Source organism: Ixodes scapularis, unplaced genomic scaffold (assembly GCF_016920785.2).
Source record: "Ixodes scapularis isolate PalLabHiFi unplaced genomic scaffold, ASM1692078v2 PGA_scaffold2__306_contigs__length_199485367, whole genome shotgun sequence".
NCBI lineage: Eukaryota > Metazoa > Arthropoda > Arachnida > Ixodida > Ixodidae > Ixodes > Ixodes scapularis.
Window position 1 is genome coordinate 183,787,393 of NW_024609857.1, and position 144,179 is coordinate 183,931,571.

A 144,179-nucleotide genomic window follows, 5' to 3' on the forward strand; every position below is an offset into this window, starting at 1 on the left:
TAAATATGTTACGGAAGCTTGCTATTTTAATTGGTATTCCAGGGACTGTATTTAAAATCATTCCTTATATGACTGGCTATGTGTCGTAAAAACGAAACATCAAAAAGCTCCCCAAATAATTTTTTTTACCTGTGGGGTTGGGACACTCGTGTCAAGAAATTAATTTTACGCTAAAAATATTTTAGGAGCAATATTGACAGGGCGAGACGCGATTTATTCTGTAGTCACCTCGTTTACACTTATTTTCTCTCTCTGCATTTCAAGCGCGTGAATGAAGGTGAATAGGCTTTGCTTGCAGGTTGAGGGCGAAAGACCAAATGACACTCTCGTTAAGCAAATAGCCATTCCACGACGTCATGAACTTTGCGCCAAGAATTTCAAATAAATCTCTGGCCACCAATGTTGCTCTAATTTTTGTTTTTGCGTGTTTCAACCAGATTGTTGAAAATATTTTTTAGGGATCCTTTAAGGTTATTATGCATGTATTCAAGTACTTTAATTAAAATTTTTAATAAGGTAGTGCTAGGCATTAGAATCTAATATCATGTAATATGAACCTCACGTAGCTAAAATAACTGAGACATGGTTAAATCCTCAAATTCTCGATGGCGTAATTGTCCCTCCAAACTATTTTATGTTAACGAAAGACCGAACATCCAGGTGTGGCGGTGTAGCAATTCTCTTAAAGCAAGGTATCTCTTTTATACTTTTGCCTGACGTAAAACAAGTTGCGTCTTTTTGGTGTAAAGTGTACCTGGCAAATTATTCTGTCTTTATTGGTGTGGTTTACCGGCCTCCCAACTCGAATCTAAAATATCTGTATAGCTTGTTCGACTACATGCACCAACATATCAAGGGTGAAAGAATCATCATGCATGGTGGGAGATTTTGATGCACCAGAGAAAAACAGAAATTTACTGCGCCAGGGCACGTCTACTTCAGATAGTTTTCCTGGCATTATGTTTACATTTAACCTTCCACAAATGGCCAGGGAGTCCACCCGCGTGCAGGGGTCGTCTCGTAGTCTACTAGACTTGGTATTCCTTAGTGAAAATTTTCCCAAAGCCCAAACATATGTAGATGTGGTGGATGGCATATCCGATCATACAGCAATTGTTTGTGCAATACCTGCACGCGCCTCTGTGCCATCCCATGGTTGTAGTATCTATGTCCTTAATTTTAACAATTCTAACTATGCATCTGTCCTAACTTACCTTGCGAATGAATTCTTTGACTTTCGCGAAATGTATGATGGTGATTCCTGTAGCATAAAAAATCTATTGTGCAGGTTGAAAGCAATAATAAATCATTGAATTACCCTGAAGAAAATATAACCCATGGATAACCAGTGAGATTATCCACCTGAAACGTCATATTAAACGCCTTAGAAAGTCATCTAAAAAGTATCCCATTACAGACTATAGAAAAACAGAGTACAAAACTAAGCTTTCGTAACAATCGAGAGTGCTTAAATTAAATATCAAAGAAGCGAAACAAAAGACCCTTCGCGAATTCTCGCAAGACTCCCGCTAGAAAGTTTGGAACCACATTCTCAAACTATAGTTTGAGAATGTAATTCCAAACTTTGTTTGATGCCAAATACTCATTAGCCTCGAACTATACACCCATACCTCTCACATGCACGTGCTATAAACTCATCGAACACATCATCCTTAAATTTATGGCGGTATTTATTGATAAACACAATATTTTATGCGCGCACCAGCACGGCTTTAGGAGTGGACTATCAACTGTTATGCAATTTGTCAAGAATATCCATGAATCGCGATGAATATAAATAATAAAAACCAGAGAGATGTAAAGTTTTAGACCTATCAAAATCGTCTGAACGTGTTTCACGCGTCAAACTTACTTAAAAACTTACACAGATCATGGGTTGGGGTCCTATAGTATCTTGGATGAAGATAACCTAAAAACTAACTTTCAGTTTATATGTTATGTAGGACGCGTCTCTCCACCAGTCGAGGTATTGTCTGGGGTGCCGCAAGGAACTGTTTTGGCACCACTCCTGTTTCTTCGCAATATAAATGACATTGCTAATGGTATCAATTCAAAAATAAATTTTTTTTGCTGACGACTGTATTATCTATTGCGAGATAACAAGCCAAACTGACCAAATTCTACTAAACGAATCACTAAATAAGATAACCGATTGGTGCGATAACTGGCAAATGACTCTAAATTTAGACAAAACCGATACTGCGTGCTTAACGTGGAGAAATGAGAATATTCTCGAGTTTCCATACACTGTTAATGGTGTAGACTTGCGCAAGGTCACTGAATATTAGTATGTTGGTATCAATATTAGCATCCGATCTGAGCTGGTATGCATACGTTAAATATATAACGGACAAAGCCTTGGACAACGAACAAAAAATATGGGTACCGATTTTACTTCGGATACCTTTTTTTTGCATATTTCTAATTGAGCATTAAATGATGTAACTTTGAACCTTACGCACTATTGTATCTTCATCAAAATATTATTTCTTTGAAGATTAATAATGTATTGCGTATTTCATACGCCTTTCTTTGCGCCATGATACTTCGCATGGTAGTTCCGGAGCTCTTTTAATTTTCATTTTAACACAATCTTCATTAACAGTAATCTGTCGCCTGGTCAACACGAATTCGGTTTATTCCGATCTATACATTTCAATGTTTGCGAGATTGACGGTCTACACTTGTTAGGTCACAGCCCAGCACTCGCATGTTTGTCCCTACGGAAGGCGAGCAGTGTACGCGCCACACGCACGAACACTGAAAATGGCACCGACCAGAAGCGACCTTCTTGAATGTCTCGTGGAAGTTTCGCTAAATTACCAAAGCAACAAGGAGCATATTACTACAACAGAATTAGCTAAACGTACTGGAGGCTCAAAAAGTACTTTTCCAAAGAAATCTAAAACAAATTGCATGTTCTTTCAGGTAAGACGAGTGTGTGGGGCAGCTGTACCCACATTCCGAGCATTATTCGCTGTTCTTGGATAATGTTCCAAGAAATTATTTGCGTAAACTGTCGACGTCGCTTTGCCAGCGTAATTGCGTGCTTCTGGTAGAAGGGGAACGAATTTATGCCAGCGATTTTATGAAACTAGAGAGCCGCGGCTCGAGCGTACCCAGGTAAAAAACAATTTTCTCCAAATAGCAATTGCGTTAGCTTTTTTTTTTATTTATTTTCCTATTTCAGCACATAGGTTTCGTCTGATTTATCGCTTCTAACTGCGCGAAAACAGGGACGTTTGCGCTGTCTGAAGTTGATAATGATCTCTATTTCACAAAGTATGAGAATGTTATACTCTGGACAAATAGAGATCATTATCAACGTCGGATAGCACGAGCGTTCCCGTTTTTGCGCAGTTAGACATGAAAAAGGTGGACTCAAGCGTAGCCGATTGCAGGTGGCGCGCCTCGCTTCCCACCGGTGACGTCACAATTGAATGGCTGGAAAAACCGGGAGAAAAACTAGGGAGAACGATGATTTGTTTTTTGTAGCGAACAAAATACAACTTTCCTAATTAACTAGACTGAAGCTGGGGGAAAAAGATAGAATTTCAGAATCAGGAGGACATCCGCATTAAGATGATACATTTGGATTGGATAGCTTGAAAAAGTGGCGGATTTCCTCTTTAAGCGTAGTAACACAAGTCGATTATTTTTCATTTATTAAAAAAAGATTATACTTACTGAGAACTACACTAGTTAAGATAAACGCAGTGAATTTATCCGTCTTCAATTATTGTAAAAAAAGAAAAACAAGGCACCTTTCATTAAGTAATGAAAATCGTTAAAGTTGTAAAGAAATGCAAGCAAAATTATGCATGATTTCAGGTTTCTTCGTCACCAAATAAAATCACTAAGGCGTTCTATTTCCGATCAAAATATGAGCACCGTCAGCGCCGTTATGTAGACACACCATAAACACACTGAACGCAAGCCGACAAAACACATATTCATTGTTTGCCACCCTGCAGTCTCATATCCGCCCCAAACTGCACTTCTGAGTTCGGCTTCACCGTCGTTTTGTGCTTGGCGATTTTCTAATATAAAGGCGACCCTTAAAACACGAAAGGTATCAGTTGATATTTTACGATAGAGCAGTATTCGGTCCAGTACTCCTTATACTTCTTCGAGCACTTATCCTCGTCTCTCCAGCTTCGGTGCAACATAAAGCCGGTCACGAAGAGCGGCAACAGGTAAGGTATCACGCTTCCTGTTCCAGCCGGTAGTGCCCAGCAGAAGGCGCCGAGCACGTCGAAGAGGTAGTTCATGTGACGGCTGATGGACCAGAAACCAGAAGCCAGCAGAAGACTCGTCTTTTCCTTGCCGTGTTCGTCCAGGTACTTGGCCCGGAGGATCTTGGCAGGGGAGCCCCATATAATGCATTTTCCGTCCGATTCCCTGGCCACGGTCTTCTGACGGTCTGCCCAGTAGTTGAGAGCGGTCATTGCGAAACCTAGCACAATCACGCTGAGACCGAGAAGAGCGCTGTTTTCGGGACAGTGTTCGACAAGGTACATGCTTGTCACGGAGTAGTAGATTCCTTGGAAGCTCATGGAACCGAACACGAGGTAGTGTCCTGGAAAAGAAAGAAAAAGGGGAGGAGGCGTATGTTATTTCAAGGTATAGTCCAATAGCTTGCGACACGCCATGGCGAATTCAGCGGTCAATTGCGTCGCGTTAACGCACGATAGGGTACTTGAACAAAAGCGTTCGGGACAAACTAGATATCTGACCTTTTTGCTACTTACGCTGTCGTTACTTTTTGTTGTTCAGTAGTGGATGAGAGATTGTCTCCCGGCGCTAGCTACTCTTGGCATTAACAGTGTTACAACGGTATTTTCTCATTCAAAATTGCTCATTTCTTGTTTTTTTTGCAGGGGGGCCCGTGCACTGGGCATTAGATACTGCAAAAGCCCTAAATATAAAGCGGGTTGCTAACGCTGTTGCATAGCTTTTCATCTGGGGGTCGCCATAGCAGTCAATGAGAAGATGCAAATTATTTTGACGAATGGACGACGGAGGACTCGGTCTAGGGCTTACATTCGTAAGAGAGGCATTTACCAGACGGAAATTTGTTACACACGAACAGCATCTCTTTTACGAATTCTGCAACAATTCTTTTTGAAAAGAAAAAAAGAACATATGGTACCAATAGCTGAAGATGCAACAACTACAAACGTTAAAACGAAATTACGAGGATTATATTAATACTTTTCGGACTCATTAGATTTTCTAATAGCAAGACTCGACCGTGACGTTTGGGCTCCGTGCTCGAAAGAGAAGTTAGAAACTCAAGTGCTCACTGCATTGTTCCCACATTCAGTGTTTCGCGTGTACCCTACTTCCCTCTTCTGACCTGCATAACTGATGTGTCAAAACGAGTTAAAACGATGTCGGTACCACCTAGATGTAAAACGTTCTTTTAAATATTTTCTTCTCGTAAAACGCCCGTTAATAAGCGGCTGGACTCTAGACTTTACCTTTTAACCGCCACGTTCTCCCTAGCCTTCGTTCCTTGTGTTGACGGTGTGTTCATTTGGGTTGTCTCACGAGTATATGCAAAAGATATCTTGAAGTGTAAAAGGCAAACTTTCGCTACTTGCATTTCGCTAACCACCTTCGCACAATTCAATAAATTTTAGTAGTACTAGGTCTTAAAAATCTCTGGAAAATGCGCAAAATAAACAGATATGCAGGTGCTGCAAAGTCAGCCTTTGTGAATGTTAGAAATATTGCAATTAAGGTAGGTCAAGGCATATTGGCCACCCGTAATGAAAGATGAGTTGAAGATTACAGTAAAAATAGTCACGCGTCTGATATTATATAGGCTGTGATGTAACTCTTTGAATAGGTAAAGCCAAGGGAAAGTTTATGTGATACCTCCTTGTAAACTTTTTTGAGATGAGTGCTGATTTCTTGTGACCCGTGTGGAACGTTCCTTGTATTCAACTTCGCCACATTATTCACCATAATGGATTGCTTACATAAATTGAAACGGAATTGATCATCGTCTAAACCCAAATACGCTCCATAAATGTATGGAAAAAGATATGGCGTAGTTCTTTCGTTACACCTCCGATCCGCACTTTGTGGATCCAGGTTCGAATAGGGCATGCAGGAGGGTATCGTTTTCTAAGGAAATGGCAACATTGACGACGGACATCCTACACCCTACTACGCCAACTACAACATCAACATCAAACGCGGACGTAATTTCCAGTAATGGGAAGAGCCCATAAGAGCTATCGTTGTAAAAGTCATGCGTGTATGTCGCGCTATTAGTATCCTGAACGGGACACAAAGACGCTTTTACTAGTCGTCGCATCAACCCTGTTTAAAAGGGAATATAAATCTGGTAAGCCTGTAAGTGGCTTTCTCAAATAAGCACGTTTTTAGACGCTCAGATTGCTGTATTTAGAATATTTTAATTTCAGGAAAAAATGTGTAAGTTCTTGTTTTTGCTTTTTGGTTCTCTTTATGCCTTAACTGTGTGTAGAAAATAAGGCTCGGATTGTAATAAAGAATCGAGGATTCTTAAAGCAAATATTTTTATGCGACCACGTCCAGACAGGCAATTACTTTGTCAAATTTACTCTGCAGCAATGAGCAGAACGACAGTATCAGAATGCACTTCTCCGGGGCAGCCGAATATACAAGAATTATAGACAATTTGCAGAACTAAGCCAAATATTTTAGGTAATTGTTTTCTCCAGTAACGCGATCTTCGCCGAGGCACTGAACCAACACTACCTTAAAAAATGGTAAACTGCTTAACTTACTTCGCTTGACTGTGCGCAAGCATGCTCAAAATGGCAAAGGTCACGCACTTGAATGTCAGTTTCTTGCAGGAAATTCAGTCTATCGTACCGTAAAGCCTTCGAGATAGAGCGATTTGTTCAATTTTGAATTGTCTCGTACAAGGGGCGTGTAAACTTCGGTCTTCCTACTGAAGAGGGGGATCGCACCCAATCGAGTTTTCGAGATGATACAACTAAAACTCAACTAAGATTCTGGGAATCAATTCAGACTTCGAGACGAACTGAGGATATAACTTAAAAATAACGTCTAACTACAAAAAAAAAGAAGAAAAAAGAAACTTTTGCGGAATTCTGGTTTGAGATTAGCGCCTGCAGGCCTTGCAGGTTGCTTCCAATCGCACCGTAGTGCAACCAACGAGAAATTATTCTTTTCGTAAATTTGCGAAATTACTCTTTGGGGGTTTTGTTGTGGTTCAACACTTTACTCTTCTTGTTCCGGTGTAGATCGGAGAGCCCCCACGTGTAAACTTTGCATTTCCCCACCTACTGCCTTTGTAATCAAAACAGTTTATCAATATATGTGGGTTGCTTTATTGAAATGAAGCTCATAAAGCTTCAAGAGGTCAGTATCAAAGGAAATTTATGAATCTTTCCGGTGCAATTGATTCGTTGTTTTATCGCTTATTTAAGGGACTTAGCGCTTACTCACAAATACGTTGTGCGCATATAACAAGTACTAACTATCCCCATATGCTGATATGAAGTCAAGCAGATTATTTTAAAACGCGAAACTATGCAGTATCGAGATGATTAGGAAACATTATAATCTAAACCCTGATGCAAGGGGAAAAAGAATACCGCACAAGATCACGCAAGTCTCAAATTAAAGTTTGTGTCGTTTTGACCTATTTTTTATCTTTCTCTCAGGCTTTAGGTTATGATGCAGACAGTATAAAGTTTAGGAAAAGCTGTTTGGGCTAACAACGTTCTTATGGTTTCTGCTGATGCCCTATTACAAACAATGCACACTAAGCTACGCCAGAATTTTAACACAATATATGTATTATCAGCCGAATTTCATGAAGTACCGTGACGAAGAACCGCTACGAAGAACGGTCACAAAGAACTGTCACGAAGGATCGTCACGGACTGTGACGTCACGTAACATAACAATGTAGTCATCACGCCATCCGGACGTCGCCGTGATGCAATAATATCATTAGGACGTCACCGTAAGGTTATGACGTCATCATGACGCAACACATCATCGTGATGTCAGGATAAAGTCATTTTAACGATGTTGTGACGTCACCGTGTCAACATGACTCTAGGCGATGTCATTATGACGTTTTATGACGTCACGTCATGATGCCACACTATGTGATGACGTCATTGTGATATAATATAGTTACCATGAGGTCGTGAGACGTCAAGATGTCGCTCGCCTTTGTCATGGCACGCGACATCATAACAACGAACGTCTGGCGTCACAGTCATGTGATCTCATTACGTCACCTGATGTGACACACGCGTAGCGTGTGCCCAGATCATTCACAACACATTTCGTGCCCCTCGCTTTTTCTCAGGATGATCAAGATAGTGTAATTCTATTTAAGCCGCCCTATCTCTCCCGCGTTACGTTTCTTTTTTTTTAGCTATCAATAGCTTTTCGATACATGGCTGCAAAACTGAATTAACTTTGTGTAGATCAATGAATTGGGCTGAAAAATTACATTTTTATAAAAATTTACTCGAATTACAGAAGTTATAATAGATGCAACTCCACCGCGGCCGGAAGCTCTTCCTTTCAGGAGAGCACTTGAGGAGGTCGTATTAACATACAACTGATTAGGTATAAGGTAAGTGATTAAAATGATCACAATACCCGATGTTCCTCGTTAATTATAATATTACCTAAAAAAAAAGAAAAAAAACAAAAAAAAAAGGTCCTTTACTTAGACGTTAAAGGTGCCCTAAGCAGGTTTCTTAGATCGCCTTGATAGGGCGATACCTCACTCCTGCTGGCTCTCAGCACCCTATAAATCCCTAAATAATAACAATACGCTGCCGACTCTAACTTAAAAAGCAATCAAAGATCACAAAACAACGATTTCACCTCCGCCGATTGTGTTCCAAAACAAGGACCTTGCACTGTCAACCAAGAGCAAGCGAAAAACCCTGGCGCCTCTGACCGGTTAAACCGTGGAGTGATATCTCGAATGCGCGCGACTCGTAGCGCATTCAACTCGGACTACCATTGAACCCAGTGAGCCCGCGCTCGAGCGCTCTATAGCTGACGACCGGGCACATCACTCCCGTGGAAGACGCTAAAAAAAGAAAAAAAGTAAGATAATTTGCAGTGTTTTAAAAGACTATTGCAGTTTGAGTTTGCTCTCAGCGAAAAAAATAACAGTTTTCGACTACTCGTACTTGCTTCTATCATCTACAAAAAGCCTACACATTTTGTAATAACAAAGTTTGTAATCTCAAGGAAATCACGTGTTTTATTTAGTCATATGCCGTCCTGGCTGCCCGCTGAATGCTTTTCCCGTCGCCGAAGACGATTTCGATCGTTCATTGCTTTGTTTAAAGAAAGATTGGCGGCGCATCGTTATGATTTATGGATTTCTAGGACGCTTAGTGTCCGCAAGAGAGTTATCGTAATATTTAAGCGATCTCAGACGCCTCCTCAAAGCACCTTTAATTTTTACGAAATTTAGCGACGTTACATATCTTTTAGATTCAGATATTAGCTGCTAGACTTTCTTATAACTTGAATTTTGCCATCTCGTGGTCCGCAGTGGGAAACACAGATTCATTCTCGTTTGAGACATTTTTTTTATTTTTTTTATTTGACTAATGGTTTAATGCTACAGAGAGTTTTTGAAGTATGCTCGTTTTCATTTCGAGAAAAAGGAAGTTTTGTGTATTGTTCACACGGCGCGCGAAGTAGATCATACAAGATTTGATTGTCGGGGGAAGACGGGATGTATTTTTAGTGTTTAAACGTCTACTTCTTGATAAGGTAACATATATGTAATCTAGAACACACCTACATGTATATTAATTCTCTACATAAAGGGGGAAATTAGTAATGGTATGCGAGAAGCCGTACCATATTTACTACGGTTCTTAAGGTGAAAACGAGTGTAGCTGGCGTATTTTTAAAATTTTACTAAGCTTTTCCTTTTAAGTACTGATAGCTGATGTTGCAGGGCTTCTCCAAGACAAGGTGTTCCTAATTGACTTTGGGTACAGAGCCAATAAATACCCCGCGTATTGATATAATCGAGTAAGTGAATCCCAAAATAAGTTACAGCATAATAGCGCGTTTCACTTGCATGTTCGCAGGCAGATTCCTGCCGACGACGAGCGGATTTTGTAGCGGTGTGACGAAACGAACTCATCGCCGGCGGAAAATATGGATATGGGCAGTGTTGTAGGCGTCACCAAAACAACAACAACAACAACGACGACAAAATACGTTGCTGGTTACTTTAAGAATAAAGTAACGCGTTACCTCAAAATAAAATGAACACCTTGCCGTTACCAATTCAAAGCAACGCACGTTACTTCTGCGTTACTTTTTAGTTATAAAGTGATGGTAACAGCGTTTTTGCTGATTTTAGTTTCCACAATGTTTATCGACATTGCGTCAAAGGGCCTGGGCGTTGGTTTTTTGTATAAAGTTGGATGTTTTGCGTTGGGAAATTACGCAACATTTTGAAGGTATCTGGAATGAGTGCAATAATTAATGACTTGGAGCCTATACTTCCTTTCAGCTTAAGTCCAGACGCAGCCCACACTTGGAGATAATGACCCCAAACAAACAACATCAGGATCGCAGGTCTCTGGTACCGGTTTTTTTTTGTTTGTTTATGATTGGTTTAGCGATGATAGAATACGTACATAAACATTTCGTACAGCGTGAGGACGCCCCTTTTGGCCCTCTCTGATTGGTCTCATTAGCTCGTAGCCTCAAAAGCGTCTGAACTTACGGTGTAACGAAGTATAGAAACAGGAAAGATAAGTGTAAGTGCACTTTTTCAGGTTTTGAAAGAAGGTGTAACGAGTAACGTAACTACGTCACCCTTGAAATAAGTAAAGCAAGTATGTTACCCGTTACAGTTTTGAAAAAATAACGAGGTTGCGGTAATAAGGTAGCGAGATTATAATTGATTCCGGGTGACCCTCATCGGGTATTTCCGCAATCTTATTCGCTGCAGAGGAATTATGAGACACTGAGGACTTGCCAGTTTTTGGCGTCTCTTAAGCTGTCAGTAATTATAGTGTTTCGCTATATTGTACTTTACTGCAATTATAGTGTTCCACTAATTATAGTGGAATCAAGCCGAAAATAATTAAGAACAAGTATGTCTTCATACCTGCTCTGTCCCTGGCGAATTCGAAGCCGTTGATGTACCAGTCTTCAGCCAAGATGCACTTTAATATATAGGACGATTGTAAAATGGCAGACGCGGCCATTAACCAGTTCCACCCGCTGTGCTCCACTTGCGCCTTCCAGCTGACAAGTACAAAGAACTGCCACACTGCCAACGCCACGCGGCAGATGGACCACTGCTTGATGTCCAGGTGCTTCCCAATCCTAGGGTAGAGCTCTAAGCCCCAGTAAAAATCGAACACGCGGCTTCCCGAAGATCCCGACTCGCCAGGGGAGGGCCACAGCGTGCCCTTGACGTAGAGCAGCGCACAAACCAGAAGCCCGAAAATTGTGATTCCCACGGCGATGCCGGGAAACATGCGGTAGATGGGCCAGCAAGGAATGTCTCGGACGAGCAACAGATATCCCGCAATTCCCATGCTCAGAATGTAGTAGGGAACTGCCGTGTGTCGGTACGCCGGCGTGTGTCCGCTGTTCGTGGTCGGTCCATGGAAGACGTCTCCCGGTAAGAAAAGCAGTCCGGCAGCGGCGTACACGGCTAACAGTAGAATCCACATCCACAAGTCATAGGTGAAGCCGCCCGGAGCAGTCCAGGCGTTGTACGTAAACCGAAGGAAGCCAAGCCGGTAGAATTCTTCGGTGGAAGATCCCAAACCGCAAACAAAGTACACCACCCAGACGAGTATGTTAGGTGTCAGAAGGATCAGGACTCCAGTCACGGCCGATGTCATTGAAAGGTCCGATGACGTGTCTTCCTTCTGTGGCAGCCGATTCTGCATACACAAGGAGAATAAGAGGCGTTATACTAATTAGACTTTTACTGATCGCCTGAAATTACAATTTTTATGATCGTTTATGTGTACTGGCCTCGCCCTTGTTTTTTTAATGTAAAAAAATGCTTAATAAATTAAAAGAGCGAGAAATGTTGATACATAAAACGTGTTTTGCCTAAGAATTAATTCGCCTAAGAATTGATTCAGCTTCATTAATAAACGTACCATCGGGGAAAAATGAAATGCGAACAGAGGAGCGCGTGGCTCGCGGTACAGGCTGCGCCGCCTGGAAGTGAGCCTAGGGGCGAGGGTGCGTGGCCTACTCCGATGTGTTCACGCCCCTCACTCAGCGCTCTCCAAGCTTCGGCAGTTCGCCTCTCAGTACGCTGCAAGCAACATCGCTATCTTTGGTGGCTCAGCGCGTACGGTGCGAAGAAGCTCGCCGCACACGCCGAGCAAAGATAGCGGTGATAGCTTTCAGCGCACTGAGAGGCGCACTGCCGAAGCTTTGGGAACGCAGAGCGAAGGGCGTGAACACATCGGAGTAAACCACGCACCCTCGCTCCTAGGCTCACTTCCAGGCGGCGCAGCCTGTACCGCGAGCCACGCGCTCCTCTGTTCGCATTTCATTTTCCTCCGATAGTACCTGAACTACTAATATAAGTTGCAGTCACAGTACGTGTTCTTTTGTTTCTTCTGAGTCATTCAGTTTTGTCTTTGGTGCTATAGACTCTACTGCAAACGCTGATTACGAGACGTCAGATTCTGACTAAACAGTTAAGGTTGTTCTAAGCGGGTTAAACAAAAAACTTTAAGGGTGTGAATTGAATACTGGCTAAGCTCAAACCTACAAAACTAAAAAAAATGCTCAAAATACTGTATTTGTTTGACTGCCGGATCGATCTGCAAGGTGCACAACATGCAACTCCACTCCACTGAAGAATGCGACGCCACTCCACTGAAATTCAATTGTTGTTTTTATTTATTTATTTATTACCTACTTCGACCAGTGGGCAGTACAGTGGGGGGTGATAGAACATGAGAAATAGCACAGAACAGTAAAATATACAGAAGATGCCAACCAAAACATGACAAAAGCCCCAGTACAGTGCTAACAAAAACAATTTACACAACAAGGTATGATAGGCATCTTACATCAACACGATAGTGTTAAAAAAGGACGAAACTGAAGGGAGTTTTACGGAAGCATCCGGGAGCATATTCCATTCGTGGATTATTTCGGGTAAAAACAATTACTTTAGGACATAAGTCCTCACACAGAAATCTCGAATTGTTTTTAGAATTAGCTACCGTGAGGGAAATGTAGGCAGGAGATATACAACACTTTGACTCATCGAAACCTGTGTTGCCATAATAAGAATTGTGTACAAACTTACAACGTAAACATTTCCTCCTAAACTGCAAAGACTTCCATCACAGTGAGTGCTTTACTTTCAGGGGTTTTACTCGAAGTTATAATTATCTGAAAAAGATCTTGCTGCTTGGTTTTAAATTCTTTCTACATGATTAATACATATTTGCGGATGCGGGTCCACAGAATACACGCGTGTCTTAAAATCGGTCGGACGTAAGACAAATAAACAATCTCTTTTAGGTCAGCAGAAATTTGCCGAAAGTGGTGACGGAGGAAATGTGACATGCCGTTAGCTTTAGAACATAACCCCGTGACATGATTATTTTATTTCAAACAATTGGACAACTGCACTGCAAGATATTTCGCCTCAGTAACAAGATGCAAAGGCTTGTTACCTAAAAGAAAAACTGAAATAATTACTTTACGTTTTCTTGTAAATCTAACATGAATACATCTGGATATATTAAGAAACATCTTGCATCTGGCGCGCCACCTTGAAATGCAACCTACATCACTCTAGAACTTCTACATCAGCGTCTCCGTGTATTTCTCTATGCAAAACACAATCGTCCGCATACAGCCTGATGTGATATGAGATTCCGCTAGTAATATCATTTATAAAAAAATAGAAAAAAAGTGGGCCTAAGATTGAACCTTACGGTATACCCGAGGTTACAGCTACGTATGATGAGTAAATTCCGTTAATGACGACACGTTGTCTCCTGTCACCGAGATAATTTGCTATCCACTGCAGGACTTTTGTATTCATGTTTAGACTAGCAGCTTGTGAAGCAGAAGCGAGTGGTCCGCAACATCAAACGCTTTTCTTTAAGCACCCAAAAATATACAATCAGTTATAGAACCTTTATGAAACGAATCAGCAAAGTCGTAAAAAAATTTGAGTAATTGTATATTACATGATAATACTGGACGGAAACCGTGCAGAACCGCAGAAAAGCGGTTATGGTTCGTTAGATTACGTGCAACACTTGAATATACAATGTGCTTTATTAATTACAGCATCCACTCGTTAGTGATATGGGCCTATAGTTGCTTACATTATTTTTTGCCCCGTGCCTGTGTATTGAAACTACATTTCTGCTTTTCCAGTTGTCAGGAAGACAACCAATTTTCAGCGATTTCGTGTATGGTATCATTAGATATGACTCGAGGATTTCAGCACATGATTTTAAAACAATGTTGGGTATTCCGTCCGGTCCGGTGGCATATCCCACTCTCAGATTGCTTAATAATTTACGTATGCCGTTATGATCAAAGGTAATGTTGTCCATAGCATGATTAATTACGTCAACGTTGGGAGGTACAGACGTAAGTGTTGAAGTTGAGAAGACAGACCTGAAATGCCCACTGAATACTGCTTTTTTTTTTTTTGGCTGTCGTCCGACACAGGAGCGTCGTCAATCACAGGGGGAGGGACACCCGCCACATCTTTTATTTGAGATTTAACATATTTCCAGAGCTCCTTAGGACAGTTCTTAATCTTTTGACAAAACGAAGAAAACTAATCATACCATGCATTTTTTTATTTTTCATTTGAGCTCCCGTTGAAGGTCGTTAAGATGATCACGTGTACATGAATCGTTCGTTTTCTTATAGCGCGCGAACATGGGCTTATTTCTAAGCATTGACCGTCTAATTTCCGGATTCATCCAAGGCTTACTTTACTTGCGCTTCGCACTGGCTATTTTAGCTGGTGCGTAAACATCAAGCAGTCATTTTATCTTAACTTTAAATAAATTCCACAAAGCGTTTACATCGGTACACACACTCGTACTTCAAACCGAGGCAAAAAAATTCTAAGATCTAAACGTAGATGAAAAAACAGTTAGGGCGCAGGTGAGCTGGTGTAAGTTTACCATTTTTTAGACCACCTGACACTGGGTGGAAGAAACACGACGACGTCTCAAAAACGTCGTTGTGTTTCTTCCACCCAGTCTCAGGTGGTCTAAAAAATCTAAACTTAGGGCATCTTAGTCAGCGCTGCCGAACATGTAAACCGTTTTTGGTTGGCTTTTGTATCGTGTTACATTTGAACAATTTATTATCGCTACAACTGCTTCGTGGTCGCTTATGCCTTGCATTACAGAAACAGAGGTGACAGTTGACGGCCTATTACACAAGTATAAGTCAAAGACAGATGATCGTCTGGCACCAGCTCTAGTGGGTTCCGTGACAAACTGATACAAATGGAAGTCATTTAATATATCTAGAAGCGCTGAATAGACACACTATAAATGAGTAGTCACAGGTCGATAATTTACCCAAGATACATCTGGGAGGTTGAAATTCCCAATCAAAACAAGATTTCCCGGTGCAACAACGGACATCGCGTCGTACAGGGACGAAAGAGACTGCGCCGTACTAGACGGAGGCCTATAGAACGCGCCTACCGTCAAATATTCACCTTTATAAAGCGAAGTCTTGCACCACACTGTTTCACAAATCACACCATTTAATGGCTACTGCGAAGCTATGTAATTTCTTCTTAACAAGCAAGAATACACCACCAAGATGATTCTTTCCATCAGCTCGATAAACGTTATAGTTCAGAGGAAATACTTCCCTGTCAAGGACAGAGGCTTCAAGCCACGATTTGGTTCCGATAACGGCATCGGGTGTGGTGACCGAGATAAGACCAGAAACATCGTCCGATTTGTTTTTTATGCTTCAACGTTTGTCGATAAGAAACGTAAGGTTAAGGTTGTTTAGTGCTGCGGCTCGTGTCAAAGAACTGCTTTGTAATTGCTCGCAATAGCAATCCACAACGGATGAAGAACTTTCGTCATACATGTTCCACGTGTGTTTTCCTAAAGAATGTTTATTAAATCTAAGTTTGTACGGGAGGGTTTCGACCATGGAAAAATCTAGTAGTTTCTTGCGCTCGAAGCGCATCTTAAGAGAAATCCTCGCAACACAAAACGGCGTTTTTTTTTTTTTTTAAATTTAGGATTTCGAAGCAAAATACATGTTTTGTCTTGAACGTCAATAATTTAACAATGACATATCTGTTACGTTTATGACTGCAAGCGCCCAGTCTCTGGGCGCGCTCAACAGCGCATGGCTCGAGTGCGAAACCCAGGTTGTCGCGACAAAGATGTTTTAATTTTTGTTCGGAAACAGACCATGATGCATTCTCATAGTCCGAAATGCCATATAAAAATAGATTTCGCCTGCTAGACTGGTTTTCGAGACTATCCTGTTGTGCGGCAAGGTTCGATATTTGCCGCGACAATTCATTCGTGGCGGCATCAACAGCACTCAGGTCTTCCTCAGTGTTTTCAGAATGGCGTGTCGCCTTCCGTAGCTTTGATTTTTGGTGATACACTTTCAAGCTTTTCATCCATCGTCATTTGTCTAGCCTGCACGTTCCTTAATTCTTGAAGCGGCATTGACTTTCCTTGCTCACGTTTAGAGAGCGTTAATGTCTTAGTTATTTCTGTCAATCGGGATTGGATGAAAGTCTTTATAACCTTGATTTGCCGTTTTCTCAGCGTCTAGCCTGAGTGTAGAAATAGCCGGCTCGGTGGCTCCGAGGCGAGAGCGCCGGCCTACGGATCCCCAGATGGCGGGTTCAAATCCCGACCGAGGGGCCCGCAATATGACGGAGGCTTATTGCGGAGAAGCCGCCGTGTAACTGAGCTTTCGGTTGCACGGCAAAAGAACCCCAGGGGGTAGAAATCAATCCTCAGTCCTCCGCAGGGGCGTGCCAGATGCCCGTCGTTGGTTTGGCACGAAATTTCAAAATTTGACTTTGAATCTTGAGATATTAAACAGCATGCCGGGAAAGGATAGCATGTGTAGACCGAAGACGTTTAGTTTTGCACACAGTTCTTTTATTATTTTTTATTTATAAATAACACGTCTTACACAATTTTATGGGATCTTCCTCTCTATTTTAGGTTTAGAAACGGTCTCATTTCGACTGTAAAATTAAGAAATATTAGATAGGAAAGAGCGAAGCGTTCGGACTGCGTTGTTTAAAAAGCACTGTTCGCAGATACCAGTGAAAACATGAAAACCTATAAATGACTTTTTTTTACTTGAAGAATTTAGATTATTTTGTCTCAATTAGCTTATCGAATATTATCAATCAGTAAAGTCTAAGTTAAAAAAAGTCCGGGTCCCAGAAACGTTTTCAAGAATTAAATGCAATTTATTGGAGCCTTACATTAGGATTTTCTGAAGGTAGCTGTTTGTTCAGGTTTACTTTTGTTTCAAATTTCACCAATGAAACATATAGTGTTCACATTTTCACGGTTCGGGCATCTGTTCCAACATATCACACACGACTGATATAATTACATTCCTGCATTTACGCGCTACTTAAATTAAGTAGTGTAGCTGCGACACAATCAATGCGCCAGTCATCAAACTATCTGCGACATTTTTGTGCCTGCGGCCTCAATGATGTTGCTGCATTAACGCGCAATGCTTTGCCTACGAGTATTTAAGCCAAGTTAGAATGAGCTATTCTTCTGTGAAATGAGTTAAGTACCATAATGCGTACGATCGACCAAATATATTATCTACATAACTTTAAATAAGAACGAGGTTTGAACAACGAAAATAGGGTGAAAAATATTTGTTTTACTATATATTTGCCTATCTGTGGTCTAATATACGCAGAATAAAAGTGTGAAAAGTCAAATTATGTGACTACTGTTAATATTTCCGAGTTGGGTGCAATAAAGTGCCGGTAACAAAATCAAGACTTCAATATGTATAATACAAAGAAATTATCATGGGATACTATTTTTAACCCACTAATAATTTAATTACTGCCTTAGGAATTCTAGAGCATCCACTAACTTTAGTTTCAACTAAAAGCACGTATGGTTTCTACAGATCTAGACAGGTATTCCTGAATACAAAAAAGACAATCGGTAGTACATATGCAGTATAACTGAATCATAACTCGAGTGTGTACTTTTCTAGAACGCTCTAGTGTTAAGTGTTAAAAAAAAAATTGCCGAGACTAAAAAAAAAAATGCCTCAGGTGATTCATAGCTTGCATCTCAAGATAGTTGACATTAATCGCATTTCACGCTTTAGACTACAATGTTTAGCGAGTCTTCCCGATAAAAGTGACGCGAATTCAAACAGTCTATTAAACGCGCAACCTGCCATCCCCCGTTCCCCCACCAAAAAAAAAAAAAAATAGAGCCGATTTTAGTACATACATGGTTTGTGTAGAAAGGGTCATCTTCTTTCGCTGTTTGTCCTTTGCTGTTCATTCTGGTCATTTTCAGTGTTCCCGTTTTCGCAGAATAACGCCGACGGGACAAAGGAGCACTTGGCCGCCTACCTCTCCGCAAAGACGAGAAGATACTGGCGGCTTACCGGCATGCATCAGGATGTTTATTCTACAGCTACATCCAATGTCAAAGGAAATCTGAGCATCGAATGGCACCCGTGCTTGAACTGCAAATAATCTAAAACATAGCTATTCACTTCGATATACACTTTTCTTTTTTATTTTTATTTTCATCCTTTCTCCATTCGGCGCATGTAGACAGTCAAGTTACCAGGTCATTCCCATCAGTGGCGCGCGGAGAAAGCAAGCTTCTTCATGACGTTTTTCCTTATTCGCACGCGTGTCGTGTGCGGCGCGTTTCTTGCTGGTCCTTGGGGAAACCTGTACTGAGAGAGGATGTTTGTCTATTCCCGCTCGTTTTGTCGGCGCAAGCACGAGGAAAGAATTACACACCGTTCCGTCGACGTAAAACCAGTTTTCGTATGTATTTATGTTACTTCGATATCTTGGAAATATTCTCCTTCTCTATAAATCGGCTATTTTGAATCGAATGCTGTACAATTTTTGATGTCCGTGAACCCTCAAGTTTCGCGAATAAAAAATTTCGCGAAATTTAAGGTCAGACAACAATTTCGGTACTTAAGGGTTTCAATGCGGGTGTTTGGAATTCACCAAATTAAGTGGCCACAAAAAATGTCCTTTGTGACAAATTCGCGAAATATAGGGGCCGCAAAAATTAGGACTTTTACAGTATCTATTTGTATGACCTTGAACAAAAGTGTGGGCTTATTTATGTAGGGAACTATTATCGTGCACCTTGACAGCCCGGGAGTATACAGAAGGGTGCCCCTTTCTGGCGGTGCTTGCAATTTAGCTTGAATGTAAAAAAAGTAAAGACGTTTACAAATTTCTTTAATGCGAACTTAGAACCCAGCTCTTGTGGACGAGGAAGGGAGGGTATGCTTCTCCTTCTTCTCATACTCCATCCCCTCCTCCTCTGATTCAGTTTCCCCTTTAAATTAGTAGCGGAAAATATTGTCACCTGACTTGATGTCACGTCACCTATGAACAAACTCAGTTTCTTCATTAAATTTAGCGGAAAAATTTACTCCACGTGACCTTAGCACTAATTCAATTCCCCGCAAAATTTAGAGGGGAAATTCAGTTCCTCCGCCAAATTTAGCAGGAAAATAGACACCACGTGACCTACACCAATTCCATTCCCCGCTGATCTAAGCGGGAAAATTCAGTTCCACTGCTAGATTTAGTGGAAACATTCAGTTTCTCCGCTAGATTTAGCGGGAAAATTGATGTCACTTGACCTCAACACCATTCAATTCAAATTTTGCGGGGAATTGAATTGTTGTTGAGATCACGTAACTTTAATCTTCCGCTAAATTAAGCGGAAAAACTGTGACGTCCAATAATGCAACGCGCGCCGTTATGCCGATGGCAACGGCGACGCCGACACTGACGGCAATGGCGATGGAGCTTGACGGAAACGGGCGATTAGGAGCTGCCCTCTGAAATTTGGCAGCCATATTTCTATGCATTGATAAAATCGTCACATACAGAATTGTGATGTATGAGAAATTGTGGGTTTTCGTGGTGTTATTTGTACTAGCATTATGATTAACCATGCGTCAGGTGGTCACGTGACGTCATGCTGTCAATACATGCTGTAATGTGATTTCCCGTCACGTGGCTTTTTGACGTTAAGTGACGTAATCGCGTGACTCACTGCGTCAACTTGGTTTAAATTGAGAACGTCACTATATTTATCAGTGTTATTGACACCGTGATGTCACATGACATTTCACTGAGTCACGTGACACCTTGATGTACTCGATTGTCATGAGCCCAAGGCGAGTGCTCGAGTACCATGACAATCAGCATCTCCAAACATTCGGAGAATGGCTCGTGTTCTATCAGCGACGAGTATAGCCAACTCTAAGATCGTTTGAAGCTCAGCCCATGCTCCATGCTTCTGCCATCCCCAGCGCATGACTATGAGGAACACTGACGGTATATAATTAGCCCCAGATCACGTGACCGCTTGCTTTTATTTCGAGTAGAGGATAGGAAAGTTGTCTCTTTCCGTTATTTATTTATGCGTCTGCTATTGCGCGGAGAGGAAAACTATAAAGGGTGTTTACCAAGTTTTCAATGCCTGGTATTTATTCTAATTGGTATTTGGTTAATGCAGTGCCGTAACTAGGGTCAGCGACCCCCAAAGCAGTGACCCGCCGCGACCCCCCCCCCCACACACACACGCACACACATACACACGCCCCCTTGTGACGCAAAGGAATTAAAGTACAATTTATTTTCGGCACGACCCATTTTTACATGTAGATATCATTGAGACACACAGACATATCCTCGTTGTGTCTTAACTGCCTGAGAAAGTTATCCCGAGATTAGAAATATTGAAAGGAATAAATTGATCGTATCGATCCGAGATTAAATAGAACTTCAACTACCCATATACAGGAGTGGACACCGGAAAAGAAACATCCCAATTGCCCCGGAGGGACGGCCGAACGTTGGCATCCGCTCTAAATCTCACAGAAGTGTCGTTTTGAAGTTCTTTACCAAGATTCGTTTAAACTTTACAGTTTTTGGTTGCTAAATATAAGCAATGGGGGATTACAGATAACAAGTGCCACAAATGTAATTGTCGTATAAACACTCCTAAACGAGGAGGAAGTCTCCTTCAGGCATAAAAAAAACATCCTGCGGAAAGGCAACGACAAAAATAATAATAAAGGTTTGCGTGTGCGTGTGTGTGTGTGTGTGTTTACGGAGGGGGGGGAGCAGTTTTAAAAGCATACTGTGTTGCAAAGGTTCATTTGCCCTCATCCTCGACGCAGACCAGAAAGCGTGGCCCAGGAAACGACTTTGTTTGCAAAAACATCCTTGCCAGAAAGCGCGTTTTCGTGAAACCAGATGACGCTGCACTAAGAAAGAATAATTTGTGTCTCACAAATACGCGGCTTGCTCTGAGCACGAACTTTCTGCAGCGTGCATTCTGTACCGCCGAATTTGATTTTCTCAGCTAAAACCAATCGCAATGACCACCAGCTAGGGTACGATGACGTCATGTGGAAACCATGCTAAAAAGTTAAATTTTATTGTGAAATGCGATGTTCACAACAGTATCAAAATTAGATATCCTAATGTTAAAATTTTGCGCTGTATATTGTAGTCTCGCGGTAATATACGGCAGCCTAATAAAATGTTAAAGCGCATCACTGATAGAGCAAACAGTTATGAAGTGGGGGCCCAAGACAAGTGTACAGAAAACCGCATATAACGCCATCCTCCCGAGGCAGTATTTCACCAAGTTTCAAGTTCATGCTAGCTGTTGACCAAATGTCGTCTTTGTTGGGATGATAAGAATGTTCATCGGTCCTTCGCGCTATTTAACTGGAATTCTTAATATTATTGCATCTGAATGTATTTCTTTCGGCATCGCACGTTATCGAAGTCTTTTAAAAATTGTCATTTATTGTCTTTCTCTTTCTTCACATTTCTTGTATTTGCCTTCGTACCTATGACGTGAGCGAAATGTCCTTTTTCGCATACCCCGGGACCCGGTGTTTCATACTGCCAAACAGCGTACAAAAATGAACGTTTCGGCAGATCGGCTCAACAGCCGACGTATTTTCGAGTATCGTACTCTCGTGTCGGTCTACAGGGGTTATCTGAACTTCATATAGTCTGATTTATTGACGATAATAAAAATATTAGCAATTAGTCACTGAGAATTTCACAACATAAATGAAGGGCCGATCACTTTTAAAATATAAATCATACGTAAATGCACCTTCTAATTATTTTAAATATGGTCGCAAATATCTTCAGACGTTTTTATCCGCAATAGACGGGTATAAGTGATTTGGGGGACGGCGGAGGTAAGCTCACCAGAGAAAAGCATACCGGGCAAAACGCCACCGGTCTTTTGACGAGTGCGGAGAAAAGCTAACCTACGAATCTAAGGATTGTGCGTTCACTCAGCTGAAGTATGCTGGGATGCCTCATGCGCATGCGGTCATTCTGCACTTCCCTGGCAGAATTTATACTTAAATTATAAAAGCGTCGGGAAACACGTCAGACGGTGCCCGAAGGAAATAAAAAAAAATAATTTCAATAAAACACTCATTAAAAAAATAGCGGGGGTATTATAACAAGTGCAGAGGGCTGCAACTTAAGTAGTTTGTGGATATTTATTTATAAAGTGACCTTTTATGTAGTATACTGACACCGCATTACCCGATCTCTAAATTTCACCATTTGTTGAAGAAGAAGTGATTTTAATTATTATACCACATTCGAACGAAAAAAAAATTCTTTATCACGGCTACGTCAGCAATAAATCTGGTAAAACTCCCGCGAAATAGCTTGATATAGAAGCGGAGCGATGGATAAAGCCAGAGTGAAGAATAACTATCCAGATGTCTTAAATCGCGATTTAAAACAGGCCGGTTTTACTACGATGAAGTAGATCAAACATTTTCAGAAAAGAAAGAATCCCGAAAATCTGCTTTTCATTTACTGTTTGTTTATCATTTGATGATGCCAATATGCGCGTTTGTGCTGTATTTAAATGAGAGATTCATCGCATACGAAAGAATAATATCGGACTGAACGCCAAAAAAAAAAAAAAAAACGCTGGTCTTCGGAGAATATTAATGCGTTGAGCTTTATTTTTCCCTCCGACTTCGTTCTTCAATTACGTCAGGTGCATACTCTTTATATTGTGCTTGGTGTAGTGTGTCGTATATACTGCATATCGTTAGCACCAGTTCTATCATTCTCATTACTTATCTTCTTTTCTGAAGTATGCCAAAGTTTCTACGTTCTTTGCTTTATGCCTGGTGACTTTTCGGGGTCACAATTATTGAGCAATGTTATAGTTACCTAAATATTGGATTTATAAATAAAATAGATGTATTTATCTTCAATATATTATTTTTTACTGTTTACTATAACTTTCAATTTTGTATGTACATGCTTATCAATAAGATTATTTATTTAGTTTTTCCTGGTGCATATTTACTCATTAATTTTCTGGCCCTCGAGAGAGTGACAGATCCCCGATCCGGCCCCTTAACTACAAAGTTTGGAGACCCCTAATTTAAATCAACTTAGCCTGATGTAAATGAAATCAAATTGACATAAATTTTTAAAGTAACTATTATTTGTTGTTGTTGTTTTAGTACAGCAGAGCGATTTAATGTGAAGTGCGTGCGCTGCGTAACACTGTCAACATAAACGCGCGATGGGCTTTTTTATATTTATTGATTGTTATGAAAATGAGTTGTGTGTTGGAAATTGCTCATTTCAGCGCACAAACTTATGCAACCAAAGTTTGACGCTGGTCAACCCCTTGTCTAAATAAAATGCGAAAAATCGCTTCGCGCTAACTGTGTTGCACTGTGTACCACCTGCGTGAGAAGCGCCTAAGATTTCCGTTTCACTGCCGCTATTAAATGATAGCAACCACTTTACATACAAATTTAATTCGAGGTGAACTTTTCTTCGCGTCAGCGAAAAGTCTGGTGACCTTCTCTCCGGACCCGCACAAAAGTGGTGACCTTTCTTCCGGTGAACTTTAATGCCGTGAGTTTATCAGCGGTGAGAATCTCTACGGAATTTAATTTGAGAGGGCCATAAACTAATTTTTGATTTTGAAGCTGATTTAAAAAGAAAGCTGAGTGCTTGACACATGTTTTACTTCTCAAACATATAAATATTCATTATTTCCTCTTTTATGTGATGAACAACAATTTTATATGTGTGTGTGCTGGACACAAAGTACACATGGGCGCGTGGCAGAAGTCTAACGATTGCGAACACGTAGTGTCAGAAAGCAACCAATTAAGCAGCTGCTATGCCGAGTAGAGCATGATATTTTAATTTGCTTTTAAACAAAAATCATAAATTAGTAAAAGTGGTGCTTATTTGCAAAGCGAATTCAACGGCTTCTTCTCAACAACGAACCTCAACAGCCATGCTATGAAAGATGATCCTGTATAAGGAAATGTCCACTTGGGTACGCGCTATTTAAGCCAGATTCAATCTTAGTACGAAAGTGCGTACAGACTGGAAAAACAATTTTGATCGCTCATTTATTCATGATTTATCGCCAGTATCACGGTGTTGAGTGTAAAGAAATGTTAGGAAAACAAGTGTTCCGATCGCCGCTCAGCGCTTCTATAAAACGTAGGCTGAAAGGGATTATCCTAAAACGTGTCATTCTGAAAACATTTTTACTTTTTACTCAGTTGCGTCGTCATCATACTTACTGTAAAATGTATTTTGTCATATTTACTGTAAAATGTATTTCGCAAATACACTTTAACGATATGTATGGCGACGAGGTGGATATTTCGTGATTTTATATGCACTTTAATTATTTACTCAGTTGAAAAACACAACCAAGATTTAGCTTTTAATATTGCGGCGCAAAGTTGTACCACTCACGCGTATTTAAGCGACCTTCCACGTTTCGTGACAATCTTTTGATTCAGGTAATATATGTGTGGCGGAAATATAACGGATGTTTATTTGTTTAAACACGATGTTTTGAATGTTAGTCTAGATTTTCTTTTACCGTTTAGTCGAACTTAAATAAAGAAATTTCTTTTTTATTGTACCTGAAAATAAAAGTGGTTTGTACGAACGATGAAAAGCATGCAGTGTAACTATTCCTTTGATTGCGGAAATAATGCCTATTTGCGACGAGATGTTTTGGCTGCGCCACCTCGCGGGCGCCCTCTTGTGACGGAGCTGGTAAGATGCGAGCAGACAACGTTCTGTGTCAAAGCACGCAGTTGTTATGTTAGTTTTTATCTATACCGATTAAAAATGGGTTATTTCTAAAAGACAAATGCATGCCGTTTTTGTGCGTGATCTTTCTAATGAATAACGGTACCTTGAAGTTGCTTTTTATATATAAAAAAAACATTTAAAATCTTCAGATACAAGCCTGGAGCTTCACATTACAACTTGCACTTCGTGCGTTAGGGATATTCACAGCCTCTGATGCCTGTTTTTTTTTTTCAAATCTGTGAAGGCTGCCGTAGGAAAAGGTTTGGCATTCACCAAGGTAAATGACGCGCTGTCTTTTTAGCTGTGCACGCGCGGAGAGTTTTGTTGCAAAGAACCGCACACTTGGTTTATCTAAAGTACCGTGATGCTGGATTTTACAACTAACGGCAATTCATAAAAATGGCAACGATCATTCCTCTAAAACAAAAAAGGTTTTCAGTTCCGTATTCTGCTGTTTTCCGCCATTCGCTTCCTCAGACCGGCACTGTCAAGCAGTCGGCGTTTCAAAGAATGGCGCTACATGTCAAAAGCTTAGTTTTAGCTACATTGACCTAGCCGATACCGACGCTGCTACGCATTTGTGACTCGACAGTTGCTGACCAGCAAATACTCGCCACAAACTGCATGATGATTTGCTCCTCCTGCATCGAATACGTGGCAAAGAAGTTTGTCACGTTGCGACTGCTGCTCGAAAGAGAAACAGAAATATTTATAAATTCTTTAAAGAAAACTGAAGTGGTTCTGTATTTGAGGAGAAACATCAAAATCGTATTCATTTGGCTTCCAGGATTATGAATATCCAGATTATTTTGCAATGTGGTGCAGGGAGGCTACAGAAATTAATTGTAAACTTCTGAGATTTTACAGCTGAACGAAGGTGGAAGAAATATACTAGATAGAGAGAGACAAAGAAACTCTTTCAGATTTCGTTTAAATTCTCGGCCATGCCCCGGCCAATTCAGGCGATTGATTCATTTGTTCTATTCAATTTTTTCTAACAATTGTTTTCATATCTAATATCGCTCACTGAGAAGCGCACCACGCATTACGAGCATTTGGTTTTGCGAAATTAAACGTACCGTATTTTCTGGGCTATGGTCCGCGGACTATACATGTTTAAAAGTTGAAATTTCTGGCTGTGCGGAATATCTACGCGTGCGGACTGTACAGGAATTATGTTTTTCAATATCGTTGATTATGACGAGACGGGACGGATTTTGTGAATAAAAGAGTGTGTTATTTATAATTTATGTATATTATAGGCTTTTTTTGTGAGCTAAGAAAACATACATATGTCAAGGTGTGCCGCGTATGAGAAGAATTTCGTGTCGATTAAGCACCAGGTGTGGGCTATGCACTGGGTGCGGACTATGCAGCAGGTGCGGACTATCTAAACAAAAACTTTCATTTTTGACCCCAAATTTGCCTCTGCGGACTATACACCGGGTGCGGACTATAGTCCGGAAAATACGGTACAAAGGTTAGTCATTGATATGAGACTCATAGCTAGTTTTTTGGAACGCGGAAGTGCCACCGACCTACTAAACTTAGGGCTTCGATAGCGAGGGGGTCTCGCACGTTTTTGGCTCGACTGCGTGAATAAACACGGGTTTAAGTGATACGACACCGGAAGCTTGCTCCCGCGTCTTCCTGCGATTCATTTCAATAAAATATTTGTTTACTGGTTTACAAGATTTAAAAGTAATAAACGTGCTTTTCATAAGAGACTAGCACTCAAAACACATTGGAATCAACATGATACACGAAGTCACTTTCACTGGTGTGTTTACAACACACGCGAGAGGTTCTCGAATTTCGCTTTCCTGTGTTCAATTTATGATACATTCTTTCTTGAACTTTATTGTTTCCGAATCGTAATAAAAATACACCCTATTCATTCTCGTGGGTTTTGTAGTGGGGTAGAGCGCAGGATATTTTATTTTCATCATCCAGCTATTTGTGCTGGGGTAGAGAACAAAATACGACCATCCCAGCGCTACGACAGCTCACCGCTAAAAGTGTTCGTTAGGACGAATACGCTTGCCACGGTTTCAAGCCTTGGTAAAATATCCTACTACAAATATTACTTCTCCAAATAAACAGAACGCGTTCATTTATTTAACACTACAGCTGGCCCTAGGGTTGCACAAGCAGAAGGGGTACGTAATCAATAAAGCGAACAACCAGTATAAAACTAAAAATAGAAAATGAAACACAGCAATATCGGCCAAAAGCGTAGAAATTGCAAACATAACAAAATTACCTTCGATGTAAAAAAAGAAATACAGACTTAAGCATTGGGATTACAAGTACCACACACGAAACCAGAAAAATAAAGTATTGGTGCAAAGCGCATTTAGAAAGTAGAAAACAATGCACAAGGGGGCCCTTTCGGCACGGAAATACACTTCAGAAAGGTGTCGTCATCTTGAAAAGCTGTGGAGGGTAATCCATTTCAATCATTATTCATATTGAAAAAAAAACGAAAAACACGAAAACTCTAATGTATTAGTTCTCTCAAAAATAGGCTCGACCGATTCTGAGCGTTCGGGAGTTTTGGATAGCGGATTATTTAAAGTGTAATTTATACAAAAAAAAAAAAAATCAGTGAAAAAAAAACTTTAACCTGGTCATCTTTCTGCTCACTTGGAAAGGCTGTGAAGCCAGCTAGGTTCTGATAGGTGACACGGAATATCATCTACGACATCTTTTGCAAACAAATGTAAATGATAGCTACTGAATTGTTTTCTAACTTAGCAATGTCACCACTCTGGTGTGAGTCGCATACTGTACAACTGTACTCGAGGGCGAACAAAACGACCGTTCTTTGGACCAGGAGCTTGTCTTCGCCTAAGCAAGCCCACATTTTTACGCGCCGCGAAACAAATTATATTTATATGTTTCGACTCCATTTCAGATTACCTGCAATAATTAGCCATTTGCATTTGAACTCCCAAACTTCGCTAATTAAGTTAGTTCCTATGTTATATAAACGGTACATGGGCTTTTTTATTTGTTATCCGAGGATAAACAGATTTATCGCAGTTAATCACCATGTGCCATTTTTCACACCATTCACCTACTTGATTTGACCTGCAGTTAAGGGTTACCTGATCTTCTACATATGAAATCTCCGAAAAAATAACACTATCAGTCGCGAGCAATCGCAGTGAAACATTGTAATAAACACGGTTTTTTGCGCGTCACCCAAACAGTGCATGAAGTGAGCTGACGAGTCGATTGGATTCAGGATCTGCGTGGTCTGTCCCAGTCTGTCGTACCCGTGATGTTACAAACGATGATGATGATAGCTAGAGAAGCACCCCCTGTAATTTGGCGCACCGTCAATAGCCCCCAAAACGCATAAAACTTATTATCAAGTTTGCGGTGCAAACCAGTTCGAACCGGTTTCAACCTTTATTATTTCTCCCCGAAATTGAACGGGAACTTAACCGAAAGCCGTGAACCCGTACCCGAACCGAACCGATACAAATTTCGGTTCGACGCTCTCCATAACATACATATAACATATGTGAGAAAATGATAGTCCTGGAAAAGAAGTATTGGAATTAAAAAAAAAATACTATCAGATACGAATGTGTAATGTTCATAACTTATTCACATATAATTATTAAAATGTGACAATAAATATATTCCGCAGCATTTAAAGGGTGCGGGCAAGGAAGGTATTATATTAGTTATGTAACTTATATTCGCTGAAAAGTATAAACGCATAAAACTCTTCACTGCGAACTTTAGGCGTTTCGGTACTCAGGGAAAACCTTTGACTTTTGCAGCAGCTACACAGCGAGTTTCATGACTTAACTCGTCGTTAAAATGTGGCGCTTTTACCATATTTAGTTTGATCTCGGTGGACGCCAGAGGTCAAGGTTTCAAGAGTCAGTTTCCCAACTGAGTGTTTTAGGAATGTTGAGCTGAGCTAAGTTGGTGGGTGTTACTTGGTACACAGGCCTAAAACCCCGCCTTTCGACCCCAGTTGAAATCGAAAAAAAAAAACACGAAAACTGATGTTACATTATCTTCGTTAAAAAAGCGATGGATATAAATTATTAGCACACTTTTGATTCCTTATAAACGTTTAACACAATATATAATAAACTTTTTATCTATAGAGTAAAAACAAAACAATAATCAGAACGTTTTACACGAATTCAAGCAGGAAAGGCATAACGAAAGTCTTATCGGCACCGACATCAGAATGACCGAGCCACTGATCTCTATGACAATTGCTGGATCGCGTTTGCCCGCTCCGCGAGTGCAGCCGCTGGGGGCCATCTTTTTGGTAGAGTTATATTACCTCTAGCCAAGTTACAGCTGCTGCAGCCACTATCATCCATCAATGGCAGGCAGTGTTGTGGTAGTTGTGGTGGCAGGCTGCCATCAAAATAGCGTGGGTAATAATTCGTGCTTGATAAAAATTGTTTGACGAAACATATTTTTAAAACCCGGCGTGAACCGTAGCCCGATCTTTGAGGACCCGGTGAAGGTTTCACGAAATCGCAGCACCGGGGAAACGCAGCCCAGCACGCATCGAAATTCGCATCGAAAGAAGCATCGAAAACAGACGCCGGTACGGAGTCTGCTTTCGATGCGGCCTACGCTGCTTTCCCCCGGTGCTGCGCTTCCGTAGAACTTTCGCCGGGTCCTTTAAGATGAGGCTAGCGTTCACGCCGGGTTTCAAGAATCTGCTTCGTCGAACAACTTCAGTCAAGCACAAAATACCACCCACGGTACAGTGTACTAGATCCACGGCTATTTTATGGCAGCCTGCCGCCATTGCGCCGTCCGCCATATTACTATGATGGCTAGAGATAATATAACTTTATCAAAAAGATGGCCGACCGTGGCCGCATTCCCGTCCAACGGCGGAGCTGGTCAAACGCGATCCAGCAAATAGACATAGAGATGAGTGGACCCAGCTCGCCGAGCGTGGGTTTGCGTGATGTGTTGTAATCGTTTTAGAGGTCGATCTCGTCCCGAGTCATACGTCTTCCGAGAATATTTACTGCTGCGATACTTTTTTAAATACCTCCCCCAATCCTCCACAAGAGTAAGTGCTACTCGGGCATTGGCCATCGGCGCAATACGGCGGCCGCCGCCATCTTTAGCTCTTTTGGGGCGAGTCCGCATTAGTTAACTGTGGTAGGCCAGCTAATTTGAACTCAATGATCGTTGGCGGCTCAATGACATTTGGCGCCGCCATGTAACTCCGGCCGATCGCAAATGAGTTGACGGTCGTTGGCTTAATGACAATTAAGAGCCCTCGTGTAATCAAGGTATAAGACAAATATACCCTCGTCTTTCGAAGACTGATTCAAAATAAAGGTTAAAACCGTATCTAAGGTATCGACGCATACAGTAGGATCATATGAAGGAATTCCATCAGCACCAGCCGACTTGTTTTGTGGTAACGCCTGAATCGGTGCCAGAACGACGTCACTGCGTGGTTTGATAATTGATATGTACTAGTTTTCCTTGTCACGTAGTGTGCAGTTACGACTTGCCAAGGAATTAAATAGGGGTATTCCTCGCCCACAGTGTGCGAAGAAGCGAAAACAATATCTGTAGCACGGTCGCGCAATGCGTGTGGAATGGTGCCATCGCGTACCTGAGGACGGAGTTGCAACGTGGTTAATTATCATAGCTCTCGGTTTTGGCGTCCTGGAGGCCACTGACGACTGCAACCAGTGCTCGGCGATCCGCGAAGTGGATAAGCGCGGTGGAAATTTCTGAAGCCATCCAACGTTACGCGTAGCAGCTGGATATTGCCAAAACACAAATTTTGCATGACGCCAGTATTGTTTGAAAACAAGTCTGTCAAGCAGAGAACATAAAGAAATCTCCCTTCATCGCGCCATCCTTGGCGCAACGCCATGGCTGCCCTCTTCGCCCTCTTCGCGCGGCACGGCCGACGGGAAATCTCGACTTCTCTCTCGTCGCGGGAAGAGGAGAGAGAGGAAGTGTTTTTCCATTCTTCGCGCGAGCAGGGCCGACTGCCCACGATGACGAAATCTCTGCAACGTTTCGCCTATAAAGCTATCGTTTTCAGATACACAAACCTGCAGCAGCGTCGGTTGAACTGCTGGTCTATTCAGAGCATCCGGGAAAACTCTAATAAAAAAAATATTCTTTTATCTTTTTCACATAAAATGCTCCCCAAAGCTTTAGTTCGACGTACAGCGCATTGACATTTAACCAATGGTACCAACTTTCATGAGCGGCTGGATAGCCGTGTTGTAAAAGTTATTAAAATAGTTCATGTGCGTGTAACTGACTGAAAAAAAAGAGAAATAGGATTTTTATGGCTTTACTCAAAACCGCATTTTGTTTTTATTTTTTCTGTGGTCTTTGCTACGTTTTTTAGATATTTAATAAGTTATACCGCACCGTTATCTAACCGTTAGAAAAGTTGAGGCCTTTAGTTTGACGGCAGTGCGCTGTATGTCAAACAACTTTTGGGATGTATGATATATGAAAAAGGGTGTAAGGCTACACCCGTTTTTTTAGAGTAAAGGCTATTTTCTCTGTAACTTTCTTTATTGATATAAAGGTTTCGTAGTTTTGGAACTTTTGCGGTTTTTATTTAAATATGGTTTAATGTCTCGGATTTTTTATTGGGGTCACTTCGTGTTTCGACATAGTACACTCGATTGAGAGGCAGTTAAAGTCGTGGTTAGTTAGACCGTATTTCTTGACCCGAGTTAACATTTTTATAGCTGCTGTGACGATATCGGTTCATATCGCCTGTCTATATTTTGATTAAATAACTCGATGACTGACAAATCTTTGTTTGCAAGATATGAACAATTCCTGCTATATTTGCTTTTGAGGAAAACAAAATCGATCGGTCGTGGACATGCACTCCCACAGTTAGTCATTATGTTACAAGTTAACCTAAAAAAAAGATGTCAGGAGGCAATCGGAACGGGTGGTGTGCTATAGGTCCAAGAAATCTAAATTCGTTAATATCTAGAAAGACCGGATCAAATGAATTGTCACGTTAGTTGACAAAAAATACTACCGGGTGAAACAAGGAGACGGTAGCCTCTTTAAATCGACCGGAAAATTCGGTTTCTTAACCTATCGCGCTACGACTTTGTGCACCGTTGCCCACAGATGGTGCATTTTTTTCATAAAATTTGCAAAGAGCGAACTTACCTGAGGAAAAAGTAAAGAAAGAAAAAGGCTTAGCTCCTATGGAAACGCAGCGACGCCACCGGTCTGCAATCAACATGGCGCCGTTTCGCACGGTAGACAAGAGATGGCGCAAGCGGTCGCGACGCCAACTGCCGCCAACGAACGAGCAGACGACGCCGAGAACCGGCGTTTTTAGCAGACAAGGAACTGCAGTTGCTTGTTGTTACCGCGCCTGTTTTTGTTTCTGCAACTGTCGCCGTTTGCGGAACGCGCGGCGCTTTTGATTCGAAAAGATCGTCTGCTAAAAACGCTGGCTCTCGGCGCCGTATGCTCATTTGTTGGCGGCGTTCGTTGCGCCATCTCTTGTCTACCGTGCAAAACGGCGCCGTGTTGATTGCAGACCGGTGGCGTCGCTGCGTTTCCATAGGCGCTAAGCCTTTTTCTTTCTTTACTTTTTCCTCAGGTAAATTCGCTCTTTGCAAATTTTACAAAAAAAAATGCACCATCTGTGGGCGATGCTGCACAAAGTCGTAGCGCGATAGGTTAAGAAACCGAATTTTCCGGTCGATTTAAAGAGCCTACCGTCTCCTTGTTTCACCCGGTATACTAAGGTAATTCAAAGTACAATGTGCCCAATGATGAATTACAGTTTTTTTTTTTTTTTCACCTCGAAAACGAACTAGGCATTTTAAAAACGCTCATGATCTGGGTTTGACAAGAGTGTTTGGTGTCTGAGCACCGTTGTTTTGGTTGTCACTCCGCCGGGGCAGCCTTTCACGCAGCACCGGCACGACGCTCACAAAAGTCCACTGTGCGTTCTCTTCGATCTGAGACTATTTCAAAGAATTTGATATCGCTGACAGGGCCCTAAGAGAACTAGTAAACTCGAAAGTGAAGCGTCGTCTGCTCACAGCAGCGATAGGCGGCACGCACAGAGAAGTCCGGTTGACCGCGGGACGCGGGAGAACACGACACTCCCGGTCGCGGCGGTTCAGAGGTGTGAGAGGAACTCAAGTTACTCGACGACACAATCTTTGATGTCACTGCACTGGCGCGGATTGCGGAGGAAATTAAAATTCTTCCTTTAAAAATCGTTGTTTCACTCCACAAATACCGAGCTCCCAAGCATCAAATTTTGAGGGTAATGTCGAGTCATCGTTTTCTACCATGTCGGATATTAACAAAAAAAAAAAAAAAGACTTTGACCTCTCAGTTAAGGAGGGACTCCGCCAATTTTTGTACAGTCTTCGACTTAGTTGGAAATTGGCAGACCGCATCAAGAACTATTTCTCAACTAGCAGCCACAATTTTTTCATATATAAAAAAGACATTCCGTGAAGTTATTGAATTTTTAAGTTACGCCGGCCGCGAAGGTTCCCGGTGGCGACTCTCTATCGGCAACAATGAAAAATCCCTACTTTTTCCTTACCGCGTGCGTCACCGGTGGGCAGGCGGACAAGCGACTCGGGCAGCCGCGAATATGGCTTTACGGTCGCCATCGATCGAGACTATTTCTTCGCAGAATCAAGGTTGAACGTACCTTTGCAATGAATAGCGAAGTGCGCTCCGTTATATATTGTAGAAACGGTGCAGTGAAAAGCGCTACTTTTTTTTTCCCTCGCTTTCGTGGATACAAGAAAAATCGCTTTCCGCCAGCGATGGAGACCCGCCACATCGAGGTAGTTTTCCGCGAGCTGTGCGACGAGAGAACAAGTGTCACGTAAAAGATTCTCACATATTCTCAGAATACTGTATAGCCGTGTGCCGCGAGTTGGGTATCCTTCTGCAGCTGGAACAGCTACAAGAGCGGCAAGCGCAGACCCAAGCCGGCTTTGCCCGCTACGATATCCGTCCAAAGAGAAGCGCGAATAATATCGAGAAAACATAGTGCACATTCTAGCTCTAGAGTCGACATTTGGTGCAGTCACGTTTAATGTTCACAATTGCTTCAGTGACTCTTTTTATTTTTCTTAAGCATTTTATCTTTTTGGACATCGAATTTAGTTTGGGTTGCTCTCGCAGTTCCACTCAGGCGGCCGATTTGTTGAAGACGTGAAGGGAAACATCTAAAGAAAGTAAAAGTCTCCGTTTACACATGAGTTTCGACTGACTGTTATTCGTGTCTGGTATTAGAGAGGTTTATGGAGGAGGTGTTGAGTTCTATTAATAAACTACAGAGTCGTCGCCTTGTTTGCCAAATGGTTCTCGTTCAATATTCCCTCGCAAACGAGGTGATGAAAACGTGTTTATATTATTCTATTGCAGAGAAATGGTGTACAGTACTGGAAAGCATTTAAAACCATGCAAGTATTAATTTCCTTGAGGGGAGGAACGTAAATTTGCAGCTGATGGAAACTGTGCAAAACCAAAACTTAATTTATAAAAAAAAAGTAATCCGTCTATAAATTTACTTCTACCCACGTGCACTCGTGGATGAGTTTTTGAGCGCCTTGCATTATACTCCAACAGAAATAATACAAAATTATGGGTACAAGTTTTACTTCGGTAACTTTTGTAACATATTTTGTATTAAACATTTTATGATGCATTTTTGTACTTTACGCATTGTTGTACCTTCAAGCAGATATTCATTTATTTGAAGACGTGCAGTTGTGTATTTTATACACCTTTGATTGCACCTTCATGGTTCGCTTAGTGGTGGCGGAGTTTTTTTTTTATATACCATTTTGGCACGATCTTCATGAACAGTAACCTGCCATCTGGCCTACACGAATGTAATTCATTCCAGTCTGTACATTTCAGTGCTACGAGAAACCTAGTCTAAATGCGTTAGGTCACAGACCATCCCGCGCATATTCGCCGCTTTGGAAGCCAAAGAAGCACGCGCATATGCACGAACGCTAAAAAAGCGCTTTAATGGAATGATTCTATAATCTGTTACTAAATTACTTGAGCACCAAAGAGCATGCGCGTGCTGCAAGAGTAGTTGCACGCGCACGCGTCTGCAACAGTAACTTTTCTAAAGAAAACCTAAAGCAAATTCGACGAATGCCTTCACGCAACGCGAGCGTGCGGGCACCTGTATCCACATTTCGAGCATTCTCAGTAGCACATGGACGATTTGCCAGAAAATGTATCGCGTTACTCTTTGACCTCTCTTCGCCAACGTATCTGCCAGCTTCTGATATAAGGAGAACGGATTTGTCAGCGACTTTACGAAACTAGCGAGCCGGAGCTTGATCGAAACGAGTTGCAAAAACCGTTTTCTCAAAATCCCATTTCTTCGATCTTCTTCCTTTACTTTATAATAGTTCAGCACGTAGGCCAAGGTCATACTTTGTGTAAACAAAGATTATTATGCAATTCAGATAGCACGAACGCCCTTGTTTTCTCTACCCGATAGCGCACCTGATTGCTGGCCGCGCGCCTCGGTGCACGCCAGTGACGTCACGTGATGATGGCGGGGAAAATTGGGGACAAAGTGGGGAGAGCGATGAATCAGTTTCAGCAGCCTAAAGAATATCACTTTTTAATTAACTGGAGTGAGTCTGGAGGAACGGTATAGCACTTCACAATCAGGAAAACATCCGCATGCGGATGATACATTTAAAGTGAGTAGTTGAAAACATCGGCGGAGTTCCCCTTTAAAGGGCAACTCCGCTTCGTTTTTTTTTTTGAAGAAACAATGGAGTCCTCTTCAGCATCAGGTAGGAACACCGCACGCCAAATATTACGACCTAGTTCTGTCTAAATGTTTCTTAAAGAGTCCGGCAAACTCTGCAATGCGCCAAGTTGCTGACATCGGCTGACTCAAGCGGATGAATTGAGGTGCAACCAACAGCGCAGTCAAGGCTACTGCGTGCGCTGTTGGTTGCACCGCAGGGGAGAAAGACAGAGGGCTTCGAACACTTACTGGCCACACAGCAGGGGAGAAGAGTAGAGGGGGAAGAGGCATGAGATTATATTGGGCGGACAATTGAAGAGGCTTTCCCCCAGATTCAGCACAGTGGGACAGTGGATAGCACTGACAGCAGAAGTGTAGAGGAAAAGCAGAATTGTGAAGCAATGAAGACGACCACAACATAATGGGGTAAGGCAGAGATTAAGGTTCCAGCAAGTACAGCGACAGGCATAGATGATATGCACGTGGAACACTAGGAAATACCAGCAAAATGAAGTTATGCACGTAACTAATAAAAAAAAAGTAAAATGATACTAATATATAAAGACCGAGGAAGCAATGACAACATTAGGGCATATCGTCCAAGAGCGGTAAATTTAGTTCTACACAGACTAGCAATGCAAACAGTTAAGTGGAGTATAGAGGAATGGGCAGAATATATGCAAATACAGGGTCAGCTCCAAAACCAATTCCGATGAGATAGAAGCCTAAAAGATAACTCATTCGTCGCCACGCAATGTGTAGAAATAGCTATAAAGAACCAAACTCCTTTATCGTTAGTGTATTTGGACGCTAAGGGAGCGTACGATTATGTGAACCAGGAAAATCTTTGGGGTCAGCTGAAGGTGAATACTTAGATGCAAATTTGATTAGGTTTCTTCAGCAGGTGTACAAAGACTATCGGGTAGTTATAACACGGGCAGCAGAAATAAACAACCCTCTGAGAGCTTTTAGATTTCCGCATCGCACCGTCCTTTGACTCGTAGCGCTGTCAGGTGCCCTGACTCAGAGCCGTTTACAATGAGAGCAGAGTTTAAAAGCCTGGCAACCACAGCAGCCTGGTCTGAGAACCGGGGGATGACTACTTCAGTCCGACATTTTGTGGCTCTTGCTCATAAGATCTCTATGCGATTTCTCAGGAATAAACAAGAGAAAGAAGTAACGCCATTTTTGTTATTGCGAAATGCTCTGGTTCTAGCGGACAACAAGCTCAGCCCACTGGACAAACTCTCTCTGTATGAACGACTCTGATCTGACTTTGAAATAGGAGCGGTGGGAGCTCGTGCCAGATGACCGGTCACGCGACTCCACCTGCTTTCGCTGTGGAGTTGAAAGGAAAAAAAAAAAACCAATACGGCAGAGAGGCCTAGCGTCAGACTGCTCAGCATTTGGATACCGCACAGATCCCGCTGTGCGGTGCAGTGAGTGCAAGAGGTGCTCGACGCTTGGCGGGGCACCACAGGGAAAGCCAGCGTCCGCGTTGAAGGCTGCTGTTTTTAGTGCGGTCATACGATCGTGCGGCGGAGCCGCTGGATGGATGAACATTTTTGACTAAACCCTTCGTATCGGGCGGTTGATTGCGCCATGGCAGCGGAGCGGTTGCCGAATTTGTCAGCGCTCGTGCCGTTCAGAAGTCTGGCCGAGCATTCGGCAGGCGCGCCCGTTCCTCTAGCTCAGATTTGGAAGCGAGCCCGTGTGTCCTAGATCAGATTCAAAGGAATGGAGCGCTGAAAAATAATTAGCCGAATATAGCATAGGAAACTTTGAAAATCTATACCGACGGCCAAAGTTAAAGGACGACCGTGAAAGGAAAAGAAAGAACGACTCTGACTAAAATCTTTATAAAATATTTTAATAAAAAAAAAAAAAACTGCCACTTTAGGGAAATGTTTAATCCCGTTATTTGTTTCGGTTATAACAGATTTTTTATTTATTTTTTATTTTCCACACCGGGGGATTTTGTTTTGTGTTTTCGGTTGAAGGCGGAAAATATACGGTCTTGTTATAGGTGATTTTATCACACTTTCAATAGGAACATAAAGCCTGTTTGTGCTCGTTTTGAAAACTTTCGCCATTTAGATCCATTTATTCGAGAGTACCATGGGCCGCCATTTTCCCGCTAAATGTTTTTTTTATAAAATTGCTTATAACTTCTGAAGAAGATAACGGCTAGTCCTGAAACATTGGCATCCTGTTCGGAACGCTCGAGCGACATTTTGGTCGGAGAACGAGCGTTGAGCGATGCGTAGCTTAATTTTGCTGTAAAAGCGTACCTGCAAAGAAATTTTCCTTCCACCCTGTGGTTTACGAGTTGATATGAACTGAGCTGCGTACCTCTTAATCACTATACTTCACAATACCGGTGAACGTGTAATAAAATCGCCAGTAGTAAAATACAGTACTCACCTTGCCTTATGTTGTTTTTCGGAATGCATAACACCCTTTGGTAAATTATTGCGCAAGCTTGGACTTTTACTTGTTTTTCGCAACTCTTTTCACTTCGCTTTCTAGGAGCCATCATCTAGGTTGGAATCTTCCTGAAACACCTTACGCTTTGGGAACGAAGATATTCAAAACAGCAATTTTTCTAAGAAGCAGTGTGATTTTGTAGCTATGTTTGAGGTTGATGCTTCAAAGGGTCATTAATTTGTCTTTCCTATTACTGAGGCTGATCTGAAATTGATAAAAAGGGCAGACATTCGTCAGTTCTGTCAAGTATCAACCGTAAATAAATGAAAATCAATGAAAATATAATTTGTTTTGTTTTTAGGGTAGTGGAAAACAGATTACTCAACTGTTATTTTATCTGACTTCAACAGAACTGAAACAAATATTTATGACACGATCAATGTTCGTTCGTTAGTATTCATACTAGCTTTTAATAAAGTGCGTTTTTGCCAGACAATTGTAAAAACCCCGCTGAAAAATATGGCCAGTATTGACGCAGCTTGTGTTTATTCTGCTTAACATAATTAGAAAAATTGGGCTTATAATAGAATAAAAGATAAGAAAAATAGTGTATCCCTCGTTGCCAACATTGGGGAAAACAGGTATGTAACTGGATAACTACATCGGAAGAATTCATTTGCGATTGAATTACAATATTGGAAAAGCCGGTATTATTGCACTTGGACGGCGTATCATAGGATACCAATACCTGAGAACTTAGCATAATATTGAATAACAACATCGGAAATTGTGGCATAATATCGGAAACTAGCACTGGGAATTCTGGCGTATCATTCGAATACCAACATCGGGAATCTCGGCCTATAAGTAGACACACATATTGAAAAACCTGGAGTGCGATTGGGATTCAAATACGAAACTCATGGCATAATATGGGTTACAGATATTAGTATTGAATTGGATAAATAGGAATGCCAATACGTATTGGAATAACAATGCAAGTAAAGCGGATCGTCATTGACCTAATATCGGAAATTGCATTGGCAAAACGTTGGAGTGGGTTGCGCTTCAATATTAGGTCCAATATTGGTATCCAATCACTCCAATATCGTATCAACGTTGGGAAACAGTAGTGTGGTACTTTGGCGTTTCATTAGTGACATACCCCTGTGGCAGAAGTAATGAATGACAGCCCATTTTGTGAATTGGTAATCAGCTGAAATAATACGGATGAAAATGTTGTGTTTCTTTTTAGCATCAACCTTCAACTTGCCTACACACTAAAAGTGTTTTTTAGAAGCATTGCTGACTTGGAAATCTTCAGCGCCAAAACGTAAGTTGTTTCTGCAGGACTCCCAGCTCGATGATGGCTCCCAGAACGCGAGCCGAAAAGAGTTGCAAAACAAAAACACAAGATAAGATGACTATATCTTCTATAACCCCAAAGGCGGTTCTTTGTCTAACAATTGAGATCGGGCCGGAGGCTGGTGCACAGCAAACCTCATCTGCTATGTACAAACAAAGCAACACCACTGAACGTATAGGTTCACCCAATACTATTTCTGTCGTCCATTGGCCGAAGCAACATTCCAGATATCACAGAAATCGGGTATAGTTCGGAATCCGGCCCGGAATCCGCCTTCAAAACGGGGACCCTCCCTAATGAGGGGGAGAGGGAGTGAGTCTCACGCTGATTGCAGCGATAACGTGGGGAGCTTTTGGTGGGTGGGGTGGTCCGCTCCGTATGCTAAGAAGGCTGCGGTCATTATGGTAGAGAGGAAGGGGGAACGGACGGGTCATTATGGTAGAGAGGAAGGGGGAACGGACGGGTCTCGGGAATGTGTGGAAGGGTTGGAGGGGACAGGTGGGGTGGGAGTGATACGACCTCGGGCGACCTCGTCAAGCGCTGTTAGCGGCCGAAAAGTAAACTTCAAGGCGTCTTGGCTTGACTACGCCAAATGGTTTAGCTCGGCTAGGAGAAAAATACATCGGCTAGAGTGACGGCGGAGAGCCGCGAAGGCGGCGGATGGCGCTTTCGACTTCTTCATGTCGGCTCGGATCTTGTTGGCTATTCGAAAGTGACGGCGCTGTTCCCACGACCGACAAACCGCGCTGTCAACGCGAACACGACATCGGCGATTGTGTGCATTTTATGCGAAAATTGTATTGTGTTAATTCCGTTCCAGTTTCACAAGTAATGTTTCTTTGTGCGTGTGTGTGTGTGGACGTGCTAGGGCTTGTGCATTAAACAACCCAGACTCCGGTTGAATGCGTATCATCCCGTCGACCGTTTCACCCCGCGATCGCGTCGGCCGCTTTTATCATCATCCTCCGTGATCATCCGCGCGAAGCTCGCCTTGCACCGGTAGACGTGCTCAGTCGCCCACTTTGCCGATGGTGGTGACGTACAAAACCACCGATGAACGCACGTATGGTTGTCACGCAGCGCTCAGTTCCGCGCAGCCCATACATTTTACCAATGATCCAAACTCGAATACGAATACCCCAGAACCGCGCGAGACGGCAAAGCCCGCCGAGGAGCCTCTTTGCTCTCCTACTTCTGCGTGTTTTCTCGTACTATGTCGACTTTGCGGAGTAAGAAAAACAAGGGGAAAATAAAAAAATAAAAGTGAAGGGCAACCACACGCGCGTCTCTTCGTTTTATTATTTGTGTCCCCGTCTCGGATTAATAATGAGTCGTTCTCCGTCTATACTCAGTTTCACCTTATGTTGTACCGCAGAGAAGGCCAGAAGCGCGAGCTCATAGCGTTGGCAGCTGCCCTTGTTGCACGAGAACTTGTACCGTCGAGCTGTGCTCTAGAGCAAGGAGCTCGCGCTTGTAGCCTTTCCTGCGGTACAACACTAGGTGAAACAGAGTATAGCCTGCGTTTTTGACACGAGTTTGTGACGTGTAAGCAACGCAACTCTTCACACTGCTTTTATTTATTTATTTTTTTTCCGCTGCGGATTTTTTCAATTTTTATTTGTGCCTGGTTCTGCTACTCTTCTGCTCTCGCCTCCCCTCCCCTCCATAAAAGAAAGCCCCACACAATAACGTGTTCCAGTAGCCTGAAGCAAGTCACTCTCCTATTCTTCACCGTTGAAATATTTTAGGCTGTACAACAGTAATGTGTGCACATGAAAAGTAACTTCTTGCTGCAATGTTTGTCGTTGAATATTGGATCACCAGCACAAATATTACTTACCGATGAGTGCCCGGGACAGCTTAAGAGACACCAGTGCACCCTTCAATGGTTCAAACCACTGCTTCATGCACCACACAGGTGACTGTGGCATAGTGACAAGCACAATCAGGGTGCTTGCTGTTTAATGTCAGAAACACTTTGGAAAATGCAGTTACCACATGACCCTGAAGTCCTAGAGAACCTTAAACCTTGGTGCCATGCAAAATAACTAAGCTAAAGAAACCGCCAAGGAAGAGTCACAACAGGTGCAACCCACAGGTTATCGTGACTCCACATACCGGGCCGGGCAGCTGTAAATCAGCGAGCAGGTGTCGTAGAGTAGCTGCCACTGCAAGCGGTGCAGTGTCTCATAAAAAGAAACGGTTGCTGGAGAAAGCTTCCATGAATGCAAAGTCTGTGGTGAGCTTGGAGTAGTGATGGTGATCCTGAAGCAAAAAGGATTCAAGCCAAGCCTGTTCCTGTGTTCCATGACGTATGGCATCCTCCCCTTACCAGAATTCCTGGCTGTTATTTTCCTTCCTTACGTGTGCGTGCCCCCATCAGCAGCAGTAGTAATAATTGCACGTTGCTTCGACAGGACGTGCTGATGTGGAGGGGCCTGGTGGCAGAGTGTGTTAGCCCACTGCAGCTCGCAGTGTGTGGAGCGAAAACTTGCACTGATCGCCCCTGCCCGTTTTGACCTGGATGAGCACTGCACCTACACATGGGCGTGCATTACTGCTATATGAATCATTTTAAAGACTTTGGGCTATCGGTTGTACCCGCACTAGTCAAATTTCTCACATAGAGCGTGACAAAGTGTCAACCATGCGCTGCCAGACCGACCTTCCTTCTTCTCGACAAATAATGTCCAATTTTCTTTGTTCCTGCTAATTTGGCAGTCGAGTAAAAGAGAAAAAAAAAAGAACTACTTTTGTGTGTGATGGGAAACGTATAAACCTCTCCATATACCAGGTTTACCTACAGCCACCTGAAAACATTGCACCTCTTCAAGTGTGAAAGAGGGCAGGCCTGCACGCAATCCACTACACTCTGTTTCACATTAATTTGGGAAACTGTAGAAACTGCGGCGTCTGTGCAAGCCGGAGGAGTCTGCTGTGAAAGTAGCACACTTGGGAAGAACATACCCCATGTACCTAAAGACATTAGATGGTTTTAAAAAGGCATTCATACTTTCAGTCGGCTTGCAAACTCTAGCAAAAATGTTGGTTTGTACCATAAAAGTTTCAATTTCCCCTGCTTGAACTACTAGGAAAATAACTTCAAATTCACAATAGTGCTGAACGCAACTAAAACACATGGCGGAACGGTGGCCCGAGTCGGCTAGCACGTCTCAGCTCCGGGCATGTGGAGCGAAAGCTTGCGCTGCAGAACCTGGGATCGTGGGCTAAATCCCAGCACTTGCTCATTTCGATCTGGACAAGGATCATACCAGTAGGCGTTTGTGTAATCACTACTACATGATGCACGTTAAAGATCCCAGGCTTTCGGTCATACTGCCCTGGCTAAATTCCTCATCTACAGCGGCAAGCTTGGCACCATTCGAGGCAGGCCGACCTTTCGCTGTCTAAACATCCTCAACACAATGCTACTTTTTTTTTTAACTGAAACACGTACAAAAGAAAACATGCCTATGACCTTGTACAGTAATGCATCGAACTGTTTGTGAATGCTTGTGATACACAAACGGGCAAAAGGCAAGAACAAGAGCATGCACATTCACACTGTGGCAGCAAATACACCACAGCAGCCTCCTTTGCCGTTGTTGCCATGGCGGATGGAAGAGCAGGGCAGCGAATGCCGATATGACTGAAAACATTGTAAAAGTTATTGCTTTGCTTTTAATAACAGTTCAAAAAAATTTAGATTAATAGCTTTTCAAAACAAAGCCACGGTAGCAGTACTTTTTGGCGCAGATGGAACAGTCTGCCGCGATGGTGAGGAAATGCTGTAGCCGTTGCCTTTTGCCAAGTTATGGAGAAACACAGTACAGATCATTCCACTCGGAGAGAAGACGCACCCATGAACCAGAGCACTCAGACGGGACTTTTCCTCGGTGCGTCGTCTGCGTCAAGAAACGAGCTGTACAAATGATTCGTTAGCATGCAACATGGTTCCAAATCTCACATTTAAGCTATTTCAGGTGCAAATTTAGAAGTGGGGGTTAGCATGCAATGCCATACTTGATGAAGAGATTAACAGGGCACAATTGTGCAACCATCTCCTGTGCAAAGGAAACAGAAAACTGAAAACAAGCACATAAACAATGTGCACAGTCAGTCTGCTCTGGCAACAAAACAAAAAAAGCTTTACACCAATTTGGATCGGAACTCATTGAACCCCCTAGATTATGCATATTCAAGGCATTTCGTCGACGAAAAACAAATCCGCCGCCTCAAACCCAGTGCTTGCTAAGCCTTCCAGAAAAAAAAAACAAGGGTGCTTACATTATTGTTGATATTTGTGGCAGCGTTATACACCAACTCATGTTTACAAACAAACCGAAGCGCCCCTAGCGGACGCCACCGGCGCCGCGCATGCACGATGGAGTGTGGGCAAGAAGCTTGCCGTCGCCCATAAACAAACCATTGAAATGCGATGTTGTTGGCGTCGGTGTGAGTCCCCCTGCCCTTTTTCGCGTTCGAATCGTTGATTCTACGTCTTCCTGGCAATGTCTGACTACTTGAGCGGCCTCAACGAAATTACCGGGGCTCGTTACACCGCAAAACTTTGCGTGAATAATGCGACATGCAGCGATTCATTCCGCGCGGACGCCGCAGAATGCATGCTTAAGCCTGATTCGCATGATAAGATTTTGCTCGCAATTTTCAGTTGCAACGTCGCTGGGGCTGCAAAAGCATGAACCATAACTGAAATGGTCGACGTCAATACTGAAAATCGCAAGCACAATCAGACCAAGTGAACCAGGCATAACAAGTCAGTGACGCCCACTGGTAACAATGATCAACATCTCCTTGTACCTACTGTCTATATCGAGCCTGCTTAACAACCTTCAGACTTCAGTCTCTTGAGGCCTGCACTTCTTATCACAAGTACCAGGCCAACATTCGGTCTACGGGCCGGTGTCGTCTAAAAGAGGAGATGACAAGCAGAAACGTTTGAAAGAGCACACAACAGTGCGAACGATCAGGCGGCCGCTTAACCTGAAGACGCACTCAGCGTAGTCCGCAGGTGATTCGTACAACTTGACGGTTTTCTGGCGTTCATGTTCATCAAATAAATCTGATGACCACAAGTATCCGTGAACTCAACCCAGAGTGCTTCCCGCCCAAGCAATCGTGGTCCGGCGGCGTCTGGTTTTCCCTCTCAACGGCACATATCCACGTTCTCGGACGAACCGAGCACAAGAATACTGACCTTCAAAGCTTTCTCGACTCTTTTGGTACAGGCCCAGTCGCAGAGTTCTGACGAGAGAGCAGGTTTTTGTCCGGTTCCTTTCAAAACAATGCAGGAATACACGTCTCACATGGGGTACTTTCGCCCAGAGCCCCAGACCGAAAGTGCGCCCCACACGCCACCACCGCGGTGTGACGTAACAGAGCCGAGTTTGTGTATACAGAAGAGAGGGCGGGGGGACATATAAGTCACATACCTGCCTTTTAGATGTGGTACATGGGACAGAACGCTTGGTACGTTCAGAAGTAAGTTGGATGTGATCAATTATATCCGTAAATAACAATCGCACATTTGTAATTCGAGTGGATGGCCATATTTTTTGCTCCAAACAACCCACCCTGGCAGGCGCTCGACAAGTTGCAGTCGGAGAAGAGTTCATTTGTTACGTCGCTTGCTTCGTATCCCACAGACCACAAGCCACGCTACTTCCAGGCTGGCGCGATTATTGGCTTATTGGATTGATTATTGGCACTTGGCGATGCCAGCACGTCACTACTTGGCCCTCTGAGACGCCCCAGGACCGGCCATGACAGCCACGGCTTCGCAGTTGCGTTCAGGTGGACGCGCCAAACTTCCATGGAGCGGCACTGCTCTAGATTGGCGTTTATCTGGTGGTCTCATTGCCTATGCTCCATCCCACAAGTTGTCTGCAGCAGGTGCAAAGGCACGAGCACGTTGCTTTCAAATGTGCCATTCTTGCGCAAGTGCTCATGCAAACAAAGCTCACTGCAGTCCTATGCCCCCGTGCCCTCGCCTTCGTCTTTGCTGCGCACACCCTGCGAGACCAAGTATAGTCGACATCTATGGCTGGTATCAGCACAATTGAAAGCGCGATAAATCTTAAGCTGTCTCTAGGTTCGTATGTAAGAACAATCGTGCATTTGCGTCAAGGATCGAGGGAACCAACTATGAGTTTTGCAAAGTATGAAATCGGAACCATATTAGTCTCTCGTGCAATAGACGTAGTAGCCGGAGGCAGTGCCGCCAGTAGGTGAAATTTCTCTGGACGTAATAATGGAATACCTATGCTAGGTGATTAACGCATGAAAGGAGCAGCAGGCAACATACCGAGCCCAAAACAGCCATTCATGCGCTGCACAAACGAACAGCATCACACAAGCAGTAAGGAGGGGGCCGCTAGATGTTTAGTACAGCCCACCACAAGGTACAGCTGAAAATGGCGAAATGCCCGCACTTGGCTCGTGCCCTCTCCTTCATTCGCCCTGCCGAATTCCGTGAAATTGCCCAGATGCACATAGACAGCACGGCAATCGGACAACATGACGCCACCCTGAAAGCCCCAAGTTGAATGATGTATAGCCATTGACAGGTGTCACCACAAAAATAAGAGTTGCAGCTGCTTGCTTTGGCTTCAATGGTACAAGCTGTGCCAACAGCTCCATCGACCTACTTTGCACAGCTAATACAACCAATGCTAGACAATGATACAATTAGATAGCCAAAGCGGTGCAAGTGACAGCACTCCTAAGCCCCATATTTATTGCTGTAGCAGACACATGGGCCATAGTCGCTTGCTGTGTGCTGTGTTCGCTATAGTTAGTAATAGCACCCGAACGGCAGCATGGCCTTGCAGTTGTCCCATCTACGGCACAAGCTTATTGCCTTCAAGAATGCTTTGGAATCTCGTAAGCTTGGAGCATGATGGGGCCTAGAGCCCGTGCAGCCAAAGCACAACGGGAGGTGACGAGCGGGTGCTGGAGGCCTGCCTGCTTACCTACAGTGACACGGGACAGGTTTATGAACCTCCGAAAGGATGAGTTCACATGAAATTCACAACCGTTGCATTGTGGATATCGCATTATTTTTGTGTCTGCACGCAAGGGCAACATTAAAGACGCCACGCAGAGTGCTCGCTCATTGCCCGGCAACATCAACATGACTTTTGAGGCGGTTCGCTAGCTTCCGAGCAGCAGGTCACAGCTGCTGTATTATATTGAGTGGTGCCATCTACCCGAAGTCAATGAAAGTGTTCCCTCCCCGCTTCCCACTTTGCTGTTGGCCGGCGACTGACGAGCCTGACCTTCGACGCCCAAGTCGGTTTTCTCCGGTTTCCCCAATGTGCCCTCATGGCACATCATAAATCGAGCGATCCGAAGGCGGTGTACAGCTGAGGAGCAGAACAACTGCCGGAGTTATTAGGCCGAAGTCCGAAAATAGTTTCGTGGCCCCTTTAAAGACCAGCTTTGCTACGCACAAGCAATCGAAAGGATACAAACGTTTAGATATGCCCAACTACCTCGCATAAGGGTGGGTCCAGGAGCCGCCACTGAGAGCAGAATGGTCGACATCCCGCAGGCCAGCTAGGCTTGATGTTTACAAGATCACGGCCAGTCAATCCGGTTTTGGTGGCGTGTCGTCATGTACACAATTTTGTGCTGCACACACGACTGGTTGGATTGTTTTCATCACTACAGAGCATCGCTCGTTAGAGAAATCGAATGGCTCTTCTTAGTGCTTGTACAGTCGGGGACAAGAGTCCCCAGGACGGGTGAGCTGTGACTGAAACGCATTGCTGTGCCATCTGCCGGCTGGTTGGCTGGTTTCGAGATTACACAAAAGCGCATGCGCGTCCTACTGTGCCTGCAAACATGTGTGTTTTCCCGCTGGTCTGCGGCGCGGCGCCTAACTCGGAATCAGGCGCGTGGTAGGGGCTCGGAGATAGCGCTTACTGACACGGCACCTATAAAGCAAGAAGTTACGGCAGCTCAACTGAGCGATAAACTCGACTGGTTATAAAGCAAGGTGAGCTGACATGGCGAAATGCGGCGCAATGTCGCAGGCGGTATCTCCAGTTTCGGAATGTGCAGCAGATGCTCGTCAGCCGCAAGCGCCATCTCCGAGGCAGTACCACGCGCCCAATTCCGAGTTAGGCGCCCTGCCACAAAATAGCGGGAAAACGCACGTTTGCGGGCACAGTAGAACGCGCATGCGCCTTTGTGTGATCTCAAAACCAGGCGACCCGCCGGCAGATGGCAGAGCAATGCGTTTCAGTCGCAGCTCGCGCATCCTGGGGACTTTTGTACCCGGCTGTACAACTCACCGCAGGCAGGTTAACTTTACCCTGACGAAACATCCATGAAACCTATATGGCAGTTTTTTGCATTAGCAAACCAACACACCAATCTGACTGGATTTCGCAAGCAACAAAAGTCTGGCTCCTCTACGAGATGATGATCATCCTTTTGGTGCTCACGGCTTTCAGTGGTGGATAATTGTACGCACTCAAAGATCTGTACACCTTTGATGACTCGCATGTAACGAACTGGTCTTAAAGACTGGAGATCAGGTGGTCGTGGATGTCCGTCGACTCGCAGCCACAGCTCACTGTCTTGGACATGTCACCACTCCCAAGCAGACCTCCAACAACATTCTAACTCCCCTTGCAACAGTAGTGGAAACCCCAGCACAAGCACACCGGAGGAGCACTTTCAAGTACAGCACCTTCCACAGGAATACAAGGAAGGCACGCAACCAAACAAAACAACAAAGCACCTCGGTGATGGCTCGCTACCCTTCCTGGAAGAAACAGATTAGTTGCAGGCAGTATGACAGGCACGCCCGTAAGAGACCATGTTGGAATCTAGGCTTCATCACTTTGCTTATGGTGAATTCCCCTCACAGTTCTCAAGCACTCCATTTTGAGCGCACATATTCCGCTTGCAGATCTGGCTCGACTTGGTCATCTTCCGCTCATAGATCTCTGGCAGCTCCCGCTCATTGGAGCGCCTCCAACTCCACCGAACTAGATCTACAGGATTTCAGAGATCTACATGCAAGTTGACAGAGCACGCTACGTCATTTCCCCTCCCTCAGCGGTGGCTCCACCGACGGCAATCGCTGTGCACGCCTTGCCGCTTCGAGGCGGCCGAAAGGTATGCGACGGTGCCGAATGCGGAAGTCTTCCTCGTTATTTGTGACATGGGCTCCGTGGTATGTATAATTTCGTCCGGCCTGTGTTGTGTGTTATTTCTGCAGCTAAGCAGTGACAGTTGTCACTGGTCATCGGAAAGATCAGTCAGCTGAGGCGTCGGTGGGCTTGTTAATTTCAAGCAGCGGCCATTTTGAACGGCCGAGGGGAGAGCAGGGGGGAAGGAGTCCCTCTAAAAAGGCGAGTTCATCTTCCCCTCGTCGTTCCGATGCGGGGCCCACAGAGCGGAATTTCGCCTCCCTCGCGGATTTTGGAAAGCACTCCAGATCTACGAGTGGAATTCCCCATTAGTTTGAGGATCCAAAAAATAAACGAATGTGGACAAATGCAGTTTTGTTTTGCTCTTTGTATTTCCTTAAAATCCTCGTGACTAGGAATCGCAGTGAACAAACAGAAAAGAAGATAAGATTAGACGCAGGGTAATATGCAGCCTCTTATCTTCGACGATATCCGTCGTTCCGCTCTCGCTCCTCAATAGATTGCCGGCAGCTTCCCCGGAGGCGACGCTGACGCTTTCCGGACATGCGGGAAGTAAAACATTTGATCAAAGCAGGGCTCTTTGACAAGGCTGAGTCACATGTTCCTTGCAAAACGAACTTCACTTACTGACGATGTTCTCGAATGCCGACGTCAGAGCGCGCTTTCAAAGCAACAAGCGCACACCTTTTGTGGTGTTACGCGGACAGCACGAACGCGCGCTGCCCCAACAAGCAGTCTCGACAACGCAACCGTTTGTTTCGTTGTGGGATACGACAACAGATTACATAAAAGCATACCTCCGCAGGCACGATTTCAGCTACAGCTACAAATCGTGCCAGGTGCGCAGAGAAAGAAACGAACGAGAAGACGTTTCGAGCAAGAGTTATTTGAAGAAAGCGATTGTTATTTCTGCATCCTTAAATACTTCTTACTGTACTAATATAGAGATTGCCTGGAAATGCTCGAAAGTTGACCATGGAAGTGAAAGTGAACGTACCGACTATGGTGCTCATCTCGCAGCACAAAAGTCGCCATCTTGACATTCCGATTTGGATTTGGATTGGATCGATGAATGGATGATAACGGCTGGTGACCAGTGTTGCCGAGATGATCGCTTCTTTTCTTTTTTTTTTTTTTCTGACTGCAATCCAATTTAACATTTTTTTCAAGATTTCTAGATTCCGCCGGGGAGATTTCTTAACTTACTGGTAGCCTTTTAAAACGTGTTAAAATTATTTGTGAAAATTTAAGTGAAAAGTAAACCAGATCATGGCTAATCAACACCTCGCTTGCGTTTACGATTTTTGTCCTTGTGATCCGGAGTTTGATCTTTCCTTCTGTTCGTTTTGAACGAAATCATTAGGCTGGATATGCCCGAAAAACAATTTACGCAGGTTAACAAACCTTCTAATCTCTGTTATTCCCCGACACGTCGTCAAAATCCCGGGCCCTGGGATTTGGAAGATTCGTTAGGCCTAAGGATTGTTGGCCCGTCGGTCACTGGGATAATGGCTTAATGTGCCATATCAGCGGAGTCAGCATGTTTTCTGATTTGCTTAAGCGGCTAAAGCCAAGGTGCCATGCTGGTTGCCGCACCGCGGCATTCAGGCAGTTGTGGAATACGGGAGAATGAATTTCGAGCGAACGCGTTTGTTTCATCGATACGTCTTCCCACGTTTTGGGGACATTTCTTTTGTTGCGACGTTGCCATGAATATGCATGGCACCCTTGGTTTGAGATAAATAGGTCTGGTTGCGACAACGTGTACGCCGCTACGTTTAGGTAGTTTAGTGACAGCGGGTTCTGCGTACTGCGAACACTTGTCCCGATGACTCTCGTTGCTGCCTATCCAATCATTCTGATCCAACGCAAGTGTGGTGCTACATACTATCACGGACACACTACTACCATCTAGATATCCAAAGCACAGGAGAAAAGTAACAGCCCTTACAAATGAGAAAACAAAATTTTTCAACACTTTGGTACACCCTAGACGAAGACAAAGTCTCGGTTTTACCGAACGTCTGTACTATTTATGTTATTTCTAACAAATCCTTGATTTGGAAACGATTTGCCGAAAGCCTTAGCTCCAGTGAGCTCTGTATGGTCCGTAGCCTTTGCTCCAGTGAGCTTGCTGGTGAAGGGAGTTTTGCTATGACAGAACAACATCAAATACGCGGGCTAGCACAGTCACCACACTTGCGTATTCCACACTCCCGTATTCCACAACTGCCTGAATGCCGCGGTGCGGCAACCAGCATGGCACCTTGGCTTTAGCCGCTTAAGCAAATCAGAAAACATGCTGACTCCGCTGATATGGCACATTAGGCCATTATCCCAGTGACCGACGGGCCAACAATCCTTAGGCCTAACGAATCTTCCAAATCCCAGGGCCCGGGATTTTGACGACGTGTCGGGGAATAACAGAGATTAGAAGGTTTGTTAACCTGCGTAAATTGTTTTTCGGGCATATCCAGCCTAATGATTTCGTTCAAAACGAACAGAAGGAAAGATCAAACTCCGGATCACAAGGACAAAAATCGTAAACGCAAGCGAGGTGTTGATTAGCCATGATCTGGTTTACTTTTCACTTAAATTTTCACAAATAATTTTAACACGTTTTAAAAGGCTACCAGTAAGTTAAGAAATCTCCCCGGCGGAATCTAGAAATCTTGAAAAAAATGTTAAATTGGATTGCAGTCAGAAAAAAAAAAAAAAAAAGAAAAGAAGCGAGCATCTCGGCAACACTGGTCACCAGCCGTTATCATCCATTCATCGATCCAATCCAAATCCAAATCGGAATGTCAAGATGGCGACTTTTGTGCTGCGAGATGAGCACCATAGTCGGTACGTTCACTTTCACTTCCATGGTCAACTTTCGAGCATTTCCAGGCAATCTCTATATTAGTACAGTAAGAAGTATTTAAGGATGCAGAAATAACAATCGCTTTCTTCAAATAACTCTTGCTCGAAACGTCTTCTCGTTCGTTTCTTTCTCTGCGCACCTGGCACGATTTGTAGCTGTAGCTGAAATCGTGCCTGCGGAGGTATGCTTTTATGTAATCTGTTGTCGTATCCCACAACGAAACAAACGGTTGCGTTGTCGAGACTGCTTGTTGGGGCAGCGCGCGTTCGTGCTGTCCGCGTAACACCACAAAAGGTGTGCGCTTGTTGCTTTGAAAGCGCGCTCTGACGTCGGCATTCGAGAACATCGTCAGTAAGTGAAGTTCGTTTTGCAAGGAACATGTGACTCAGCCTTGTCAAAGAGCCCTGCTTTGATCAAATGTTTTACTTCCCGCATGTCCGGAAAGCGTCAGCGTCGCCTCCGGGGAAGCTGCCGGCAATCTATTGAGGAGCGAGAGCGGAACGACGGATATCGTCGAAGATAAGAGGCTGCATATTACCCTGCGTCTAATCTTATCTTCTTTTCTGTTTGTTCACTGCGATTCCTAGTCACGAGGATTTTAAGGAAATACAAAGAGCAAAACAAAACTGCATTTGTCCACATTCGTTTATTTTTTGGATTCTCAAACTAATGGGGAATTCCACTCGTAGATCTGGAGTGCTTTCCAAAATCCGCGAGGGAGGCGAAATTCCGCTCTGTGGGCCCCGCATCGGAACGACGAGGGGAAGATGAACTCGCCTTTTTAGAGGGACTCCTTCCCCCCTGCTCTCCCCTCGGCCGTTCAAAATGGCCGCTGCTTGAAATTAACAAGCCCACCGACGCCTCAGCTGACTGATCTTTCCGATGACCAGTGACAACTGTCACTGCTTAGCTGCAGAAATAACACACAACACAGGCCGGACGAAATTATACATACCACGGAGCCCATGTCACAAATAACGAGGAAGACTTCCGCATTCGGCACCGTCGCATACCTTTCGGCCGCCTCGAAGCGGCAAGGCGTGCACAGCGATTGCCGTCGGTGGAGCCACCGCTGAGGGAGGGGAAATGACGTAGCGTGCTCTGTCAACTTGCATGTAGATCTCTGAAATCCTGTAGATCTAGTTCGGTGGAGTTGGAGGCGCTCCAGTGAGCGGGAGCTGCCAGAGATCTATGAGCGGAAGATGACCAAGTCGAGCCAGATCTGCAAGCGGAATATGTGCGCTCAAAATGGAGTGCTTGAGAACTGTGAGGGGAATTCACCATAAGCAAAGTGATGAAGCCTAGATTCCAACATGGTCTCTTACGGGCGTGCCTGTCATACTGCCTGCAACTAATCTGTTTCTTCCAGGAAGGGTAGCGAGCCATCACCGAGGTGCTTTGTTGTTTTGTTTGGTTGCGTGCCTTCCTTGTATTCCTGTGGAAGGTGCTGTACTTGAAAGTGCTCCTCCGGTGTGCTTGTGCTGGGGTTTCCACTACTGTTGCAAGGGGAGTTAGAATGTTGCTGGAGGTCTGCTTGGGAGTGGTGACATGTCCAAGACAGTGAGCTGTGGCTGCGAGTCGACGGACATCCACGACCACCTGATCTCCAGTCTTTAAGACCAGTTTCGTTACATGCGAGTCATCAAAGGTGTACAGATCTTTGAGTGCGTACAATTATCCACCACTGAAAGCCGTGAGCACCAAAAGGATGATCATCATCTCGTAGAGGAGCCAGACTTTTGTTGCTTGCGAAATCCAGTCAGATTGGTGTGTTGGTTTGCTAATGCAAAAAACTGCCATATAGGTTTCATGGATGTTTCGTCAGGGTAAAGTTAACCTGCCTGCGGTGAGTTGTACAGCCGGGTACAAAAGTCCCCAGGATGCGCGAGCTGCGACTGAAACGCATTGCTCTGCCATCTGCCGGCGGGTCGCCTGGTTTTGAGATCACACAAAGGCGCATGCGCGTTCTACTGTGCCCGCAAACGTGCGTTTTCCCGCTATTTTGTGGCAGGGCGCCTAACTCGGAATTGGGCGCGTGGTACTGCCTCGGAGATGGCGCTTGCGGCTGACGAGCATCTGCTGCACATTCCGAAACTGGAGATACCGCCTGCGACATTGCGCCGCATTTCGCCATGTCAGCTCACCTTGCTTTATAACCAGTCGAGTTTATCGCTCAGTTGAGCTGCCGTAACTTCTTGCTTTATAGGTGCCGTGTCAGTAAGCGCTATCTCCGAGCCCCTACCACGCGCCTGATTCCGAGTTAGGCGCCGCGCCGCAGACCAGCGGGAAAACACACATGTTTGCAGGCACAGTAGGACGCGCATGCGCTTTTGTGTAATCTCGAAACCAGCCAACCAGCCGGCAGATGGCACAGCAATGCGTTTCAGTCACAGCTCACCCGTCCTGGGGACTCTTGTCCCCGACTGTACAAGCACTAAGAAGAGCCATTCGATTTCTCTAACGAGCGATGCTCTGTAGTGATGAAAACAATCCAACCAGTCGTGTGTGCAGCACAAAATTGTGTACATGACGACACGCCACCAAAACCGGATTGACTGGCCGTGATCTTGTAAACATCAAGCCTAGCTGGCCTGCGGGATGTCGACCATTCTGCTCTCAGTGGCGGCTCCTGGACCCACCCTTATGCGAGGTAGTTGGGCATATCTAAACGTTTGTATCCTTTCGATTGCTTGTGCGTAGCAAAGCTGGTCTTTAAAGGGGCCACGAAACTATTTTCGGACTTCGGCCAAATAACTCCGGCAGTTGTTCTGCTCCTCAGCTGTACACCGCCTTCGGATCGCTCGATTTATGATGTGCCATGAGGGCACATTGGGGAAACCGGAGAAAACCGACTTGGGCGTCGAAGGTCAGGCTTGTCAGTCGCCGGCCAACAGCAAAGTGGGAAGCGGGGAGGGAACACTTTCATTGACTTCGGGTAGATGGCACCACTCAATATAATACAGCAGCTGTGACCTGCTGCTCGGAAGCTAGCGAACCGCCTCAAAAGTCATGTTGATGTTGCCGGGCAATGAGCGAGCACTCTGCGTGGCGTCTCTAATGTTGCCCTTGCGTGCAGACACAAAAATAATGCGATATCCACAATGCAACGGTTGTGAATTTCATGTGAACTCATCCTTTCGGAGGTTCATAAACCTGTCCCGTGTCACTGTAGGTAAGCAGGCAGGCCTCCAGCACCCGCTCGTCACCTCCCGTTGTGCTTTGGCTGCACGGGCTCTAGGCCCCATCATGCTCCAAGCTTACGAGATTCCAAAGCATTCTTGAAGGCAATAAGCTTGTGCCGTAGATGGGACAACTGCAAGGCCATGCTGCCGTTCGGGTGCTATTACTAACTATAGCGAACACAGCACACAGCAAGCGACTATGGCCCATGTGTCTGCTACAGCAATAAATATGGGGCTTAGGAGTGCTGTCACTTGCACCGCTTTGGCTATCTAATTGTATCATTGTCTAGCATTGGTTGTATTAGCTGTGCAAAGTAGGTCGATGGAGCTGTTGGCACAGCTTGTACCGTTGAAGCCAAAGCAAGCAGCTGCAACTCTTATTTTTGTGGTGACACCTGTCAATGGCTATACATCATTCAACTTGGGGCTTTCAGGGTGGCGTCATGTTGTCCGATTGCCGTGCTGTCTATGTGCATCTGGGCAATTTCACGGAATTCGGCAGGGCGAACGAAGGAGAGGGCACGAGCCAAGTGCGGGCATTTCGCCATTTTCAGCTGTACCTTGTGGTGGGCTGTACTAAACATCTAGCGGCCCCCTCCTTACTGCTTGTGTGATGCTGTTCGTTTGTGCAGCGCATGAATGGCTGTTTTGGGCTCGGTATGTTGCCTGCTGCTCCTTTCATGCGTTAATCACCTAGCATAGGTATTCCATTATTACGTCCAGAGAAATTTCACCTACTGGCGGCACTGCCTCCGGCTACTACGTCTATTGCACGAGAGACTAATATGGTTCCGATTTCATACTTTGCAAAACTCATAGTTGGTTCCCTCGATCCTTGACGCAAATGCACGATTGTTCTTACATACGAACCTAGAGACAGCTTAAGATTTATCGCGCTTTCAATTGTGCTGATACCAGCCATAGATGTCGACTATACTTGGTCTCGCAGGGTGTGCGCAGCAAAGACGAAGGCGAGGGCACGGGGGCATAGGACTGCAGTGAGCTTTGTTTGCATGAGCACTTGCGCAAGAATGGCACATTTGAAAGCAACGTGCTCGTGCCTTTGCACCTGCTGCAGACAACTTGTGGGATGGAGCATAGGCAATGAGACCACCAGATAAACGCCAATCTAGAGCAGTGCCGCTCCATGGAAGTTTGGCGCGTCCACCTGAACGCAACTGCGAAGCCGTGGCTGTCATGGCCGGTCCTGGGGCGTCTCAGAGGGCCAAGTAGTGACGTGCTGGCATCGCCAAGTGCCAATAATCAATCCAATAAGCCAATAATCGCGCCAGCCTGGAAGTAGCGTGGCTTGTGGTCTGTGGGATACGAAGCAAGCGACGTAACAAATGAACTCTTCTCCGACTGCAACTTGTCGAGCGCCTGCCAGGGTGGGTTGTTTGGAGCAAAAAATATGGCCATCCACTCGAATTACAAATGTGCGATTGTTATTTACGGATATAATTGATCACATCCAACTTACTTCTGAACGTACCAAGCGTTCTGTCCCATGTACCACATCTAAAAGGCAGGTATGTGACTTATATGTCCCCCCGCCCTCTCTTCTGTATACACAAACTCGGCTCTGTTACGTCACACCGCGGTGGTGGCGTGTGGGGCGCACTTTCGGTCTGGGGCTCTGGGCGAAAGTACCCCATGTGAGACGTGTATTCCTGCATTGTTTTGAAAGGAACCGGACAAAAACCTGCTCTCTCGTCAGAACTCTGCGACTGGGCCTGTACCAAAAGAGTCGAGAAAGCTTTGAAGGTCAGTATTCTTGTGCTCGGTTCGTCCGAGAACGTGGATATGTGCCGTTGAGAGGGAAAACCAGACGCCGCCGGACCACGATTGCTTGGGCGGGAAGCACTCTGGGTTGAGTTCACGGATACTTGTGGTCATCAGATTTATTTGATGAACATGAACGCCAGAAAACCGTCAAGTTGTACGAATCACCTGCGGACTACGCTGAGTGCGTCTTCAGGTTAAGCGGCCGCCTGATCGTTCGCACTGTTGTGTGCTCTTTCAAACGTTTCTGCTTGTCATCTCCTCTTTTAGACGACACCGGCCCGTAGACCGAATGTTGGCCTGGTACTTGTGATAAGAAGTGCAGGCCTCAAGAGACTGAAGTCTGAAGGTTGTTAAGCAGGCTCGATATAGACAGTAGGTACAAGGAGATGTTGATCATTGTTACCAGTGGGCGTCACTGACTTGTTATGCCTGGTTCACTTGGTCTGATTGTGCTTGCGATTTTCAGTATTGACGTCGACCATTTCAGTTATGGTTCATGCTTTTGCAGCCCCAGCGACGTTGCAACTGAAAATTGCGAGCAAAATCTTATCATGCGAATCAGGCTTAAGCATGCATTCTGCGGCGTCCGCGCGGAATGAATCGCTGCATGTCGCATTATTCACGCAAAGTTTTGCGGTGTAACGAGCCCCGGTAATTTCGTTGAGGCCGCTCAAGTAGTCAGACATTGCCAGGAAGACGTAGAATCAACGATTCGAACGCGAAAAAGGGCAGGGGGACTCACACCGACGCCAACAACATCGCATTTCAATGGTTTGTTTATGGGCGACGGCAAGCTTCTTGCCCACACTCCATCGTGCATGCGCGGCGCCGGTGGCGTCCGCTAGGGGCGCTTCGGTTTGTTTGTAAACATGAGTTGGTGTATAACGCTGCCACAAATATCAACAATAATGTAAGCACCCTTGTTTTTTTTTTCTGGAAGGCTTAGCAAGCACTGGGTTTGAGGCGGCGGATTTGTTTTTCGTCGACGAAATGCCTTGAATATGCATAATCTAGGGGGTTCAATGAGTTCCGATCCAAATTGGTGTAAAGCTTTTTTTGTTTTGTTGCCAGAGCAGACTGACTGTGCACATTGTTTATGTGCTTGTTTTCAGTTTTCTGCTTCCTTTGCACAGGAGATGGTTGCACAATTGTGCCCTGTTAATCTCTTCATCAAGTATGGCATTGCATGCTAACCCCCACTTCTAAATTTGCACCTGAAATAGCTTAAATGTGAGATTTGGAACCATGTTGCATGCTAACGAATCATTTGTACAGCTCGTTTCTTGACGCAGACGACGCACCGAGGAAAAGTCCCGTCTGAGTGCTCTGGTTCATGGGTGCGTCTTCTCTCCGAGTGGAATGATCTGTGCTGTGTTTCTCCATAACTTGGCAAAAGGCAACGGCTACAGCATTTCCTCACCATCGCGGCAGACTGTTCCATCTGCGCCAAAAAGTACTGCTACCGTGGCTTTGTTTTGAAAAGCTATTAATCTAAATTTTTTTGAACTGTTATTAAAAGCAAAGCAATAACTTTTACAATGTTTTCAGTCATATCGGCATTCGCTGCCCTGCTCTTCCATCCGCCATGGCAACAACGGCAAAGGAGGCTGCTGTGGTGTATTTGCTGCCACAGTGTGAATGTGCATGCTCTTGTTCTTGCCTTTTGCCCGTTTGTGTATCACAAGCATTCACAAACAGTTCGATGCATTACTGTACAAGGTCATAGGCATGTTTTCTTTTGTACGTGTTTCAGTTAAAAAAAAAAGTAGCATTGTGTTGAGGATGTTTAGACAGCGAAAGGTCGGCCTGCCTCGAATGGTGCCAAGCTTGCCGCTGTAGATGAGGAATTTAGCCAGGGCAGTATGACCGAAAGCCTGGGATCTTTAACGTGCATCATGTAGTAGTGATTACACAAACGCCTACTGGTATGATCCTTGTCCAGATCGAAATGAGCAAGTGCTGGGATTTAGCCCACGATCCCAGGTTCTGCAGCGCAAGCTTTCGCTCCACATGCCCGGAGCTGAGACGTGCTAGCCGACTCGGGCCACCGTTCCGCCATGTGTTTTAGTTGCGTTCAGCACTATTGTGAATTTGAAGTTATTTTCCTAGTAGTTCAAGCAGGGGAAATTGAAACTTTTATGGTACAAACCAACATTTTTGCTAGAGTTTGCAAGCCGACTGAAAGTATGAATGCCTTTTTAAAACCATCTAATGTCTTTAGGTACATGGGGTATGTTCTTCCCAAGTGTGCTACTTTCACAGCAGACTCCTCCGGCTTGCACAGACGCCGCAGTTTCTACAGTTTCCCAAATTAATGTGAAACAGAGTGTAGTGGATTGCGTGCAGGCCTGCCCTCTTTCACACTTGAAGAGGTGCAATGTTTTCAGGTGGCTGTAGGTAAACCTGGTATATGGAGAGGTTTATACGTTTCCCATCACACACAAAAGTAGTTCTTTTTTTTTCTCTTTTACTCGACTGCCAAATTAGCAGGAACAAAGAAAATTGGACATTATTTGTCGAGAAGAAGGAAGGTCGGTCTGGCAGCGCATGGTTGACACTTTGTCACGCTCTATGTGAGAAATTTGACTAGTGCGGGTACAACCGATAGCCCAAAGTCTTTAAAATGATTCATATAGCAGTAATGCACGCCCATGTGTAGGTGCAGTGCTCATCCAGGTCAAAACGGGCAGGGGCGATCAGTGCAAGTTTTCGCTCCACACACTGCGAGCTGCAGTGGGCTAACACACTCTGCCACCAGGCCCCTCCACATCAGCACGTCCTGTCGAAGCAACGTGCAATTATTACTACTGCTGCTGATGGGGGCACGCACACGTAAGGAAGGAAAATAACAGCCAGGAATTCTGGTAAGGGGAGGATGCCATACGTCATGGAACACAGGAACAGGCTTGGCTTGAATCCTTTTTGCTTCAGGATCACCATCACTACTCCAAGCTCACCACAGACTTTGCATTCATGGAAGCTTTCTCCAGCAACCGTTTCTTTTTATGAGACACTGCACCGCTTGCAGTGGCAGCTACTCTACGACACCTGCTCGCTGATTTACAGCTGCCCGGCCCGGTATGTGGAGTCACGATAACCTGTGGGTTGCACCTGTTGTGACTCTTCCTTGGCGGTTTCTTTAGCTTAGTTATTTTGCATGGCACCAAGGTTTAAGGTTCTCTAGGACTTCAGGGTCATGTGGTAACTGCATTTTCCAAAGTGTTTCTGACATTAAACAGCAAGCACCCTGATTGTGCTTGTCACTATGCCACAGTCACCTGTGTGGTGCATGAAGCAGTGGTTTGAACCATTGAAGGGTGCACTGGTGTCTCTTAAGCTGTCCCGGGCACTCATCGGTAAGTAATATTTGTGCTGGTGATCCAATATTCAACGACAAACATTGCAGCAAGAAGTTACTTTTCAGTGTGCACACATTACTGTTGTACAGCCTAAAATATTTCAACGGTGAAGAATAAGAGAGTGACTTGCTTCAGGCTACTGGAACACGTTATTGTGTGGGGCTTTCTTTTATGGAGGGGAGGGGAGGCGAGAGCAGAAGAGTAGCAGAACCAGGCACAAATAAAAATTGAAAAAATCCGCAGCGGAAAAAAAATAAATAAATAAAAGCAGTGTGAAGAGTTGCGTTGCTTACACGTCACAAACTCGTGTCAAAAACGCAGGCTATACTCTGTTTCACCTAGTGTTGTACCGCAGGAAAGGCTACTAGCGCGAGCTCCTTGCTCTAGAGCACAGCTCGACGGTACAAGTTCTCGTGCAACAAGGGCAGCTGCCAACGCTATGAGCTCGCGCTTCTGGCCTTCTCTGCGGTACAACATAAGGTGAAACTGAGTATAGACGGAGAACGACTCATTATTAATCCGAGACGGGGACACAAATAATAAAACGAAGAGACGCGCGTGTGGTTGCCCTTCACTTTTATTTTTTTATTTTCCCCTTGTTTTTCTTACTCCGCAAAGTCGACATAGTACGAGAAAACACGCAGAAGTAGGAGAGCAAAGAGGCTCCTCGGCGGGTTTTGCCGTCTCGCGCGGTTCTGGGGTATTCGTATTCGAGTTTGGATCATTGGTAAAATGTATGGGCTGCGCGGAACTGAGCGCTGCGTGACAACCATACGTGCGTTCATCGGAGGTTTTGTACGTCACCACCATCGGCAAAGTGGGCGACTGAGCGCGTCTACCGGTGCAAGGCGAGCTTGGCGCGGATGATCACGGAGGATGATGATAAAAGCGGCCGACGCGATCGCGGGGTGAAACGGTCGACGGGACGATACGCTTTCAACCGGAGTCTGGGTTGTTTAATGCACAAGCCCTAGCACGTCCACACACACACACGCACAAAGAAACATTACTTGTGAAACTGGAACGGAATTAACACAATACAATTTTCGCATAAAATGCACACAATCGCCGATGTCGTATTCGCGTTGACAGCGCGGTTTGTCGGTCGTGGGAACAGCGCCGTCACTTTCGAATAGCCAACAAGATCCGAGCCGACATGAAGAAGTCGAAAGCGCCATCCGCCGCCTTCGCGGCTCTCCGCCGTCACTCTAGCCGATGTATTTTTCTCCTAGCCGAGCTAAACCATTTGGCGTAGTCAAGCCAAGACGCCTTGAAGTTTACTTTTCGGCCGCTAACAGCGCTTGACGAGGTCGCCCGAGGTCGTATCACTCCCACCCCACCTGTCCCCTCCAACCCTTCCACACATTCCCGAGACCCGTCCGTTCCCCCTTCCTCTCTACCATAATGACCCGTCCGTTCCCCCTTCCTCTCTGCCATAATGACCGCAGCCTTCTTAGCATACGGAGCGGACCACCCCACCCACCAAAAGCTCCCCACGTTATCGCTGCAATCAGCGTGAGACTCACTCCCTCTCCCCCTCATTAGGGAGGGTCCCCGTATTGAAGGCGGATTCCGGGCCGGATTCCGAACTATACCCCAGAAATCAAAGGTATTAAAAATGGTAACTGTTTATGATTCCTAAAATTCTCCAAAATAGTAAATAAGAAAAAAAAAAGAATAGTAGACACAAACCTCTGCAGAAGAATTAATAGAACTAGCCGTATAGACTCAATTGGGAGTGGATAAGTGCACATATCTCCTTCTCAATCAAACGCACACGTACCTGCTATTTGTCAGACACGTCATCACATCTATAATTAGTTTACTTCGGCCAAAAGGAAAATGCAGCTTTGATCTTAGAATTAACCCACCGTTTGCTTGTTTTAGGAAAGATATCAGACAATCAATGTAGCGTTTCATTATTATGCTATCTGGATTCAATCGGAAAGATGCCCCTTATAAACTAACTCACATCTATTTGTTCTTCTTAAAGATGGTTTTTATTTTAAATATGCAATACATTCCTGATGATACCTAATTCTTTCTTAATGCTGACATGCAAACAGGAAAAGAATGCCGTCTGAACTGGATATATATATATATATATATCAGTGTGTCAAACCGAAAAAAATACGGGTTCGGTTACGGTTCAGGTTCAGGTAAATTTATTCAGTTCCGGTTCAGTTCCGGTTCGATTAATTCGATCCGCGAACCGGTTCGCGAACCGGTTCGGGGCGCTGAACCGGTTCGCGAACCGGTTCGGAAATTATAAATGACAAATTGCAACATCAAAATATATTACAAATAAAACATCTGAAATCAGCACATACGAAATGGGATACATCGTAGCGTAAGGCTCAGGGATTTCTACCAGGAATGTTTTTTTTATGTGCACTCAAAGGTTACCTCACCGACGTTTACGCATTCGGACTTCATCTAATTGGGTCCGACGCAGTAGCTGTAAAATCCGCGACCTCCTTACAAACCCACTTACAAGTAGAACTCGCTAACTATCCCGCCACCACGGCGTGTAAGCAATTGAAGGAACAGTGGGGAGAAAACACAGCTTTCTTTATTTGAACTAGCCTTCGGTAACTCAAATTAGACCCTTAAAGAAGTTTTCATTAAACAAGATACGGAATATGAAAAACACTTCACCGAACGCAACGCCAGAAAAACGTAATAGGATAAATATTAAAATAGAAGAGTTCGCTGTCTCACAAAAATGTTAGCTTCAAAGTGCCTATACGAAACCGGATGCATTATTATCAAACTCCACATCCTTTTCTTTTCTCATTGCGATGGAAGCAAGCTTCAAGAACTCGCGCGTTCTAGAAACGTGTTATGAAATGAGCACACAGCTGCATTTAGGATTTACGAGATTGTAGGAAAATAAAATCCCGTGACGCGATTTTTTTTTTTTTTTTTTTTTTGCACAGCCTTCCAATTTTTTTTCTTCCGTGCAAGCCGCGACCAGCGCAATACTGGTTCCTATGTCAAGATTCATGGGTGCAGCGTTTATATTCCTAAGACTGAGTGGAGAAGAAAAATATGTATCAGGTGTGTGTCAGTTGACGGCACTCAAAAAAACAAATGGCATTGATAGCACATTCATTGTCAACAGTGCGTGGCCGAACCGTTTTGACGTGAGCCGGTAACCGTTATTTTTTTTCCGGTTCAGTTCCGGTTCGGGTTCATCGCGATAACAATATAACGGTTCGGGTTCGGGTTCAGTTCCGGAAAAAATTCCGGTTCGGTTCCGGTTTTCGGTTCGGTTCGGTTCCGGTTCGACACCCTGATATATATATATGGCCTACCATTCGTTATACAGTAAAATTATATGCGTAAGGTGAGAGGAGGCACACGAAGGGGGGCACAAGTAATCAAGTTTAGAAGAAGAAAACACAAACATAGCTTCGAAAATTGGAAGCGAACCAATCTGTAAACAAGTTCATGGTAACTAATGTTTCATCGCAAAAACAAAGAAAGCAACAACATGTTGGTAATTCTACTCCTATCACAAGGGGATCGGTGGCCGATTGAGCTGAAGCGCACAGGCAGCTCGGAGCACGCGGAGCGAAAGCTCGCGCTGCAGAACCCGGGGATCCTGGGTTCCAGCCCCACCCCTGCCCGTTTCAATATGGATGAGCATCCTACCGGCGTGCGGTCGTGTATCACTACTGCGTGGTGCACGTTAAAAACCCCAGGTTAGCAGTCGTAGTGCACTCGCCGAATTGCTCATCCATAGCGTAAGCCAGTGTCGCCCCATCCTGGCAGACGGACCTTACGCTGCATAAATCAGTAAACGTCCGATTTGACTTTGAATGTTGTTCTATCACTACATCTTGAAAGGATTCCTTTTGGACGTTTTCGGTACAGAGGAAATAGTGATAACACATGTAACGCACCGGCGTTAAATTCAAATTCACGGCGCACAAGCGCCAAACCAAGGAAGGGTACGTGGTATGTCCCGGCACAGGAGTAGTGATACGTTTGGACTCCATAGGGTTCTTTTGGCGTGCAACGAAAGGCTCGGTGACAGAGCGCCTTCTCCACAATAGGCCTCCGTCAGATTGCGGGAAAGCAGAGGCGTGAGGTCGAGGTCTTGGAAAGTGACGAGCGTAAGGCGCGAGTTTTCGTACAAACAAAATTATTTAAAATCAGACAGGATCCCACACTTAGGCCATTATCTGCGTAGTAGATAGGTATATGTGAGAGGGTGAATAAGCGCCGTGAACTCAGTCTGCCCCTGTTTTGCATGTCTAAAAGCCTACTTACTTAAAAAATAATGCACACTTTCAACACTTTTCTAACCAGTGGCGGCGCGTACCTAAAATATATGTATTTTTGTAGGAAAATTGATTCTGATCACGTATGTCGCGAACGCGAACATTCGGTTTCATGTGACAAGCCCACACTCGCCAGCTAAAACCAATGAAATGTCGAATCTAACAGTTTATAAATTCAGCGCATGACAGCTGTAGTAAACATGAAATGTTGCAGGAAATCGGTTATATCTCACTCTAGTATATCTTGTTAGCGAAGAAATGATATTGCGTCAGCATTGAGCGAAAACTGTTTTGATGTCGTGTTTTAGGCAAATAATTCATCTTCTTCCGCACATGTGCTACCACCTATACACGCGACTGGGTTCAAGCCTAAGTGGCTAGAAAACAAAGCGCGTGCAAAGGCTCTCCCGACCATCCGACGCTCAGAATGTTAGCTCCATCCTATTTGCCGATTGAGCCGCTGTGACATAAATACGGCTCCCCGGAACTTCGCTTCTGTCCACATCTTGGGTTGTCTACGGTCCCGGAGTTGAGACAAAGAAACCACTTTCCCACTCTGCTCAACAAGAAGAAAGAAAGAGAGGGTACCACATCTATTCACTCTCAAACCGATATTTCTGCGAAAGGTCTATAAAACAAAACTGTGATTGTATTGGCAAAATAAATTCACAAACCTGAGAAAGGTGCCAACGTCAGCCTTCACAGAAGTATCGCAGGCACCGCTTTTGAAGAACCAGTCCCTGTTTGCAATCCACTTCTCCGCACAAAGTAATCAGACTGAAGTGGACAGCCCGCTAAAGACGAACGCTCACACCGTACACTGAAAATTGGACTCGTCCTCAATCACAGCCTCTTCAGTGTACTCTCCCCTTTCAAAGACAAAGGGCATGAGTAGGAGAAAGGGGGGGGGAGCGAGGAGGTATTCCCTTTAGCCTTACGATCGACCACAACGGACGCTGCAACCAACCGCAGTAAATCCAATGCCAAGAGGGTGTCCCGTGACCTTTCGGTTGTACGGAGCAACGCGTGGAGCGTGGAGTCACGTGTGACTCACGGAGCGCTGGATTGGCTAAGTCGGCTCGTAGCGTCCGTCGCTTGACCTCGTAAGGAGAAACCGAAAATAGGAGTTTCTGATTAATAAAGCTTGAACTTGGGTTTGGGCTAATTTGCATAATGCAAACCAGCCCAAACTCTCCTTATTTGCACCGCATAATAAGGAGGACACCAGCGCCAGCTTCAAGGTCCCGTCTTACACATAGAAACTGAACGCACATCAGTAGAGAAAACAACAACACAATCATCGAAAGTCCACGTATCCCCATGACGACATTTTTCATTAATTCTCAGATTCTCATTTTTCCCAAACACACGCATGGAAAAACTCATGCAAGGAAAAGGAGAAAAAATAAAAGAATAAACATTTGTTAGTCTCCTCGCATTCATGTACGTTGTATTTCTCCTCATCTCAAAGTAACTCATTGGTTTCCTTTCATTTTCTGGTCACGCGTTTGTTCTGTAGAAGTTCGCAGCGCAGGACATTCGGCTAGGAGTCTCTCTCTTTTCCCATTCCGCCTTCTGCGTCTTTTCTCTGTTTGACCTCCTTTTTCTTGGGGATTTTCCGATTTTTCAAACCTTTTAGGAGTCACAATCGGCCTCGCTTAAGGGAAGAGTAATAGCGTCACCTTGGAGCGCTCTCCCGGAAACAAGCAGCGTGGAGATCGCTTTCATGTCGAAACCGATCTCCACGCTATATATATATATATATATCTGTGTGTGTGTGTGTGTGTGTAAATAACCTAATTTTATGTTTGTGGTTTTGTTATTGAAGTCAATACGCGGTTCGTCAAAGTGCACTTGAGTGACAGGCAGTTAATGTTGTGGCTAGTTCGATCGTATTTATAGACCGGAATGAACGTTTGAATTGCTGCTGTTACATTATCGGTAAATATCGTTTGTCTAGAGCTTGATTACATGATGCGATGACAGCCAAATCTTCGTTTGCAAGATATACCACGAGGTCTATTCAGTACTTTTGATTAAAAAAAGCAGTTGGCCCCGGACAGGCTCTGCCAGTTATTCATCATATTACGAGTTACCTCAAATAAAACATGCCGAGTATCGACCGGAACGAGTAGTGTGTTAAAAGTTATACAAATCGAAACTACCATTTGAAAGGACAAGATCGAACGACGTATCATTCTTGGCTGACAAAAAACGTATTATTCTAAAATAGTTCAAAGCGCAATGTGCCCAAAAATAAATACAGCTTTTGTTTTGTTTTACTGAAAAATTTAACTTTTTTTTTAACAATAATTTTCCGCCCCAATGCAGCGCCAGCGTTCCGAACCAGATGCCAATGTTTAAGAACTTACCGTTACCTTAACGACCAATTTTCTGAAAATTGCTATGTAAGAAAGGAGACCCGTTTTTGCTTGTTTTCGGTAACTGGCGCCACCTTTGTCATGTTCATCTTGAAATCTATAGAAGATCGCTTATAAATTCTTACAAAGATAACGGTCAGTCCAGAAAATTGGTATCTAGTTCGGGCCGCGAGCGCTACATTTTGGCGGAGAATAAACGTTCTGCTGTGCATAGTATATTTTTGCGGTAAAAACAACCTTGTAGAATGATTAAAAGGACACCTTGTAGTTTACCAGTTGATATATATTATAAAGTTAGCTGCGCACCTCTTCATTGCTGCACGTTACAATACCGGCGAACAATAATAATTCGCCACGGATAAAAATTTTGTAATAAAAGAATTCCAACATCTACAAGGCTTGCTAATGCACTAGCCAAAATTATTATAGTCAAATTGAAACGAGAGACAGAAGCGTTTAATTATAATGTTTGGTTGTCTGTTAGAGCAAATTTTCATCCACACAGAGATTTATATTTTTTTATTAAATTATGTCCAATTAATAGTTTCAGACATCTTCGATTCGTAACGATCCCGCCACTTCCAAGACGTTGTTTTTAAACTATTACATAATATGTCACCGCCATGGATTACTTACTGGAACGGGAAGCTATTGTCACTTTAATTACACTGCCGCAATTATGTTTCTTTAGCACATTATATGTCATATTCAGAAGCAATCGCACAAACCTCTTCTACGTAATATTAATAATATTAACGCTGTAATTTCTACAACGACCCTGTTATACTTAAATGAATCGCGTCCTTTAAATAAAAAAGACAAGATAAATAATCACGTCACCATCCCCACTGCAACGCATAAAAGGGATTTTTTTACCGAGATCACTACACGCATTATACAGGGTGATTCAAGGACACGCCAGGCTCTTTAAATCGACCGCAAAATTCGGTTTCTTGACCTATCATGCTACGACTTTGTGCAGCGTTGCCCACAGATGGTGCATTTTTTTTTTTTTTTTGTGAAATTTGCAAAGAGCGAACTTACCTGAGGAAAAATTAAAGAAAGAAAAAGGCTTAGCTCCTATGGAAACGCAGCGAAGCCACCGGTCTTCAAACAACACGGCGCCGTTTCGCACGGGAGACAAGAGATGGCGCAAGTGATCGCGACCCCAACTGCCGCTAACGAACGAGCATACGACGCCGAGAGCTGACGTCTTCAGCAGACAAGGAACTGCAGTTCCTTGTTGTTACCGCGCCTGTTTTTGATTCTGCGACTGTCGCCGCCTGCGGAACGCGCGCCGCTTTTGAGCCGAAAAGATCGTTTGCTAAAAACGCCGGCTCTCGGTGCCGTATGCTCGTTCGTCGGCGGCGTTCGTTGCGCCATCTCTCGTCTCCCGTGCGAAACGGCGCCGTGTTTTTTTAAGACCGATGGCTTCGCTGCGTTTCCATAGGAACTAAGCCTTTTTCTTTCTTTACTTTTTTTCTCAGGTAAGTTCGCTCTTTGCAAATTTTACAAAAAAAAATGCACCATCTGTGGGCAACGCTGCATAAAGTCGTAGCGCGATAGGTTAAGAAACCGAATTTTGCGGTCGATTTAAAGAGACTGGCGTCTCCTTGAATCACACTTGAACCAGCTTAAACGACGACTATTATCTTGCTATTTTCAAGCCTAGCCCACGTTCTGGAGGTTGGCACATTTGGTACGGAAGAGTGTAAACACTAGTGGTTAATGTGAAAGTTAGTGCAGGGGCTGGTAAGAAAAATGATCTGGTACCAATATTTCCCTCATGAAGAAGCGACCCAGGTAGCAGTGTCTTTTGGGCCAAACGTTTGTGTTGCTTGTGAAATGTGTACACTTAAAACTCCCGAATGGGCATTTGGACTTCAATTTGTCACACAAGTGCCAAATTCAGGCTTCACTGCTGGTAGTATGGTTGTAATCTGACATTTTTGGGCCTAAATCATGAAATGGGCAACAGTGCTAGGCTTCACTCCTGACATTACGTACATAAGTTCTATCATTATTTCAAGTCTGCCATTTTGCCAATTATGTGGCGAGCCCGAGAAAAGCCATATAATCCCCAAAAGTACACTGGCGCTGACTAATGCCATGGAGCAAAACCGTATCAAGTCCAAGTTAGCTACTTTGTATCGAAAAAGCTTAAGCCAAGCTATCGTGTTTTTCTGGCGTGCTATCTGGTGAGGAGTTTGATGCTTGATATGTTTAGTGCCTTAGGACGCTAGGCCGCAAGGTGTATGGGAAATGTGAATAGCAAGCCTGCCTCCGCGGAAGAAAAGGGGAGTAAGATGGGTGGGGGCGCGGGTCTCTTGAAGGGGAACTCCGCCGATATTTTGCTCTACCTTATCAAAACGCATCATCTGAATGCGGGATTGCTTCGCGATTCAGAAATGCTATCTCGTTCTACCAGATCCACTCTAGTTAATGAAAGAAGTTATAGTTTGTTCGCTACCGAAACCGAAACTGCGTTCACCCAAGGTTTTCCCTGGTTCTCCCCACAACAAAACATGACCTATCCCCCGGGAAACGAGGCACGCAGCCGGCAATCGGCTACGCTCGTGTCATTCTTTATCGCGTCTAAGGGCGAAGAAACAGGGGCGCTCGTGAAACCTGAAGTTGTTATTAATCTCTGTTTGCACAAGGTATGATTTTGACATCAGTGCTAAACTGTCAGAAAAAAATTAATCAAAAAAAGCAACTAGATTTTGAGAAAACCGTTTTTGCAACTAGTTACGCTGAAACCACGGGTCGTTGGTTTCTGAAATCGCTGGCGCAATACCGCTTTCATCCTTTAAGAAGCAAGGAATTACGCTGGCTAAAAAAGATCAAAGGGTCACTCAATACATTTTTTACAAATTACCCAAGCACCACGGAGAATGCCGGTAATGTCCCGCACGCTCCTCTAACGCGAGGGAACGTGCCTTTTGCTTTAGAGTTTTTTTGTTTTTTTTTAGAAAAGTTATTTTTTCAGACGCAAAAAAACGAGATCAAAATGTCAAGCAACACCTTTTTTTTTTTTTTTTTTTTTGCAAAATACTCAAGCACCGCGGGGAATGCTCGGATGCCCAGATGCTCGTCTTACCTGAAGGAGCGTGCCATTTGTTTCGTATTTTCTTTAGAAAAGTTGCTGTTGCAGACGCCGGCACATGTAACAAAGATGCACACATGCATCTCTGTAATTGGATAGTGTAGGAAAAAAAAAACATCTATATATCATTGCAGAAACGCGCTTTTGGTCGGTGTCATTTTCAAGGTTATTGCATGTGGCGCGTACTTTGCTCACCTTCCGAAGCAGCGAGTATACGCGTGCTGTGCTGCGACTGAACACATGTAGACTGTGAATTTTGTGAACATTGATATATTAGAAGGAACCGCATTTTCATAGGCCAGGCGGCAGCTTACTTTTCACAAAAATCGTGCTATAATAAAAAATGAAATGAACTCCGCAACCACCAAGCTAAACATCAAGCTAGAACGAAAGACGTATAAAATGCACAAAGGCACTATTCATCTTGAAATAAAATAATATTTGCTTGGAGATGCCATGGCGTGTAAAATATAGAGCTACACAAGAAATTGTTTAATTCAGAATTAGCCACGAAAAGATATCAGAAGAAAGAAATGGTACCCATATAGTTTCCTTTTTTGTTATTTTCTTTACTGTCGGAGCAGAATGCAACGGGTTTAAGAACTCATCCACGACCTTAAATATATACCTTAAAGTAAAAGAATAGGCTTTGCTTTGGCGCCACCTCCATCAGCAATAAATTTACACGCCTACCCAAGATGACATCATTATTTGTATGGTTTTTATCAACTTTTCAACACTGTACAATATTTCTTTGCAATAGAACGTTTAAACTCGATTTCAGCATCTCTTATGCGAGACAAATATCACGCCAACCATTTGATACACAAACCGGGCGACGACTCAATCATTTAATAATGGAGCTAAACATCTGCTCCCTAAACCTCTGTAATACCAACCACGAATATTGCTTTGTTGAAAGTCATATCTAAACTCAGACTTAAACTCCGTTTAAACATTTCACTTTTCGTTATCTAAGAGGTTGGCCGCGTGATTGATCTCCCAGAGCAGTGCGATCTAGATTTGAAGGTCAAAGCGGATATACTTTTTATTAGAAAAACACAAATAATTGAAGAAAGTGGGAACAACGAATGTGACTGTGCGAAATGTGGACTAGCCCTTACAAAAACGGGTCTCAACATTCTTTTTAATTTTTTTAGACTTCTTATTGACTTTCCGCGATCCTATTGAATTCCTTTATAAACGCACTTTGTTTTGACTATTGTCAAAAAACTTTCAAAAGAAAAAATATTGAATTTTTTTGTAGACTTATTTATAAAAAAATTAAAAAGAACTTGTAAAGACGTTTTTCTATAGGATATTTTCTAAAAAAATTCAAAAGGAAAAACAATAGATTTTGTTTTGTAGACTTATTTATAAAAAAATTAAAAAGAAGTTGTAAAGACGTTTTTCTGTAGATTATTTTCTAAAAAAATTCAAAAGGAAAAAGAATTGATTTTGTTTTGTAGACTTATTTATAAAAAAATAAAAATAAGTTGTAACAACGTTTTTTGTAGGTCATTTTCTAAAGAATAAAAAGAAAACCTTTTAACATTATTTCTTTATATTATTTTATAAAAATAGCTTTTTTTATTATTTTATTTGGTCCGCGGTCGTGTGCGGAGTTCGATATGAGGGATGTTTTTTTTTTTTTTTTTTTTTTTTTTACTTTTTATTGAAAATGTGTTTTCTTGTTCACTTTGATTACTTTATTTCGACTGACTTCCTGTTGACATGTTCAACAAAATGTTTGTTGATTTTGTGTTGAAACTTTTTTTATGATTTTCTATTGACATTCTATTAACTCTACGTTGGATCTTTTTTCTGTTGACTTCCTGTTGAAAGTGTTATCAGAAATACTGCAGACGTTCTATTTACTTCGTGTTTAAATTATTCAGTTGACCTTCTGTAGCCAGTGTCAAAAGAAAAACTACAGACTTTCTGTTGACTTTTTATTGAACATAATACATCTTGACTAAATGTCAAAAGTCACTAAGTTTCTCAATAGTCTCTGACAAGTTGAGAACCATAGGGAGGAGCTTCCGTTCTCCTGCCTCCAGTGCGAGCCTTCCATCCTTGACAACTCTTCGACGTCTCGCGCCCCTCGAGCTCGACTGCGCAGTCAAAGCACGACGAAAGGCATGGGGCGCGTGCTGGAGGGCAGGCGTTCGAAAAACACGCCCTGCCGTTCTCACTTTGTAAATGACAATCGTTGCATTATTGACCCTATTCAACTAGTAAAGAAGAGCAAAATAACTATTTTAAAGTGGAGCAACCGCCTTGACTGGCTTCGTCCCGAGTGGTGCTATGCAGAGAAGCGATAAACATTTGTTCTATGAGCCGTTTTTGTGGATGTTGTTTTAGCGACTACACGAAATTATTATTAGTTGTACCAATGCTTTTTAGTAAGAGATAGAGTCCACGAACATCGAAACACTGTCTTTCCTTTGACAGACTTTCGAGAAGGAGACCGGAGACTTAGAAACTTAGTAAGTGCTGAGGTGGTCACCGGCCAAATGATTACCTTCAATATGTAGGCTATATAAGGCTCTGGTGCTGTCAACAGGACTGTGTTTCTGGTGTTGAGTGCTTGATGGTGTTTGTGTTTGTTTACATTGCTTATTTGTGGGATGTGTATGTATGAAAAAGACACTATTTCCTAACGAAATTAAAAAATATAGTAAAAATTTTGTGTTTTTTTTAGCGTTAATCTGCGGTTTTTTCAAAAGGAATTCAACAAAATTTATGTAAGAAAGAATTCAAAAGAATGTATGTAAGAAGGAATTCTAAAAAATTTAAGTGGCCAATTTTAACTAGGAGTTAAATAAGTTGTCAAAAGAAAGTCTAAAAAACATCAAAAGAGTTTAAAAAGAAATTCAATAGGACTCCAGAAAATTTTCAACAAAAATTCAAAATAATTTAACTACAGATTTTTGTAAGGGAGTGCTTGAACGGGCACTATTTTTCTCGATATTATTAGCGGAAAACTTTGGGCAGAGGTCGTGGTGGTGAAAGCCGACTTTACTCTGCGATCGCCACTCTTAAACTTGTTTGAACTGCAGAAGAATACGCAACTGTTAGAACGTGGCTATAAAGTATTCCGAGAATAAGGGAGAATTTTTCATGTGGCACTAGTTCTCTCGGCACAGAACTCGCTCAGAAGCACCTTGACGTAGCTCGCCTCCACTGGTGGCGGGGAACGCATTGTTTGCCCCCGAAAACAAGGGTAAAAAAGAAGTTTTTCTGCACTGCTTTTCCAGTCTACTGCGGAGCACAGATTGCTACCCAATGCAAAGGAACTTCGCACCTTGAAGCTGCGAAACAAATATCCTTGATCTCTGGTGACCCAGATAGCCGCATCGCGGCTACCCAGGTTGCTCGCTCGCTGTTCTTTTTTTTTTTTTGTTGCCGGTGATGTACCTGGGTAGGAAAACGTAGGGATTTTTTATTGTTGCTAGTGGATTTGCATGCTAGAACCCTCACAACTGACTAAATTTAAAAAACTTATTAACTTCATGGGAAATGTTTTTTTTAAAATATATTTTGACTATTTGTTTATACAGTCGGACAATTCCCGGACAAAACAAAAGTTTGTGAAAAAAGTGGCAGTGTTTCCCTTCAAGACAAGAGGGGTGCTGCGGGTGCCCCAAGGCAGGCGAGAGGCGATATGAAACAAAATCAGGGTTACCGAATGAAAAAGAAAAAGAGGATATCGATCATCGACTATTCGTTAATTGTGCTGGGCGGCATATCCGGAGAATACAATGCAGGCGCGTGAATTCCCTGTAGTCGAGATGCTCTTTGGACGGTGACTGTCCTCGAGACTCGTAGAATTGTTTTCTTCCAGCGGTGCCGGAAAAAAGGAAAGAATGTCTACTATTCCTTTTTTCTGTACAAAATCCTGCTTTTTCAAAGTTATTTGTTCAGTCCAGTACACGAGCCCCTTTCTTAACTTTATACAAAGGCCAAGCATGCCAAGAATAGTAATATGAAAAAGTACCCCGAACAAACGATCGCATGCATATAACATATTGATAGATGTAATATAGAAAAAAGCTCCGAAGTCTTGGTCTGTTACAATTTCATGGTAAGTTTATGCAATTAAAATATATTATCTATATTATCAGGTTTAATCTGCTCGTTTAGCGCTTATTTGACATTTATACACTGCGGGCATCTTCCAGCTCCGGTTCCCTCAGACCCTGTCTCCGGATGAATATGACACTGCAATACTTCGCTCTCGGCAAAAGGGTTTATTCACTCACTCATTGCCTTGGGGAGTTTCGGGATCGGGTGACGGTCATCAGCGAGGCCGGGGGAGAGTCCGCTGCCCGAGCAGCTTCTCCGAGTCCCAGCGGTGGTCATGCACACCGCGTCATGGGGACGTCGTCGTCCAGGGTCGCTGTCCGGTCCGCTTGTCGAGTCCGCCACTCGACGTAGTGCCCGCACTCCCTGCGCCAGCGTCCGGCGCCGTCCGAGCTCGCCTCCATGACCGGTCCCTTGTCTAGTCGGCCGCCCAAGCCCTCTTCCTTTGTCTTCGTTCCCCTCTTAAGACCTTCCCAAGTCCTTGTCCCGCCGACCGTCCAATCGGGAACCTGCCGCGAGCCGATCCTCCGACGTCAGCGCTGGGTGAGGGGGGCGCTTGCCCTGTTCCTCCCGGAGAGCTCGGACGCTCCGCGACAGGACGGCGACTGGAAACGGGAAGGTCACAGGGAACGAAGGAGCGCCCGACAATACGGCGGCGGGGACCGGCAAGGTCACGGAGAGCGGAGGAGCCAGGGAGAGGGTCCCCACACCTCCCCTCCCTCAAGGCTCGGACCCCGGGGGGCTTGAGGTTGCGTGGTCCCCAGGACCCTGGGCAGGGAGCTCGTTCAGCTGAGTGTCGCCGATGACGACGAGCACCCTCGATGATGATGATGGCATCAAACCAGGCAGGTCAGCGGTGAACGTTGATTCACTGGGAAGCTCGTGACCGACGGAGCACGGTCCACGAACTGGTCCGGAGCACCACAGCTCACAACACGGACGGGCACTCAGGCACACACAACACGCCGGCACTTAAAGTTCGCTTCCGTCCCCAATGTAGCAGACAGCGAATCGCGCAAAAACGAATAGCGGCACGCTATATCAGACAGCGAGACGAAACCAAAATCTTTCGATCGTTGGACATGCCACGAAATAAAAACAAAACTTTTCATTTCAATACTAACGGGCAGGCAATCATCAAGAACGTCAAGCTACACGTTCAAGAGGTACATAAGAGGAAAACCATTCCTTAACTAAAACGTATGAGCACTCATTGTATACTCAAATCGTACATACGCCCACTATACAACATTTGCTCCTATCAAACTCAACCGCATTCTTTTAAAACAGTAAGCAATCTACCAGAGCGTTAGAACCGCACACCTCTGACAACAATATTAATCTCCAACACACTCGCGAAGAACGCACAAAACATCAAAAACTAAGAATAACCTTCCGTAAAACAGAAACGGTCACAAATCCAGTCCCGTTCGCGAAATGCGACTCGAAAAAACACGCTGCCAACAACCCATGACGGGCACTGATGCACTCGGCGTTCACGCTACCCGAGCTACAAACACGCTACAGCCAAGCTACGCAGCACGCCATCATCAGAAGGGGTAGTCACCTTACTGAGAGGCCGTTGTTCCGTGGTACCGGCCACTTACACCAGTACAAAGGGAACAGTACCTGGATCGTGCGAACAGCAGATCTCATTGGACAGCCTATTTACACGGCTAGGTCCGTAACGTCTGGGCATGTACCAGACGTTACCGCTTCACCGCTCGGAGGTAACCACCCAACAGGAGCGACGAGCGCGTAACGGCGGTCCGCACCGAACCCCGCACGGGCTCGACAACCGCGATAAGCGCATCGACGCACGGTAGAGTTCTCCCCGGCCAAACCCCGACACCGCATAACTAAAAAGTCTTCCAGCTGATGCCAAGGCTGGCCAAGATCGAGCAATAAAGGTACGCCGTCAACGCGTCTCGCGACTCTTCGACGTTCTCGAATCGAGCAACGTGTCCACATACAAACGCAGTAGGTTACGCACAAAGCTCGCCCCCAGCCAAGTCAACACGCCGCATGACTGAAAAGTCTTCTTGCGACTGTAAGGACAGGCAGGGTTCGAACAATGTAAGTATCCCACACGCGCACCTCTCAACTTCCGCGCAACGAGCGCGATACCAAAATGCCAAATAATCTAACCGGCCGGTCTTGGAAATGGACGAGCTAATAAACTATATTTGCTCTGGATAAACAGTTTCCGCAGCGTCGAAGTGTCAACAGCATTTACCGCCGCATTCCAACACCCGCTACCCATTCATGCAAAGGCTGCAGTTAGTACAGCGACGGGCTGACCCAACGAACAACAGTTATAGGCCGCCGACGGCCATGCCGCTGCCATAATTTCTAGGCTTCCCGGGCACGTAACCGCCGACGTGAACCGTACGTTTTCCCGGGCCAACCGCGCATCTGTACAGGATAAAACTATGAACCACTCGTCACATCCTCGCAAGACCGCCACACCCCTCGTGCAGGTTTTGACTGCACGAGCCCAGCTCTTTCCTTACCTAGCTGTTGTTTCACCCCTAAAGGTATAATTTCACTCTAATCCAGGTCTCTGCACGACCAATTACGCCCTCTACACCCTCGCGTCCCAACGCGAACCCTACCACGGCCGAGAGCCGTACTGCATCCGGCGGCAGCGCAAAGCGCGCGCTTGCCGCCGCTCCTCCGGAAACGGAGAAAACGAAATTAAAGAGTAACTCCCGCCGCGAGGCTCAACCTTCGATATGGCGGTGTAAGGATCCGGAACCAACTGTGCGCACAATTAAACGGAATCAACCTCACGACTATACAACCAGAAACGCACGGGTCATGCCCATCGCTTCAGACTGGACTCCACGGAGCATTACACACGCACAGCCACTGATAAGTGAACACGGAAACTCGGTGGTTTTCTGGATTCCAATTCCTGCGCACCAGACATCGCGTATCCGGCACAATTTAGTGGGCTTAGCCCCTAAATGTAGCCTCTGGCCACAAGGTACTCGTTCAAAGCGATCTTGGTCGGAACCACAAGAGCGCATTCGTACCTTAAAAACGCTGTCAACTAACGACGCTCAAAACCGCGCCGACAGCTCAAGCAAGGCCAACTGGGAGCTAGCATGCGGTCAAACCGAGACGCTAGTCTCCTCCCGGACAAAATTCAATGCGGGAATAATTTCCAAACACAGTACATGCAACCGCCATCCGCAATGGGTGCGTTCTCCACCCGGAGCGATGCCTCTCTAACGCGTCCGATCGGTAACAAGCGGTCCAAAACAATACATCGATACGCGAGCAAAGGCGGTTAGGCGCATCACATCTCCCAAACCGTGAGCCGGCATCTTTCCCAGCAGACGTGGACGGCCGGAGGCGTAGGTGGGGTGACGCCCGACGCTACATGCCTCGAGGGGTGCGGTAATTTCGACGCACACAGCGCTCTTGCGTAGCAGGATCAACCTGCCAGCATCCAACGGTGCGCTGGACAGCAAATACTCATGGCGCTTCTCGTAACGGGGATAAGCAAATTCCTGACAGGCTGGGCAAAAGGGTTAATCCCTTAAAACAGCGGTCAAAATCCGCGCCTCATAGTCAGACAGGCGATAACGTCAGGGCCTCCGTGCGGCGCTCCCGCAACGAAACTTCGTGCGGCGCTCCCGCGACAAAGATGACCCCCAAAAAGAGCGCGAAACAGTGCCCCAATTCAACCGGAAACAGGTTAGGAATCAGAATGCCTGCCTGATCGAAAATCAGGCCCCACGTTGGGCGCCAGTTTATGCGGGCATCTTCCAGCTCCGGTTCCCTCAGACCCTGTCTCCGGATGAATATGACACTGCAATACTTCGCTCTCGGCAAAAGGGTTTATTCGCTCACTTATTGCCTGGGGGTTTCGGGATCGGGGGACGGTCATCAGCGAGGCCGGGGGAGAGTCCGCTGCCCGAGCAGCTTCTCCGAGTCCCAGCGGTGGTCGTCCACACCGCGTCATGGGGACGTCGTCGTCCAGGGTCGCTGTCCGGTCCGCTTGTCGAGTCCGCCACTCGACGTAGTGCCCGCACTCCCTGCGCCAGCGTCCGGCGCCGTCCGAGCTCGCCTCCATGACCGGTCCCTTGTCTAGTCGGCCGCCCGAGCCCTCTTCCTTTGTCTTCGTTCCCGTCTTAAGACCTTCCCAAGTCCTTGTCCCGCCGACCGTCCAATCGGGAACCTGCCGCGAGCCGATCCTCCGACGTCAGCGCTGGGTGAGGGGGGCGCTTGCCCTGTTCCTCCCGGAGAGCTCGGAGGCTCCGCGACAGGACGGCGACTGGAAACGGGAAGGTCACAGGGAACGAAGGAGCGCCCGACAATACGGCGGCGGGGACCGGCAAGGTCACGGAGAGCGGAGGAGCCAGGGAGAGGGTCCCCACAACACGCATCTGATAAAAACGCAACGTGAGCCAGCCACTGATTCTTCACTAACATCCTTGACCGCCTCTTTATTTTTTTCAACTTTTCACTTTTTGCGTGCGAGTTGAGAGCAGTGGAAGAGCAATGTTTGATGAGGTGACCCATCTTATGATTTTTTAACTGGTACTCTAAAACGGAGAATCGTCAGTAGTCGCTCAGGAATACAAATTAATTTCTTGAAAAAATGTGAAAGGTAGGGGAGGGGGGCGGGGGTTAAAACATACTCTGTTGTCAAGGTTCCTAGGACTCGCATCTGGGACAAAAGCCAGACAAAAAAAGAAAAAAAAAACGAATTTGTTTACAGAAATGTTTTTTACAGAAAGCGCGTTCTTGTCCTGCCACACTTCACACGTTCACGCCATTTTTCGTGACGCTGAACCAAGTTAGAATAAATCTTATGCTTTACACCTTTAAGTGTGCTTGCCTTGCGTTTTTCTGAGGTATACAGCTCGAAAGTTTCCTGGTCTTCTCTTCACCGTGATAGTTAAAACGCTTTTTTTTTTAAATTATTTACTACAGTACCTGCGACATTGCAGATGGCTGAAAGCCCGTGTTTAGTTGATTACAGCATCTCACAAAGGTATTTTATGACATGCTCGAGAACGGTTTTCACGTGCGTAAGAGCAGTACCAATCGGTAAATATGACTCTTTGCGAGTACAATGGTGCACTGTGGCATGCACGTTGCTGGACGTTTGTGGTTGACATTAAGTTCAAGGCTCAAACGCGCCTATTTCTGATGATCGCTCTGCACTTATAAATACTGCAGCACAGCAAAAGTAGGAAACTCACTTCAAGAGACTTTTTGAAGAATCACCAGAACGCTGAGAACGTTTGTGATCTTGCAGTTTACTGCAAGATCACAAACGTTCTCAGCGTGTTTGTAAGTTTAAGGTCTCCTGAAATGATTCACCTACTCTCGTTGTGCTGCAGTAGTATGAGCAATTTAAAAACAAATGCCACAGTTCCTTGTTACTATTTAAAGCTATTCTCGACGCAGTTTGCCAGGATCTGCTCTGCCAGGGCGTTGTTTGCCTCGACCTGTAAGTTACATTAGGGCGTAAACATTTACCGCACCGACGGCCATCATAGATGGGGGAAAAACACTACTGGATGTAAAAGCGACAACCTTCATTTTCTCCGTTTGCAGCTGCTTGAGCTGGCCCGTCGCATCGTGCAGCACAGCCTCCCAGTATGTTGCCACAGTGCCTCGGCTATATTTTGGTACACATATCCTTATGGATGTTAACAAAATGTATATTGTCCACTTCAGGTGCGTTTGCAAGCTCCGCGGACACATACATCTCTGGTACCGAATGTGGTGCACACATCCTTAACACGACATGTTTATCAGTGATGCTACCAATAAAGCTTTATTTCTTTCAAACAGCACCATTCCGTTCCCATGTATTCTCACTATTAAAAGCCGTAATACAAAATGGAACCTCTTAAACACACCGCTGCTTGAAGTGGCGAATTCTCACGATGTCGCGACTTCAAGCAGCGCGGGGTCTAAAGGCCCGTTCACACTCTTGACCCCGAGTACGATTGAGAGAGACCGAGACTTGTTAAGACCTCTTAAAACATAAGAGAGACTGGACGCTGCATAAATACACGACTGAGAGAACATGCACATACCCTGAAGTCAACACCTTCTCGAAATTTAGCTAAGCATGTGCGAGACTGCTTCTGCACACTTTTGCATTCGTACACAAAAGTGATCAGACATTTTAAAGACCAGAGGAACAGAGAAATCTTTGAAGCGCAGACCATACAAGCCAATGGAGAAAAATGCGTCTCCGCACCATCTTTGGCGTTGACTGAAAAAGAGGTTCAGTACTTCAACCACTATACATAATCACGTTTGCACGCGAGCGCGTGAGGTGGTGCACTGGGTTGGTCTTTGCGCTCGCGCCGGTATGTCTTTGACTGTGGTGCCTGTTGGATGTAAAAAGGAAAATAGGCGCTACGAGGCACTGATCGGCAGCCTTTGGACGATCACTTATTCATTTTTTATTCATTTTTTATACATTTTTTTTATTCTCATTTTGTCTCCCACGGTCCAGGGGTTATTTCAGTCTTCAGAATAGTATCGTATTGAGTTCAAAATGATTACCTTTGTTTAATTTTTTACTATTTTCGTTTTGGTCTACTGTGCTTTAGTCTTTTTAGTCTAACGATCTTCTTAGAGCGCCCCGATTAGAAAAAGACCTATTTCTTCTTTTGTCAACTCCAAACACTTCCTTCACCTTCTTCTTTAACGTTGTATATAAAACCGTCAGTTGTGAGTTCGCGCCTGCCCTCTCCACTTCTTCGTCAGTCCTCGTCCTAGCGCTATTTGTAATTTAGTACGCATAACCAACTAGCCCGCCAGTATATTTTAATTCAGTTCATTTCTTCTCCAATGGGTCCTTTTCCGTGTGTCTCCCGCCCGGACCTAGTGTCCTTCTATATTCATTTAATCGCCATCTGTACCTGCAAAGCAAGATTCTGCTCCTTCTCGATCAGGAATTATGTGGTGCCAGAAGAGATCAGTGCGTTGTTCGGCCACGGAAGTCCATCACTGCAGCACGCCAAACGGATCAGCAAGATCATGCGCTCTGAGCTGTGTAGGCAAGTGCTTTTCTAGAGGACATGCCTCAGTGTACTGTCTGGCTCTGCGAGCCCCAACGGCGGCCATGCTCTAAGATACTCCAGCTATCTACACATAGCAAGTAACATGACCGAAGTTCTTTGGCAATCCTACGTTTCCGATATTTAAGCGTCTTCGTTCGCACCATAAAGAAAATCAAGGTGAACATATTACGCTATTGGGGGATGTTATTCTTCCGGACAGGCTCTCTAAAGTGCTCGAAAAAGGTCCCAAGTACTGTACTGAACCAAAGAGACAGGGAGTGCAGATGTTGGGTGTTATTCATGATATCGCGGACAAGGTTACTGAGACGGACATTGCCCAATGCATCAATGAATGCGTCGATGTGGTTTAACGAACACCTTCAAAAACTGAAAACACGCCCAGCATCCAAAAGGTTGTCGATTATTTGAAGTGAAATAATTTAAACCTCATCATCTCTGATGAAGATGGCGGATTCGTAGTAGCACCTAAGGGCATGTACCTAAAAAAGGCTAAAACAGCCATTGACAAGAACTTCAAACATTTGGAGGAGTTCAATCCAAGGAAAGTGAAGACCAAAGCTATCGAATTATGCCGCAGACTTGACCTAACACGATTGAGGAATCAAATTAACACTTGAAAAAAAGAGCAGCTAGAGATGTTCTTCACCACCAAGACACACAAGCCAGCATGCCCGTTCCGTGAAGTAGTTCCTCAGAAAGGAAGCTGGCAGGGGAACATGTCTCGATTTGTTCTGCGCCATCTGTCTACCCTCAAGCTGGATGATCCTTTTCTAATTCCCAACTCTGAAGAGGTAATCAAGCATTTAAAAGAAAATCCCACGAGAGTGAGATTTGGGTTTTCGTGCGACGTGGAAGATTTGTTTTATTCTTTTCCCCATGATAAACTGTATGCAGCAGTAAGCGATTGCATTGATGCCAACGGAAGGATTAATTTTCAGAACAACTGCGGAACATCTGTAGAGGCATTCCTAGAACAGCTGAGATTCTACCTCTGTTCCACTGCAGTCTCCTTCAATGGAAAGTCCTACTTACAGAAGAGAGGAATCTGCATAGGTTCCTGCGTTGCACCTGTTTTATGCGACGTTTATCTGTCACATTGTGATCAGGCTATTGCTAAGAATATATCAACCAACCAAGTCTCGCGTATATCTCGATATGTCGACGATTACCTGGTCCTCCTCCCTTTTCGTCCCAATGAATGTGACAGTCATCCTATCGACAGTGTGCGTTCCACGTTTCTGGAACAAGCTGAACAGCTCAACTTTACCATTGAGGTACCAACGGACGGCATCCTACAGTTTTTAGACCTGCAGATTACTTTCACCAAGAGCCAAACCTGCTGGATGTACCACCCACGTTCTAAAAAACGGCTACTGCGCTATGACTCTTCCCATTCCAAACTTGTAAAGCGAGGCATAGTGTCTAATTGCTTAAGCATGGCTTTAAACAAGTCATGTGAACACAGAGCAAAATCAAGCTTCGAGTTACAAGTGGCTCGTTTTAAAGCTTCGGATTAACCCTTTCCAGTACTGACTGACATCACCGAGAAGTTATGGACGAAGATCAAAAGAAGAGAAAAAATCAAAGAGAAGAGGCGCCGTCCGGCTGTGGTGCCATACATCCACAAGATTTCCCACAACATGAAGAAGATAGCATCTACGTTTGATGTCCAAGTCGTCCTATCGGCACCGGATAAATTAAAACGAATGTGCCCAAAAATCAACAATGTCAAGCAACAACATCATGAATGCGACATAAACCACAAGAACCGGCATGTCGACTGCAACAGCGGAGTGGTGTAGAAATCCCTTTCACATGTGAGAAAGTTTACATAGGACAGACTGGACGCTGCATAAATACAAGACTGAGAGGATATGTTCTGACCCTGAAGTCAACACCTTCTGGACATTTAGCTATGCATGAGCGAGATTGCTCCTGCACACCTTTGCTTTCGGACACAAAAGGGATCAGACGTTAAAAAGACCAGAGGAACAGGGAAATCTTTGAAACACAGACCATACAAGCCAATGGAGAAAAATGCGTCTCCGCACCATCTTCGGCGTTGACTGATAAAGAGGTTCAGTACTTGAACCACTATACATTATCACGCGTGAGGTGGTGCACCGGGTGTGTCTTTGCACTTGCGGTGGTATATCTTTGACTGTGGTGCCTGTTGGATGTAAAAAGGAAAATAAGCTGTACGAGGCACTGATCGGCGGCCTTTGGACGATCAGTTATTAATTTCCTATTCATTTTTTATACATTTTTTTAAATTTTTATTCTCATTTTGTCTCCCACGTTCCAGGGGTTATTTCAAAGTCTTCAGAATAGTATCGTATTGAGATCAAAATCATTACCTTTGTTTAATTTTTACTATTTCCGTTTTGGTCTACCGTACTTCAGTCTTTTTAGTCTAACAATCTTCTTAGAGCGCCCCGATTAGAAAAAGACCTATTCCTTTTTTTTTCAACTCCAGACACTTCCTTCACCTTCTTCTTTAACGTTGTATATAAAACCGTCAGTTGAAAGTTAGCGCCTGTCCTGTCCACTTCTTCGTCTGTCCTCGTCCTAGCGCTATTTGTACTTTAGTATGCGGTGACCCTGGAACTGCACTTCACGAGAGCGAGGGTTTGGCGGGATTTCCGAGGTAAAATGTGCGTAATACGTATAAGAAAGGCTCGTCTATAACATTGACAAAAGTTTTTTGAGCCAATATAGAAAGGATAATGCGCGAAAGAAATAGAAAATATGCTGGACCGCCAAGTTTACACTGCTACCCAATAGATGGCGCCAGTGTGTCCTATCGTTCTAAGAGGTTTTAAGGAACCCAGTTTTAAGAGGTCGCAAGGTGTGAACTGTCTTAAGAGGATCATTTTCTAATATATTACTTGTAACGCCTTTTATTCCCAGGTAGGCTCACTATAAGCCGTAGTCTACAGAGGCGGTCGAGTATGAAATAATACGTGATGTCCTAATAAATTCCATAAAACATCCACTGTAGTACATCACACGAATATTTTTCGACGTTTCACTTGGGTCATTTTCAGAACCTGTATCGGACGTCCTTGGAACATCCCGAACGTCACAGTTTGGACATATTTAGGATGCCCCTGGATTTGTGTGCGTTGTCTAGGATATTACGCTCACACAGAAGAAGGCTCCTCTGCCAGTGCCTCCCGTCCGGCAAACTGCTGCAAAGTAGTAGTCGCTGAACATCCCCGGTTCTACAACGTATAGAATTCAAAATAATAATTTCTAAGCAACTGTAGATTGTTATAGAAGCACACGCTCAGTGGTGCGCGATTCTAGAGAGGCGGACAAATGTTTTATTTTTCAATCACTTTTTCGTAAATATTGCCACGCGCGTCGCCGAGCGATCGCGTGATTGGCCGAATGGTTACCGCGCTTGTCTGTCGCGCGGAAGGTCTAGGTTCAAGTACAGTCAGCGGAATCTCCTTTCATTTATTCTTTCAGCTTGGCGTTCTCGTAAGTTCTAGAACATTCTAGTCTGGTCGAGTTCCGAATGTTCTACACACCGAAAGTTGTACGCCGAATGTTCCAGAAACCCACTAGAGTACATACGGGGACTCCGCATGGCCAGCGGAGTCAGTCTCGCTCCAGCGCTCGATCCCGCTGTTTCGCCAACATCGACACCTGCGACGCTAACTTCTATTTTGTTTTAGGCATAAGTTCGCCTTATTAAACGCTTACTTTACTCAGTTATTCTTCCCCTCATCATATGTCATTCGTGGCAATATGGCGCGGAGTTTCTTGTAGCACAGAAAGGGGCACTTTAAAATTACGCTCGACGCATTATTTTCAACAACTCCTTTCATTGATCCACCTTTTTAATTTCCTAGTGAAGACATGGGTCGCGTTTGCTTCTGCCATATAGAACTCGATATCTATGAAATAGGCTGTAACTATTGAAAAATGTTTAGAAAAAGGTTATCCAAGTTTTTATGATAGATATTTTGAGAAGCGCTTTTATTATAATCATGAACATGTGGGTTCTTATGAAAGCGAGGGGTCGCGAGCGCCACAATATATTATATTTTACATATTTACAAAAAAAAAGGAAATCAACGTGAAGGTTGTTCGTCCGTAGGTAAGGCCGAACACTGGCTCACTCTCGTGCTATCTATATTTTTTGCGTGCTTCTCGCGCACCCCTGCGTCCTCTTCTTCCTTGTGACCGTAGATCCTACAAATACTCCCCCCCTAGAGAGGAAGCGGCTTGACGGGCGTTGAGTTTTACGCTGTTTCTTGAAAACGAACTTTCTTTGGAAGTCTGTTACTCCTTGGGGGCACAGTGGGGAGATCCACACTTGAGGAAGGTTGCGGACATTCCTGGGATGCGGGCTTCAGTCGGTCGATAGACACTGTGTCTGTGCGACCATTGATAAGCAGAGTCATGTGCTTGGCTTCTCTGCGTAGAACTTCGTATGGTCCGTGGTATGGAGGTTGAAGTGATCGCTTTACTGCATCGTTCCGAATGAAGACGCGGGAAGATTTTGACAATGCTGGGCTCATGAATATTGAAGAAGGTTGTGTGGCTCTTGGGGGGCAGGGTCGTAGCTGTGCCATGTGCTGTCGTAGGCGGCTTGCAAAATCCTGTATGTCAGGAATTGCAGGCTGTCTTGCAGGTGCAATCAATTCACCAGGCAAACGTAAGGTCGTGCCATAAGCGAGCTCAGCGGTAGTGCAGTTCAGGTCCTTTTTGAATGCAGAGCGAATGCCAAGGAGTACTAAGGGCAAAAGTTCAGTCCAACGTGATGAATGCGTGGCTTGTGCCATGAGAGCTGCTTTCAGTTGGCGGTGCAGTCTCTCAACCATACCGTTGGCTTGCGGATGGTACGCTGTTGTGTGAATGTGGTGGACCCCCAACAGCTGGGAAAGATGGCGGAAAAGAGAGGATTCAAATTGTCGGCCACGGTCAGTTGTGATGGCAGATGGTATACCAAAACTACTGACCCATGTGGTAATGAAGGCGTGGGCGACATTTTCAGCTGTTATGTGTGTGATGGGAGTTACTTCAGGCCATCTTGTAAAACGGTCTACGCATGTGAGCATATATCTACAGCCTTGCGATGATGGTAAAGGTCCCACAATGTCCATATGGACATGGCTGAAGCGAGCGTCAGGTTGGGGAAAAACATCGTGAGGCGAGGTGGTGTGTCGATGAACTTTTACCTTTTGACACTGAAGGCAGGATTGTGACCACCGCCTCACGTCTACGTTGATTCGTGGCCACACAAAGCGCGCGGTGATCAAACGCTGGGTAGCACGTATGCCAGGGTGGGATAGTGTGTGCAGCGCATCAAACACTGTGCGCCGGAAATGAGGTGGAATGTACGGTCGGGGTGTGCCTGTAGATGTGTCGCAAACTATCGTTGTAGTGCTGCCGGGAATGTTGACGTCTTGTAGTATAAGAGACGTTTGTGATGAGCGGAGCTCACTTAACTCCTTGTCCGTTTGTTGAGCTTGAGCGATAACCGCAAAATCGATTATTGGTCGGGATGAAGAGATCTCATTTATGTTTAATCGTGATAATGCATCGGCGACGGGGTCGTCCTTGCCTGAAACGAACCTTATGTCGGTAGTAAATTCGGAAACAAAGGACATATGACGGATCTCCCGCGGCGTATGGTTAGAGTTGTTGGATTGAAATGCGTATGTAAGAGGTTTGTGGTCGGTCCATATGCAAAACTGTCTACCTTCTAAAAATTGGCGGAAGTATTTCACGGCAAGGTACACCCCAAGCAGTTCTCTTTCGAAAGTACTGTATCTTGTTTCGGCTGGTGAAAATTGTTTTCAGAAGAATGAGACGGGATGCCACTGATCGTCTTTGAGCTGTTGTAGAACTGCGCCTGCTGCGGTGTCGGATGCGTCAACCATAATGGATGTAGGGGCGTCGCATCGGGGGTGAGTCCAAAGGGTTGCTTTGGAAAGAGCCTGTTTGATGGTTGTGAATGCCTCAGTAGCTGATTCTGTCCACGTAAGTTGCTCGTTCTTGCGCTTCGAACCTGCAAGAAGCTGGTTGATCGGCTGGAGTATGGCTGCGCAAGCAGGAATAAAGCGACGTTAGAAATTCACAAGCCCCAGGAATTCTCTGAGCTTGGTAGTAGTGGGAGGCTGCGGAAATTTCTTGATCGCTTCGATCCGTTGCGGCAATGGGCATATACCGATGTGATTGACCTGGTGCCCCAAAAACGAGTGTTCTGAGACGCCAAACTCGCATTTAGCGGGGTTGATGACAACTCCGTACTCGCTGAGGCGAGCGAAGAGTTGGTGGAGGTGATGAAAGTGTTGTTTACGGTCCGTGCTGGAAACCAGGATATCATCTAAATACGCAAGACAAAAGGAAATCAACGTGAAGGTTGTTCGTCCGTAGGTAAGGCCGAACACTGGCTCACTCTCGTGCTATCTATATTTTTTTGCGTGCCTCTTGCGCATCGCTGCGTCCTCTTCTTCCTTGTGACCGTAGATCCTACAAACACATACTCCAAGTGTTTTCACTTTCACTTTTGTCTAGCAGGAGATCTGTTCGAGACTGTTTTTGTGCGCAAGGCTGCTGATGGTAGATTAGATTCCGCGCAGCTTTTTTAAAGGGTGAACTTTCGTGTTCCTTCAGGTGTAACCAGATATTTTGTATGCGTCTATGTTCGCTATCTGTGCAGTCAAAGTTTTCTCGGATTCAGTCGTTATTTAAGCCATCGCTCCACCGCACCTTGATATATCTGCATCTGTTACAATATACCGTCGCCATTTGGATAATTTGTATTCGTCTCTTACCTTTATGTTCGTTTAGGATTCTTTTTTCCCTGGTTTTATTTTTGCTGTTGCACCAAGGAGAGGACCGATGTGGTTGTTTTGAAGCAAGCAAAATAAAGATTAATATTAATATTATACCATGATGCGCTAACAAAACTTCGGTCGCCAATATATCACAAAATCAGAACACTGGGGTGTGAGGCATCGTTATGATTAACATAGTAATAGAAATATCAGGAACTCCAGACTTCTGGAGGACGATGTGCGCAGCATGAGCAGGATCGCATAGCTTAGAAGCTACCTTCCTAACATGGGTTTTTGCCACTCAAGGAAATCAATGGCATAAAAAGTAGTTCAAGAAAATGTCTAAAAAGTGCTATGGTTACCATTGCATACCGGGAGAAGGAAATCGAGTGAAATTTTCTAGTTAAAAAATATAGGTGCACATTGCAATTTTTAACTGTGCCATAATGCATAATGACATACTGCAAATTTTGAATTATACTATCGGTATAATTTTGTATTACATCTTTGCATGGCTATGTTAATACAAGTTCTAGATGATTATAAAAAAATGCTAGCACTTTTGGTTTTGGTAGCGTTTTGGAGCGCAGCTCTTAGGCGCCCATTTCCGGCTTCAGTGGTGTCGACATCGTCATCGCCGTCAGCGTAACCGTAACGCTTCGGCGTAACGTTTTTTCGTGAGGCATCAGCATCGCCGTCGCCGTCGGCGTAGCCGTAACGCATCGGCGCAACGCTTTTTCGTGACGCGTCGGCGTCGGCGTCGCCGTCCGCGTAGCCTTAACGCATCGCCGTAACAATTTGTCGTGACGCGTTGGCGTCGCCGTCGGCGTAACGCTTTTTCGTGACGCCTGGGCGTCGCCGTCGGTGTTGCCATAGCCGTGAGAGATCACGTAATGCGTTTTCGTGACGCGTTGGCGTCGCCGTCGCTGTCGGCGTAGCCGTAACGCATCGGCGTAACACTTTTTCGTGACGCGGCGGTGTCGCCGTTGCCTTTCACAGAGCCATAACGCATTGGCAACACGCTTTCTCGTGACGCCTCGGCGTCGGCGCCGCCGTAACCGTAACGCATTGGCGTAACGCATTTTTCGTGACGCATCGGCGTCGCCGTCGCCGTTGGCGTAGCCGTAGCGCATCGGCGTAACGCTTTTTCGCGACGCGTCGGCGCCGCCGTCGGCGTAGCCGTAACGCATCGGCGTAACACTTTTTCGTGACTCGTCGGAGTCGCCATTGGCGTCGGCGTACCTGTAACGCATCGGCGTAACGCTTTTTCGTGACCTCGACGACGCCGTCGTCGCCGTCGTCGTAGCTGTAACGCGTCGGCGTAACCTCCCAGTGCATCATGGGAAACGTGCCATAATGCACCGCGGGGACGCGCGCGTTGTATTATGGGACGTCTCCCGCAACGCACAGCGCGGGAGGGAGGAGGGGGAGGAGGGAGGGGATGGAGGAGGAGGGAGGATGAGGAGAAAGAGAAAGAAGAGAAGAGGGGGAGGAGACGAGGAGTAGATGAAGAGAGAGGAGGAGAGACATACCGTTCCATCCGTAACCCTCCCCTCAGTACCCTTGCCTCCCCTTCCTCAAGAGCTGCGCTCTAATTCGGCATTACAGGGAGTTGCAAACGTCTTTCGCTTTTTGCACTTCTCTCAGCTTTCTATAATTGTCTATTGCTATGTCCGAATAGCTGAGTCAGCAGCGTGCTTCACTGCCACGCCGCTGGCTAGGGTCTAATCCGCGCTGCGCTTGTCCTTTTTATCTTTCGTTTGTTCCCGCATGACGAATGTTCCAGATAACTCGAGAATCTTGTTTGTTCGAGCTTGGAAACCTCTAGATACCGAAGCCTTACAAATTGAGCTTCGCATGGCTGCTTGAGTCAGTCGTCTTTCCGTGGCCGTCGAAGTACAAGGCACAAGTTTGCTGCATTAAACATTCATTATAAGTTTTAGCAATCAAGTTCATGTTTTCATTCGTGACAGTGTATAAAAAAGAGACGACAACATTCGACCCGCCGAATTAGAAAAATGACGTTTCGTTCTGTTACCAGGAAGAATTGAAATAAGAAATAAAAATCGCTGCCTCAATCACAACAAAGGCTGTTTATTCAAGAGTGTGCGACAACACTGCCGCGGTGACCCTGATCAAAATGACAGTGCGAAACTTGAGGAGGTGAGTCACAATCACACGGCTGCCGAGAAGTATATATAGCCGTGAAAGACGAAGACCGGTGTCGCGGGCAAATGTTTATGCTCTTGAACTAAAATACCTTGGTTCTTCTATGTCGTTACTTGTGGGAACTTCTTATCTAGAAACACTATCGCGAACTATAATGCATGGCAGCCGCGGTGGTTGAACTGGTAGTGGATACCATCCCTCAGTTGAATAACATCGCAATTCTTGTGGAGGCACGGCGCCAACACGACAGTGACGCCGGATGATAATTTTAACACGTTCACCGCAACAGCGGCTGCATCTTAATGACCTGATTTTGCTCATCGTATTATACAACTTTTGGCTCACGTTGATAGACTATGTTTGCGTCTTCACTGCTGAAGGCCACCACCAAGACAGTGAAGCAGTAGTATAATATGTTTAATGTATTTTATTAGTTGTTTTTCATACTGGTGTACGTCGATCTCATAACTATATAGTGTTTCAGAGCGCAGCTCATATGGCTCGTTCGCTCTTGCGAAATACGCACTCGCTGCTGACTGGAATCGCTCGCCGAAAAGAGATCGGGACGTTCACATTTGTCACCGTCTGCGGAGTGCGCGGCGCAAGCGTCTCGCAGTGGCGAGAGCTCAAAAACCTCCTCCTCGCCCGCGCGCGTCTCGTCACCATCTTCGCCAGCTCGTCAGCGGGGATCTGACGTCAGTGAGCGCCACTTCCCCCGTACGTTCTGACTGGCTTGCGGCGAGAGAAAACTTCTTTCTGTCGTTCAAAATTGGTCCCAGAGCGATCTTGCTCTCCGCGGGAAATTCTGCCTGCTTTCGTCGCCGGGCGTCAGAAATCTCGCGGATCCGGCCGCCGGCTCCCAAGTGTGGACGAGGCCTTAGGCGCCCATCTCCGGTTTGAGCGGCGTCGGCGTCCGCGTAACGACGCGTTGCATTATGGAAACATTTTCGCGCTAAATTTAGCAGAAAAATTTCCCCGTCAAATTTAGCGGAACATTTTCCTAGCCAAACTTAGCGACAATTTCCCCGCTAAACATAGCGAGAAAAACTCTCCGGCAAATCTATCGGAAGATGTTCGCCTACATGGGAGGCGAGCAGGAGAGGAAGATGGGCATGGCCTCCTCTCCGTACCTTCCCTTCCTTCTCCTCGAGAGCTGCGCTCTAATTCGGCCTTATAGGGGATCGTATACGTCTTTCGTTTCTTTTTTTTTTGTTTCTTTCATTATGTTCCGCAAATAGGTGAGACTCCATGTAGACACCTTGTACATTGAACAAGTTCGTGTACACCCGCAGGCGATATGAAAGTGAACACCGGATCGTCGACCGGTCCGTGCTAGCAGCGCCATGACGCGTCTGCCGTGGCGGCTCGCTTTCTTATCGCGCTCTTCGCCGAGATTAACAGGATATCGCAGCTCCCAGGCCCTATGCAATTCCAATGGCAAGTTTTTGATGTTTTTTCTCAGCAACCGCCGGAAGGATTGAATTGGGAATGGTTTTATAAGAAAGACAAGAAAAGACTGAGTAACATTCGAGATTAGAATGTTCTGTGTGCCGAACCTTTTACGCCGATCGTTCCAGAAGCCCACGCGTTTTCATAAAGGACTCCGCGTGGCGAGTCATAGTCAGTCTCGATCCTGCTGTTTTGCCGACATCGAACTCTGCGACGATAATCTTCTATTTTGTTCGCCTGATTAAACCTTTAGTTTCTCCAGTTTTTCACCGCCTCATCATTTGTCAATCGTGACATATCTTTATCCTTTGGATGCAAAGAAAAAAACACTATCTACAAAAACGAGAAACTATCTGGCGTGAAACCATAATGTTCGAGAAAACGGCGTTCTACGAAACAGTTCCGATGAAATTGGGTTCAATTAAATGGCTTTCAATTAAATAGGCTTGATACAGCAGTGTTCGATAAGATATTGAGAGCTGCGAAGAAATAATGTTAGATCGGTTTGTAAAGGTGCGCTTTTCTTCGCATCTATCGAAAGCCTGGTGAGCTCTTCTCCGTATCCGCCCGATTTCTGTGAGTTTTTCTCTGCCGGAGAACAGCGCAACACCGAGAAGCTCACGGGAGAAAAGTTCACCGCAAAACTGACAGATGCCGAGATAAATCCACGCAAGACTTTTACGATCAAGCTTTTTCTAAATTTAGTATTTGCGGCTCTGCTCTGGGGGCTCTGGGGGGAACACAAACGGAGACTTATACAAAATTCGCATATTACAGACACCAATAGGAATGAAGAAGCAGAAGTCCGCAGTTATGCAATGACCAAGTGACCTCGTCTTTTTACCTGACGAACACAGAGAGCCCCCAAACTGTGTCAGGACCCATCCGCACCAAAAATCATGAGTTGCAAAAAAAGAAATACGGAAAAGATTTTTCCTATTATCCATATACCAAAAGAATGCCATTTCCGAAAACTAAAATCGTAGGTGAGTATCCACCGCATTCATTAAAAATGCCGGTGAGCTTTTCTTCGCGTCGGTCGGTTTTGCGGTGAAATTTTCTTGTATCAGCATTTTTCCGAGATTCGTGACTTGAACATCGATCCGCACCTTTTTTTTTTTTTTATCGGATTCGCGAAAAGTTAGCATGTGCCTGAAAGACGATGCCGGTTTTCAGTCATCATATTTTTACAAAGCGAGGCATCTCAGGTTTTGTTGCACACTAGAAGATCAACCAACGCCGTTTCTTTGAATGCATCATAAATTTCTGCGAATAATTTTTTTTTTTAATTTGTGCTTTCTTTGAAATTGTTGAATCTTGCCAACTATGAAGTAATTTCTCATTGTACACTCGTACGACAGACGCTTAGATGGCACTACGAAGGGCACGCCTGAAGTTGTAACCAAGCGGATGGATTCGGGGTTTCCACCACCTCCTCCCTGTACAAGGCTCGAATATTTCTTTTTTTTTTTTTTTTGGTTAGCAACGTTTTGTTTTGTTTTTGCTATTAGGATTTTACGTTTAAAAAAACCGGCCAATTGTTGTAATTGAAAGATTCCGTACTGGACGACCACTTTTTCGATGAAACGGCGTTCGATGCAATGTTATGAGACCCTACGCGTTCCCCTTTTTTTGTCTTTTTTTATTGCGGGTTATTTTTTTTTATTTTTTTTTAATATTGCTTTGTTTGCTCGACTAGAACTCAGGCGCAGATTTGGAGCCCGCCCCCCCCCCCCCCCCCTTCTTTTTCTTTTTCTTCCTAAAGGCAACCCGGCAAAACACAAAGAAGGTCCAGACTCCTCGGAACGCAATAGAACGACGCCTATCCCAGCCACAAGCCAGTGGACCCCCTCTAATTAACTTTGAGAGTAGCGTTATCCGTAAGGACATAACGAGCGGGTTGGTATAGGATGGAAGAAAACGAGAAAGGGGGAACAACCGTCCTAAAGTTGAGGCTGGGGCGAGTTGGTACATACTTCCGAATTAAAAACAGCGCGAAAAGACGAGGACCAGACAAAGAAGTGACACGGACGTAGCGCTGACTTGCAACTGAGTTTATTGAACGCAAACTCGTAATATATATTTGCGGTGTCACGAACAAAAAAGAAGAAAGAATTCAGCCCACGTGATGCATCACCAATAAAAATAAAACAATGATAAAAAATATGTATATATATATATATATATATATATATATATATATATATATATATATATATCAGGGTGTCGAACCGGAACCGAACCGAACCTAACCGAAAACCGGAACCAAACCGGTATTTTTTCCGGAACTGAACCCGAACCCGAACCATTATATTGTTATCGCGATGAACCCGAACCGGAACTGAACCGAAAAAAAAATAACGGTTACCGGCTCATGTCAAAACGGTTCGGCCACACGCTGTTGACAATGAATGTGCTATCAATGCCATTTGTTTTTTTAAGTGCAGTCAACTGACACACACCTCGCTTACATATTTTTCTTATCCACTCAGTCTTAGGAATATAAACGCTGCATCCATGAATCTTGACAAACGCTGCATCCATAAATCTTGACATAGGAACCAGTATTGCGTTGGTCGCGGCTTGCACGGAAGAAAAAAAACTAGAAGGCTGTGCAAAAAAAAAAAAAAAATCGCGTCACGGGATTTTATTTTCCTACAATCTCGTAAATCCTAAATGCCGCTGTGTGCTCATTTCATAACACGTTTCTAGAACGCGCGAGTTCTTGAAGCTTGCTTCCATCGGAATGAGAAAAGAAAAGGATGTGGAGTTCGATAATAATGCATCCGGTTTCGTATAGGCACTTTGAAGCTAACATATATGTGAGACAGCGAACTCTTCTATTTTAATATTTATCCTATTACGTTTTTCTGGCGTTGCGTTCGGTGAAGTGTTTTTCATATTCCGTATCTTGTTTAATGAAAACTTCTTTAAGGGTCTAATTTGAGTTACCGAAGGCTAGTTCAAATAAAGAAAGCTGTATTTTCTGCCCACTGTTCCTTCAATTGCTTACACGCCGAGGTGGCGGGATAGTTAGCGAGTTCTCGTTGTAAGTGGGTTTGTAAGGAGGTCGCGGATTTTACAGCTACTGCGTCTGACCCAATTTGATGAAGTCCGAATGCGTAAACGTCGGTGAGGTAATCTTTGAGTGCACACAAAGAAACCATTCCTGGTAGAAATCCCGTAGCCTTACACTACGATGTATCCCGTTTCGTATGTGCTGATTTCAGATGTTTTATTTGTAATTTATTTTGATGTTGTAATTTGTCATTTATAATTTCCGAACCGGTTAGGGAACCGGTTCAGCGCCCCGAACCGGTTCGCGAACCGGTTCGCAGATCGAATTAATCGAACCGGAACTGAACCGGAACAAAATAAATTTACCTGAACCTGAACCGTAACCGAAGCCGTATTTTTTTCGGTTCGACACACTGATATATATATATATATATATATATATATATATATAAATGCGCCATGACACAGCCGTACAGAGCACGTGCTAAAAACGAGCAAGTCAGGGAACCAGAAAATTCATCTCTTTGCCTGATAGGTCCACAGAAGGACTGCTTACACATGCTGCACCCAACAGCCTCTAGAATTTCCCGAGTGAGCTGGTCCCTATGACGCTTAACAACCTCACACCGTTGGAAGTCGGGTAGGCAACCACAGTCGCGGCAATAAACGCCCAGATGACCAGACACGGTTGTGGAGACACTGTAAGCGTGCTCCCTTAACCTGTCATTGAGACAGCAGCCCGTCTGACCAACGTAGCGCTTGTCACACGTCAGAAGGAGAGAATAAATCACCCCTTCAGAACACGAGACGAAGCGATCTCGATGCCTCGTACTGCAAGCCGTGGCCGCCCTCGGAGAAGGGTTAACAGCTCTGCACAACCTGGACAAGTTGTCCAGGTTGTGCAGAGCTGTTAATCCTTCTCCGAGGGCGGCCATCCCCTGCGCAAAGAGGGAGCCGGTCCGAAACAAGCGAGAGACTGAAACTCAACTAAGTTTTGCTGAAATTCGGACTATATATGTCGGTGCATCGATCTCATGTTTTTAAACTGGAATTGGTCATATTATGCGAGAAAAAAACACTGCGGGGGTGACCGCGTTACATGGCTCATAGCTGTACTGATACTCAAACATTGCACTTTATCTCAGTTTCGCTTAACATAAAATTGGCTCACTTCGAAAAAAAAGAAAAAGTCCTTTACTTGTGATCTCGTAAGAAAGAAAATAACATCACCCAAAAAGCGCCCAGCGCCCATTGACGCTGTTACTTGGTGCCACAGCGTTTACTTATTTGTGTAATTTTCGGGGGCGGTGCCTCGTCCGGGCGAAAAAAACAAAACAACAACAAATGCGGTGCTCGGTAAACGATGCTGAGGCCTTAGAGGAAATTCAGTTTTGTGAAGTGATTAATCGCAACATGTAATTATGAAAGTTAGTTAGAACCTTTTTTTTTTCATACATATCTTTCTGACAATAGAATTACGCTTTGATCAGTACGTATATAAGACGCAACACTGTCTAACCTTGTGGTAATTGAGTTTTTGGCATTTCGGCAGTACAGCATTTAGTTTCGCTTTCATGCAGTTTAGAAATCGCACACCTATTTAGAAATCAGGGTGACCGTTAAATAAAACAAAATGCGGTGCTTTGAAAAAAAGAAAAAAACGCTGGGATTCTAATGGTTGTTGATTGCATCGCGAAATGGTTAATTTCGTTTTTTTTTTTATCTCACAATGAGATTAGGCACTTTTTAGAGTGAGTAGCTTTATTTTTCAAAGCACTGCTTCGCTGGAATGAATAGTAGGCTCGGAGGGGCCGTTATTTAGGACACAACGACATTCCAACTAGTGGCAGATTATTTCGCAACATTTTAATTTATGACACAACACGACAAAAGAAATGTATGGCATATTTCGCTTTTGTACTGAGGACATCAACAACCGAAATAATATTTGGAAATCGTATTGTGCAAGAAATCTCGGAACACGGAATACCCGAAAAACTGAGCCAGATATTTTATGAAGTAAAACCGGGCAGCGAAATGAGGCCTTCTCTAACCGCGTTTTTTTTTTCTTCTTTTAATCAGTAAGAATGGGACAAAGGACCTCCCTAGCGATGGGCTTAAGGACCCACAACCCTCATTGCTATACTCTTTTTAAACTGCAGAAAAAAAGAAAAAAAATGAAAGCCGTTTACAATTCCCTGTAACGCCGGTTAGAGCGCAGCTCTTGAGGAGGAAGATGGAAGCGTACTGAGGGATAGGTGACTCCTTGAGGTCACATGACCTTAAGGGGGTCACGTGACCTCAAGGGGGTGTCGTGACTTAAGGGGGTCACCTGACCTCGGGGTCACGTGACCTAGGGGTGTCACGTGACCTCAGGGGGTTACGTGACCTCAGGGGCTCACGTGACCTTTGGGAGTCACGTGACCTCAAGGGGTCACGTGACCTCAAGGGGGTCACGTGACTTCAGGGGGTCACGTGACCTAGGGGTGTCACGTGACCTGGGTGGGTCACGTGACCATCTTGAGGTCACTTGACCCCCTGAGGTCCCGTAACCCCCAGAAGTCACGTGACTTCAGAGGGTCACGTGACCTCAAGGGGTCACGTGACCTCGGGGTGTCACGTGACCTGGTGTGATGGAAAAAAAATATAATAATTAAAAGGACTCGGAATTCCAGTGCGGTGAATATAAGAAGGTAGGTATAATTTAAAGTCGTTTAAACAAGAAGTTAGAAAACAATGGTGTGGCTATATATACAGAGTTCAGTTCGCCGCATCCGCTTACGGCCCGGTGGTGTACGTCGCCGTAGGCATGGCGTTCGTCTTGTCCAGGGAATGTTCAGCTGCTTGCTAGGCACAGGCGGAGGCTTCTCAGCGAGCTTGGGTGAAAGCCCCACGGGCCTGGACTCGTCCGTCCGGGCTCCTCCTTGGCTGCCGGGACCACCGCTGTCGAGCCGGGTTCCGTGTCGTGCCCGCCCTTCTCTTTTTTCCAGGCACGAGCTCGTGGCCCCTCTTCCCTTCTCGTCGTCGTCTTCGTTTTTTCCGTTTATCCCACTCTTGCCTTGAACCTCTTCGTCTTTTATTCAGTCCACAGTGTTGCTCAGTCCAACTCAGTTTTCGCGCACGTTGTTTTCCTCATCGTTGGTTCTCCCACATCATCACAATTACCCCCCTTTTAAGACAATTGTTTACCAAAACTTTTAAGCAAAATAAATAAGACCTGTAGTCAAAACAAACAATTGTTACCAAACCACACGAAAATGACGAAGCGTGTTTAATACGTAGGTAAATTATTACCTCCCCCAAAACAAATCCAGTAACAGCTGTGGACGCATTACATACGACTTAAATAGTCAGCTCCAACATTCTCGCAGCCCTTAATGTACGTCACTTTAAAATCATACTCGGCGAGTGACAAACTCCATCTCAATACGCGACTATTCAGATGCCTAGCAGAGTGTATGTATTCAACCGGCTGGTGGTCGCTCTGTACAGTGAAGCGTTTGCCAAACAAGAATATGTGGAATTTTTGCCCTGCCCACACGAGGGCTAGGCATTCACGCTCAGTGGTGGAATACGCGACTTCTCGAGGCAGTAACTTCCGGCTTGCATACGCAACCGGATGCAAGACCCCTTCATGTTCTTGCATTAGTACGGCGCCCAGACACCTTTCCGACGCGTCTGCTCTTAAAATAAACTCCTTCGACAGATCTGGAGATTTCAAAATCGGCTTATCGGAGAGGAGTTTCTTCAGTAGCTGGAACGCTCTCTCCTGTCTTTCCTCCCAGATAACTTTGTTGGTTGTTTGTTCGAGAACTTTCCTCATTAATCGTGTGAACACTGCTGGGGCTGTTTTTATGCCGAACGGCATGAACCTAAACCGATACAGTCCCGACATAGTTAAAAAAGCGGTCGCATCCTCTGATCCTTCGGCCATAGGTACTTGCCAATATCCCTTGGCGAAGTCAAATTTAGAAAAGTATCGTTTAGTGCTTAGTTCAGCGAACATCATGTCGACTCGAGGAATCGGTTCGCAATCGGTTTCCAGAACCTTATTCAGTTGGCGGAAATCTATGCATAACCGTGTTGATTTATCCTTCTTCCTTACTACCACAACGGGGGTTGTAGGCCGAGTCGCACTTGTCGATTATGCCTTGGCGTAACATATCGCCGATCTCCTTTTCTACCTCTTCCTGTAGCGCAAAGGGAATGGGGTATTGTCGCACTTGGATCGGCGTATCTGTCTTCAGTTTCAACTGACATTTTATAAGACTGGTTTGACCTGGAAGATCTGAAAATACGTCCTGGAACTCTTCCAGCAGCTTCCTTGCATCGTTAGTTTGGAACTCAGTCATCTCTTCTGAGAACTGTACGTCCTTGTGATCTTGAAGCTTGTGAAGACCAGCATGAGGGACCTCCTCTTCTTCGGGATCCTCTTCCACAGCCATACCAGCCAAGACTTGCCTGGGAGCTCCAAGAACTTCTCTCTCCTCGTATCTCTTCAACATATTAATGTGAAACGCGGTCGTTTTCTGACCAAGGTCTATGACGTAATCCACGTCATTCCTCTTCTCAACTACCCGGAATGGACCCATCCATTGTAGCACCAACTTGTTCCTGTCTGTCGGTAACAAGATCAGTACTGTGTCCCCTTCTCGTAGTTGGCGCGCTCCACTCTTCTTGTCGTAGTGTTCCTTTTGTGTCTGTTGGGCCTTCTTGAGTTCCTCGTGGGCGGCTTTACAGGTCTCTTCGAGTCTCTTGCGCAGATCAACCATATATTCATATGTTGTCTTGGTCTCCGGGCCGATGTTCTCGTTGGTCCAGAGTTCTGTCAGAACCGCCATAGGACCGCGAACATACCTTCCATAAAGAAGGTCAAACGGGGAGAACCCCAGGCTGCTCTGCGGCACTTCCCTGTATGCGAAAAGCAACGGGGTGAGATATCTATCCCAACATCGCGGTTTCTCCTGGCACATTCTCTTGATCATTTGTTTTAGAGTCCCATTAAATCGTTCAACCAGCCCATTACACATTGGATGGTAGGGGGTTGTCGTCAGCAGTTTGAGCGACAATAGGCGACTGATCTCCTTCATGAGAGCCGACGTGAAGCATGATCCCCGGTCACTGACGATTTCTCGTGGCAGGCCTACTCGAGAAAACATTTGCAGTAGGCCCTCCGCTACCTCTACTGTGTCGATGCTTTTCAGAGCGACAGCATCTGGGTATCTAGTAGCGAAGTCAACCAGTGTCAGTATATACTTGTTGCCCGTCTCTGAACTGAACGCGATAGGTCCGACAATGTCAATGCCGACTCTTTGGAAGGGAGTGTCGATGATCGGCATGGTTCCAAGGGGTGCTCTCGGCACCATGTGCTTAGGAATGGTTCTCTGGCACATGTCGCACGACTTCACGAATCGCTTGATGTCCATTGCAATTCCAGGCCAGTAGATTTCCTCCTGGATGCGATCAGTGGTCGTCTTAGTTCCCTGATGTCCGGACATGATTCCTTCGTGCGCCAATTTCAGTTCGATGGTTCGGAAATCTCTCGGAACAACCAGTTGTTCCCATTGCTCGTGTGCCGGCGTCTTGTACCTCCTGTAGAGGATTTCATTACGCGACACGAATTCAGACTCGTGTGATTTTCCCGAGATATACTTTTTGCCAACGGCAGCAAAGCATTTCTTCAACGATTCGTCATTCCGTTGAGATAGTTTCAACTTGTTGTGGTCAATTCCCGTCGGTTCGAGCCTCATAACCGGTAGTTGGGAATTTTTTTCCTTGCCGGCTACTCTCTTCAGCGCTCCCGCAGAATTAATTTCCGGCACCAAGACGTCACAGCCTTCTTTTCCACTCTCGTCAAGAACGAGTCCTTCGCCAGTCTCACTTTTTCCTGACGTCCCCTTGGATGTCTGTCTCTCTTCGTTCAGTTGAGACCCGCTTAGTCTTCCCTCGTCATTCCATTCTTCATCGGGATCATCAATTCCTCTCACCCCATGAACATTTCCTAACACCAAATCGTACAACGGGTTGTCCATGCACTTGGCTGTTAGACTGCCCGTAAAAAACGGAGTTCTCACCTCTATCTCTGCCTCTGGCAGGTACTTTACAGTCCTATCAAGTAGGAAACCCGGACTAGAGACACCGGTTAACTTATCATCGGGAACCAGATCTCTTTTTACAACAACCGTGTTGCAGCCGCTGTCTCTCAGTACGGTGACCGGACGACCGCACACTTCTCCCCTCACCACTGGCATATTATCTACCAGGAACCGTGGAGCCTTTCCGAGTGCCGCATTTACTATCGGTATCTGTTCTCCGTTTCTCAGTACAATGTATGTCTCTTCTGGATTTTCGCTGTCAGCGACTGTCAACATACAGGATGCCTGAGGAGTCTTGCTACCTTTATCTTCTGGCTTCCAGTTACACGCATCTGATTTGTGTCCTGGCTTGCCGCACCTCCAGCACGCAGATCCGTGTTGAGCTCTGGAACTGGTCCAGCATTCTGCGGCTTTATGTCCAGGCTTGTTGCAGAGAAAACACCGGCTCACTCCCTTGGTGGGAACTTTCAGTCGACTACCCTCTTTATTACCACCTCCACTCTTATGGCTTAGGTCCTCTTCTTTCGAGCTAGACAAGCTAGTTTGGCCCTGCGCTTCCAAAAAGTGGTCTGCAGTTACTGCCAAACTCTCGCGGGTTTTGCAGTCTCTCTCCTTCAAAAATATAGACAGTTTTGTGCTACATCTTCTTAAGCACTGTTCTGCGACCATGCGATCTCTGAGCCCTTCAAATGTCTTAATGGTCTCACCCGTCTCAAGCCATCGGTCGAAATAGCCGAGGAGCCGAGCTGCAAATTGTCTCCTGGTCTCTGACTCTTCTGGCTTGCTTTGCCGAAATTTTTCCCGGTAGCCTTCTGCTGTGTAGCGAAACCGCTGAAGCAGGCTAAGCTTTACTTTTGAATAGTCCAATGACTCTTCGGGTGTCATCCTTCCAACGACCGTTAAGGCCTCACCGGTGAGGCAGAGACTTAAAGACATCGCCCACTTTTCTTGGGGCCATTCCTGACTGGTCGCCACTCGCCCGAAACGTCGGATGTAAGCGTCCATGTCGTCTCTTTTGTCATTAAATAGTGGGATTAATTTATGAGGGCTACGATAGCATGTTTGCCTCCCTGGGTTTTCTCCACCGCCAGTATCCTGCGGATCCTCATCTCGAGGTGAACTGTTGCTTCCTCGCAACTGAAGACGCATCTGCAGCACCGCCTGCTCTTGTTGGAATCTGTGAGCTTCTCTGTCAGCCGTCTCTTGCGCCTCCTTAGCTGCCTCTCTTGCATCTTCTCTTATTCTGACCCGTTCTTCTTTCTGTCTGACTATTTCTTTTCCGACCCATTCGCGGAGTTCTATGCCCGCATACCCCAGCTCTCTCCCAACCGATAGCAATTTATCGGGATTCATACTGTAACTCTTCTTACAGCACCGTCTGGAATTCTGCTCTCTATAAGATGTTAAAAAGAGAGATTCCTGATATAATAATTAAAAGGACTCGGAATTCCAGTGCGGTGAATATAAGAAGGTAGGTATTATTTACAGTCGTTTAAACAAGAAGCTAGAAAACAATGGTGTGGCTATATATACAGAGTTCAGTTCGCCGCATCCGCTTACGGCCCGGTGGTGTACGTCGACGTAGGCATGGCGTTCGTCTTGTCCAGGGAATGTTCAGCTGCTTGCTAGGCACAGGCGGAGGCTTCTCAGCGAGCTTGGGTGAAAGCCCCACGGGCCTGGACTCGTCCGTCCGGGCTCCTCCTTGGCTGCCGGGACCACCGCTGTTGAGCCGGGTTCCGTGTCGTGCCCGCCCTTCTCTTTTTTCCAGGCACGAGCTCGTGGCCCCTCTTCCCTTCTCGTCGTCGTCTTCGTTTTTTTCCGTTTATCCCACTCTTGCCTTGAACCTTTTTGTCTTTTACTCAGTTCACAGTGTTGCTCAGTCCAACTCAGTTTTCGCGCACGTTGTTTTCCTCATCGTTGGTTCTCCCACATCATCACACCTGGGTGGGTCACGTGACCTCAAGGGGTCACGTGACCTAGGGTGTCACGTGACCTCGCGGTTACGCCGACGCCGACGGCGACGGCGACGCCGCTCAAGCCGGAAACGGGCCCCTAAGACTTGCGCTCTAAAAGCCATTCTTGCAGTTTGCAGGGCAGGGGACGGGATGGGGGTGGGTTAAGTGGGGGACTTTCAGGGTCAAGCCGTCCGATGATAACCGGAAAAAAAGACAAACTTTTTCTTTGTTCTTGCTTGGAAAATAGAACTATATATTGCGTAAGAAGGTGAGTGCAAAGGCTTTCTCCCCAGTGCCATCAGGATTATGGAAACGTTGCTATCGGAGATGGAATTCTACTGAGATATCCTCCTCAAGGAGCTGTGCAACAATTCAGGGCTTTGCTTGAATGATTGTGGAGGTTGATGCTGACCCTTCTGAAGTAAACTACAGAAAACAGATTTTGCCTGAACACCCTATTTAAAAAAATAAAAAATAAAAGATCCAGGTTTTTGCCGCCTCTCAACTCGTACGCCGTCTTCCGGGTCACGTGCGCAGTGACGTTGATGCGGTGGGCGTGGGTTTCCGGAAAAGTGCTCTATTTAGAGCCATCATTGAGCAGCGAGAACTCATCCGGTCGCAACCGCGTGACCACGTGCTGGAGGGCGCCGCGCAAACAATATGGTGAAAGGAGGAAAGCCTTATCCGTGTCCGGCCATACCCGTCCGGCCCTGTCCCCCTCCTCTCCGGCTTCTGGCGGCTGTTCACGGTAGCAGACAGAGCTGACGGTTTTGTGGACCTAGGTTAGATGGCGCCACTAGAACTCCGTATAATAAAAGCTTTGTCGATGGCTTTGTCGATGTTGGAACGACAAGATTTATAAAAGAATTACCTTTTATCGAGCAGGTATTCGCACAACTTGCTATCTTTCTACAAGATTCCCCATTGACGTCACGCCGGGTGCTTCTCATGGCTGCCGCTCGCGGCTGTAGGTCGGGGAATCTTCTAAGTTTGGCCTCGCTATTACGCGGCGGAGTCGCAACATTTCGATGAAAGGAGGGGTGTTTTTTGTCATTTGTGACAAGGTGAACAATATCAAAAGCAGAAGATGCCATTTCTTTCAACGTTAAAATCGTTGCACAGCTCCTTTAAGCGCTTGGATCGAGCGCTGTTCTCAGCTCTGCTTCTACTCTCCACAGAAAGCGTTAGGATTGCGGAAGGAGCCTTTCAGACGCTATCGGTAGACAATGTGATGTATTTTTTTGTGTGTGATATGTGCTAAACCGGAAAGCTGCGGAACAAATAAAAAAGTAACGTATCCTTTCGGTTTCTTAAAAAGAACATTTATTAGCGTTTGCAGTTATTATACTTTGTTTCAGCTTCGGTCCGAGCGCGGCCGATGTTAGGTATCGAAGGGCCAACCAAACAACGAAAGAGGCACAACGTCATGGCGTGCTTTCTGCAGTTGATAGGGCCAGTTGGTATTCGCCAGTTCTCTGTGCGTGCTCCTCTGCCGGCTAGCTCTATAAAACGAAGAGAGCACGCCATGACGCTACGCTTTTTGCGCTCCATGATTGGCCCTTCGGCTCATAACATAGGCTGCGCTCGGCCCTAAGCTGAAACGAAGTATAGCGTTCACTCATGAATGAAAAAGGCGGTTGCGTCACTGATAAACCATGCCGAAGAACGTCCGCTATAGTTCACGCGCAATGTGCAAATCATTTGCCGGCAATGGCGGGAGCATAACGCCCAGAAAAAGCGATGTCGAAATCGAAACCCACTTTCACGCTTTCTGCGGGTAATACCATCAGAGCTGAGAACAGCGCTCAATCTAACCGCTTAATCTCGGCGAAGCGAGCGACAAGAAAGCTAGCCGCCAGGGCAGCCGCGTCATGGTGCTGATTGCACGCACCGGTCGACGGTCCGCCGTTCACCTTCATATCGCCTGCGGGTGTACACGTTACTGAAAAATGAATCTGATCGGTTTCAAATACTCCATTGAAAAATTATACTGAGTATAGAAACCAAGAAACTTCAAAATTAACGAAAGCTAATAGTTTAAAGGAACACCTTTTGGCGGGCAAGTTGGTTCATGATTTTGCATTTCACCTTGAAATTGTTTGAACGCTAGTACGATTACAGAGCTAGGTGCTTGGTACGACGGTAAGATTATATGTTCTTTCACAAAGGCAAACTCGAGTCATTAGGTTTTTAGGATTTTTTTTTTTCTATTCGAACTTCTTAAGCGTCGACAAGTTTTATTTCAAAGTTTTCGTCAGTCATCCGGCGCTGTCGTCCGCCAAATACGTCATCTCCGGCACACCTTTCGTGATTCGTTCTTTCTCTCTCAAGAGAGAGAGAGAGAAGTACAGGATCGTATGCTGCGAACACTACGCGCTACGATGCAGTCGCGCGATTTCATATAATAATGTCTCAAAGCTGTCTACAAAACTGCGTGCTTTTCTTTTTTTTTTCCGTCTAGTTAAAAAAAAAAAAAAACATTCCAATCGGCAAGAATTTAATGAAGTCGAAGAAATCGGTGGTACATCTTTAACGCTTGTGGCCTGAATGTCCAACGAGACTGAATGTCCAACGAGCCTGAATGTCCAACGGGCCTGAATGTCCTATCGGTCACGTGACGGGCGAGACGGAATGTACAACGAGACGAGAGATCCAATCGAGACGGAATGTCCATCGAGTCTGTATGTCCAACGAGACGAAAGGTCCAATAGAGACCGAATGTCCAACGTGCCTGAATGTCCAACGAGACGAAAGATCCAACCGAGACGGAATGTCCAACGACTTTGAATATCCAACGGCTGTGGAATGAACCTTGCATAGAATTTAGAAGATATTTCTTTTTTCGAATGGTAGGATTACTGATAGTTACAGCAGTGAAAAATGCGTTCGATGAAATGGGGAACTGGACGTTCCGGTGCGGAGATCTCGGTATGCGGTCGTTTCGGTACGTGGTCGTTTTGGTACCGGGCTTTTCGATGCACGGCTAGTTTGGTATGCCGCTGAGCTTGTCCCGCTGACGTTGCCCCAGACAAAATTGTGCTCGTGTATTTTGTAGACTTCATAAAAAAACACAAAAAAACAATACATTTATTGTTATTTTTATATATATAAATATAAAATAATTTGTATAATTAAAAAAATAACGTGGAAAAGGTCACACATGCTAAAAGATCAAAGACCGAGCTCGTTGACCATTGACAATCGGTCACGCGTTTGCTTTTTAGAAGGTCGTAACTTTGGCGCGGAAACAAACGTGGGGTCCACGAGAGATCTTAGAATCATTAATTGTGTTCATCCCCAGCCACAGCCTTCTTTCCGTGATGTACGAAATGCTGTATTTTCCTTATAGGTGTCCCCCGCATGGGAGAATAATGCCTGAATAAATTGTTAGTATTATTGTTAGGTCAAGTCGGTGTAGTATGTGTAATTACACTAAATTGTCGATTTTTTTTTTTTTTTTTACAAAACGAAGTTGAATGTTTAAGGCATTTTTTATTGGACATCTCGGTCTCCAGAAACAAAGATTCGTTCCTCATATAAAGATCAGTAATAAAATACCACACGATATGTCCTAAAGCGGTGAGCTTTCGTCCGGTGATTGTACACGATTTGTTTCGTACGCTTCGGTCATCAAAGCGAGTGATGTCGCAGTGAACCGTATGTTAAGCAACAAGTAGGTAATTTTAATAATGAATACAATACCTTTAAGATTGGCTTCCGTCGTTTTTGCTCTACCTTTTCTGGTCAGGTGCCATGCAGCAGTCGCACCGATACGCGCCCAGGTATACGATACCGAGGCTGCAACCGGATTTCAACTGGTTATAACTATTTCAAACACCCGCTGCGACAGTGCGACCGCGATTTATTCATATGCGCACATTACAAGTGGACATATGACCACAGGATCAGGAGGTCAACACCTCGCTATCTCTTTCCAGACCCATTATGCTAGAGTCGCGAGTGAACATATTCATGTAGAACCCGATTTTTTTTTTTTTTAATTTTGCACGACCCGGGTACGATTCACTATCGGACCTTTGTAAATTCTGAGAGCTGCATTTGTTCTACTTTTCTTTTTAAGAAAAAGAGTCTCATTATTGACCCCCCTGTCTGCGGCTATCTACACACCCCACCATAATCAACTCTTTTCGACAGTTCGATAAACGGGCACTTTCGCCCCATTCTCCATTCTGCGAATTGGCCTTTGGCGAATAGCCCGATTCGAACAATTCTTCTTGTTCCATGTTTTTCAGATACCAATGAAATATCAACGAATAGGCCGGATTCACGGTGCAATACGCTTACCCTAGAAGAACAGAAAGCCACGTGAAACGATCTATTGTTATATTCTCACAGGATGCAGGCTACTGGAACATCCCGGTGTGAATCTTCTGCTGCACGCCGAGATGGATGCGTTCGCGTCCTTTATCAGCAGTCAAGCTCCCACGTATCAAAACGTCATCAACCACCTCGACAGGATTGCGAGCTTCGGAGTGCTTTCAGAAGCAAGTCAAATTAGTTGGGCTTCTAAAAACCACTATGCATGTCACAAGCAGAAAAAGAAGTGCGTACTGCGTGATACTAGAATTTTCCCTCCAGTCTGTGACGTACCAACCTACTGGCTGGGAGTGCCTGCGCATGTAAACTACTGACAACTGCAGTGTACAGTGAGTAGTTGTCTGTTCCAAAGATAAACGAACAAAAATACAAATGTGGCGAATTCACACAATTGTTCTGCATTTACTCATGTACTCTCGGGTCACACCCCCAGCCCCTCACCCCTGTGCATTTATACGCGCCTTAGATGGAGATTTTATATAAAAAAAAATATATCTATATTTTTTTATTAGTGGGAAATTACGCGTGTGCGAACTGCTGATGCCTCGCACCAACAGCTCCCAAAGCTCCTTTCAAAAATTTTAAATATTGACTCTGCGCATAGTCAGTGGCGCTGGCGGGCGGACGTGTTTACAATTCGGGTCTCCGTATGCATCTAATCTATTGATTGAAACGGGCAGGGACGGTGGACCCAACTATAAATTCCTTGGATCTGAAGCGCGGCTTTCATAGACGTCCCTAACTGCCATGCACTAAAACACCCGGACACTGCATCCCTACTACATATTTCAAATTGGCTGACCTATGTCATCGAAACATTCGAAACGTTTCAACTGTCTAATCAAAGGAGCGTTTGGCGTCGTACAATGGACATATTTACCGATGGGTACGTAGCTGCGCATCGGCACTCAGCGAACTAACCATTATGCCTTCCTATAGATGAAATGAGAATACTTGTGTCTGCTCTATGCTTCTCTGTCGGTCCGTCAACGTCGGCTTCAGTGGGACGACATATTAGTATGGCAAAAATGCGGCAATGTCTCTAGGAACGCGGATTAAATATGAACACAACTCCGTATATTTAACAAGGCATCTTATTCTAACACGTGACTGGCGAGACGGAATGTCCAACATGCCTGAATGTCCAACGAGACGAAAGATCCCATTGAGTCGGAATGTACAACGAGACGAAAGATCCAACCGCGACTGAATGTTCAACGAGCCTGAATATCCATGATTGGATCTTCCGTCTCGTTGGACAATCAGACTCGTTGGACATTTCGTCTCGTAATTCATTTTTAACAACCTGCGAACTTTCCGCTATTCGCGAAACCGTACCACCATGTTTTAGGTCATCTCACAGAAGCTATAGCCGTCTCAAGCTCTATGATCAAGTGAAGCGTTCGCTATGAAGCAATGTAGCCGATCAAGCGGCGCCAAACGTCCATCGTCAAGGGGCTCGTCGGCCCTGTTTATTTACCATCACGGACTAGTCGAATCACGCACAGAAAAGAGCGCACGATCGTGGCGCATTCACTGCGCGTGTCCGGTTTAAGCGGTGATATTTTAAACACATCAAGACGACACGCGCCGAGACAATGCGTAGGTGGCGCTGTATGATTGACACCATCGGTGGATATAGTGTCGGCTGCGCTAAGACTAGGAGCAAAACCGAGTATATTGGCGTCGTCAAGGTTCGTGGCACGTTTTATTATTTTAATTTGCAAAACTGCTAACGGAATTCCCAGTTTGTAATCAGGTATCACGTCCTCTCAGTTTGGCATAAGATAGGTGGCGTTTAAAGGAAAACAAAATGCGCCAAAATCAAGAGAGATCCGGGAGCGAAGAAATAATGCATCTCACCTTTCGATGGTTCCGCTCAGAAGTGCGTTCAGTAGCTGTGTACAAACCGCGGGTCAAAAATATGAAGATATTCAATACGACACACCACTTCATTTTCGAGATATTGGCAAGCACTTCGCGAAAATGGTTTTATCATTCTTTATTTTTATCGCTACAGAAGTGACACTATCGGCACGTCGCCTTCAAGAGAATTGTTTTCCGTACGTCGAGAACAATAAGCGTGCCATCCGAATATTTCCCTTGTTAAAGGGAAGCTGAAACACTTCTTGAAAAAAACGAGTTAGAGGTGAATTCTGGCGTATTTTTATCCCGTGAATCTGAATATCACTTTTGTTTTCCCTGAAGATGCAACTAAAAGCGAGAAAAAGCGAAAAAAGATTCGACCAGTCGTGACGTCATACTAGGATCTTCGGGCCGCCAAGCGCGTGTCGCTGGTGTGTTCAGCGCGTGCAACGGCAAGCTTGCCAGGTATATTTCCCCGCACTGACACCAGTCGTGACGTCTCTTTCTGACCTTTCTGAAAATAGCAAGAGTGCGCGTGCATAGCTTTGACAGGCGCTGAAGATGCGCGAGAGTAGATATTCCGAAGGCTCCTAGTGTGACGTCACACCCCGGGAAGGAGGGGCTTCGGCGGTACTTTAAAAATTAATTTCTGAAGCCTCCGTGCACCAGATTGAAAAATAATCTTGATATTCCTGATCCTGGAGGCAGAATAAAGGCCATTGAAATGTTTTTTCTCAAATAGAGAACCGCTTCAGTTTCCCTTTAAGGAAGAATTGGATAGATATGACGTCTGTGGGGGTCGTCTGATTTAAGTTTATCAACCCAAAACCTGTCACCTAATACCGCGTCTCGCCGGGGTGTTACCTGTCCTGTGCTAAAGAAATTATCACTTTCTGTCAATAAAAAAAAAAGAAGCTATCTTTCTCTTATTTCTCTCTTCTTATCTTTATATAGGTTGTTTTTTAAGCTTTAGAGATTTGTTTAAAAAAAAGCCGTGAAATATCCCTTATGAAGTTTGTTCAGGTGAGTTATACGGCCAGGGAGACAAAATATAGGGGGCTAATCGTAACGACCAGTCTGCTATTTAATGAAAATTCGTTAATTAACTTTGTAATAGTAAAATTGGACATATTGTTCCAATTAGAAACTTTCTGAGCGTCATCGAAAACCACTAAATCAGAAATTTCCCCAAAAGCTTTGAGCGCGTGACAAGCGTAGTAGTGCCCTAAAGCTACCACTCGTCGAGCAGCTACAAAGCTAGCGGTTGCAGAACGTGGACGATTAGATTATCCTCGCGTTCCGCGACTGCTAGTTTTGTGCCTTCTGCACGAGTGGTAACTTTGGTGCGCACCCGAGTTTCCCACGAGCTTCAAGTCTTTCTAAAAAGAGTTGATTTAGTGGTTTTCGATGACGCTCAATAAGTTCCTAATTGGAACCATCTGTAAATTTTCACTAATTAATAAGTTAATAACAAATTATAATTCATTAGCCGACTTATCGGAAAGATTAGCCACCCACATGATGTCCCCCTGACCGTATAACTCAGCTCCAAAAGTTGCATAAGTGTAGCGTTTCCGGCTCTTTTTCAACCAAATCTGTAAAGCTAAAGAAGAAGCACCCTCTATTAATATATATGGTTGATTTCATCTCAACTCAGGCACACCTTTTGGGTAGAATTTTTTTATTTTTTTAATACATGTTACCGGGCAATTCCTATAATTAACGAAGACGTAAAGGGCAAGTTCGTCGGATTTTGTATTCTCAAGTTATGGAACGTTGAAGCGGCCAAGGTAAAAACTGCCATTTTTCCAGCTTATCGGGGGTGCCATATTTCACTCCATACCTTTCCCTTTCTTCTTACGGTACCTCAATATAACTCTTTAGGTACACTTTCGACATATGCTTTTTTATGCTAATTAAGCGTCTAGGTCATAAAATTCTTAATGTATTTTTTTCTGTTTGTCAAACCGCCTCTCTGTGACGATATTTGACGACGTTGAGCAAACTGTGCTGTCTGACCTAATCAACATATTTATATGATCTTTACATCACCGTAACGCACCAATTAAGTTCTTTCTTTTGAGTATAATCTCAATATTGTGCAATAAATATATAATGCGCTACATGTGCCTGAAAAACGGATATTTAAAAAAAATAGCAAGATTGGAGTCGATTTTTTTTTTTTAAACCCATCCTTTGATTTTTTTTATTTTTTATTCAGAGTTGGGTAATAGAATAGTCTATAAGAACTACCAGCAGAAATTGTAATATATTTTTTGTATGACCGCTAAAATGACTCGAATCTTGTGCTGTGAGAGTTTTGAACGGGACTTCGCACAGGCGCTCTGCTGAGCAGACCTTCAATTCGCAACATTTCTGAAACAGTTCTTGCTTCACGAAAAAATACTCTCCTTTCTCTGTTACACGCAACATCAAATTTGTTACCATTAGAAAGAGTAAGCTTTCTGAAAATACTCAATATGTCAATACTCCTCTTATAAGCCACACGGAAGAGCTGGTAAACTTTCACAAATATCGTCCAAAAACGTGATATTGACAAATTTTCTAAAATGTGTTTCATATAAATAATCGCGTTCAAATATTTATTATAGAATAAGTGTGTTCACAGGTATCTATTAAAAAAATAAAAGGCGCCAATTTTGAGTTATTGCATTTTTGCGAGTAAGTTGATTTACTGACAAAACAGTCAAAGAAAATCAGATTTCCAGCTGTTATAGCTGCCATACAGACAAAATATTACATTTTCTATTTATAATACCTTATAAAGCACTGCAATTGCTAGCCAGAGAAAAAAAATCAGCCAAATAAAAGTTTTTTTTTTTTTTTTTAGAAAATGGACCTCTAATTTGCTAATATTTTCAAATAGTCCTTGATTTGAATACACTGCCCTTTCTCTTTTTCACACAGTGTGAAATTTGTTATCAAAAGGAAGAGTATACTCCTAGCTTTCTGAAAATACTAAATATGTTAGGATATTAAATAGGTCACACGGAAGAGCTGATCAAACTTTGACAAATATTGTCAAAGGGACACCCTTTGGCAATATTTAAAACAAACGTGAAGATAAATATTCACGATAAAATGATTGAACATAAATAATTTCTATGCTGAGACTGGCCCAAAAAAGTTACACTGCACTACTGAAAAAGGTCAGTTTGCGCCTCGGCTGCTTAAAATGTCCACAACTCGAAAGCAAAAAATCGCCCGAACTTGCGGTTTGCACTCCCTGTCACAGAAGGGATTTCACCAAAACATATATTTTATTAGTCAAAATTAAAATTTAGACCCCAAATTTGTGCCTGAGTTGAGACGAAACCGCCTATATGTATATGGATTGCATATCTGTTTGATATAAGAAAATATAACAATTGCATATCAAGTTCGGTATTTCAAACTCAAAGCCGAAAGGCAAAAGCCCCAGAGGAATTCTCTAACGATCTGCATTCCCCCGTATTGAGAGGAAGTAAGCGCTGGTGCCCGCACTTGGGGATACGGACTTCTAAGTAACCTTTTTTAAGTACACTAGTCTAAATTTTAGTAATATTTATGGTTGGATATTGGGGTAACTGATAACGGTAAGTAGAAAACCTTACATAGGCCAAAATTTTCCTCAGCAGAGCGCCTGTGCGAAGTCCCGTACAAAATGCTCATACCACGAGATTCGAGTCTTAAAGGGACTGTGACAGGGTATTTATGCTCGCCGAGGTTTTTAGTTGTACATGACATATGAGAGCCCAACTACCCAGAACACAATTTGCGGCTCGGAATTCGGTTTCTTTCTGCCCGAAAACCGCCCATCAAGAACTGGCCGGCTCAAGTCTCGCTCACTCTCTTTTCCGTGGTCATGGGCCGTTTTCTAAGGTTTCGACGCGACCACCAAATTTAATCAAAGTCGTGTGTCACAGAAGGCAAAGACACAATATTAAAAATAGAAAAAAAAAATATGAAAACAATTTTTTTAGCTTCTAAAAAGCTGCAAATACGTTGATTGAAAAAAAAGTTGCTCAGAAAACCGTAAGCATTCTGTGCGTGCGTCGTTTCACGTATTGTGGGATTCGCGGGGACGGCGATGGCAGTGGACGACGGGCGTGGGGCCTCTACTTCAGAACTGTCGTTCGTGGTACCGGCGAATTCTGTCTGCTTTTAAAAGAGAAATTTGGGACTGATCAAAAGAAGAAGTATTCATCCCGTACGACACGCCCAACCACCAAGCCGCTTCGCACGAAGACGTCACCGAGCCGTCGCTCCTTTCTCGTGGTTGAAGACACCGCTCGCGGAAACATCAAGCACCGCACGAAGTGTGCACTTCGAGTTGAATATGCACGCGTACGATTTTTTTACTAGGTGCGAATGTCGTGAACACGTGGTGGTTCGACTTAGACCCGGGTGTGCTTTCGCTGGAAAAAAATCGGCAGCAAACTTTCAAACTTACAGTTTACTGGCTGCATTATTACTGAGGCGGGAGTTCCCCAGTAACTCAGCGGAAAGGCGTCCGCTTCACACGCGGCAGCACCGGGTTCGATCCCTGTTGAAACCGTACTTTTTTTTCTTTTTTCGGACATTTGGCGATGTTTGCATTTCTTTTTTTTTTTTTTACAATTATCACTGAAGAAACAAACAAAACAATAACAAACAAATCTTGTGGACAAAACGTCGCTGAACTAAATGGTATGGGATTTCCTTTTTGACACCTCCGAACTCAATATAATCAGTTTCCACAAAATGCAAGGAGCATATAAATCAGGTAGCGTCCGCTTTCCGAGGTGCCCGTAGATGTTCTACAGGAATTGCAGCCAGCCATTCGCCCCGATCCCGTTGATCTTTCGGAAATTCTGTCGCAGAATAACACTTTTTTCAGACGCAGGACATGTGAGCTAGCTCTTCACGCAACATCTTAACTGTATTCTTTTCGGAGCCGATTACAGAAATTTACCACGGGCACTCACTACTCATCTCCAACTCCTCAATGAACAAAACAACTCATCTTGACGTACAGAACAGCGCGCGGAACAAACATAACTGCGAAAGAATCGCACGGCAAACAGTTCGTGCTACGCCGCCACGCATGTAATCTGCTACGCAGAGGAAAAAAAAAAAAAAAAAAGCGCACGGTCGGGTGCAGTTACGTGACTTCTGCCACTCACTCTCTCCTCTCCACTTCTCCGACCTCCGTGCAGGGGTTTCGGTTTCGGTTTCGAGCAGTTGCGTCTTTTGGCTTTATTAAAACCTAGTATGTAGTGTTACGTCCGACGTAACCCAAGTTACGTCCAAATCTCTGCCTTCCCTAGGTTCACCAGGGAGAGAGAGTCGGGCGGGGGCGAGGGTTAGGTATACGCGCTTCAGTGCTCCGTCCGGATGTAACGCTAGCCACAGCGTTATTAAAAATGTATCCTACTCTGCTGCAAAATATTAATCGGGGAGTCCTCCGACACCATAATAAAGCGCCTGGCAAAAAACGAAAATTTTTTGGGGGGTTGTCAGTGTCTAATAGTGGCGTTACAAACATTATAATACAATTTCTGTTGGTAGTTCCTGATAGTCTACTATACTACCTAACTCTGAATAAAAACTAAAAAAAGGTGGGTTTGTTTAGAAAATCGACTCCAAACTTGCTAGTTTTTTTCGGAATATCCGTTCTTCAGGCACATATACCGCATGATATATCTATTGCACAATATTTAAATTATACTCAAAAGAAAAAAGCTTAACTAGAGCTTTACGGTGATGTAAATGTCCTAAACATATGTTGAGTAGGTCAGACAGCGCAGCTTGCTGAACTTCGTCAAATATCGTCGCAGAGAGGTGGTTTGACAAATAAAAAAACTTACATTCAGAATGTTATGACCTAGACACTTAATTTGCATAAAAAAGGCATATGTCGAGAGTGTCCCCAAAAAGTTATATTGATGTAGCGTAAAAAGTAAGGAAAAGAGATGGAGTGAAATATGGCACTCCGGATAAGCTGAAAAAACGACAGTCCACTCCTTGGCTAAAAAGTTAATTACCGAATGTTAATTAATTAGCCGACTTATCGCAAATATTAGCCACTCACATAATGTCCGCATGGCCGTATAACCCACCTGCACAAACCGCATTAGTGTAGCTTTCACGTTTTTTGTTTAAACAAATGTGTAAGAATAAAAAACACCCTACATATATATATATATATATATATATATATATATATATATATATATATATATATATATATATATATATATATATATATATATATATATATATATATATATACCACTCAGGGCTAGTGTAAAAAGGACAAACTCACAAAAAATTGGACCGTTTCTCTATTAAAAAAAAGCAACTTTTATTGTCGGGCTTGACCGATGACGCAGGGCTTAGCGGAAGCCTAGAATGCCTTCACGGACTCCCTATTGAGAACCACTGCAAATCTAACGTACGCCAAAAAAAAAAAAAAGTTTATTATTTTGAGCACAAGCCAGCAATGTAAGTTTGCGTAAGTTGCCTGTGTAATGGTCGAGGAAAACCAAAGAGGGCGGTGTCGTGTGATATTCGAAAGCACCGGAAATTCAAAACTTCGGTTTGAATTTCGCAGAGACGGAAGATTGTGGAGGAAAAATCGCTACAAAAACGATCTGATGTAGAAGCGACGGTTTACACAGCGCTGTTTCTTTTCCTGCTGGCTCAAAAGGAAAAGACCGGTGGCGATGCAACAAAACAGTACATTTTATTTCGTTGCCTATTAACGATATAAAACAGGCACATTGATAAGTGCACATTTTATTTGTGTGAAACACTCAGGGGAAAACACCTTGAGATGAGCTGCAGCGTAAGATATATGCCGCAGGGCAGCTGAAGACCTATGTGCGCCTTGAGTTAAAGCAAAGTCAAGTGGTCATCAGAATTATATTTTTTAATGGTAGAAACAGAACAGGCCCTCATAAATACACTCGTAATTTGAAGAAACGCAAAGGGCTTTTAAATATTCGTTCATTATATCTTGAGTTAGCGTCAATTCTTCAAGTGAATAGAAAAAAAAAAGTCTCGGAGTACACTAACAAAAAGTAGACGTGCGACTTACTCCTGACGGGCGCCTACACTAGCTTTCCCCTCCCCCCTTTTCCTAAAAAAAAAAGTTCCATAAAATGTATTGTTTCATTATAAGCAAAATAATTAATCTTGTTATATTATATGATTCTCAGATAGCTGCTTGAAAAATAGCTCGTGACTTTCTTATTGGCTTCGCGTGTATGCAAACGTTAAATGAATAGCCCGAAATTATATTGCAATAGATCACGAGGTTAGCAAAATGATCAACTTGGGCAATGACGTTTCGCTTCACGTACCAGGAAAATGTTCATTGGGCTCTGCGCTATATTATAATGCATATTTTATATAGATAAGCAACCCTATAGTATGTGGACGTTTCAAAACGAGAGAAGAAATGTTTAGCACGTTTAGAAACCCTCCGCCTGTTGTATAATGTCGCAAAGTTAGGAGATCAATGCAACAATCCCATGGTACTCAACACCAGTGCACATATTTTTTAGAGCGCAGCTCTTAGGCGCCAGTTTTTGGCTTGAGCGGAGTCGCCGTCGCCGTCGGCGTAAGCACGGGTTGCATTATGGGACGTTTCCCATAATAATATCACACGATAGTCACGTGTGACGTCACGAAGGTCACGAGTAACGCGCGCGTTGCATTATGGGACGTTTCCCCTAATGACGTCACACTTGACGCCATGTGGGACGTCACGAGGTTCACGAGTGACGTAACGACCGTCACGGAGGAGGAGGGAGGAGGAGGAGGAGGCAGGCGGAGGAGGGATGAGGGAAGAGGAGACAGGAGCAGGAGGAGAAGAGAAGGAGGGAAGAGGAGGGGAGGAGGGGTAGGAGGAATGGGGCTGAGGAAGGAAGAGAAAAGAGGAGGGAGGAAGGAGGAGGAGGGGAGGATTAAGAGGGGAGATGCCAACTACCTGCTATACATGGCAAGTGATATCACCATTCACAAATCACAGGGAGGCACGTATGAAAACGCGGTGTACTCGTTATCCAAGTGGCCGTCTACATGGGTACGGGTCTGTGCTGTACCCATCGATCTTTGTGGCACGTCGGAAGAAGTTGGTAAATTGCGTGCCGCCAATGTCGACAAAGGCTGGCTCGTGGTGGCTCTGTATCTCTCTCCTAAAGCACTCACCAAATATTTCGTGTACGAGAAAGAAGCACTTCATATAAGTCATCTAGGAAAACATCCCATTGGCCCCGAGGAACGCGCACTCGCTGTTCTGCAGTGCAATCTCGGGGGAGCACGCTTTAGACTAATGCTGAGAAAATCAAAAACGCCGAGCAGTCTTCGACAGACCCGAGAGCAAGTAGGATGACATCGAGAGTAACACCTGTTTCGTCAAAGTGTTGACTCTAATGGCTGGTTCAGACATGTACAACGAGCGCGATGCGTCCGTTGCAACCGGAGCGACCGGAATGACCGCTCTGCGCCGCGCGTACACACACATGCAACCGCTGCAACAAGCGCAGCGGATCGGCAGCACGGCGACCCCTTCTACGCCGCCGTCAGCTGTTTCAGCGGTGCCTCTAAAAAGGAGACGCACTGCCACTCAATGCCGTAACAGAATATACAGACAGACAGTTTCCTATAGCCTAAAGCTTTATTAATGTTTTTTTTTTTTCATGATAGGCTTGCGGGATACAGTGGATGAAAAAAAGAAAAGAAAAAGATGGAGTACGCCGTCTTTGACGATCACGGCTCTAATGCACGACTTTGCCGATAGTACAAATGTCGCCACAAGCCTTTTCTACGATTATAAAAGACGATGTAATCTTATCAGCGATATAGCAACGTAGAAATATGATTTGGCAATCAGATAGACGTTGCCAGCGTTCGGGATTGCTAACACTAATCACTTTTCTCCAGTGATGAAAACGCGTGAGAATTTGCATCCTTTATACGGTACGCGCCAGTAATTTCTTGAACTTGAGCACACTCATGAAATGCGCCATATAAAAAATTTGAGCGATGTTCTAAGACATAAATGCTTAGAAAGCACCACTGTAGTCGAAGTAAACAAACACAATGGCACGGCCGTTTCTGCTGTCTTGAGAGTGCCGCCACGACATCGCCGCACGAGTAGGTGGATCTTCCCTTCTAGTACGTGCTGGGTTATCTAGCGACACACGACGAAAATTCACAGTCAAGGATAGCGCTTTTACGCGGAACGATGAGCTTTCACCACGCCGTCCACGTCGACGATCACCACCGACGCCATGTTTGCAAATAGAAGGAGCCGGCCCGCGACCGGCATGCAACGCGCGCGACCCATTCTCTTCGACGTTTGATTGGTCTGTCGTTGCGGTCGTTTCGGTTGTTTCGAACGCAGCGGGGAAAGTTGGGCTCGCTCCAACTCCTTGCGTCGTGAACGACACGTGCGTGCGTCCCTCCATCGCTATGGCAACTGACGGTTGCAGACCCTTGCAACCGTCGTTTCGGTTGTTCCGGTCGTTCCGGTCGCTACGGACGTATATGTGTGAACGGGCCTTAACGCTGTCTTGTTTTCCCTTCTTACGTCTGCTGTCCTGTTTTGTGACACCGGCAAAACTTAGACATAGTGGAGCTTCTAGATGTGAGGACTAGATTTCCTGTCTCTGGACGAGCGGTGAGCGAGAGTACCACATTATATATGCATATATATATCTTTTTGAGATTGTTTAGCACGGTATGTCGCAAAATCGAAATACCTGAAAAGAGGAGAAGGAGGACGAGGAGAGGAGGGGAGGAGTAGGAGCACAGCCGGAGGGGAGGAGTGCGGGAGGAGGAGAGGAGGTGAAGTGGAGGAGAAGAGGGTACGGATGAGGAGGAGGGGCATATTCTCCTCTCCTTACCCTCCTCTCCTCTTCCTCAAGAGCTGCGCTCTAATTCAGCGTTACAGGGAGTAGTAAACCTCTTTCATTTTTTTTAGTTCCTATTAAAACACATATGATACGTGCGTCTTACTCTATGATGATATTGTCAGCGGTACTGTTGGAATGAGTGGTGGTGGTATGAGTATAAAAACTAGAAACCAATACTTTAATAATATATTACTAGCGTGATGCTTAAGGCACCATTTAGCTAATTACAGTCGTAAAATTCAATCATTTACAAACAATTTATGCGACGACCTAGTGTTGTATAAAAAGAGTTTTCATTCCTATTGAAAATATTGCTTTATCCTATTACAGTCACTGTGACGCTTAATTATATAGCTGTGACCGTTATAACTAACACATTTGGAACGCTTTTCCATAACTCCAATTTCAAAAGTACAGTCGGCTGTAAAAAAGATTGACACAAGTGATTCATGGCCCGTGCGGTGAAGCCGCCACACGCGGCGCTATATTTCGCTATACCACGGGGAACGAGAGTGGCCGGAACGTTCCCACTTTTGAATAGCAGGGGTGCTTCGAGAGAGATATAGTTATCGTTTGTAGCAATTTTTGTTTCTTTTTTTTTTTTTTTACGTGCGGTTTGCTTTCGAGGGTGACGAGTCACGCGTAAGAAGACGCTTTTTTTCGTTGTAATAAACAAAGTCGTCGCAGTGATATTTATTTTATTTTCGGTTTCCAATTTGTGCGTGTAAGACGGCAGTATTTTCCTTATAAAAACGCGAATCTTTCAAATCGCGACACAATCAATAAGAGAAAGTATAGAAATCTGTAAAAAAAAAGTCTGAACTTGATCACTGTTCAGAATAATTAGGTGCTTAAGTTATAATATTCTTGGCATCGTAGACACTGTTACTCTCATCTTCCAGCCTTGCCAGTTCAGCGTCAAAAAAAGGTAAATGACGGTAGGCACCGATAAAAAAAGGATAGCGCTATTTTCACCGAGCGAGCAAAAACAGAACACATGTGCGCAGTCACCCTGTGTTGTTTCGAAAGCGCGCTTTGGGAACGGCTCCGGTGTGTCGATGTCCCCCGTGCATCCAAGAGTGGACTAATCCGACAATCGCGACCCCAGCACGCTTACGCTATCGAAGCGCCCCGAGTCGCCTTATCGCCGGCCAGGCCATCGCTCCATTGTGTCAATCTTTTTTACGGCCGACTGTACATACCTTGAATTGGGCACGCGAACTTTGTTTCGCCTGAAATATTGTTGTTCTGGAGCTGAATTCGTAAATCGTAAAAAAAATCAAAATTGGTGTACCTGAATTTTCTTTGTCCTTTACCAGCCTGTTTGTCGTCTGCCCAGTGTTTTATGATATCGCTTCCCAGTCCCTTGCTAAACGCCAAAACGCAAAAAAAAAAAAAAATATCAACAGCAGATGTTGGCGATTAGCAAGGTAATCGAGAGATTTAATACTCTTAGCGAAATAAAGGTACAATGACCGCTTGGGTCCATCCCCACAAACCAGTGTGGAGACGACGAACGTCCAGTATAGGACATAGCAAATGCCCGGCCGCCGTTTTTGATGCACTTTTCATATTTTAGCACCTCTGACTTGAGCTCCGAAAAGAATATACATAAAACTCCTCGCGAAACTACGCTCGCGTGACCGATTTCCGGTATATACGCGTGGACTTCGAATTCAGCAAGGCGTGTCAAATGCGTTAGTCCTTGCGGCCGTACCCTGTACATAATAATTGATTCAACATCTATAGACACCCTGCGTCCGCTAGGAGCAACTACCAATCGCCCAGCAAACTGTGCAGCGCGCGGCCACATTTAAGTCAGCATAGGTAGAGTGTACTAGAAAGTACGAGTGGGACGAGCTACAGGCTCCGCTCATGCTTTCAGTTGCACCTCAAAATGTGGAAAGCGATGAGATGAAACCAAGCCACTTCGATCGCAACGCCACCTTCGCTGCGTGCGATCGAGCAATGACACAGGTCAAGGTCATACGGACAATATAGCCCCTTAGGGGCTATATTGTATTTTTTATGATTTTGGCGTTAGACGTAACGTCAAAGCACCGCAACACGACGACGTGACGTTACGAAGACGCGACGACGTCATCATCGACTACGAGGTTACTCGACGCCAAGATGCTGTCGTAAGGCCGTCGTGACATCGCGTCGCGTTGAGGACGACGCCGTTACGCGACAAGTCGCCGTTGCAACGCGGTCATGACGTGGCGCGCCGCGTCGAGGACGACATGGACGTGGTCGTCGATGCCGACGTTGACGTCGACGCCCCACGCAACGTTAAACATCGCTATGACGTCACGTTAACGCCGTCCTGACGTCATCGTTAACGTCAACGTCACAACGAAACCTTGGCGGCGTGTAACATCGTCGCCTTCGCCAGCATCAACGCCGACGCGCAGTCACGACGAAGTCTTGACGTCGTCGACGATGACGTAAACGTCGACATCCTGAAGCTGTCGCGACGTCTTCGTGACGTCGAGTTGCGTCATGTCGACAACAACGTCAACAAATTGACACCAAGCGTCTTTGTGACGTCGCATTGACAAGGACGCTGTCATCTTGACGTCCCGTGACGTTGACGTCGTCGACATCAACGCCAACGTTGGCATCGTCATCGTTGTCAACGCAATATGACGTTAGAACGCAATCTTGATGTCCTGTAACGCACGTTGTCAACGTCGACGACGACGCTGACGTCAAGGCGTCATCTGATGTCGCATGGCGTTGTGACAGCAAGTCAGGTAACGGTGATTTCATGTACGTGACGACACACGTCTAGGTTGTACAAAAAATATAGTCGGGAGCTCTAGTATTTCTATGACCTTGACCAGTGTGCCGGCCGAGCTTCGGTTTGGAACAAAACGCGTTTCCAGATTTTTCCACATGCGGAGTTACCTAAATAGGACTCCGGTGGCCGCATTCGGTCCTTCTAGTGTATTCTATCCTAGGGAGAGCGGTAGAGCTCCGCCGCCGCTCCCGCTGCTCCCGCGCCTCTGCCACTGTTGTAGCCCAAGCAGGCCTGTCGACCTTGCAACACCCACCGGTGCACCACTACAGTCAAGGCGCATCCCGAGGTCACTTCCGTGTGGGTACGCGCGACACCACCGCCAGAGGCTTGCGTATCGGCACTGAGTTAGATCTGGAGGGTGCCGATACCGCTGCATCTTATTTGACAATGTCACATTGTAATTAAGCACACCTGGCTATCATACTAACAGAAAAAAAACCTCTCTATGATGGGAGAGCAACGAAATAATGGCAATAACGTCATTAGAAAGACCAAAATTGAATAGAGTTGTACGCTTTAATTGTCCGTTTTTTTTATTTCATTATTCCAACCAGAACAACCGGCTTGTTCTTAAAAGAAATATTCAGATACATTTGGCTAGTGTGCCACGATTTGATAGTATTTCCAACCGCTCGGTCGGGGTGACGTGCTTATTTGGTCGCTTTAGCGAAGTTGCGAGGAACTGAGAAAAACGTCGATCGCATGGAGCGATTCCGCCTTTCCTCCTGTATTCCTCTTCGCCACGTGACAACGCAACCCATGGGCACTGGCAATCACCCCGAGCAGAATGTGTCTGCTGTGATGACCGCTACAGAGGTTCGACCACTCTTGGGGTTTTTCTGGGGTGGAGAGGAGGAGGAGCACTACGAGACTGAAATACCGATATCGGACTTTAATTTTCCGACTGAGAGCTCGGGGCGGGCGATCACCCCTTTGGGCAGCTACATCAGGCTCGGGATATGCCGCGTATTGGGGCCGCAAGAGGCTGGGATTCTACGATGCTGGCAAGGTCAACGAGACGTGTCTGGGAGGGTCTGCAGTGTTGACTGGGAGTCTAGGCGAGTCGAATTCGTCAGGCATTTTGCCTCGGAGGAAGCATGTCTCTGCTGCAATGGCACGGCGTAGTTTTGGCAGACTCGCAACTTGATGTTTCGCAGTCAAGATTTTGAAAAATGCAAAGCAAACAGTGGCTCATTACTTGTGCAAAATATTTATTCAATCATTAAGTTCCGGAAGGCTACCGGATGACTGGAAAATAGGAAAAATACTGCCCATTCACAAAGCGGGGGACGGGAACAAAATAGCCGATTATCTCCCCGTATCAATCACAATCACCGTATCAACCACCATCGGCGCCTACAAAGGGACCCCCCCCCCCCCCCCCCCCCCCCCCGGCTACAGCGCGCCAGTGGGCATGGAAGATTTGCAGCGATGAGGTGGCTCAAGTTTTTCATCTTGCCGCAGCTCCTGAACGAGTCAGCGCGTGCGTCCCCATCCACCTGCCCGCACGATGACGGCGCAGCTTTGCTCCGCTTTACGGGCCGCGAGCTACCATTTGCCACACGCTCGCCGACTACAGTGTTGCCTGCTGGGATCAAGATCACAGAGGACCTCCCTCTTGCTATGGCATCCACAGTGACATCAACGGCAGCGCCTACAAAGGGACCCCCCCCCCCCCCCCCCCCCCCTCTCGGCTACAGCGCGCCAGTGGCCATGGAAGATTTGCAGCGATGAGGTGGCTCATGTTGTTTGTCTTGCCGCAGGTTAGTAGTCGTAAGCCTTGCCACTGTTTTAGGTCAAATTATGTTTGCCTAGTTGTGCTTCCAAGCCCCGGAGCTTGTATAGGATATTTTAGAGCGTGTATTGAATGTTTTAGAGCTTTGTTGCTTTTGATGTCTAGGCATCTAAAGAAAAACCCAGGCCCTTTGAGCAGGAAACAAGAGGATGAATTCCTTGCGCTTGTGCAGGCAGTCGCGAACCTTTAGAGCAGCCTTGCACTGCTCCAACACGAGGTAAACCTATTAACACAAAAATGTAGAAAGCAAAAAATCTGCTCCCGCTCTAGAAGAACGCGTTAACAACCTAACAACTGAACTCGACTTACTAAAGCAGAAGGAAATCGGTAGCGTGACACCTACCGAACCTCAGCTTACTACAGCTCTAAACGAACTTTTGCAGCTGAAATCTCATTGGGACGACGCGGAGAGCAGATGCATCACTTGGCGTCACTGACACCGATAGGGAAACGTGGGCCCCGTCCGAGGGCTTGGTAACTGGCTTGTGTTCCAGAAATCTAGGCGTGAATGTCGACTCCAGTAAAATTGAAAGAACACACCTCTGGGAAACGTTAAATTCACAAAAATGTCGCCCTATAATTGTGGAGTCTTTATCTTTTAAGGATAAAGAAGGCAATATTTCGTCGGCATTTTAGCTCAAAGGGACACGTGTAGCTATCAGTAAAGATTTTCTAATTTCTGTCCGACTTGCGCGCCGTCACCTTCTGGATTTTGCCAAGCCTAAAGCACAACTTACAAGCTGCGTCACGATAAGCTGTTTACAGATAATAAGTGGCACTTATCTGACGCCGCTCTTGGAGCCGTGAAGGAAAAAAGTGCATAGCATTACCAGCGTTCATTTCGTTTTTCTTCACCCAATCAACCTGCAAAACGCCATGATATCCGTAAAAAAAACTTCTTATCATTCTATTTTATTTACTAACATTAAAAGCTTGATACCGAAGAGAGACGATGTGATGTCCTTGGTTGAAGCATGCAACGCAGATTTCTTTATTCTTACCGAGACGTGGCTAAGCCATGATATATCTAATACTGAACGTTTTCCTTTGTATCCAAACTTTTGTGTGCATAGGTGTGATAGATCTGCTAGGAGGGGAGAGGTGTGCTTGTAGCTATAAACATCAAATTCCGTCTCGGGTCATACCGACTTGCAAGTTGTTTGGGTGTACGTCGCTACGACGCCCCCCTTAAAAGTGGCTGAGTGCTATAGACCGCCAGATAGTGATAAAGACTTTGTTACCAAGCTATATAAGTGTCCTTTCTGAAATCATAACTAAATACCCTAACGCCTTTGTTACTCTCTTTGGCGATTTCAATTACCCGAACATTGACTGGTCCGCCCTGTCTTCTAGTTGCGAATTTCCTCAAGAATCTATAGACTTTTGTTTCGATTTCAACTTTTCAAATGTTATCACTCAGCCTACTAGGATTACTAATCACTGTAGAGGTATACCCGACTTATGCTTAGGCCAAGACCCCTCACTCTTCAGTAACATCACGTAATTACCCGGCATTAGTGACCATCTCGTCATCGATTTAACTTTCTCTTTCTCTGCTCCTCGTAGATCACATTACTGCAAATTCATTCGCAATTATGCGAGAGCTGATTACGCATCTATCAACTCAAACCTCAAAGCTTTTCATCATATTTTCTCAGTTAACTTCTGGGAAAAAACGGTTAATGAAAACTGGACTCTCTTCAAAGATAAAACCATCTACCTAATCGAACGTCTTATTCCACTGACCCGTATTATATGTGATAAAACTAACTCTTGGTACAACAAAACAATTCACAGTCAATCCAATACGAAAAAAAGACTCCATAAGCGGACTAAGGTTGTTAACACTACGGCTTCTCGGAAAGCCTATCATAGATGCTCTAGGGCTTATAAATCCGCTATTAATCATGCCAAAACCAAATTCTATAGTATCGACCTTCCCAACATACTGACCACCAAACCAAAGAAGTTTTGGAAAATAATCAATCCGGCACTATCCCTTCCTTTGCAATTTGTAGATGACGACGGACTTGCGCTTTCAGATAAACACGGCGCTTTTGCTATTAACAATTTCCTCTGCTCTATCTTTGCTAACGTGAACTGGATATTTATTCCCGACTTATGCCAATCCATTCACCCTCTTGTTGATCTTCTCTTAATTGACCGCACTAGAGTACTTAAGGCTCTAGACCAACTGAAGGTGTCCTCCAGCTCCGGATATGACCAAATTAACTCTAAGGTATTAATAAACACTAAACATATTTTTTCCACTTTCCTCTGCAACATATTCTCTCAAAATCTTAATCTCTCTGAAGTTCCATTTGAATGGAAAGTTGCTAACGTCGTACCGGCTCCTGATGACCTAATTATTTTTACTGCAGATGACGCCGTGTTGAACTAACTTTTTCTTCTTAACGATTCGGGCCTCTGGATTTTTTTCATTAAGAACCGGTTTCAACTGGTTCGCCCTTGGTGGAGCCGGAACCCGAACCCTTATTTAAAAAGTATAAATGAACCTGAACCGAACCTGGAAAAAATCCGATACTACTGAACCCGAACCGAACCGGAACAATGACCAGTTCGACTCCCTGCTTTTAAAGGGACCCTGACACCACCCCAAAAAAGTTCTTTTTTTCATTTTTCGCCAGGCACTTTATTATGGTGTCGGAGGACTACCCAATTAATATTTTACAACAAAGTAGCGTATATTTGCTAATAAAGCCAAAAGATGCAACTGCTCGAAAGTGAAACCGAAATCCGCGCACGGAGTTCGGAGAAGTGGAGTGGAAAGAGTGAGTGGTGGAAGTCACGTGGCTACACCCTACCGTACGCTTTTCTTTTCTTTCTTTTCCTTTTGCCTAGCAGACGACATGCGAGGCGGCGTAGCGGGAACTGTTTGCGGTGCAATTCCCTTGAAGTTATTTTTGTTCCGCTCGCTGTTCTGTACTTGAAGATAAGTTGTTTTGTACATTGAGGAGTTGGAGATGAATAGTGAGTGCACGTAATGAATTTCCGTGATCGGCTCCGAAAAGAACACTCCCAAGATGTTGCGTCTAGAGCTGGCTCACATTTCCTGCGTCCGAAAAAAAGTGGCATTGTGCGACAGAGTTTCCGAAAGATCGACGGGATCGGGACCAGTGGCTGCCTGCAATTCCTGTAGAACACTTACGAGCACCTCGGAAAGCGGACGCTACCTGATTTATACGCTCCTTGAATTTTGTGGAAAGTGATTACATTGAGTTCGCAGGTGTCAAAAACGAAATCCCATACCATTTAGTTCAGCGACGTTTCGTCCACAACATTTTTTTTTTGTTATTTTTTGCTTGTTTCTTCAGTGATAATTGTAAAAAAAAAATGTAAACATCGCAAAATGCCTGAAAAAGAAGTACGGTTTTACTGGGGATCGAACCCGGTCCTGCCCCGTGCGAAGCGGACGTCTTTTCACTGAGCTACTGAGGAAACTCTTTTTTTTTTTAAACAAAAACAAGTTTACTCTTTTCTCAGTAGTAATACAGCCGGTAAACTGTAAGTTGGAAAGTTTGCTGCCGGTTTTCCTCCAGCAAAAGCACTGCCGGGTCGAAGTCGAAGCACGACGCATTGGCGACATTCGCACCTAGTAAAGAAATCGTACGCGGGCATATTCAGCTCGAAGTACACACTTCGTGCGGTGCTTGACGTTTGCGCTAGCGATGTCTTCAGCCACGAGATGGGAGCGACGGCTCGGCGACGTCTTCGTGCGAATCGGCTTGATGGTCGGGCGTGTCGTACGGAATGAATACCAATTCTTCTGATCAGTCCCAAATTTCGTTTTTAAAGGCAGACAGAATTCGCCGGTACCACGAACGACAGTTCTGAAGTGGAGGCCCCACGCCCGTCGTCCGCTGCCATCGCCGTCCTCGCGAGTCCCACGATACGCAAAACGACCCACGCGCAGAATGCTTCCGGTTCTCTGTGCAACGTTTTTTATGGAAACGAGGGAGCCTTTGGGAAGGCGAGGAGAAAACTTTCATTGTACAAACTTTGCGCTGAAATATAAGTCACAATTGGCAGAAAAGTGGTGTTTTTACGAGCTCAATCAAAGTCACCGTAGCTGATCGGACCTGGCAAGAGGATTCGGTTGCTCAAAAGAATATTCACGTTTGCTCGTGCCACGAGCCCACGCCACTTCCCACCGAAAACCTCGGAAAATGGCGGAACGTTAAGAATGTATTTAAGATAATGAGTACAAGATACTCAGAATTGTAATTAAAATAGAGTATCAAATACTCTCGATCAAGAGTATTTGCAAGATAACAAGATACTTCTGAATGTATTTGAAATACAGTATCTTGAGTAGAGTATTTATGATACGCACAAGTCTGGAATAAATTGTTTGCGCTCTACGATGTTTTTTTTAAAGATATATAGCCTTCACTACAGTTGCATCATATTTATAAATTGTGTGTGCCTTATTGTAAAGATAGAACGTGCACACCGGCTCAGGTATGTATTTTAAATTATAGTGGTGCGTATACCGGCAACCATCTGTTAAGCGACACCGATAACATAATTTAAAGTGTCCCCAGAGCTCTTCAGGTCTTACCCCCCATTCACACTGGAAGCGGATCCGCGTTCGCGAAGCGGTTGCGAAAGCGGTTGTATAAAGATCCAGTGCAATTGCACGCGCATTTGATGTCATCGTGTGCGCGTGCAATTGTACTGAATCCTTATACAACCGCGTTCGCAACCGCTTTGCGAACGCGGATCCGCTTCCAGTGTGAATGAGCCCTTAGTGACGCCACAATACAGTTGATTTGTGTAAATAGTGATATCTTTGTTACGAAGACAGACGCAAGAAGTTGGCCATGTTAAAGATCTCCAACCACCGTTCTCGGGACCATTCCTGACAGCCCACCACCTTGTGATAAAGGTTAAACCTACTTTGAAACCGAAACTAGGCTTCTTCTGATTTTTACGAGATTGTCGAATATACTCTTCCGCACCAAATTTGTTTTTCTTGACGGCACTTGTAAATCATCAATCACCGGTGATCGATGGCCTATGGGCGCGGTCAGGAGAGAGCTAAAGGGACCGTATGTCCGATATTAATGCTCACTCTAATTATTAAAGTAAATGTCTTCTGTTTTTCAGGAAATGATAACGAAGTTTTACACCGAAATTGCGCGTGCGCCCCGCAGAAACTAACTTAACGGATCCAGCAAAAATCAGACAGGGACTAACAAGCAGCGGTAATAATGGCTGCAAGAAAAAACTGCTTTTGGAGCAACATAAACCGAAATATCAGAAGGACAAAACAACGCCGGCGGCGTCGCCTCTGTAATTTATTGTTCGTAGACACCCTAGGTTGTATAGAGGGTTCAACTCAAACCATGGGGAATGTTTGCTGTTTAATGGTGGAAGCCTCCATCGGAGACTCGTTGCAAGTGCGCCTTCACTGCGTTATTGCGTGGCTAGGAGGAAATCAGGCAGAAAGTCGGAGACGCTCGCGCACCACCAACGCGTTCGTCACCTGTAGCTCGTATTCCAAGCGCGCCCGTAAAACACGTGGCCCCCATCGAGCAGTTTGAAATTCTCTGTAATGCAGGCTCTCTGAGTGTTCGCTGTCACCTAGCGGTTGTCGCCGCCTACGCGTCGGAAAGCAAGGGCGACGAAATGACCGATGTCACCAGGCGTTCGGCGCATGCGTAAAGCCGCCATAACTTTAGTTCACAAGAGGCAAACGGTAGTGCACGAGAGGGCTCGTGCCGTCTCGTGCTCTACACGCGCGAAAATCCAGCGAGGTTATCGCAAGTGCCGAAATACTAAAGTTGCCTAGATGCATTGCGGCAGCGATGGCATAGTCAAACTGGCTGGTGAGGTCGGTCTATTGCGCGGGCCTAGTGTGCCCGTCCTAATTAAGCCGGGATTCGAAGTTCTAACAAACTCTGCCCCTTTTTTTTCCCCCGTGACGAAAAACTTGAGGGAACGTAATCTGAGTGCAGCGGCTAAAAACGACCTGCCGATGAAAACGATATGTTTACCGCTAGGTTGCGCTCTGGTCCGCGCTTGAGCAGAGCCGTTTATACTGAGAGAGTTTGGCCAATCGGCGGAGCTTGTTGTCCGCTAGAACCAGCGGATTTCGCGATGACACAAAACGGCATTACTTCTTGTCCTTTTTGTTCCAGAGAAATTGCATAGAGTTCCTGTGAGTCAGGGCCACAAAATGGCGGACGGAAGGAGTCACCCCCCGGTTGTCAGACTACGCTGCTGTGGTTGCCAGGCTGTCCAGATCTCCTCTTGAAGGTCAAACTCTCTCAGTATAAACGGGTCTGGGCTTGAGTTATGTCCGCTCCTTTCCTGTGTAGGCTCCTCAGCCGATTGATCGAACGGAACTTGAGTCCTTTTCCGTGTTCGTTTTCGATTGCGGGTTGTTAAAAAAAGAATTACTTCAATAAAAGTAAAATACTCTTTCAATCCACGGGCGCGTGGACTGAAAATACGGAAAAGCCGATTGCCTTACGGTCAGGAATAATGGACGGAGACAGATTTGAAACGCGTTTAGGGTGGCAACTGTATCGTCTAGTATTGCCGATAACACATTGCGAGCCGGGCGTGGGGGAGCAAGGAACGAGAACCTCTTCTTTATTTGCCACGCACTCATCTGTCCGCTTTATGCAGCACGCGCAAGATACGATACAGCGCAACATAAGATTCTTTTTTATGTTAAAGACAGAAAAGGCGTTTTGTTGTTTTTTGTTAGATTTGTTGCGCGGTTCTTGGTTCCACGCCTGAAGGGAGCTGCAGAAACTGTTCCAGGCTGACATGCTAAAGTTTCCGGCACTTCTCGGGGTCCATGTCAAAAAGCATCGTTCAGACCTCGTCTAGTTCGCCATGCTCCCAGGGTGCTGATCTATCCAGCCTTTCATACAACGAGACCTTTTTGCACCAGTGCTGTTCTGAAGTGTTGTGCGCGAACATGCGGGAGCGAGGACATCCGTTAACACCATTGAGCGAGCTCAAGTCTAAATCGCTCTTACGCCGTCTCCACGAGCCGGACAATATTTGTTTCATACATTGGGTTAGTGAAGCCAACGTTACCGTACTTTTTTTCACCTAGAGTGCTTCAGTGCCCTTCTCTTTAGGGTGATGCTATCCTTTGTGGTGCCCAGTGCCTACAGAACGCGCTTAAAAGGAAAATGTAAAGAAATTGTCGAAAACAGAATGCCCCCGTATAGCACAGTCAGCGCCAAGAGCGCGTGCAAAAACCGCTCTGTCGCGCGTTTCAAAAAAAAAAAAAAAAAAAAATCATGAGCCATTTAGCTCTGTGAAGATACATGACCAGCGAAGCTGTTTAGCGTAGGACACAGACCCTCCCCGAGGAGCCAGAGGAAACTAGACACGCGCGACAGGACCGCCAGCCGGCGGAAAGTATACACGCGCGACGGAATTGCCAGCCCGGGTGAGCGGAAGGAAAGAAAACTAGGCACGCAAGCGCTTCGAACTGCGACGAAGACAGGGCGGTGCGAGCGTAGACATGGCCGACGCGGGTCGCACAGCGACAAATCTTTGAGAAAATTTTATTATCTACTCGAGAGTCTACTGATCTTGAAAATGCTGCCTATTGATAACTAATCTGCTGATTAGACCTATTGCTAAATTACCCAATCATCAAGGAGATTGCAGGGAATGGTATTCCACGCGCCGCACGTGCCGGCGTCTGCTGCCGTAACTGTTTTCGAAATCAAAAGCCTAAAACATATGGCATCCTGCACGCGCGTTCGTCAACGCTTTATTTTGGTTATTTACTTCAAGTCTTTTATACGGGGAAGGCTTTCACTTGCGGCGAGTGTTGCGGTGCGAGCGTACAGTGTTTAGTCCCGCACACGAAAAATCCGCGGAACCCAAGCCAGAATCAGCTTCGATGTAAAATAAAAATATGTGTTAGAAAACGAAAGGGCCAGATGTTTTCACCCCAAGCAAAGCGAACATGAAGGCACCCTACGTTCCCCCTTAAGCTGAGACGGCAGCCAAAGCTGCCATCGCGAGCTAGCCCGTGCTCCTTCCTTCGATACGTTTTCATTGTGGAAGAACATTTCAAAGCAGCGAATTTGTGCTCTCATACTTGTGGCATTGGCTGCAGTATCAGCTTAAAGGGCAACTACACTCCATTTTTACAATTTTTGGGTTATGATCTGTTTAGTCGAAGTCGGCGACCCTGAATTACGAGATATAGTTTGTTCTTCAGTAGTGTGTATAGTTTCGTAGATATCGCGAATCCAAGTATCGTTCCGACGGCACGGCGAAACCGAAACTACCGGCTGAAGCAGCCTGGCAACACTGATATTAGTGGCGCGTCGTTGGCGTGACCTAGTTCTCGTCCCGCGCTCCCGAGCCGACGCGCCGACAATGTCGTCTCAGTCGCACTTGGAGTTTCAAAACAGAAGGTAAGTTGCACATTTTCTTTTTTACCGCTTCACTTTGTTAATATTCACCAAATATAGTAAGTTTTAGTGTGTATTTGTAAATTTGCCGGCCAAAAAGCGAGTCCGACTGCTATGAATATGACGCGATCAGTGACGGCGCAGCGTGACTGTATTTGTGTCTTGCTCGCGGACCGAGAGAAAAAGAAATAATGGGATATATATGGACAGATCTGTCCACAAGCGGTCTAATACCCCTGTCAGACGGGCTATTTTATACCCCTGTCAGACGGGCTAGTTTAGTGTCACTACAAGCTAGTGCACTTCAACCGGTCGAAACACACTCCAAGTGTGTTGGTGCTACACGGGAAAACTTAGTGTCACTCCAAAATGATGGCAATGACGATGGGTAAGTAATGGGCACGCAAAATATAAGAGTGCATACGCATTTTTTCATAAATAACTTCGTCGTCTTATTAGAAACACGTTACACACATTGTTGCGCTAAGTCACGAGCTTTGACCCAAATTTAAATCCAATTTGATAATTACGATCAGCCATTACAAGCCAGTGATACACGTCCGCACGCCGGTGCGATGCTCATCCAGATCAAAACGAGCAGGGGTAGGAATTGAACCTAGGATTTCTGGGCTTTGCAGCGCGAGCTTTCGCTCCGCGTGCTCCAAGCTAGTGTGCGCGAGCCCACTCGGCCAGTCCCCACTCGCCACAACGAAACATCATGCAGTGTGTGGAGGACGAGCTGGAGGGAAATATCTGCAATGTTGGACAGTTTAAAGCGCGTGGTTGGGTTACTTTTCTCCGTGACAGCCCGACGCCTTTCAGGTGAGAGGTAGCTGGACCTGGATGCCGACGCACAGGCAAGAATTTCAAGTGACATCGATCAGCAGCTGCAGGTTAATGCTTTCATCACAGCCGCTCTCATGATTGACAGCCTACCCGTGATCAGTCGAGAACGGTGGACTTTCCAGAGGAACGAACGGTGGTTCGAAGACACCTTCCCAATTTTGGGCGAGTTCCATTTCAAGCAAGCCTTTTGCGTCTCTCCTGCCGCCACCAGATTCCTGGTGGAGTCTTGCTGGTGCCTCCTGGCCGTCGCTGGCCGTCGCGCAGGGGCCAAGGCTGGAAACTAGTTTAGCCGCTTGTTTTTTCTACAATGCACTACTTTCCTGCCAACAGAAAACAAGTACGCATCTAATAATACTCCTATAAAAATAATAATAATTTTACGCAGCGTAATTCCCTCTATTATTTTTACTCCTTGAACACTGCTATCGAGATTACACACTTGGTCTACCGGAGCGAGCGTAGTGTGCTCCGCGAACTCACTTCATTGGAAGTGTGTTCTTCGGGTAGGGCCGGGGATTGAGCTCAGGATCACTGGGTTCTCCAGCGGGAGCTTTCTCTCCACGTACTCCGATCTGGTGGGCGCTAGCCCCCTCGTCCACCGATACCCCTTAATAAAGACAGGTTAAAATAAAATTTGCCGTTTACAATTCTCTGTAATGCCGAATTGGAGCGCAGCTCTTGAGGAGGAGGAGGGAAGGGTTCGAAGGGGAAGGTATGCAGCTGCTCCCCCTCCGTACCCTCCCAACCACCTCTCCTGTTCCCATTCCAGTTAGCGTAAAACTTTCGCTAAATTTCCCGCTAAATTAAGCCGGGAAATTTTCCCGCTGAATTGACGTGTGACGCCACATGACACGTCACCTGAGATTTTAAGTGTGACGTCACGTGACGTCACACGGGTAAAATTTTCCCTCTAAATTTAGCATAAAAATTTTTCACCAAACTTAGCAAAAACGTTTACAGCGAAATATAGGGGGAAAATGTTACCCTCGTGACGTCACACGTGACGACACACGTGACGTCATTTTGGGGAACAGCCCTTAACGCAACGCGCGGTTGCGCCAACGCCGCTCAACTCAGAAACGGGTTCCTAGGAGCTGTGCTCTAAAACAACGTTACATTAATGCACCATTTTTACGCCAATAGACCGATCTCACTAAGCGTTCCACGCATGCGTGACGCCGCCATAACAGTAGTTCATAGGATGCAGACGCCAGTTCATGAGACAGTTCATGCCGCCTCGTGCTCTGCTCATGCAGACCTCCAGCGGGGTTGTCGCACGTGCAGAAAGACTACAGCTCCCATGATGCCTGGCGGCAGCGGGTGCGTACTCGAACTAGCTGGTGAGATCGGTCTATTGGATGATTCTGATCGATCATCGTAAGTCAAGATAAAGAAAGAAGCATAATCAACTTTGGCGTTCCGCTTCGTTTTATGGAAATCTACGAGGAGGCCCTGAAACTGCCTAATTAGATCATAATTATCCTGTTGTCTCGAATAATTACATGCTGAAACAAAAGTATGCTCCATCATTCTCTGCTAACCAAGATAGCCGTTGACTGACTGACTTTGTCGTCGTCTTTTATAAATTCATGTTGCGCTAATCTTGGTTCAGATCAGCCCAAACTCCAAGTCCACTCCACTATTTTTTTGCAAAGCCACTCTTCTACATGTCCTCTCTTTCACGAATTTATTTATCTTTATAAAATAAAACTTACGCCACCCTTTTGGTTTCTGTGTTGTTATGTTTTACTGTTGAAACACTCCTATTGATGCTACGCACTCCATCGAGCGAAGTGAGTTCGTCAAGCTCACTCCAAGGAAAGTGTGCTTCTCAGGAAGGAGCCGTGTGGCACACTACAGAAATGACACTAAGGGCGAAGTGCACTCGCTTGTAGTGACACTAAACTAGCCCGTCTGACAGGGGTATTAGTGTCACTACAAGCGAGTACACTTCAAACCGTCGAAACACCCTCCAAGTGTGTTGGTGCTACACGGGAAAACTTAGTGTCAATCCAAAATGATGGCAATAATGATGGGCAAGTAATGGGCACGCAAAATATTAGAGTGCCTAGGCATTTTTTTATAAATAACTTCGTCGTCTTATTAGAAACATGTTACCGCACATTGTTGCGCTAAGTCACGAGCTATAATCCAAATTTAAATCCAATTTGATCATTATGATCAGTCATTACAAGCCAGCGATGCACGTCCGCACGCCGGTACGAGGCTCATATATTCTCTGTCACCGTATGATGTACCGGAGAAAAGGGTACAAGCGCGAGCTCCTTGCTCTAGGGCACATCAAGGCGGGACAAGCGCTCGTGCGTTAAAAACAGCTCCCAGCGCTATGAGCTCGCGCTTCTAGCCTTGTATGCGGTACAACATAAGGTGAAACGGAGTATAGATCGAAACGAGCAGAAGTAGGGATTGAACCCAGGATTCCTGGGTTGTGCAGCGCAAGCTTTCGCTCCGTGTGCTCCGAGTTGGTGTGCGCGAGTCCACTCGCCACTCGCAACAACGAAACATCATGGAGTGTGTGGAGGACGAGCTGGAGGGCGATATCCGCAATGTTAGGCAGTGAAAGCGCGTGGTTGGGGCGCTTTTTTCTGTGAGAGCCCAACGCCTCTCAGATAAGAGGCAGCTGGACCTGGGTGCCGACGCACAGGCAAGAATTTTAAGTGACCTCGATCAGCAGCTGCCAGGCTGCTGATCCATAGCCGCTCTCATGACCGACAACCTACCCGTGATCAGTCGAGAACGGTGGACGTTCGAGGAACAAACGGTGGTTCGAAGACACTTTGCCCCATTTGGGCGAGTTCCATTTCAAGCAAGCCTTTCGCGTCTCTCTTGCCACCTTCAGATTCCTTGTGGAGTCTTGCAGGTGCCTCCTGGCCGTCGCTGGCCGTCGCGCAGGGGCCAAGGCTGGAAACTAGATTAGCCGCTTGGTTTTCTACAATGCACTACTTTCCAGCCAACAGAAAACAAGTGCGGATATAATATTACTCCTATCAAAATTATACTAATATTACTCAGCGTTGATTTCTTCTATTATTTTTACTCCTTGAACACTGCTATTGAGATTACACACCCGGTCTACCGGAGCGAGCGTAGTGTGCTCCCCGAGCTCACTTCATTGGAAGTGTGTTCTTCGAGCAGGGCTGGGGATTGAGCTCAGGATCACTGGGTTCTCCATCTCCAGCGGGAGCTTTCTCTCCAGGTACTCCGATCTGGGGGGCTAAGCTCGGCGCGGCAAGATCGAGGCGAGTTCTCCGCCAAACTCGCCGACCACCGCGATTGGTCGGCACCGTGCATGACGACACGCGCCGACACTCCCTAGATCGTGACGTTAAACGGAGGGTTTTGAGGCGGTCGGAGAGTTGCATATTCGGAACTCGCGGTGAGATGCGGTGACGTCATTGTGACGTGGCAGAAGCCGTCGCGGATGGGAAAAGCTTGCCGGCTCCGACCTAGGCGAGCTTGGGCGAGTTGGGCGCGAGATATGGGAGAAGCGTGCAAAATGGCAGCGTTTTTGTTTGTGTTTCGCCGCCGGCGTAGGTACTTAAACCACGCCAATGCGTTTGACATGGACGACGTTGATTTTCAATGGCACTATCGCCTCTCGAAAGACGTGGTAAGGTGGCTGTGCGACGAACTGCGTGACGATCCTGGCTTGAGACGGTGGAGCCGTGCACGGACCGTCGTCACCGTTGAGCAGCAAGTTCTCTTGGCGTTGCGGTTTTTCGCGACGGGAAGCTACCAGGGGTTGGTGGGGAGCGACCGAAATCTCTCCGTCCACCAGACCACGGTGAGCTCAGCCGTCCGTGCCGTGGCCGTAGCCATCGTTCGCCGCCTGGGCCCCGCGTGGGTCGCTTTCGCCGAGACCGTGGAAGAACGTGCGGCCGCACAGGAAACCTTCCTGCGACGAGGCAAACTCCCGGGCGTCGTTGGGTGCGTCGACGGGACGTTTGTGGCCATCAAGGGTCCCTCACGGTTCGACCGAACAGTCACCAAGGCGTTGTATTTGTGTCGCAAGCTCCACTACGCGCTAAACGTCATGGTGGTAAGTTTCCATTTTTGGCTCCTACCGAGTTTGTAACATGTGGTCACGTTTGTTGTAATCTGAAATCGTTATAAATCGGGGGCTTGGGGGGGGGGGGGGGGCGGGCTGGGGGCTGGGGGCTGGGGTTGAGGTGACTGGGATGTCCACGACTTGGAGTGCGGAGAGGGGGATGGGGGGGTCACAATGCATGTGTATATTTAAGGTCGGCTAAATTTTTTTTTTTTGGGAGGAGGGCGGTTTGGTTGGGCTCGCTGGCTGGCTGGCTGAAGCCCCATGAGCCCTCCCCCTGGCTACGCCCCTGGGTCCGAGTAGTAATTGCTGCACAGCTCTATGGACATTGTAAGAGTGTTGGGAGACGTGCTTCTATTCATAATTTATACCTGTTGATGTGCACCGAGGGCACCGGTAGAAGCATATTGCACAATACTATTGACAGAGGCTTATTTCTTTCTCACAGTGCGCGGGATCACTGCTAAGTTGTCTTTTTCAAAATGAAAGGAACGTAACAGATGTACACAAGCTACGATCATCTGTTTGTCTCTCTCTTACTGTCGCACTCTTATTTGTTGCAGGTGTGCGACGCCAACATGCGAATCCTGGCAGTCGACCCTTCGATGCCTGGCTGCTCACATGACGCCCTTATGTGGAGGCAGTCTTGGGTGCGGCAGCAGTGCATCGCTGGCAGGCTCATCAGGCACGGGGAGTACCTACTCACTGAGTGTACCTAAAGTGGCAGCACATTGCCAGCTCGCATGAAAACAAAATGCAGAGTAGCCAGACGTTTCTTGACTTTCACATGAACGGATTGCTGTAGAACTATACACTAGTGTTTGGATGACTGGCCTAAAGCAAGGCATCATGCAAAGGCTCACTTTCATGTCCTTGCTCGAGGCTCTGGAGCAGAGATGAGGAATTTAACAGTTCATCTTTAGTGCATTAGGGTCGAAACTGTTGAAATCAAGAAGTGTTGTCAGTTAACCACTGAATTACACTAGGCACTGCGAGAATAGGAAAGAGAGGAGTGTGGTTGATAGGTGCTCCGTGTCCAGCCTCCAGCTGCAAACAAGCTCCTTCAAGTGTACCATTGCGTTTTATTTCAATCTCATCAAGGTGAGACTCTCGCGGGTAACAGACATGAGAAATACTCTTGGAGATAGCCTCGCGATCCTCATTCCCAGAGCTTCCACAGCATTTTCCAAAAACTCGTTTCCAAGGCGTGTCATCATCACCATAGTCGGTGTCATCTGTAAAAACCTGTTGAGACGGCAAACACCTGATATTGGTTGACAGGTCTGCGGCGTCTCTGGCATGCAAATAAGATATAGCGGTGGTTTCAACAAGTAGTACTCGTTATCAGCACTACTCGGAAGCTACAAGGTTAACGCTGAATGCACATCACCTGCTTGTGGAAACGGCTTATGGAGGGTCGGACGGGATAAATCAAATTTGGTTAAAACGCAGCATGCGGTTCACATATCTGAGATTAGACTTGCTATTTTTCATGCAGGAGACAGTGGGTACCCGTTGGAGCCATGGCTCATGACTCCCGTGCCTGGCCGGCCAGCTGTCTCCACACCTGCCGGGCGTTGCAACGCTGCCCACGCCTCAATGAGGTCGGTGGTGGAGCGCTGTATTGGGCTGCTGAAGAGTCGCTTTCGATGCGTGCAAAAACACCGGGTTCTTTACCACCATCCAAGGATCGCCGGCACGATCGTGGCAGTCTGTGCAGTGCTCCACAACATCTGCCTCAGCTGAGGGGAATCGGATCCGGGATCATCGTCGTCGGAATCCGAGTCAAGCAGCGGCTCTGACGATGACAGCGAGGCAGACGAGAGCGGTGACGCAGCACGAGAGCGCAGAATCCTGCAGTCGAGGCGCCTCTACATTGAGGGTAAGGCCATGCGGGACCAGCTTGTGCTTGGAGCTACCACAAGTCATGTGCGTAGTGTACGTCGCCGGCTTCACCGGATCCGCCATCGTGGTCGCCACCAGTGATGGTCTTATTCTTTCTGAGTGTAATGCGTGCTCAGTGCTGTGGATGTTCTGCCGGAGCCTTCTCGGACCCCGTGCGTGTGCCTGTACAGTAAGGTCTGTGTTGTGCCGGAGCCTTCTCGGACTCCGTGTGTGTGCCTGTACACTGAGGTCTGTGTTGTGCCGGAGCCTTCTAGGACTCTGTGTGTGTGCCTGTACAGTGAGATCTGTGTTGTGCCGGAGCCTTCTCGGACTCCGTGTGTGTGCTTGTACAGTGAGGTCCATGTTGTGCCGGAGCCTCCTCGGGCTCCGTGTGTGTGCCTGTACAGTGAGGTCTGTGTTGTGCCGGAGCCTTCTCGGACTCCGTGTGTGTGCCTGCACCGTGAGGTCTGCGTTGTGCCGGAGCCTTCTCGGACTCCGTGTGTGTGCCTGTATTGTGAGGTCTGCGTTGTGCCGGATCCTACTTGGACTTCGTGTGTGTGTGTGTTTGCCTGTGGGTGAGGTGTGTTTACTGCCGGAGCTTGCTTGGACTTTGTGTTTGTGTACAGTGTTTCCACTGTCCTTTTCGCAAGATTCGCAGGTATGTGGATCCTATGCAGTGTTTTGAGCTTTTTGTTTGGTGTTCTTTTGACAAGTTTCACGTGTACGGGTGTCACGTGAGAAGAAGTAGTGAGCGACGTCATGTTTGATGTTCTTTTTTGCAAGTTTCACACGTACGGGTGCCTCAGGAAAATAAGTACTGACTCTGACATCATGTTTGATGTACATTTTTGCAAGTTTCACATGTACGGGTGTTCCGCGAGGGCAAGTAGTGACCGTGATGTCGTGTTTGATGTTCTTTTTTGCAAGTTTCACACGTACGGGTGCCTCAGAAGAATAAGTAGTGACTCTGACGTCATGTTTGATGTACATTTTTGCAAGTTTCACATGTATGGGTGTTCCGTGAGGGCAAGTAGTGACCCTGATGTCGTGTTTGATGTTCTTTTTTGCAAGTTTCACACGTACGGGTGGCTCAGCAGGATGTGTTTTTGCATTAGACTTTTGTTGCGGCATTTCTGCAAGTGTACGGATGAAGGTACCTTATGCAGTGATGCCCGGCTAGCAAAGTGTTTGCTAGAGGGGAAAGGAGTTGGTATCAACACCTTTACCCACGCCTGTGTTGAACCATTGATGGAGCACATTGCCGGGCAGTTTATAACTCTTCTCTCAACAGTTGCTTCCGAGGAGGCTCACTCAACTGACAAATGTAGCTTGTTATACGCCCTGTTTTCGTCAGCCAACATGCATTGTTCAAGATTTCGCTTGGTGTACAGATTCCTTGGTGCTTGCAGAGGTTGCGAGGTATCTAAAACTTCAGAAAAAGCGCTTGTGAAAAAACTTTTTCACAACATGCATATAGTTGTCGGTCCCTGCCTGTGAATGAATAGGTCACACTGACGCATAGCTTAAGGCAAACAGAACTTGCTCTCAGTTCTAATCTTTATGGGGAAGAATGTTTGATGGTTGCAAGAACAGGGGCCTTGCAGTCCAGAGCTTGCACAGCTGGTTTCACGAGCTCTTCAATACAGAAGCTTTGGGTATCTCCTAGATGCAATGCTTTTCAAGGACAGGGTGGGGGGGATATTAGCTCAGCCTCGCAACTTTTGTCGTTACGAGGGAAAAGGTTAGATGATTTGTTGTTATTGATGGAGATGAGGGTTAATTTGTTTACATGTTCCATGTCCCTCGTAGGTTGGGACGCCAGCTTTTGTTACAAAAGGTCATACGGCCACCTACATAATCAAGAGCGGCAGTAGTTCATTTCACAAAATGTTCCAGATTTTTCCACGTAAATGTTTGTGAAACATGCTAGAAAAGAAATGAAATGACCACATCTTGTAAAACATCTTTGTTGACAATGATTCATAGAATAATACTATTAGGAATACAGTCGCCCACCAATTTTTCGGATGCAGATGACTCACACTTGTTCGATATTTCTGGCCTAAAGGAGGAACCGTCACCTACCCGATAGAAAGAGTGCATATTCACAACTGATGTATCGGACAGCTTGAAGTCCGAACGTTTGATTTTTTGGAAAAAAATCGTTGCGAGCGATCACCATGAAGCACCACCGCCATGCGGCTATTTTTAATCCTTGGTTTCGCAGGCCTCATTGAGTACTGCTAAGTACTGCTACGTGATGCTGTATGGGCTTTTTTCTTTTATTCTAGCTGCTTTTCAATATCATCATCATTGTTGTTACTATTTTTCTTTGTTGATTCGCCATTGCAGTCGTGGACTTGCGCCTCATCTCGACCTCGTTTCGGTGGATCGTGCTTTTGGGAGACGCTTGCTTGGACGTCATTGCCCATCTGTTCTTCGCTGCTATGATGTTTTGCTAAGAAGCGCAGAAAGTACTCGACCATAACGCTAGGAAAGAAGGCAGCGATTCTCAAGTTAATAAAAAGTTGCTGAACGCAAACGGGCGTAACCTAAAACAAGGCGCGTTGACGTAACCCGAAGTAAGCTACTATTTATGGCTTTTTTAAGCCGGCTTAGAAGTAATAAAGGCAGTTTTTTAATCTGCTGAGTTTTCAGACTACTACCTTATTCAGACGTTTTTTCCAGCAGTGCGAAGTCCGAAAAATCAATTGGCGACCGTATACATTGTCCTAAAAATAATTATGCAGGACTACAAAATCTAGCATTTCATAAAAAAAAACGGGTAGGAGTGACTTAGTCCAACTGCGGCGGTGTTGGGGGCCTGCTCGGCACAAGCACGACGCGCTGGAATGTGGTGGCCAACATGGCCACAAGCAGCAGGAGTGCTCTGGGCACCTGCATGGCCGCAGCCTGCTGTTCCATGGCTGCGGCTTGCCGCTCCATCGCCGCAGCCTGCCGCTCCATCGCTGCAGCCTGCCGTTCCATGGCAGCGGCCTGCCGTTCCGTTGCGCTGCATTGTCGCCTCATTTCGGTTAGCAGCGATTCCACGTGCTGGATTGATAAGAGGTGCATAAAATAACTCGGTTCACAAAAAGTTGCCTGTTTGTCACCATCAACCTGTTTCAACACTCGGTACTCCACATATTTTGGACATGTCCCCAAGACAAGTAAGGCATGTTGCTGTTTCCAATTGCCCGAACATCATTTTGTTGATATGTTGTTCAACGACATGCGCAATTTAAAGAATATCAGAATGTATATTATTTTAATACCAGTGTATCATGCAACTTGCAGCAATTGGAGCCATCAGTCTAATCAGATGACCTCATAAATCTATAAATTGGAAGCACCCCACAATTTGAACATTTCATATTTGCTTTGCTTATAATGATTTGGCTTTCTGGAATTTACTGTCGGGACATAAACAACGAAAAAACTGATTATGATGATTCCGAGATAACTCTAAGTACCTCCTCCCCCCCCCCCCCCCCCCCCCCCTCTGTGTGATTGTCGAAAGGAAATTTTGGGCCGGGCATTGCCGTATATATAGCATCTATCTTTCTCTAGTCAATCCGTAATCTTCCCTGGTCACGCCTGTACCAGGAACACCAAATTGTCATAGCTGTTATTTTTCTCATCATTAGACCATCAATTCTGTACCATAACCGTGCTGCTAAAAAGATAGGAGACAGCAAAGGCATGCACTAACAAATATTGGTACATGCACATGCACCAAGACATGTCAGATGACATCAACCACCGAGGCAAATGCCGCTTGAGGAAATAGGTCCCATACCCGTTCCGAAGCAGCAGCCATCGCCTCTGCGAGGTCCACCAGGCGTCGTTGGTCTTCAACATATTCCTCGGCAGCATCATGGCCCCCCTTGCGTTTTCGACGCCATGGTGCCCGTACAGGACACTGTGCAAGGGTGGTTGGCTGGCTGGGAACTAAGGGCGAAAGCAATTGTAAACAAAGTATGAGGTGAACGAGACACAGCCAGTAAGCAGCAAGCAAGGACTCTTTGCCAAGCTCCATGTGCTATCTCAAAAAGTATTAGAAACACCTGATAAATACCATAATATGCCCAGAATGTGCATGTTTCACAGTACATGTAAGGGTGCTACTTTTAAAATGTGTGGAAATTATTCAGAAGGTAACTTGGCCACCCAACTGATTGAACTGACCCGTCGTGTCGGCTGCTTCTCCAAGCACACCCGTGCACGGCAGTGAAGGCTGACGCAGGTGCAACAATTCTGAACGTTAAGGCCTGCCATATGCTATGTATATTTTGTGCAATATTTTTTTCTTTTTAACTGAACATGTGCTTAGACACTAATTTTTCAGAAATCTCACACTTCGATTGCACATTTCCTCAGTATTTTCAGGCAGCACTCTTAATGTGGCCCACATATTGCTCTTCCATGCAGTTATCTTATGGACGCGTGCATTGTCAGACCTCGAGTCTGAATGTAATGTAATAAGCCATGCATTTGTCTTAATTTAGGATCATTCTTAAATTTGTTCTCACAGGCAGGACATATATGATTCGAAACACTGATAGCAATGCTTGCTATAGTGAGAAACTTACCGGATGTGTCGGTCGTGCCCTCATTTCCAGGTGACAAAAGCCCGGAAGCTGGTGGTGCAGCTTGGTGTCCTGTTTATATTTGTTCCTATTATGAAGGACACATATCAACTGAAACACAGACAGCATTGCTTACTATATTGAGCAACATACTGGATGCACCGCTTGTCCTTGGAATCTCCCCAACCGCAACTCTTGGTGGCGACTCGGGTGAATGTGGTGGTGGGTGGGTTGGAAAAATCGGCATGTTAGATGGAAGTTTACCCCTTATGTTCCGATGCGGCCTCTTATTCGTGTAGGTATCCTCGCCAGATAGCACACTTATGTGGTGTGCTCGACACTTGGCCCAAAATCCGTAGAATGTGCTAAGCGACCAGCCTCAATTTCTCGGTGTCCATATATAATACACCTGTATAGGTCCTATGCACAAATAGTCTACTTAGCGCGTCCCAATTGTTCTTGTTTATGTACAATCATTTCAGCTTTAGAGAAGCTTACGTTCTTACCTCTGGCCGACTAGGCAGCTTCACGGAGCCGCAATCGTTAGATGCGTCGTGGCCAACGAAGTCCAGAACGACCCCGGCCTCGCCGGGCACCGAGCCGCCGCCTGTACCGCTGGGCAGGAACGTCGAAAAATGAGTTCTTTCTGATTCGCAGGTATACACAGATTGCACTGACGGGAATTAGGAGATCACAGGGCTCCCTCTAGATATCAATGTGACTCCGTAAGGCCAGCGTTCCCGAACAATGACGGGCACATACAGGTTACACATCAAGGATCAATGGTCACTACTACTCACCCACTGCTCTGGCGGAAATCTACTGCCTTTTTTTTTGGCCCAGGACACGTTGTCCGTC

General features: G+C 45.2%; 1 protein-coding gene and 1 pseudogene across 2 annotated transcripts; one reads left to right on the forward strand and one right to left on the reverse strand.

Moving 5' to 3' along the window:
• Positions 1 to 3,669: 3,669 nt before the first annotated feature.
• LOC115321748 (7-dehydrocholesterol reductase) lies at positions 3,670 to 109,177 on the reverse strand. Of its 2 annotated transcripts, none has more exons than XM_040498550.2 (3): positions 109,008 to 109,177; positions 11,168 to 11,957; positions 3,670 to 4,600 (listed from the first exon to the last, which is right to left on the reverse strand). In XM_040498550.2, the coding sequence occupies exons 1-3, from the start codon at positions 109,098 to 109,100 to the stop codon at positions 4,080 to 4,082; spliced, it is 1,404 nt and encodes a 467-aa protein (XP_040354484.1). In that variant the 5' UTR covers positions 109,101 to 109,177; the 3' UTR covers positions 3,670 to 4,079. The 2 variants fall into 2 exon arrangements, with proteins under 2 accessions (XP_040354484.1, XP_029837879.1); XM_029982019.4 differs by lacking the exon at positions 109,008 to 109,177 and adding an exon at positions 18,534 to 18,677.
• Positions 109,178 to 136,326: 27,149 nt separating this feature from the next.
• Positions 136,327 to 138,834, forward strand: LOC120850262 (annotated as a pseudogene).
• The last annotated feature ends 5,345 nt before the right edge of the window (positions 138,835 to 144,179 follow it).

What these genes read in the sequence shown, in the direction of transcription:
- LOC115321748 (XM_040498550.2), bottom strand. Translation starts at nt 109,100, where the DNA reads ATGAAGTGGTGTGTCGTATTGAATATCTTCATATTTTTGACCCGCGGT. An exon ending in CTGAGCGGAACCATCGAAAG is followed by an intron (nt 11,958 to 109,007) that starts GTGAGATGCATT and finishes TTGTGTATGCAG; the next exon opens with AATCGGCTGCCACAGAAGGA. An exon ending in ATTCGCCAGGGACAGAGCAG is followed by an intron (nt 4,601 to 11,167) that starts GTATGAAGACAT and finishes TTTCTTTTCCAG; the next exon opens with GACACTACCTCGTGTTCGGT.